General features: G+C 44.8%; 1 protein-coding gene across 1 annotated transcript; it reads right to left on the bottom strand.

Annotated features, from left to right (window-relative positions):
- Positions 1-19,341: 19,341 nt before the first annotated feature.
- On the bottom strand, positions 19,342-95,327 carry ZNF516 (zinc finger protein 516). Its single transcript, XM_008060795.2, has 5 exons — positions 93,470-95,327; positions 39,866-41,290; positions 29,898-30,002; positions 29,020-29,087; positions 19,342-19,626 (listed from the first exon to the last, which is right to left on the bottom strand). Exons 1-5 carry the CDS (start codon positions 95,325-95,327, stop codon positions 19,567-19,569), a joined length of 3,516 nt encoding a protein of 1,171 aa, XP_008058986.1. The 3' UTR covers positions 19,342-19,566.
- Between the last annotated feature and the right edge of the window lie 38,312 nt (positions 95,328-133,639).

The raw sequence follows: 133,639 nt of genomic DNA, 5'->3' as shown, positions 1-133,639 counted from the left end.
CCTCAGCCTCCCAAAGGCGCGGGATTACAAGCTGAGCCACCGAGCCCGGCTACTTTATCTTTTTTTTTTGAGACAAGGATCTCATCTCACTCTGTCACCCAGGCTGGAGTATAGTGGTGTGATCATGGTTTACTGCAACCTCAAACTCTTGGGCTCAAGCAATCCTCCTTCCTCAGTCTCCCAAGTAACTGGGACTACAGGTGCACAACACCATGCCTAGCAACCTTATCTTTATTTTTGTAGAAACTGGGTCTCACTATGTTGCATCTCGAACTCCTGACCTCAAGCAATCCCCCAACCTTGGTCTCCCAAGTGCTGGAAGTATAAACATGAACCACAGCACTTGGCCGAGTTCATTTTTTATATTATAAATTTCTATTGATAGACACATATGAGCTTTCCCCAGAAGCCTTTCCTGTACCCTAAGATTTGCCTACACGTCTCCTCTATTCTCCCAGTGTTCAGTGCACACTTCTATGCATATTATTTGTGGTAGATTGATTGCAAAAATAATCCCAGCCTTCCCATATGCATATTATTTGCAATGTGACTCACAGTCATTCCATTCAAAGGTGGAATCTACTTCCCCACCCTTGGAGTCTGGATTCGCCTTGGGAACTGTGTTGGCCAATAGAATATGCTGGAAGGAACCAGATGCCAGTCTGGGCCTTGCATGTCTCCACTCTTTAACTGCCTTCACCACCAGGGACCAGCCTGGCCTGTTGGGGAATGAGACCCAGAAAACAGCAGTTGTCCCATCTGAGCCCCAGACATGTGAGAGAGCTCAGCCAAGATCAGCAAAATCCCCTCGCAGATCTGCAGCCAACTGCAGATGCATGATTAAGCCCTACGTCCTGCCCAGTATATGCCAGCAGATCCACTCAGCAGACCCTGCCTGCAACGTCCATGGCCATTGCTTTGTGACAATGCCAGATAGATTGTATGGCTATCTGCTTTCTAGGTAGGGGATAAAACTTAGTCACGACAGTCTCTGGCTTTAAGGCATTTATAAGCTGGTGTTGATACAGATTTTCAGGTCAGCTTGGACTTGGAGAGTGTCAGCTCAGTGGGTCGGTCGGTCAAGCCCCAGAAGCGTTGGCTCTAATGAACTGGCAAGCCAAGCCCTGAGAGTGTTGCTGACTCGACCGGCTGGCAAGCCTCGCACACAGAGTGTCTCAGCTTCGGAGTCTTGCCTTCTTCCAGGAGCTCTCCCAGCTGGCAAGCTAGCCTCCAGGGTACGGCTCTTTGGCTCTGAGGATCTTCTGCAGCTCTTCAGGTCAGAGTTCTCGTCTTATGCCCAGGAGGAATAAGGGACACAGACCACCGGAAAGTACAAACGCAGGATTCACGGAAAGGAAGAAAATATCCCACAAAGGAAGTGGACCCAAACAGGTTGCTGATTTGGAGCTGAAACCTGGTACTTATAGAGCCCTACTACTGAGTCGATTGGCTAGCACTAGCTGTGAGCTGATTGGTCGGCACTAGCTGTTCTGATTGGTCAGTACTGAGAACCAATCGGCAGGAGGTAGGGGCCTAACAGTGAGCTGATTTGGTTGTTTTTCTATCCCAGCAGTTAGTACTTAAGCTCTACTTTGAGAGACTTGCAGGGAGCATGTTTACCAACGTGAGTGTATCAGTCTGAGAGGCCTACTAGAAGTTTGCTACATTGTTACCAGTGGACCCGCCCTGTCTGTCTGCCTAGTCTTTTTCTAGCTACCACCTCTCTCAGTGTGAGAGACAAAAAATAATATATAATGTCTATGAATGACATGTACAGTGGTAGTACTATAAAGGAAAACAGTAGATAAGTGAATGGAGAATGATGAGGGAGCTTTCCATCTTAGTCAGGAGAGATCCTCTGAGAAAGGGCGTTTTGAGCTGAGGCCTGGATGAAGCAGGAAACAGACTCAGCAAAGACCCAAGGAAAGCACATTCCAGGAAGCACAAGTGCTTTGTCAAGGTTAATATTTTATTCTCCACATCATGTGACCTACTTCCCAGGACACACATGACATGGGGCATTTGTTTACCAAAAAGTGGAAGAACACAGGGTTTATGTTGGGCTTCTGCAATATTTCCAAATGATGGCCAGAAATACAAGATGTGAGTCTTCCCCCAAACCAGAAATATTTCTAGCCTTAGTTACATGAGTTGAATTTATAGCTGGGCTGTCAAGCTTTCATCTAGGAAAATGCTTAACTTTGAAAATCTGGAAATACTTTATATGTTTAATCCACCTACATTTGACTCATCAAGAGCTGTTTGCCAGAACCTTTCCTTTCATTATTTTAAAAGGTGGTTGGGCACAGTGGCTCATGCCTGTAATCCCAACACTCTAGGAGGCTAAGGCAGGAGGTCACTTCAGATCAGGAGTTCAAAACCAGCCTGAGCAACAAACCGAGACTCTGTTCCTAAAAAGAAAAAAAAAGAAAGAAAGAAAGAAAAGAAAAGAAAAATTAGCCAGGCGTAGTGGCACATGCCTATAATTCAAGCCTTGGGATATTGAGGTGGAAGGATAGCCTGAGCCAAGGAGTTCAAGGCTGCAGTGAGCCTTGATTATGCCACTGCACTCTAGCCTGGGTGATAGTGAGACCCCCGACTCAAAAAATTAATTTCTGTGAAGAAAACCCACAGTCCTGGAGCCATTCATGGGGGGATACATGGGCCTCAAGTCTGCTCAACATACTAGCAGATTCACAGAGGGGCAAAGTCACTACTGTGTCCTGTCTCCCTGTCCCTCCCCTGGGCCTGGGACTGTGGCCAGAAGGTCAGTGTCCTTCCTACCTGGCCATTCCCCAATGCTGGGGGACCTGGGGAATGTACATCCTTGACTCCAGCCTGCACTGCCTGGGAGTCCCGGCTCAGGTGGAGGTGATCAGGGCCAGGGCAGGTGCTGATCTGGTCGCAAGTTGTCAGCCTGGCAAAAAAAAAAAAAAAAAAAATGGTGAGCAGGAACTGCTATGTCCCCTCTCAGGAGCTCAGACCTGGAATAGAGACAAACTTGGCCTGTTGGCTCCAGGCCTCAGGTGAAGGTCCTCAGGTTCTGGTGCTGGTACAGACATGCTGGGCCATATGCAGGCAGGCAGATGGATCCCATCTAGAGAGCAGACGGTGGAACAAACATCTAGAACTGTGGAGACCAGGCTGGGGTGTGGACAGTCAGGACCCTGCCTGGCTCCTAGGCTTGACAGGGAGGGCCCTGCAAGGGTTCCCCACACATCCTCTACTCGAGCCCTCCTTTTAGTCTTGAAATAAAACATCATTTTTATTGAGCCAGGCTGAGGATGTTTTGTTCCTTAAAAAGGAGGCCAATGGCACACAACTCCAGGATCTGAGTGTCAGTGCTACAGTGCTGGATCTGCTCTGCCCAGCCACCAGTTTTACTCTGAACAATCAATTCTTGTCTTCCTGCCTTTAAAACAAGCCATTAACTTGAACATTCTCCATGAAACACTCTCCAGGAGGAGAGACAGCGGATGCAGCCCCAGCCCCCCTCCTCTCTGCCCCTCCAAGTCCCTCTGCAACCAGCTGGTGTGCGGCTCTGTGTCCTTCCTCCCACGGCAGCAGGCCAGGAGCAATCGAGAGCCCGAGGCTCGCACTTGCCTGGCCTGGCATTTGGTAGAGCCGGTCTTCAGAAAGCTGACCCTGGTGGGTCCAGAATGCAGCCTCCCTCACCTTGGTTTCCCCAAATCACTCATGGGCCCATGTCTGTGTGGCTGGCTGTCCTCTTCCCTCTGCCCCTGCCCCTGTGTCTCCTGTACATGCAGGGATGGAGTCCTCCCTTTCCCCCCCAAAACAGAGCTTTTTAGGAGGTCACTAAGACTAGGTGAGAAGCCGGGCTCGGTGGCTCACCTGTAATCCCGCGCCTTTGGGTCGCTGAGGTGAGTGGATTGCCTGAGCCTGCGGGTTCAAGACCCGCCTGGGCAGCGTGACCTCATCTCTACAATAAATCAAAAAAATCAGCCGGGCGTGGTAGCGCATGTCTGTAATTCCGGCTACTTGGAAGGCTGAGGCGGAAGGATCGCCGGAGCCCAGCAGGTCGAGGCTGCGGTGACCGGGAACGGCCACTGCACTCCAGTCTGGGCGACAGAGTGAGACTCCAACTCAAAAAAAAAAAAACAACTAGGTGAGGTCATTTGGGTGGGGACCCGATAAAACATGACTGGTGTCTCTATCAGAAGAGGAGATGAGGACACAGACACAGGTAGAGGGAGGACCACGTGCAGCCCCAGGACCATGAGGAAATGAATGTCTGCGGTAAAGCCTCCGGTCTAGGGTGTCCTCTTGAGGCCCTGACCACACCAGTATACCTGCTATTCTGCTTATGAAGAAGGGAAATGCTGCTCCCTCAAACAAGAAGGTGTATGTCCTCTGTCCGCGCACCTCTACCTCTCTGCCCTGTGAGTGCTTCGGCCACCATCACCATCCCTCCCAAGCTCCCATCAGCCGTCACCCACCTCTGCTCTCTGAACTCAGTTCATTCTTCCCCTGCCCCACACAGTCACAGCTTGGTGGCCTTCTCCCTGTGGTGCCTGTGGTGCCCTACCCTCTCCCCTCACTCTCTGAGCCCAGGACTGTGGAGGCTGCTGGCCCTCCCAAAGCCCCATCACTCACTTCCTTCCCCAGCTCATTCCAGACATCTGCTCCCTCTCCCAGGGTGTCCTGTCTTCCTGCATCATCTCCCTGGGGCATCCTGCCCCCTGCTTCCACTACCTTGGGTGGTCCCATCCCCCTACACCCTCATTCCGGGGTGTCCTGTCCCCCTGCTCCCTCTCTTCAGGGCGTCCCACCCCCTTGCTCCCTCCATCCCCCTGGCTCCCTGGCTCCCTGCTCTCTCTCTCTGGCTGTCCTGTCTTCCTGCTTCCTCTCTCCAGGGCGTTTCATCCCCCTGTTCTCTCTCCCTGGGGTGTCTTGTCCCCTGACCCTCTCTCTGAAGCATCCTGACCCCTCCTCTCCTTGGGGCGTCCTCCTCTCAAGCCAGGCGAGACTGTCCAATTGCTCAGATTTCCCATCTCCAACCCTCCTCCCAATGCAGACCTCTATGTGTAGCTGCCATCAATGGTTGTTCTGTGAAGGTCCAAGAATTCCGGGTCCAACATTCAAACACATTCTCCTCCCATCCTACCCATTTGATAAGGGGCACCATGGCATACACTCTGAGACCCAGGCATCTGAGAGTCCACATTCCAGAGGCCCCAGGCCTAGCCAGCCTGTGTCCCCAGAACCTACTTTTTTCTCGTGAAGCCCACAGCTTCCTGCCTGCCCACTCCACCCACCCCAGAGCCCAAGGACAAGCAAGGCCCTTCAATCCACAACAAACAAACATCCCAGAGGCAGGAGAATCCATTCTGCCAACAGCAAACAGCAAATCTACATTTGTCATTGGCTAACACAAATCAGACGATGTCACCCACTGGGCGACATGCCTTAGAGGGGCTCCTGTTGCCCTGAGAATGAAGCCTACACTGGGGGCTGCCATCTCCCTCCCTGCTCTCTGAGCCTTGGGCCTCCCTTTATGGTGCACACACAGTGGTCAGTCTCCCTCCAGCCCTCTGTCCTAGCCTGGAGTCCTGCTGCTGAGAAGAAACGTGCCTGCCCAGAGGCCCTGCCAGGACCCAAAGTTCCCCTCTTTTTCCAGACTCTTCTCTGCTAGTCACACTTATCTCATTCCCAAGTCCTGTTATGCATTTGTTTATCTGATTGCTGTCTGCATCCCCAGGAGGACGTCAAACCCCTTGAGAGGTGCAGCCTCGACTGTCTGGCCTGCCCCTGTGTCCCCAGTGTCTGGAACCCAGCAAGATGCAGCCAACACTTGGTCAGGATCAGTGGGTGAAGGGATGGATGGGATGCCACTGTCACTGCAGGCTGATGTCAGCCCCTTCCAAGCACCATGTGGCCCCAAGAGCCAATCATGTCACTTTCATTTTGGTAGACCCCTCGGCATTCAGTAGATGCTCAATAGAGGTTTGCTGGGGAAAAAAAAAATAACGAAGTGAATGAATTTGCAATCGGGGTTACTTTATATTCATGTGTGACGTCCATCTACCATCTAGTGGTGGAAAGGGGCAATTTCAGGATAAAGAGCTTTTGAGAAGAAATTAGGGAAGCAGAAAAAAGGGAGAAAGGAACATCAGCGTCGGGGATGGTCCCTTTGACTGTGGGCTTTCCATCACTTCCACCCCTGCTTCTTGTGGAAGTTCTGAGTTTTGCTGCACTGTCAAATCTGGCATGTTCAAGGGAGAGGTAAACATGTGAATAGAAAGGAGAAGAAACCCCAATACAGAATGGGAACCAATGCCTCTGGTGAAGAAACCCCAATGCAGAATGGAACTGACACCTCTGGTGGCCTCACACACACAAGACAGAGCTACGTTACATGGACTCTGCAAGGGGTCAGCTGAGGGTGAATCTGAGACTCAAGGAATGTCATGGCTCATATTTCCTTAGCAAACCTAGAGACAATTTAGAGAAAATTAAAATAGAGAAGAGTGAAAAATGCAAAACTAAGAAAAAGGTGGAGAATGCAATAGAAATAAAAGGATGCATGCCATGTAAAACCAGAAAGACAAATATCTTGATTATAGAGTAATGATGTAAAAATATACACAACTGGAGACAATCAGTATGCACCCGTGAAATGCAGAAGAGAGATAAAAGCCCTCCGGACCTCAGCTCCAAAGTGCTGAACAAAGGATTTTGGACTACATGGGCTCTAAATGGTGGTTCAAACTTCAAGTTTTGTAACTCTGACTTTAAAATAACTTAAGGTAACTCCCTCACAAAAACATAACTGTGTGTTCATAACAAGTTTGTGGCTTGTAGACATGCCCTTGAATAACTCACTTCATGGGGCCTCGTCTCACCCTGAAGGGCACCCCCGCCCTCGCAACAAAGGTTACAGGATTAATTAATACACTCATCTGTACCAAAGGTGTAGAAACCAAGCTGCTGTTTCTAGAAAGATAAGAGCCAAGGGAGTGGCCACTTGAGAGAGGGCCCACCTGACAAGGCGAGTCGGGCCAACCTGACAAGGTGAGTCAGGCCCACAGGTAGCCCCAGAATTGCAAAGCTAGTCCCAGTTTTGTAGACAGGCACTAAACAATGCCCTGGGCACGGTTCCACCAGCCTGTGTGGCTTCACAGATTCCAACGATTCCTTGACTAAAGGCTACAGAGACACGGTGGTGGTCAGGAGCTACCTGCAGTTTTTGGGAAACCAACAGGAAGTGGTGAGATCTTCCCACACTCTTCCCACCCTCACACCCACTCTCCAAAGGCCCCGTGTTGCACTCAGACATGTGTTGTGGTGGGAATTTGTGCTGTGCTTGGATGCTCTCTCCCGGCTCCGGTCCCAACAAGGTGACGCTTGCTCTGGGGTCGAAGAGGGAAGAAGAAAAGCCAGAGCAGTGGATGGAGAGGAATGTATCATTCATATAGATTCGATATAGGTGTAGACACGGACATGGACATAAACATCAACATAGACACAGTAGATAGATATAGATACACTAAGATAGATATAGACATAGACAAGGACGTGTACATCAACATTAACATAAATATTGACATAAACATAGATATAGACATATTAATCACTTGAAGATACCTCTTGGGACACCCCCCCGCCAGCAAATGCACCCAAAAACCATCATTGCCTGTTCCTGCAAAGAGCATCCCATTGAAAACCCCTTCCCTCAATCCTCTCTGGAATTATGCCCAAGTTTCACTGACTCAAATAAAGAGTAAAAGTCTTTTTCTTTTCCTTTAGTTTTTTTTTGGGGGAGGGAGGTTCTACCCCCGTTTCAGAATGGTCAGGGAAAAATTGAATCAGCCTTGCACACTTACAAGCTCAAGAAAGAGTTAGATAACTGGCTAAGCACGGTAGCTCACACCTGTAATTCCAGCACTTTGGGAGGCTGAGGCAGGAGGAACACTTGAGGCCTGGAGTTCAAGACCAGCCTGGAACACTTAGTGATACTCTGTTTCTACAAAAAAATTTAAAAATTAACTGGGCGTGGTGATGCATGCCCGTAGTCCCAGCTACTCAGGAGGCAAAAGGGTTGTTTGACACAGGGGGTTGAGGCTGCAGTGAATTATGATTGCATCACTGCACTTCAGCCTAGGTAACAGAGCAAGTTCCTGTCTCTTAAAAAAAATGGACAGGAAGGAAGGGAGGGAGGGAAAGAAAGAAAGACAAAAGACATAAAGAAAGGAAGTAAGAAAGAAGGTGTTAGATGCACCCACAATGTGCAATGTGAAATGCTTAGAAATTAGCTAACAGTTTTCCTTTAACAGCCCAATAAAGCCAATGATAGACTACATCCTAGCAGGCCTAGAGGACCTAAACTTCAGATCTTAACATCAGGGCTGGCTCACTAATTTTAATTTAGTAATTCTTGTCCTTACAGAGTACAATAGTAGTTTAATAGTATTTAATAGTAGTTAAATAATAATAAAATACAGTTATATTTCACTAAAAGTATGCCTTTTTAGTTGACCTGAAGCCTACACCTTTTAGAATATGAGAAGGAATCCAATTATATTTTGCTGGTCAAAAAAAAAATTATTTGAATGAGGAAAAATGACTTAATTTTTGTGTGTCATATGTAATAGAAATGTACAGATTCATAAATGCAATACTGTTAAAAAATGCTGGTGTTTAGAGACCATGTGATTTAATGACAATTTCATGGGACTTGAAAAAATACTGTAATTCAAGTAAATTTCTTGTAAGTAATTCCAACTTAACATCTATGTATCACATTAAAGTTTACAAAATGTAGCTCATAATATCTCTTGCCACAATAATACCAGGAGGGAGATGAGATTGAGATGATCATGTCCATTGTACAGCAGTGGAAACTGAGACATTCACTGACTGTCAATGTGTCCATTTAAGAAACATACTCTGAGGGCCTGGCTTTAATGAAATGCAGCAGAAATGAAGGCAACATGTCTGCCCTCGAGCTACTCAGAGCCCAGCTTAACAGAAGGAAACAGAGAGAGTTTGATTTTTTTTTTTTTTAGTATCAAATGTTGTGATAAATGCAGTAAAACAGGGAAAACTTGTGTGCTGGGGGACTACAGGAAAGAGGCACGTACCCACAGTTGCATGGGCTAGAAAGAGAGGGCAGGGTCGGCCAAGGCTCCCTGGGGTCTCGACTGGAGTCTGGAAGAAGAAAAGCCAAGGCAGTGACAAGATCAAAGCACCTTTAATAAATGTAAATTACTTGGTATTCACTGTCTGTGAATATAAATGTGGAGGTCAAATCGTGAAATGGTTTGCATGGCACAGAGAGGAATTCAGGGTTTTTCTAAAGGTGGCAGAACATTACCAAAAAATTTCAAAGGAGTGGAATGATCTAGCATGTATTCCAGAAAAAGCCTGTGGTAGCAAGATGGAGTGAGTTGGAGGGTATGCAGTCCCAGGCAGAAAGCCCAGGTGGTCTATGAAGTCCTTCTGGTGTCAATGAAGAGGGAAGAAGGAAGGCCAGAGCAGTGGATGGAGAGGAATGCAACATTCATATAGATGAGATATAGGTATAGACATAAACATAGACATAAACATGGACAGGAACATCAACATACATATAGAAACAGATATATAGATATAGATACAGATATATAGACATAGACATGAACATCAACATTATACAGTATACAGATATAGATACAAATATATAGATAAAAACATAAACATAGACATGGACATGAACATTGGCATTAACATAGATATAGATACAGATATATAAATATAGATGCATACAGATATAGACATAGACATGGTCATAGACAGACATAGATATAGATACATTTACAAATATAAATACAAATTTAGACATAGACATGGTCAACATCGACATAGATAAAGATATATACATAGATATAAATACAGATATATATAGAAGTAGATATAGATATACCAATCACTTGGAGATGCACACTGAACTATTTACAGTTGAGATGTCATGATGCCTGGGAATCACTTTCAGATATTTCAGGCCAAACAATGACCACAATAAAGTAAAGGGAAGAAACAAAACTTAGCAAAACATTTAATTGTTGAAGAAGAATGATGAACACATAGAGATATGTGTATATTAATTTCCCATAGAAATGCCTAGAATAAAAGGAAAAACGACATTGTGCTAACAACTGTGAGGACCTTGACACCCTTGAGGAAAGACATTTCAGTGAAGCGGGTGGTGGTGTCAAAGCTAAAATCAGGAGGGATAAAGTGATCATGGACTATGTTTTAGGGAGAAGGAAAAGAAAGGATGCAATGGGTATAGAGCAATCAGGAAATCAAAGGAAGGTGTTTCCTTTGTGGTGCTTTCTGAGAAAGAGCTGTCTTGAGCATGTCTACCTAAGTAAGGAAAAGAACAGAGAAGGAGATAGAAACTGGAAGAAGGAAATGAATGGATGTGCTTGTTCAGTGTACAGCGCACCTGGAACTCACATCCAGGACTTCAGAAATTCCAGATTTCTTACTCTTGTGTCTGTCAAATCCTAACTTTCACAAGGCCAACCAAGGGAAGCTTTGAACCCTCTAAGGTAGAGCCTCAGAAATCCAAAGTGTCGTACTGATCCAGTGATGGTCCGAGACCATCTTGTGAGCATGCTGATGGCATCCACACCCTTCCTAGCTCACGGGGTCACTGCCATGATCCATGTGATGAAAGATGCCTTGGTAGTTTGAAAAGTGGTAACAAGCACTATTGCTTAGATGTCTGTTCCCTCCAAATATCATGATGAAATGTGATTCCCAATGTTGGAGGTGGGGCTTAACGGAAGGTGTTTGGGTCATGAGGACGGATCTTTCATGAATAGATTAATCCCCTACCAGGGGCAGGGAGAGAGTCCTTGCTCTATTAACTCCCATGAGAGCTGACTATAAAAATAGCCTGGCACCTCTCACCCCCCTTGCTTCCTCTCTCACCATGTGATCTCTGTGCATGCTTGCTCACTCATTCCCTTCTGCCATGAGTGAATGTTTCCTGAAGCCCACACCAGAAGATGATGCTGAAGTCATGCTTCTATACAGCCTGCAGAACCATGAGACAAATCTCTTCTTCGTATAAATTCTCCAGCTTCTGATGGTCCTCTGTAACACACAAATGGCATGTCACGGAGGTCATCATGGTTACTAAGTTCATGCAGCCATCTGGTAGGTACAAAGAGCAAAAGAGTGCTAACACTGGCAAGTTTACAAGCCCAGCAAACCTGGACTCCAGTGGTGTTCCTGCAGGTTTTGTCCCTTTGGGTAAGTTACCCTTCTTTAACCATCAATGTGTTTACCTGCAAAATGGAGTTAACATTGACTACATGGAAGAGTGCTGTAAGATTTGAGATAAAAAAGATGAAAATCTGAGTTCCTGACACACAGAGAGCCCTTTTAAATACTATCTTCTCTCTCTCTCTCTCTCGCTCTCTCTCTCGCTCTCTCAATAATGCTCTATCACCTCCACTAGACTAAGACAGTCACTGTACAAAGCTGTTTGTCTCTGTCTTCACTAAACCATCTAATATTTCTGTGTCTCATGTTCAAGTTCTCCTTAACCACTGTATTGTCCACCTCTGGCTTCTCTCTAGTTCTTTGAATTTCAATAACATACATGTATTAACTCAGAAACAGACACACAGTACCTTTATACACTGGTGAGCTATTTTGTTGATACTATTTTTTTCACCACAGTTATCTTTCTGACTGATAGACATGCTGTTAATCTCATTGCCTGAAGCCTCACTTTGAGTTAATGTCATCAAGGAATATTTGACAATGATCTCAGTCCCTTTTCCCTGTCAGATTTGACAAGTCAAAATATGTTCTAAGTACTGTGGGTTATTTCCAAAACTACAGTTCCTTAGGCTTTTCCTCACTGAAATTCATGTGTCACTTTTCTCTCACATCTTAAGATCTTCTGATAGATTATTCAACTAAGGTTTAGTGTCAGAGGGAACTTTTGCTTTAATTCCATGCAATTATCTGTCATTTTATCAAATCCTTTCAAAATTTTAGATGGGTACCACCTGGACATCTGATTAGACCCTTGACCTCCCTCCCCAAGTGGGCTGCATTTCCCTTCCATCCATATCCTTACAAGCCTGTGTCCCTCAGAATAAGGACCCATCATCTCTAGGTCCATGCTTCTCCTCCACCGTGCGAGCCCCAAATACATTTTCCATTGTTTTCATCTTCCCATGCACCTACTGAACTACTTACCCCATGGCGAGACAATTTGTTACATGAATTCATAATGTCAGAAATTTTTCACACCATTTCTACAATTTTAAAGAAATCTGAAATCATTTGATCAAGTGAGACCTGCGTGTTTATCTGGTTCCAATTTACCTCTCTGAACAAGGGTCTGAATGTTGTATTCCTCAAAAATGGGCATCAAGTTTCTGTTCGCAAGCAGTGTCGGGGAGTTTGACTCTTCAAAGGACCAGTCATCTGTTGCTGCATGACCTGACCCACAGGTAATTCTTTATGTTGGGCCAGCATTGGCCCAGTGTCTTCCATCACATATCCACAGTCCTACAATGTGAAATATCCACGCCAGGCCTCCAGCTGCTTCACAAGTGCCCACCTGAATTGTGTGAAGTCCTTCGTAAATGAAATCCTTTTTGGACTCCAGTGACCCTGTCCTGGGAACATTCCAGGCCATCAGTGCCACTCTTTAAAGGTAATTCCCAGAGCAAAACAGCATGACTTTTAGGAGACTGATGAAGAGAAGTCAAGCAGGAGTGATGTTTCTTATAAGCTGAATACTGTTCCTTCATGGACAAATCTGGGTACAGAAGAAGGTGAGATGGATTTTTCCTTACCCTTTAACACTTGAAACTGTTGGCAACAAAGAATTCACTCTGCTGTTCTACTCTTGGCAGATCAAATTAACTTATTCATGGGTTTGGAATGGGAATCCCCACGCCCTCCTCAGTTGAAAAAAGAAAAAGGGAGAGAGAGAGCATTTTCCATGGTATGGATTTTTGTGCTCCCCCAAATTTGATGTTGAAACCCAATATCCAACATGGTAGTAAGAAGAGGTGAAGTGTTTGGGAGGTGGTTACATAAGGATGGCAGAGCCCTCATAAATGGGATTAGTATGCTTATAAAAGAAGCCTAAAGGAACTTGCTTCTCCCCTTCTACTATGTGAAGACACAAAAAAGGTACCATCTCTAAAAAAGAGAGCCCTCACCCAACACTGAATCTGCAAGCACCTCAGTCTTGGACTTCCCAGTCTCCAGAACCATGAGCAATAAATGGGTTAAGAATCACTCCCTCGAAGGTATTTTGCTATTGCAACCTGGAAAAACTAAGACAGCATTCTCACGTTAATTTTCATTTCACTATTTTTCCCCTCCATAAAGGAAATCAGACAGAAGAGTATGTGACTGTCACATGCTCCCCAGATTCCCAGAATCTGTAAGATTTCCCCTCCCTTGCAGTCATCCTATGTCCTCATGCCTCAGCTGGCAGTGAGAAAATCAGACATCCCAAGAAAGTGCCACACTGGCAAAAATCAGGGCATCTCATGCTTTTTCAGTAATTTTACTAACCTCTTGAGTAACACCTTTTAATAAAGGTAAGATTATGAATAACAGATTTAAAATGCACCACTGTTGTTTTCAAGCAGCATGATAACAAAGGGGAAATAAAGATGCAAATCTTAATAAATGTATTAATTCATGTCAATGTTTCATATGATTGTGTGTGTGTGTACATGATGCTCAGTTTCTGTGCCTAGCATGTTACCAGGCAAATTTCAGATGTGTGACTGGTCAGCTGCGGTCTTCCACCTAACTCCAGGAGCCAAGGAGACTTTCAGAGGAGCCCATGGAAGGACACTATGTCCTCACTACCGGTGATCAGGAGGTGGGTAAACAGAGATGAAGGGCTGCTTTCTTGTGGGCAGGAGCAAGGTTACTTGCAGAAGCCCTTAGGACTAGGGGAAATGTCTGTCTTGGATTTGAACTCAGGAACACGAACAAACCCATGAGTCTCTGGCCCTAGGTGATACCCACAGAGATTTGGGCCAGGAGTTTTGGTTCTGTCAAATCACAAGAGCCAGTAGCTTTCTAGCTAAATACCAGCTGCCTATTAAGGAATTTGGTGCTTCCATTTTTTCCATTTAGGGCCATCAGTTGACCAAGAAGATTCTGAACAAAGGAAGTCACAAACTGCATCTCAGAAGGACGAGGTGTGTATTCAGTCTGCACAACCCAACCACGGCCTTTTGAAAATTCCTTAAAACAGCACGCTACCCGCTAGGGTGCAGATGGGGACAAACCCAGGGCTGGAGGCTGAGTGATGCTTGGTGCTGTTCCCACCTCTACTTGCCATCTGGCACATTTCGAAAGCCACGTTGAAGTACTTACCTAGTCCCTTCTTTTTTCTGTCAATGGAGACACAGTTACACCTTTAACCTTTAAATCACATTTTATCTTTTTTTTAAAAGTTATTGCAGCTGATGGTCCTAAATCCTATTTTTTACTATCTCATCAGAGAACCACGGCAAACCACTGTCACAACCCCACTATCATCCCAAGGTTCTGACACAACTATTTCCTCCAGGTGTGGTGGATCAGAATCCCCTCTGTGCCCACACCTGCGCACACTGTGTGGAAACAGTGCAATTATAGGAACAGTGGGTATATTTGGGGGAAGAAGTGTGCTATGAAGACAACGTGAAAAGCAGTCACCTTCCTTTTTTTTAAGTGTATATGGGCCAAGCATGGTGGCTCACGCCAACAGCCTCAGCACTCTGGAAGGCCAAGTGAGAGGATCGCTTGAGTCCCAGAGTCCAAGACCAACCTGGGCAACACAGCAAGATCTCATCTCTACAAAAAAAAAATTTAAAAATCAGCCAGGTGTGGTGGCACGCTCTTGTAGTCCCAGCTACTCAGGGGGCTGAGGTGGAAGAATCGCCTGAGCCCAGGAGGTCGAGGCTGCAGTGAGCCATGATCGCATATGCCAATGTCCTCCAGTCTGGGTGACAGAGTGAGATGACGCCAACTCATAAAAATTTTTTAAAAGTATATGTATTATTTTCTGGAGTCCACAAAAGAGTCGAAAAAATATTTGGGCCATTTTGGCACCTTTTTAGATGAACTATCTTGTGAGTCACCCTAAAACTCGTACGCTTATATAAATAAAGACCATCAACACTTCAGTTTATGTTCCGCCAATAAAAATAACCACAGATCGAGATGGGCTGTCAAGTGACTTAAGATACCCTCTGAAATAGGGGAAAAATGTCTTACGAATCTCAAGAACTCCAAGATGTTTTTATTGATTTCAAATTCCAATAGAATGAATATGTTTTATCTAAATATTTTTATCACACAACTAAAACATTGAATTACTTTTTCAGAAATAGAGTTAAATACATCAATCTAGTTACAAATTCTAATATAAAGAGTACAAAATATAATGTTATAAATTGTATTTTAAAAAAGGAAATACAAATTCTATGGTCTTTTGCATTTTACTGCCTCAAAGTATCATTAGCAAAGCTGATGAAGAATGAACATTTTCCCTTGGGTGGGTGACCACGGGGTTCGATCCCACAGGCATGCCGCAGGGCTCTGGCATGCACGCAAACCAACCAAAGACGTCCTTGTCACTTCAAGTCCTGGCCTGTGATTTTCTTTTTTCCTCAGTGAACAAAATGTTCTGTAATTAGAACTCACCAAAGATAAAAGCAGTAAAACAACATATGCTACTTGAGACATTTCAAAGTGGAAAAGTAAAGCTATATAAATGTAGTCCTTCCATCCTTCCTTTTTCTACAGCTTCAAAACAGCTCAGACTTTGTTGGGGGAAGCAGGGAGGAGGGTTGGTTCGTCTTGTTACAAGAAAGAATGCTCGGTTGAGTGTCTCCAGCCATGAAAGCCCAGGGGGCGCCGTCTTCCGTGCCCAGCCTAAGAACCACTTTCCATCCCATAACCTACACTCTATCTCGATTGAAAGACAGAAAGCGACCATAGCCACCACCCTGGGGAGGCGCCGGAAAGATGAAACCAACCTTGCTGCACTCAAGGCTGCATCCTAGAGGAGTGTTAAGTTACTAAACCAAGGTGGCCTGTGCCTTTACAGGGGTGCTGAGACTGTGCTCCCAGCCATCAATGCTGCGTGACCATATCAGAAGATGGGTCTCAACATAACGGGCAGTCCTTCATTGGACAGAGTGACAGGATGGAACCCCCTACCTCTATTCCCTGGAGCACCTGATTTTCAGAAAACCCGTGTCAATCTTGGTTTAAAAAATAAATAATATAGAGGGAACCTCTTAAAACGCCTGAAAATTCAATACTTTTCAGAACCTAAAAGGCAAAATTCACTTGGTTTTCAAGTCAAACTTTTTGTGCTGAACAGGGTAAAATCTGTCCATCTAAGATGATAAGAAGACATCCCAGGAGTCAGGCAGAAATGTGGACAGGTATAGTGGACGACCTTCCAGAGAGAACACTCACTTATCTGATTTCTCAGAGCATTTAAATGTTCATTCTTCAAATCAATAAATACACGTGAATAACCTGAAAGGTGCTTAGAAGCTCATTACTTGTGTATTATTTGAATTCAAAAACTAGGAAGAGGTGTGAGCGGGAGGAGGGAGAGGGCAGGGTGACAAGGCAAGCCAGAGGAGAAGCGAGCGGAGAGCAGGGGAGAGACACGGAGAAGCTGCGGTGTAGACAACCAAACCCTTTATTGTCTAAGTTACATTAGACACAACACTGTAAAAATCCTGTTAAGAAACAAGGAAACAGCAGATTTTAGAGGTAGTAGAAAGTCTGTAACAGTCAGAAGGCGACGTACAGAAGTAGATCATGCAGAAATTATCATTCGGAAAAAAAGTGAATCAAACAAATTGGCTAAATAAATAAGAAAACACAAATCATATTAAATACTATGGTCAAACTGACACAGATGAATTAACAAACCAATACAATACTGATGACCAGCGGAAGGGAGGAGCCAGTGTCCAGGCCTGTGCCTGGCCGGTCTTGTGGGTGGGGGGCCTTCTCGGGGGTCCCCCTCCAGTCTGTTTAACTAAGTGAAAACCTTATTTCTGCACTCCACGTGGCCAGCACATCATCATTCAAGCTGACTGTCCTCCACAGCCAGGTCATGCTGCTAGCGGGACCTCAGCGCCAGGCCCCTCTCCCCCTATCAGCCTCTGGAACAGAGACTGGCCCATGAGAGACACTTCAGCTGCACATGCCAACGGCGCTTGTCCATGCCACTTCTGAAACAGTAAAAATATAGACTAGACCTTTGTGTCACTTTGGGTACAGAATTTCTTTTTAATAACTAAAACAGAGAAACAGACAGGACTGAATCACTCGTCCCTGCGCATTCCTAACTGTCACTGGTACTTTCAGCCAAGAAAACAGAAGCCAGAAAATGTAGAAATGATCGCTTTGGGGAAAATTATTGAAATGATTAAACATAAATCAAACAGAAAGGTTATTTTGATTTCTTAGGTGGACAGAGGAATGTGTCTCCGCAACTTTGCTCAAAATAACTTTACAGAACAGTCAATTACAGTCGCATAATAGTATATGCACAGACATTCTTAATTACACCAACACGACAGATCATTCTCATACATATCTGGTGTAAGAATATTAGGAAAAAAATAAAGTAAAAAAATTATATACACACACATATATTTGTGTGTGTTTGTGTGTGTGTATGTGTGTGTGTATATAAGCTAGCCAGTTACATTGCATTTTGCAAGTGTTGCAAAGTAACCTGAACCGTCAAGTAATTTAAATTCAGTAACAAGTAGAATCCAGAACCAAACATTAACTAATAACAATAACAACAACAATAATAATAATAATATAATAATTCAACAAATCATTAGAACAGGAAAACCACACTTAAGGGTGTGTGTGTGTGTGTGTGTGTGTGTGTGTGTGTGTGTGTGTGTTTTAAACAAGTCTTTGTATCAGAAGCCCATTTTCTACAAAAACTGCACTAATCCATTACTGTATTAAGTAAACTGTCGCTCTCACCAGTATTAAAGGTTAGGATAATTTCTGTACATGTAAAATTATTGCTTTGTTTTGAAAAATATATTTAGCATGCTCGTTTTAATCCATTTCCTGCCTTTACAAAATTTCACAATTAAAAAAAAACCTAGTAAAGCTTTTGCAAAAAATTTCACAGAACATTTTCATTCAAGGCAGCAGTAACTTTTGATAATGCATAAAATCATATGTGCAAAAATCTGAAACTCTCAGAAATATTACCATCACACATAGTGTCACGGCAATAGGAAAAGAAAATATTTATATTTGTGGAATACGATTTCAACTGCGTACACTGCATGGTTTAAGATCTTTTGTTCCGGGCCTTAACCCCCACCGCAAAATCTTGCACTTGCATTACTGAGGAAGAGGTATATAAAAGCCGTGCCCCCGCCCACAGGTCTGGTGACCCCCACCCTTGGCGAACAAAGTTACTCGTCCTGTGGAGGTCACCAGGCCCAGGGAGAAAGGGCACCTACTTGCTGGGGTGGTGCCGGGGCTGGATGGGAAAAGGCAGGTAGGCCAGGACGGGGGAAGAAGGCTCTAGAGCATAGCACCCTAGCGATCTAGGGCTCGCACCCGCTCAGGGATTCCTCTGCCATTCCTAAAACAGGTCCGAATCGGGAGGACTCGGTGGCTGAGTGATTTGTTAAGACGTGCAGTCTTCCTTGGTGAGCAAGCAGTTCGCAAATGTAGCCCTGTTACAAAAAGGTCCTGAGAATAAACAAAGAAGCCTGCTCAGCTTAGTGTTCAGCTGGCTCTCCTTTCCAAAGCAGAATCTACCCATGCCCATGGACGTGCTTCCTCTGCTGGGTTCACTCGGTACCTGGGGTGGACAGGACACACCAGCACAAGGGAACGGAAAATGGCTCCCGGGGATGTCCACAGACCCAGCGCATACTTAGGATCTCGTCACCGGCCCCGCCCACCACGCTCCATCTCCACAGCGCTGGAAGGCCACCTCCTCCCTCTCTCTCATTCTCCATTTTCAACACCCTCTGAGACCAGGAGAGGCAATAGTAGTAACACCTTAGCAACCGCAAGTCCACCACGGTCTGTTCTGACATCGTCTCCACAGTCCCTCTGCATGTCGGGAGGCTCCTGTGACAGTGCTCAGCTTCTCCACTCTGTCCAACACACACACGAGTATCTTTTTTTTTCCAGTGTCTCAAACTTGTCTTGAATAAGATAGATGCCTTGTGCCCCTCTACTGTGCCTGCCAGTATCACTGTTTATTATAAGAAAATATGGGACTATGGTCGATGAACACATATATGCATATATAATATCTACACGTAATTCTAGAGTATAGCATCTTCATTTATTCTTAAATGTCTAACACGGAGAGGTGTCTCCCTGCAGGTTCCACTCGGGCACAGCGGCTCCAGGGTGGGAGGCATCCAGTCGGGGGTTCTCCGGCTGTTCTTCCACGGGGCGGCCATGGTCACTGGCGGGAGGCTGCTGGGACATCTGCGAGGGGACTGCTGACGGCCGTGGCGGGGACCGGGGTGCATCACAAACACGCCTTTAGGTTCCCTTTCTGAGAGGCACTGTCTGGGTGGGACCTGTGTTCGAATGCTCTCTCCCCTGGGTGAGAAAAAGGATACAACAGAAAAGTTCATTTCTGCCTTTTGGCTGCTGAGCTCATGTTTCTTATAAATTTTCTCATGAACATCCAAGCACCACAATCACCTTCACAGGGCAAACCAGCCAAGCAGGAAAAGACCTGCCCCGCCCTCCACTTGAGTCATAACTCATCTTATTTGAGCACAAATATTTTAAATCTGCCTCGCTGCCTTACAGAGAGGCAGTTTTAAAAAATCATTTCCATGGGAGGCTGAGGCAGAAGGATCACCTAAGCCCAGGAGATCAAGGTTGTGGCGAGCCATGATCGTACCACTGCACTCCAGCCTGGGTGACAGAGTAGGAACTCCAATTCCAAAAGAAAAAAATTCATTTCCATTGATTCCCAAAGGATCACTAGATGTCTCTGTTTCACTTGTAAGAACAACAAGTGATCATGCCTGGCTCGAAGATAGCGGATTCGGGGAGGATCCCAAGAAGCAAAACTCTATAGTATAAAGCAGATTTGTAAGTGAACGTAGCCCAAAACAAGGCTGACTTTCAGGCCATGCAAACAAAAGAAAAGCATGGCTCTCATGTAGGTTTGTCAGAACTTGAGAACTTTCACCCATTTCCATAAATAACTACCATGTTAGAAAAAGAGAAAGGGCATTCTCTTCTTTTTTCCTTTGACTTGGGCTCTCACTCTGTCATCCAGGCTGGAGTAGAGTGGCACAATCATGGCTCACACCAGGCTTGACCTCCTGGGCTTAGGTAATTCTTCTGCCTCTGCCTTCTGAGTTGCTGGGACTACAGGAGCATGCCACCACACCTGGCTAATTTATTTAGTTATTTTTGGTAGAGATGAGTTCTTGCTATATTGCCCAGGCTGGTCTCAAACTCTTGGCCTCAAGCAATCCTCTGACCTCAGCATTCCAAAGTGCTGGGATTACAGGTGTGAGCCACCATGCCCAGCTGAGAAGAGGTATTCTGAAGTCAAGTGTATTGCAAGGTGAAAACATGAATAAATATGAGCCTACAGCTTTCAGAGAATGATCTCAAATGACATTTGAAGCATCACTGTTTGAACAACAGCGTTTACAATCTAAGGACAAAAACAGCACGGCAAGATTAATCTTACTTAACTGCATTAACCTTCAGCTAAAATCTTGATGAAGTGAAACCGACTGCTTGAAATTAACATGCATATATCAACTAACAGACTCATGTAAAATCCTAACTGGTTTCCAGCTATGCCTATAGGAGCTCTAGGAATAATAGTGGGGGAGGACTGGTTGACACAGTGAATTAAGTGTTTCTCTTTAGTTAATAGTTTCAGAATACTCCTACTTAAGACTGGTTGTGCACTCACAGCATCTAAGAGTCAACATGCAGTGGAAGTCAGAAAGATATTCAACAAAACTTTACGAGGGCTTGGGGTGGGCGCAGTGGTGTAGTCAGCAGTTTATGTGAAATGTAGGAAACAGTAACTGAATGAGAGATGTGATAAAACTTTCTTAAGTAGATGGTGAATTTCCTGCAGTAAACGGAGAATGATGTTTTACATTTTTGAAGTGACATCAGGCCATGGAGAGAGCTCCAAGGTATTCCTCACCAACAGGGCTCACTCAGAACGAGTGCTAAATACACTCAGAAAGGAGAGTGGTGTTGTTTATCTTGAGAAAAACGGGTGTTATTGTTGGCTCTTGAGTGTTTGGCCTTGAATATCTCCATGTAGCAAACAGACATGCCAGGGACCCTATGAAGTAGTCAAAGTGCTACATGTAAACACGGGTGTTGTGTCTAGATTCTGCACAGACTACAACCCCCCCCCCCCCACACACACACACAAACTCACCTGGGTATCTCTTTCCTTTGGATCATAATTCACAGACTTACGTTAGGCAGAGTGACAAGGATGGATGATGTGCATGAATGGACCATTCCAGAGGTGACAGGAATGTGGAGCTCTCTCCATAAGGGCTAAAGCTTTACATTACAGGGCTCAGAGAGTTTTTAAAATATTTATTTCAGAAGCACTGCATAGTCTGGATAGCCCAAACAACTAGAGCATTAAACTGTGTTCAGAAATGCAGATGAACAGCTGCCTATTTTCTTTTCACAATTGAAGGGATGTGTTCCAATACCACGTTTTGTAAGAGTTCTTTTAAATCACTGATTCATCAGGAGCCACCATTTTGCTATTTAATGTAGCAACCCTACAACGTTTTAAAGACATGAGTGACATATGGAAGAAAGGCGCTGCAGATATTTAAATTAAAGGGGGGCACTGCAATATTTTGAGCATATGCAAGTTGTTTTTTCCTCCTACCGAAAAGACTAGTCACAAAATGAGAAGGATGCTTTCAGAAGACTTGGCTCTTCTATTTCACAGCTGTGAATTGTAGGATTTTCAGTAATGCTGATATACTATCCTTCTTGAAGGTATTTCAGGGTTCCATGAATGGATACTGACTTCAGGAACTTTCTGAGGTCTACTTTTTCCCTTTTCTTTATAGGGCAAGGGAATATATATGTAGTGGTGGGTATGGATGTGTGCACACAAAATCCCTGTGTGCCCCAGGACACACAAGGAGCCTCTCAGCCTTCAAAGAGAGGTCAGCTTATGGGACAAGGCTTGCAGCCAGACTCATGGGGCATGAGGCTAAATGTCTAAGGACCAATCACACATGATGCCTTACAGACTAGGATCTCTACCCAACAAGCTGTAAGTAAATATAGCCTTACGTGACTGGTAATTTTGGATAAGTCACTAGCTCTACTCACGACTTTGGGTAGCATACTCTACTTAGAGAAAATGGGCCATGTGTTTTAAGATGCTTGTTTGGCTAAATGAGTACGAAAAGCTTAAACAAATAAGCTGAATTTCAAAATCTGATCTGCAATGCTGAGAATCTGAAAGTGATGCTGAAAATAGTTTACACATATATTCAAATAGAACAACCTACGTGATTTCCCCATCTTTTGCATTATAATATCTATAGCTAAAAACGAGACAAATCAGGTTGTCACTTATTTTTTCATTTCCTGTTATTTTGATTAATGGAATTCTTTCTCCAGCTTAACTATTTTAAAATAACATTTAGAATAATGAGAAATAAACTATTTATCGCAGTCTTTAAATTTGGCAAGAAATACAAACAAATACAAACATTAGATTTCGTGTTTCAGTAGTCAGTGTGGTCTTTTAAATCCTAAAACCAGGAGGCTGGCGGAAATAATTTTCTTAGTTTCAAAAATTATTTAACATCTAAAGTTTACCAACAATAGAAAAAAGTCTCTACAACACTAAGCAAATCTCCTAGTTTTTTCTCAAACATCCACAGAACAATAACACCCATATTTCAGTATATTAATTTCAAAAAGTGTTCTTGCTAATGATGAATATTGATGATTACTAGAAACTAAATAGCCAGTTGTGCTAAAGTGATTTTAAAAATCTTTAAACAACAATATTCTTCTTTTGATTTAGAATTCGATATGGAGTCTCAGCTGTCCTTGAAATCAGAACGGTCTTAATCCAAAACACAGTAAGCACCAACAACAAGTATCTCTGTCCTGCTACCCTAGAATCTCCCGAGCTGCAATGTCCCACTCGCGAGAGTGGTCCTCACGCATTGGGCCTGAACCCTTTTACAATCTCCTAGTCTACATACCATCAATCAACAGAACCGTATGCCTAGAGACTCACACTGTGACCATGCACTCCCTTCTGGAAACTTGCTATTTAAAGCTAGGTCTTTACCCTCTAAGATTTCAGCATCCTTTCCACTCTTACAACACGGTATTCATAAAGGGAGACATTCACAAAGAAAGGAATGGTTTTTGTGACGTTCTCTAGGGTCACCTAAAGTATGTGCCTGTAACATGGAAGATGCTTAAACAGCGCGTATGCTGAAAAAAGATTGCTCCCAACAACACAGCAAAAGGAAACTCCAAATAAATAAAATATTTCTGCCCTAAGTTCTATGTAGATGAGAACCTTTGTTCTGACCTACAATGAATTAAATCAGTTTCAGCAGATTTACCTAAGCCACATGCCTGTTGAATTGTTGAATTGTTTATTTGTTAAAATTTTCCAGTACAGAAAATTCAAATGTTAATATGACAAACGAAGGTCACCTGTTCTAGGGTTGTATGTACAAAACCAACAACATCTGTTCATCAACCAGAGGTCTTCTGAACAAAGTATAGCACACTAGGTAACTGCACCTATATGTTGACAATAAATACCTTAAACTAAATTTTCCTGTATCCTCCCCTGAATGAGTAACTAATAGCAAGTCTCTTAAACAAAAACAACAGAGGTACACTGACAGGATCTGACAAGGCCACACAAGACACTAAGTAAAGAAAAAGAAATCATTAGTTCCACGGCACAATCTACTAACTGGCTTACCAGTGACGGGCATACCCACATAAGCATACATGCATATGTACAAATGTTTACATGTGCAGTCACCCCATAAATACTCTCACTGTGTGTGAGTTTTTTCTGGTTGTTAAGGGCAATTGCTTCTTTCTAGAAAAACTGACAACAGCAGCTAGCTTATTGAGCATATGCCTATGGCAGGCATGGTGCATCTAACTTGATTTTCACAGCATGTGTACAAAATAAGTGCTCCTATGATCATGATTTTATTTTATTTTATTTTATTTTTTTGAGTTGGAGTCTCGCTCTGTCGCCCAGACTGGAGTTCAGTGGCCGCTCCCGGCCACCGCAGCCTCAACCTGCTGGGCTCCGGCGATCCTTCCGCCTCAATCTTCCAAGTAGCTGGAACTACAGGCGCACGCTACCACACCCAGCTAATTTTTTTTTTTTTTTAATTGTAGAGATGAGGTCTCTCCAAGTTGCCCAGGTGGATCTCAAACCTGCGGGCTCAGGCAGTCCACTCACCTCAGCCTCCCAAGGCACGGGATTACAGGCTGAGCCACCGAGCCCAGCAATCATGATTTTATAGATGAGAAAACTTAGGTTAAGTCACATGTCGAAGGTGGAGAATTAAAGTTAGCACCTTCTACTCAATAACACAATATATTAATATTACATTACTCAGGTATCTCAGAGTAGAGCTGGCTGATCTTGAGTGAATTTAAATGTTGATAGCCATTAAGCATATATATTCTCTACCAGAATCTGTCTTCTCCGCTTTAAACCCATCAGTCACCTGCCTCCTGGACATTCCTACTTGGATTTCCAAGAAGCATCTTAAACTTAACTTAAATTCAATTGAAAAAGGTTCTCTCGTGCACCTCTTTCAGGGCTCAGGGGATGGATCCTCCCTGGGGACAGTTGCCTTAAGCCAGGCCTGAGATCAACTCGATTCCTTCCCTTCCTTCACATCCCACACCCAGTCTTGACATTTCGGTCTCTCAAATTCGCATGCTCTTCTCCATCCTGACCCCAGCATAGGCCACCTCGTCTCTACCTGGGATGATGCCAAGGGCCTCCAAAGAGGGGCTCAGCCACCTGGAGCTACCGCAGACCCATTCTCAGTAGAGTTTCAGCCCTGATCGTCTTTCTAAACACACAACGCTCAGGGCTCTGTGTCACCCACAGGAGGAAATTCACATGTCTCTGCAAGGAGACCTGATGCCTGCACATCTCTCCAGACCAAGTCCCATGCCTCTGCACCGCCCTGGCTCTCCCTCCTCTGGCCACACTGACTACTTGGTTCTTCCCAAGGAACACGTCTTTCACCTCCAGGTCTTTCTACGTGTTGAGTTCTCTCTGGGAACATCCATCCGTCTGCCCCCTGCAAGGTCTTCCAAAGGCCTCAAGTCTGGGCTCAAAGGTCCTTACTATCTCATAGAGCTTCCCCGCTCTGCCCTGTTACCTTGTCTAAGTTACTCACGGAACCTTAAGAACCACAGAAGCAGGAAAAACATTCACTTTGTATCCCCAGTATCCCGCACAGGGCCTAGTACACAGTGGATGCTCACTAAATATTATTGAGTGAATAAATGATTACGATAAAACAGAATTTCTAAATACAGGTTTAAGTGGATAATTTAGTATCTATTAATATATATACTATATAATTTAATTGGATAATTTAGCATCTATGTATATATAATAGATGCTAAATATTAATATAGATTAATAGATGCTAAATTACATATAAAGTTTATCAACTTTAAGTGTCACATCAAATAAATTTGACATGAATACACAGTGTTGTATGCTTAAAAAAAAAGTCATGATCCACAGCTTCTAAAGCCCACAGGAAAAGAATTTGATTTAAATATTAATTAATGTCAGCAAAGCACTCTAAACATGAAAAAGAACATGGCTAGTAAGTCTAAGTCACATTCCAAAAACAAATAACTTCAGAAAATGGTTCTATAAATCTATAACGTATCCTAAATTTAACACCACAATTGCGATATTGTAAACAATCAAAACTCCAGGATGAGAAGGAAGAAGGACCCTAAGATTTAAACCTGTGCCTATTACAGATATGCTTTTCAATTATTCCAGCCAATAAATCCCTAAGGAAATTCTTAAAGATACAGTTCTTTTTTTTTTTTTTTTTTTGAGTTGGAGTCTAACTCAGTCGCCCAGACTGGAGTGCAGTGGTCGCTTCTGGCCACCGCAGCCTCGACCTGCTGGGCTCCGGCAATCCTTCTGCCTCAGCCTTCCGAGTAGCCGGAATTACTGGCACGCGTTATCATGCCCGGCTGATTTTTTTTTCTTTATTGTAGAGATGAGGTCTCGCCAAGTTGGCCAGGCGGGTCTCAAAACCGCGGGCCCAGGCATTCCACTCACCTCAGCCTTCCAAGGCGCGGGATTACAGGCTGAGCCACAGAGCCCAGCTAAAGATACAGTTCTTAAGTATGTCAAAGAGCACGGTGTTTCCTTAGAGAACCAGAACCTTCAGTGATAAGTCACCAAAAGCTACTTCAAAATGTAACAAAAGACAAAAGGTGCTATCAGAGGCCATGATCTTGGATGTGGAATTACTCCCATAGGAGAGGGAAACGAATGGATGCTGTAGGCCTGAACCACCGCTGTCATACAAATGAAAGGGAAGTTGGCTGAAAGCTTCACACTAAAAGTAACACGTATGTTAGGTCTGAAATCCACATTACTGCAAACTCAAAACTAAAAGGTTAGCTGGCACCAAGTATAAAATAGCGGCATTTTAGTTTAAAGAGTCAAAGACAGTACAACTATATCTTTTCTCCATCAGAATCAAGAATGAGTGACACTTAGTTATCATAAATTATATTATAAATAATATAAATTATTTTATTAAACAAATAATAAGTAATAGAGAAATCGTTTAAAACACAGTCTAAGTGATTTGCTGTTTGATCTCCTATCTCTCCCTATGACAAAAGCATTTTAAAGAGGTTTAGGGAGAATTAATAGCCAGCAAATCAACTAATGTGAATTCCTGGTGGACCTCACTGGGCTGTTCACAGACTGCCTGGTGCCTTTCCACTCCCAACAAACATTCTTACCAAAAAGCCAGGTCATTGGTGAACTGAACTGGGCGCCTGTGTAAGCAGGAACACTTTGGATTCACTCCAGTTGTAATCTCAATGTGTAACTCTCAATTATGGCATGGCCTTGCTGTTACTACATCCCACAAACACTTTACCGTGACTCTTTTGTGGCATGAGGGTTTTATTTCTGTTAAAAGGACAATGCTGTTTAACTGGAGCTGATGTCACGTGCATTTGGAAATCTTTTAATTCAGTAGTTGGCAAAATGTTATATTTATTTCATTCATTTTCACAGTATCCTGAAACCACAGGTTTTATTTAAAGAAGCGAAAGCCACTTACTAAAGAAACCTGCAATAATTGGTAAGGTATTCTGCCAATGATATATGAAGAAAAGACCTTTAATAACAAACAGACATGCTAACAATTGATAAAAATTGAAATTCTAAAGTTGCAATTTTAAAAATATAAACAAAATCTCTAACAGGCTAATGACAATTCTATAACACAGCTCAATCACTAATGAACAGTAGGCCCTTGGCAAAGCCATTTCATGTCTCTTACCTTCTTCCTCTAGGGAAGGAAATTAGAATGATCTTCAAGTTTCCTCTGAGGTCTCACTAGACCACAGTGATCCTTGAAGATCATAATCACTATCACCCTTCAACCACCACAAACCCCACAGACAATTAGCTCCATTAGGGCAGGGCATACGAGCTTGATTTGACCACCAGACAGGGTGTGGATGTCTACTCTGTGGGAAAGAAATCCTTCATTGGGACAAAGTGGGGAGCTTGCAATTACAGAATCTTCTGAGGCAACTGGTGAGAACACTAGAATATTATGTACAAAGGGGACCCCCCAAAAATTGGAACTATCCTTTGGAGGGCAGCCCCTTGTAGCACAGGCTTCCTGCACTAGGTAAATGTTCTAGGAATCCACAGGCATCAGTGTACCAGCTAGTATTGCTGTGAGAGGTTGCGTCTGGCTTCAGTGAATTTTTTTTTTTTTTTTGGAGATTCTTTCAACACATTTGCTCATTTTATAATGGGTGATTTACAAGCATACCTGTCTATACCACCAAAACACACTATGTGTTCAGCAGTTTTTGACCAAAAACAGCATGACCCCTATGCCCCACCCTCCCTATTCATCTCATCTCGCCATTAAGGGACTTTTTTGTTCCCCCAGATGAAAAAAGTCCTCAAAGGGAAACATTTTGCCCATGTGGAAGAGGTAAAGCAAAAAACGGCATAAGTATTAAAAGGCATCAAAACAGACAAGTTCAAAAACTGTTTTGAGCAATGGAGAAAGCATTTCGATCGATATAATACATCAAAGTGTACTTTGAAGGTGAATGATGTTTAAACATGTAAGAATGAATACATAATTTTTTATAAATAAATTCCATTGGGGGGTTCCCTCCCCTCGTATGTGCACATGTGCACAGTAATATGTATCATATTCACATACACACAGGTGCCTGCATGCGCTCTGGCCATACCAGTCTTGTCTGTAATACAGGGAAACAAAACCCATGATCATGAAACACCACCCTGAACAAGAAATTTTTCTTACAGAGTAAAGAGGAATGTTCTCAAAGAATTTGTTCTCAACTTATATTCAAAAATATCTTGGAAAAAAGCTTGAATTTTGAGTGTTTTCAGTCACCATCAGTCTCTATCGATTTCCTCATCCTCAATACCACCAAGGACAAGCTGTGCTCCCCTAAAGTAGGCGATTTGTGGCTAAGATGGCCTTCTGTGTGCAGGGATCGCCCGCAGTTTGCCCTGAAAGGACGGGTTCTGAATCAAATCAATATAAAATTACTTACACCTAGTAAAAAACAAAAAAAGAAGATTCACGCTTTGGTAACCAGCATCATGGTACAACGTTCCCATCCACCACAGGAAAACACACAGGTCCAATTCATTGTGAGACCTACTTGTTTGGAAGCATCCATGGAGGTGCTGTGAACTTCAGAACCCCGGAGTCCATCCGACTCAAACACCCCTGTGGGAACAAGGGGTTTGTTAACAGATGAGCATGCGGGCTTCACATTAAATGAGTCCATTACAGATTAAGTACTTTCACAAAAAAAGACACCAGAGCCTAGCCTGTGGCCGGAAAATACCAATTTACCGTAACACTTACAGTAAGAGACTGTGATAATGGCCGCCTGGGGCCACTGCCCTTTTTAATTCAGACTTCGCAGCTGAAGAAAGCAATCACTGACAACATTAATTATCGGTGTGTGTGTAGAGGGGCCCTCTTCGTGCATTACTTACCATTTGGCCTGTGTCATTTCTCATCAGGCTTGTTCTGTGGGCATCCCTCACACGCTTGATCAAGAGCCCGGCTACTGTCTCCCTGATGCTCTTGCAGTCCCCAGCACGCAGCCTCCAGTCTGGTGGGGCTCAAGCAAGCCCTCGACAGAGAGGCTGAGGGGCTCCGCGGAACCTCACTGCCCAGCCAAAGCGGGCCCAAGTGTATTCCAGAGTCCAGGCAGTGTCAGTGAGGACACAAAACCGAGCCTCGTGTGATGCTGAAAGGGGGACTCTGATTTCAATTTGTGCTGGTGGCAATCCTGTCCGTTAGCATACTCATTTCTAGGGAATCAGTTACTCTCTAATTAAAATGGAACATTTGCAAATGGGCTTATCTCAAATTAAACCACATGGCCTTATATACCCCCAAACACCCCATTTCAGGTACTGTATGGGGGAGCCTGATGTGCAGTCCCCAAGGTGGACAATCAAGTCACACACAGAAGAAAACTCCTTTTCCCACGCCCCGCCTGGGGACACTGGACAGGGGAGATACCTGAGTGTGCCCGCATGTGGGCCCTGAGGTGGCTGGGCTGGTGGAAGCTCTTCCCACACTCGACGCAGACAAAGTCTCCAGGCCGGGCTTGTGTCCGGAGCGTCCCTGCAGTGGGGTGGCGGTGGTGGTGACAATGGCGTGGTGGTGGCATGGTATGGCCGTGGCAGTGGCAGTGGTATGGTGGCGGCACGATGTGGCCGTGGCGGGATTGGCATGGACAGGAGGAGGTGAAAAAGCAAGGAGGGAGGTGAGAGGAAAACATCATTAGTCTGTCTAACGTGTCATCATGTGAGGTTACCTTCAGGCCCTGGTGACAACTGTCAGCCTTCATCTTGGCTGGGCTGACAGGCCAGGAGCTCTCAGGACTGCGAGGATGCATAAATTACAGCGAATTAAAAACCACTCCCCAGGCCAGGACGGAGGCACCCGCCAGGCTGCACAACAGGGGCATGCAGCTCTGAGCATCTGGATGCTGGGCCAGCTATCACTCGGCTCTGTCAAGCAGCACATCCGGTAAATCAGAGTGACATCAGTGTGACAGAGACGAGGTGCAGGGATAATAGGAAGTGAGAGGGACCAGAGCCCGCCATGCCCTGGGCTGAGATCCTGGGAGACCCTGGCAGAGGAAGCACAGCCATCAGGGCAGCCACCCTGGCCCTCTTACCTGCCTTCCCAGCTGCTCTGACATGTCCAGAACACAGAACAAGGGACAGGGGACATCTGCGAAGGGGCCCTGAAGGCGGCCAGTAAGCAACAGCAGCAGTCCCCCAGATGAGCTTGGCCGCCAGCAATGGTGGAATGTCCCCAAGTCCCACCTTTCCCGAAGATCACACCACAACACTGCACTCAGAGCACCAGGCTTTGTGCTCCCTTCTGGTCCAACAGCTGCCCTTGGCTTTCATTAGAAAAGGGGAGGTGTTTACATATCTGCATACCTTTTCTCTCTGAAGAAAAGAAAAGGCTTATTTTTCATGGGATGGAGCACCAAGAAGTTCCCTGGGTCTGACTGACACTGTGATGCTCAAGAACAACTCAACTCAGTAGGCGGAAGAAAATTAATAATCACCAGAAAAAGTTACACCTCAGCAATAGTTTTTTAAATGCCATTTTAACTATGTATTTGTGTGTCTACAGTCTGACATTTGACTGTCAAAGGCTAGAGAAGAGGACCACAAAAGAGTTACTTAGTCAAGTGAGTAGAAAAGCAAATCTTCAATACTGTTTTTTCTTGCTCTAATTCAGAGTGGCTCAACAAATGAAACTAACATAAAGTCGTTTCGACGTTACAGATCATGTCAGTGAAGATAATAATCAAGTATGAACTGTGAGGCAGATACTGTCAAATTTCTTTTGTGACAGATCATAAAAATAAATCAGAGAAATTCAAGAACTTGCCCACTAACTACTGCTCAATCTCCCATCACCTTATTCAAGAATGCAAAAAGAATAAGAAACAGTTGGGATCTGGCATGGTGGCTAACACCTGTAATCCCAGCACTCTGGGAGGCTGATAAGGGAGGATCACTTGAGGCCAGCAATTCAAGACCAATTGAGCAAAATAGCGACCCCCCATTTCTACAAAAAAATAAAAATTCACTGGGCAAGGTGGCACATGCCTGTCGTCCCCGTTACTCCGGAGGCTGAGACGCAAGGATCACTTGAGTCCAGGAGTTCCAGACTGTAGTGAGCTATGGTCACACCACTGCACCCTAGCCAAACTCCAAAAAAAGAAAGAAACCTTTTAACCAATACTCATCCCACTGTCATAGATGAAAAACCATTGACTCAAGTTAGCTAGGTGCCCATACACTGTAAACCATGAAACAACTCATAGGAGTGACCTCAGGTGTCCTGAAGGACCCATGTCACTACTACCTCGCACATCTGCTTTCTCAGATTTAGTCTGAGCAAGGATTTTTCGGAGAGGACCCCAAAAGTCGTTCTCTTGTATAAATGGAACGTAGGCACCGGTAAGTCATAGAATCACACTTCCAACACCCACTATTTCATGCACACAACAGATGACTTACTGCTCCTTCAGACTCTCCTCCTCTGCATACTTCCATCTCCCCTAACTACAAGATGCTGCTCTACCAGGATATCGAATCAATGATCACATGTAAATAGGGAAGTGGCAATCTTTAGTGTGGAGGAATATGAAGCTCTATTAGGCCTGCATCAACTGGGTAAATTATATTGCAGTAAAAGCTGGTTAGCTAGCTGTAAAACATTTGAAACAAAAAAAGTAGTTAACCCTTCACTGCTAGTTCCAGGTAAACAAAAAGTCGTTAGCTATTGTTAACTATTGCTGGTAATTAACACTATCTTAAAGAGAGGAAACACCACAATAAATCAGCAGCTTCACAAACCTCTGGGAATTTCTTTTCGCAGACCTCCAAAGGCAATTCCCTAAGCCCACACTGTACCTCACACAGTCTTATAAATACTTCTATTTAGCCACTGCCTCTTTGCAGACAGCAGAGAGCAAACTCTCTCTCTCTCTCTGCTGCTCTGGCCGTTGTGCTCTTCGTGACGTATTTTCCCTAATAAATTTACCTTTCTTAATTCATCATTGTCTTAATGAATATTTTCATTAAGTATGTATGACTCTGGCCATACTAAGCCCACCATCACACATGGCATTTATATCTGCAGATGACAGCCAATTAGAGAGCTTCTGCACAGCAAAGGAAGCAACAAAGCAAAGAGACAACCTACAGAGTGGAAGAAAATATTTGGAAAGCACAGATCTGCTCAGGGGCTAGATACCCAAAAAATTCATGGGGAACTGAGGCTTAACCATGCGATGTGGGTGGAAGGAAGAGCCCAGAAAGCATGTCCTGCATGGCCATGGTCAGGGTGCTTTTGATGACACAAATTCGGCATGAGAAAAATTTCTTCCCACTGTCACCTATGGCCAAATAGCTGATGTACTATTGAACCTTTCAGGAATATCTTTCCTTTCTCTTATTCTGGCCTAGGAAAACTTCAACTGAAAAGCTATTTTGTTCCTTATTTATTTGCATCATAAACTCCAGATCAGCTCCTATGAAAATCATCTCCAATAGGGATTTGGTTATCTGGACTGTATTTAAACATAGACTCTAACCACATTTACACATGATACCTACTAATGATGACGCTAGACAGTATCATTTTTGTCTAACATTCACAACATTCAAAAACTAAGTCATTAACATTGTTTTTCTAAGTGATTATTCTAGCTGGCTACTTCCTATTTAAGCTAGCAACAGAAAACCACAGCCCTCCAACGCTCCCACACTTATTTCCTTGAATGAAGTATGCCTCTACAGGTATGCACATGTGTACACAATTTCCCCACACGATTTTACCATATCGCTTTCTCTTTACTTTTTAGAGAGGTACCTTGGCCTTTATGGTCAATGACATTATGCCCATGCTACTCCACAATTCTGAGTTTATCCAAAAGATTACAAACTTCATCTGAATTGAAGATTACCTGGTGAGCAAACAGCTCAAACACTCTGACCTAGAAACTCAAGTTGTATATGGAAAGTGGGCTTAACAAAGAAAAACAAAGGCTGAGGGTCCTCTGAGAGGGACACACAGCACTGTGATGTATCATGTTGTTATACATTAATACGCCATCTTTAAGGGGAAAAAAGAGAATGAAAAGATTCTACAAATAGATAACAACCATTCAAGGAAGCACAACATTTTCATCATTGTCATATTAAGCATCCTTGTTAAAAATGATCTTTTAAAGAATAAGAAATAATGTTTAAAAGCCCAATAAGACCTTAAATACTATTTTATCTAGGATTTTCTAATTCTATTATCTTCAATTTTTTTATTCTGAAATTTATATCGTAATATAGGCTAGCCATAAAGTGTAAAAACACAGATTATTTGTTGTTTTATTACTGCTGGCAGAATAAGCCATTTGTATTCTATTCATGTATGCTGGCCAGGTGTGGTGGCTCATGCCCATAATCCTAGCATTTTGGGAGGCTAAGACGGGTAGATTGCTTGAGCCCTGGAGTTTGAGACCAGCCTGGGTAACATAGCAAAACCTCATCTTTACAAAAAATCAGAACATTAGCCAGGTGTGGTGGCGTGCACCTGTAGTCACAGCTACTTGGAATGCTAAGGTGGATGTATCACTTGAGCCCAGAGGTTTCGGCTTCAGTGAGCTGAGATTATGCCACTACACTCCAGCTTGGGTGACAGAGGGAGATTCCGACTAAAAAAATAAAAATAAATATATGTTTACAGAGTCAGTAGTCACACTGTAGGATAATTACAGAAAATGTCATGGCTTTTATTCTTAAAGGATTAGTCTGTGAGCTCCTAGAGGAGGTAACAAAAGTCCCCTCTTTGGGAAGGGTTTCTAGACTCTTCCTTTCTCCAGAAGCATCATCCAGTCAAACACGCATGGGAAAAAAAGTGTCTGAGAAACATCTCTAAAACTTCTGAATAAAAGCTGTTTTGGAGGCAGCCCCTGAGAGCACAGTTCTCTGTAAAAATGGAACGGGTCAACCAGAAAGTCGAAGAATCACACTTCCAACACCCACAACTATGTCATGCACACAACAGATGATTTACTATTCCTTCAGACCTTTTACCTCTGCATATTTCCATGTCCTCTAACTATAAAATGCTGCCATAACAATAAGTCTAACCCAAGACTGCATAAAGGAAGTCATGGTCTTTAGGTCCACAGGTGTCACCCAAATATGGGACAAACAGCAAATGTATCAGATGAAAGAGCGAAGACTAAAAAGCACTGACACACTCATATAATAAGACAAGGCAAGAAGATCAACTCGACTACGGGATAAGTAAAATGAGATTCTAGACTCAGAACTCAAAAACTAACTATACATGAAGGGGGACCGAAAAAAACCCGGAACTATCTTTTAGAGGGCGGGACCATGGTAGTCCACGCATCCCTCACTACCTAAGTGCTCTAGAAACCCAGTGGCATCCATGTACCAGCTAGTGTTGTTGCAAGAGGATGCATTCGGCTTCAGTGGATTTTGGGGGGGGAGGAAGTTTTTTCAGTGCATATGCCCATTTCATGATGGATGATTTATGAGTGCACCTGCCTGCATTGCACTGAGTGTTCAGTAGTTTTTGACCAAAAACTTTGGGCACAACCCAAGTATCCTACCCTTCTTATTTACCCAATCCCAGCCCAAGTGACTGGTTTTTGTTTAGGAGGATTAAAAAGAGCTCCCAAAGGGAAATGTTTTGCCAACGTGGAAGAGGTGAAACAAAAAACAGCAGAAGCAGCCGGGCTCGGTGGCTCTGCGTGTAATCCCGCGCCTTTGGGAGACTGAAGTGAGTGGAATGCCTGAGCCCGCGGGCTCAAGAACCGCCTGGGCAACTTGGCAAGACCTCATCTCTACAATAAATCAAAAATTAGCCGGGTGTGGTAGCACGCGCCTGTAGTTCCAGCTACCCGGAAGGTTGAGGCAGAAGGATCGCCGGAGCCCCGCAGGTCAAGGCTGCGGTGGCCGGGAGCGGCCGCTGCACTCCAGTCTGGGTGACAGAGTGAGATTCCAACTCAAAAACAAACAAACAAAAAAACAGCAGAAGCACTAAAAGGCATCAAAATTAACAAGTTCAAAAACCCTTTTGAACAGTGGAAAAAGCGTCTCAGTAGGTATATTGTGTCAAATGAAGAGTACTGTAAGAGGACTGAAGTTTAAACATGTAAGAGTAAATATACAATTTTTTATAAATAAATTCTGGGATTTTTTGAGTTCTCCCTTCATATATATACAACAAAGAAGAAATGGCTAAGCAGAAACAAGTAGGGAAAAAAGCCTTAGAGTTGAGTTACTAGTATATTCAGTAACACATCAATAATGTAAATTTCTTGGCTGCACATATTTCCCAAGGTACAATAATAGAAGTAAAGCTTCTGTAACAGGAAACATTCTCATTCTACTACCCCTTAAATAGTCAGACCACGCCACGCCTGCTGGACTTCCTTCCACTTCAACATTAAGAAGGTCATAAACATTCAAATAAGGAAAAAGGCAACCAGAAAGGCTCTGGAGACCAGGCTGAGTGGCGAAGGAAGAGGAATACTGGATCCGCAAAGGCAGGGGGAGCCGTGCCTAAAGGTTTAAGGACCGCCACAGAGAAGAGCCTTGGCATGTGAAGACCAGTGGCCAAGTCAAGTCCACCAAAGCCATAGCCTGGAGGCAAGGAATCATGACCCTTCTGAGGAGTACTGACCAAGGAATCTAAACAAGCTAATCTCAGGTTCTTCTCTAAAGCCAGGAAGTCAGAGTTCTCAAATGCACTTGGTAGCAAAAGTATTTTAAGAACAAAAAGGTTTAAAACAATCCCTTTAAGAAATCCAGTTCAGGCTGGGTGCCATGGCTCATGCCTATAATCACAGCACACTGGGAGGCCAAGGCAAGAGGATCACTTCCTATCAGCAGTTTGAAGTCAGCCTGGGCAACATAATAAGACCTTGTCTCTAAAAAAAAAAATCAGAAAAATGAGCTAAGCGTGGTGGCGCATACCTGCAGTCCCAGTTACTTGGGAAGCTGAGGCAAAGGATCACCTGAGCCCAGGAGGTCAAGACTACAGTGAGACATGATCATGCCACTGCATTCCAGCCTGGGCAGCAGGGTGAGATTCCAACTTAAAAATAAATAAGTAAGCAAATGAATGAATGAACAAACTCAATTCAGAGTGAACTTTAAAACTGTAACTTTGCTGAGTTACAGTATATTTCAATGTGTACATTAGAAGAATAAATAATCATCCAAGAAGAGCACATGTGCTTTGTGGACTAATTAGCATTTTTCACATTCAAATGACAAATATTTAACCTCTCTCTTTTTAAAAAAAAGTCCTTAAAACCATTTATTTTTTAAAAACATTTTAAGAAAAAGAAAAATATCTCAGGCTATTGTGGATTTCAAATTCTGTCACCTGAAATTCTCAAATCCATAAAAACTTACCTCTGCTTTCTTTCTTTTTTTTTTTTTTTGAGTTGGAGTCTCACTCTGTCACCCAGACTGGAGTGCAGTGGTCTCTCCCAGTCACTGCAGCCTCGATCTGCTGAGCTCCAGCGATCCTTCAGCCTCAGCCTTCCAAGTACCCAGAATTACAGGCATGCGCTACCACATCCGGCTGATTTTTTTTTATTTATTGTAGAGATGAGGTCTCGCTGCTCAAGCGGGTCTCGAACCACAACTACATAAGCCCAAGGGCAACACAAAGGGCCTTTGGAAAAGCGGGCATACCACTTTCTAGGTGTAAACTGGCAGGTTTAGAATTGTATAATTGGTGCTGGCCATTAGTGTACAGCTAAATAAATTACAAGTCCGGTGGACTAAGAGTAATTACAACAGTGCAAACGTCCAGCTTACTCCACTGGGAGGGGTGGCACAGGAAGGATGGGACAGGCAAGGCACTGCCAAGGACACCTGGCGTCCACGACTATGCAGCCCTCACCTCTCACCTGGTGTCTCACCTCCCCTGCTGTAGGCTCTGGGAAAGTACACATCTCCAGAACCAAGGCTGACACCACAGACAAGGCAACCAACCCACCCGTGTTCCACAAACAGCAAATAGTCCTTGTAACTGAGAAAGACTGCCAAGATGGGTAGGACCCAGTTGATCTAACTAAATTTGGAAAAAGTGCTTCTCTTCCTACTGATGAGAGTCTCCTCGGATGATGCTGCCAACCCAGAACACGCTCCACAGAGGAGAAGGGATGTGAATCCTACATGGGGCCACCAGGGACCACCACTCCTTGGTGACACCTTGGCACAATGCATCTCACAGACCCTCAGGCATCTGGGCCTCAGCCTCATCCTAGAGAAGTCCACAAGGGATAGTGTGCTCCTCAAAACAGGCGCGTAAAGCAGGCAGCTTGTGCAAGGCCTTGACTGACAAAAGTTGGGAAAAGTTAGTACACCTGCAATTTCTGCTGCTGGAAAAACACCCTGAGGACAAGCACCCCATGGGCAAGCATAAAACACAGGCACCAATTTCCTCGAGGATGGCCCCAGTGTGCCTGCAGGTCTAGGCAGCCTCCAAAGTCCCAGCATGACTCAGCACTCAGCATGGGCTCCTGTGCCCAGCAGGACATCATTGTGTGGTGGATTTGAGGGCCTCTCTGGACACCACCTCCGACAGACTGAACCACGCCCCCTGGCACTGCGGCCACTGCCCAGGGTTTAGGCATTGGCTCTCAAAGGCCATCTCCAATGGGAACTGCTTTAAGAAACTGTAGAGTTACGAAGCACATTCTGTTCAAAGAAGGCCATCTAGGTGATGACCTGAGACAGCTTTGTCCACTTTGTTTTGTTTTGTTTTTAACAACCTAGATTTCTCAGTGTTCTGGATGTTAAATGAGGGTGGCCCAATGGGAAAAGGCATAAAAACTCTACCGTCCCAAAATAGCCCTCTCTGGCCAAACACCAGAAATGGGGCTGACTAACAAGATGAAACTTTGAGATAATAACCACCATAAAAAACTCTGAGGCAGGACATGTGGGGTGCCTAACCTTCTCCCTTCCCAGGTTGCATAGAGACACACTAATTTTCCTGCCAGGATGGCTTCAAAGAAGACTGGATAGGGAGCAACAGAGATGGAACAATTTTATGACCAGGTGAGATCTGACATATTTACTATGTTGCGTTTTCCAACCCATGAGTATGACACCTCTACACCTCTCTTTACGTATTTAGATCTTCTCTGATTTTTCCTTTGTGTTTTGTGTGTCTGTGTGTGTGTGTGTGTACACACACTTGAGGTTGGAGTCTCACTCTGTTGCCCAGGTTAAAGTGCAGTGGCACGCTCACAGCCACCCCAGCATCAAACTACTGAGCTCAGGCGATCCTTCCACCTCAGTTTTCCAAGTAGATGGAAATAAAGGCACATGCTACCACGCCTGGTTAATTTTCCAATTTATTGTAAAGATGAGGTCTCGCCAAATTGCCCAGGCTGTTCTCAAACCCATGGGCTCAGAAAATCCTCTCACCTCGGCCTCCCAAAGGGTTGGGATTACATACAGGCTTGAGCCACCACACCCGTCCATGTTTTATAATTTTTATCACACAAATCCCATAGCTTTATTAGATTTGCCACCAAGTATTCCATTTATTAAAGCTATTGCAAATCAAATGGTATTTGTAATACCATTTTTTTAAAAATAAGCAAAGAAAACCTTCCATTTATATTCAAGAACGGAGCAACATACCCAGTAGAGCATGTGGGAGACCACCCAAAAAACCTCATCATTATTACCTCAAGGTATTTTAGCACAAGCCAATTCTAGCCTTCATATAGTACACTTACCCTCTGCAAGGCTTTGTTTACCAACAGTGGAGCACCAATTAATTGGATATTTTTTTAAAATCATATAGGTATAAAAGTACAATTTAAAATAATCACATCAAATAGACACTCTTGTCTGTGGAGAGACAAGGACAAAGAACACCTACTGATTCTTTGCTTAAAATGACAAGAAAAAAAGTGAAGTGAACATCAAGTTTGTCCACTCCTGTCAAGGGTCAGCGTGGAAGGGGTATACCGGGTTTCCAAATGAACACCAGAGAGAAGGAAGCCCTACTGCCAAGCTGAGTACCCCCTAGGGCCTCCACCAACCCCAGTAGGATCCCCACAGGGCAGAATTTGGGACCTGGGAGAGCCGCTCACACCCACTGTGCCCCCAGGCAAGGGTAAGGGAAACAGTGGCTTTGCAGTCAGATGGCCATGCCTTGCTCTCAGGGGCACTGGCAGGCAGATGGCTTTGTGGTGGGATGGGGCCGGTCGTGACATGCCTTCAGAGGCTCTGGGCAGGTAGGTGGCTTTGCAATGGGATGGGGCTGGCCATGCCCTGCTCTCAGGGCCCCCGGGCAGGCGGCACCATTACGTTCCAGAGGAGACCTTCCCAAGGAGTCCCCATGTGGAGGCACAGCCTGGGGAGAAGGGAGCCCACACATCTTACCTCTGTGCTCTAGCCCGGGGCCGCTGACACCCCAGCCCTGGTAGAGAGTGGCGAAGTCCTTTGGAATGTACGTCTTGAAGATGTTGAGGATGTCCAGGCGCTTCTCGGGACCCTCGGCCGCCGGCTCCTGTTTGATGGAGTGCAGGACAGGGGGCGCCCCGGCCACAGGTGGTGGGGCCTGCAAGGTGGCGTCCCCTCTGGGCCCCGCGGTGCAGGTGGCTGGTGTCCTCATCTCCTGGGCTGCCTTGGAGGGGGGCTCACGGGGAGGTAGAGGAGGAGCACCCCCGTCACCTTTCACGGGAGGCTGACCCTGAGGCTGGGGGCTGAATTTGGCTTTCAGGGAGTCCGGGGCACTGTGCTTATTTGGGGGGGGACCATACTTCTCTACCGGCTTGCTGTTGGCCGAGGGCTGGGTGCCAGCCCGGGTGATGACGGTGGGTGTGGGGGTAGTGCTCCTGCTGAAGGCCCCACCCCCTGGGGTAGGCGCCGGTTTGGAGCTGGCCTCCTGTTTGGGCTTCAGAGGGGGCCCCTGTGTGGCGGCGCCATGCTGCTCCTGGCTGTGGCCAGGTTTGGTCTGTCGATACCCATCGGGGCTGGGCACCCACAGCGCACAGGGGCCCCCAGAATGGCTCTCCTTGTCCTTGGGCATGCTAGAGGCTTTCACGGCCACCCCCAGGGCAGAGGAGCTGCTCTTGGGCCCAGGCGCGCCACCCGGAACCTGTGTGCGGGTAAACCGAGCGAGAAGCAGAGGCTGGCACTCCTTGCCCCCCAGGGCAGGCGGGGGCCCTGTGCGTCCACTTCGGGAGAGGAAAACCAAGTTGTTTCTTATGCTTTTGTAACCATTGGGCTGGATCCACGGGGGTGCCACCGAGTTGCAGCTGACCCTGTGCCAGATGCGCTTGTGCATCCATAGGACCTCGGGGTAGTAGGTCTTGTGGTTGCAGTAAGGACACGGGTGAACGACCAGAGCCGCCTGCAGGGAGGAGGCCATCTCCTTATTGCCGGGGCCATCCCGCGTAGACCTCGTGCTCAAGTCCAGTGGGATGAGGTCTGGGCCCAGCACCCGCTTCCCTCCCCCAAGATGCTCCATGCTGTGCAAATCAGGTGGCTTCTCTCTAGGGTGGCTCGCCTGGCTGTCCCCTTCTGCGCCTGAAGGGACGTCCGTGCCATCCCCAGAGCCAGGCGCCTCCTGCTTGGGGTGAAATGCTGGCATCTTTAGGTCCACAGAAAACCGGCGCTGCTCATGTCTTATGGATGCCTCTCTGCTGCTGTTTTCAAGTATGGACACGGAAGCTGCGATGCCCGTGGCAGACTCGCTGGTGTCTTTCTCCGGAGCACTGGTTCCAAGTTTGTGACTCTGGTCTCCATTGGAGAGCGCGGCCGATGCCACCTCTTCGGAAAAACAGCAGCGGCGTGGCCGTCCCCCTGGAGGAGGCAAAATGGGAAACAGGTCATTACCATCTCTCGTCAAAACAGGGCAAGAGACAGAAGAGCAACCAGCTACCCAGGTGCACATCCAAAAGGCACCATAGAGACAAGGAGAACAAGGTACTCTCGAGTTCAGTTTGCTTGCAACCAATCTGTCAGGAGCTACCCAGACCAGAGCAAGAGGGGGGTATGCTGGGTGGGCTTCATTTTTCAAGTGATGGAGATGGCTCAAAAGATTATAGGGAAAACAAATACACTAGCAGCCTATCTAGTTACATGTCTTCGCTGTTCCCAGTTAACGCAGGGTGGCTAGTTATATTAAAAATCAGAAAAAGAATATCATTGTGCATAACAGTAAAAGGTTTACATGACTTTCAAACACCGTATCTTGGGCTCCGATGAAACCTTTATGATCACCCCGATCATTCTAGGGTAAGAGAAACAGATGCAACCCATGGTCACACAGACGTGGGGTTAGAAAGTGGCTGACTCTGTTGGAAGGATCCAAGCATCTGCCTCAGAAACCGCCGGGCTACCAAGCAACTCCGCCTCATCCAGTGGGGCTCCTTGTGAATCTCTCCCGTGAGAGTCAGTTCCCAAAGGTAAAACGACACCGCCAAGGATTCCCTTTCCTTCCGAGGCCCGAGAGTGAAGGGGCAGTTAAGCTGGTCACCTCGACGAGGAGGGATCTAAAAAAATGGAATTATTTTTTGGAGGGCGGGCCCCTTGTAGTACAGGCTTCCTCTCCCATGAGGCAAGTGTTCTAGGAACCCATCGGCATTGGTGTACCAGCTAGCATTGTTGTGAGAGGCTGCATTCGGCTTCAGTGAATTATTATTATTATTATTTTGGAGATTCTTTCAACATGTTTGTACCTTCCTACACCGTGCTGAATGTTCAGCAGTTTTCGACCAAAAATTGCATGACCCCCAAACCATCTACCCCATTCACCTTATCTCAATCCGAGTGATTGTTTTTGTTTCCTCACTTGAAAAAAGTCCTCAAAGGGAAATGTTTTGCCATTGTGGAAGAGGTGAAAGCAAAAAAACACAGAAGCACCAAAGGGCAACAAAATGGAAAACGTCAAAAACTGTTCTGAACAGTGGAGGAAGCATCTCGATGGGAGTGCTGCATCAAACAGAGAGTACTTTGAATGTGACTGAAGTTTAAGCATATAAGAATAAATACACAATTTTTTCTAAATAAATTCTGGGTTTTGGGGGTCCTCCTTTGTATGCCAGCACCTATGGGCAGACCAGGAGAAACCAAGCCCAGCCTGGGTGCAGCTCAATCTCCAAGCACCTGCAGGGAATGTCTGTGTCTGAGACACGAGCTGGGTTGAATCCTCTGCCACGGGGGGGGGGACTGGCGGGTCCCAAATTCTCCCACCTTCCCTAGGGAATGCCACGTGATGGTGTGGGCTGGGTGCTGAGACTTTAAGCCTTCTCCAAAGTCAGAGGAGTCTACGTCACCAGTGGACACACACGATTAAACAAAAACTCTGTTAAATTTGTATTTATGATCTTGGCGTTATTTACATCTAAAAATTAAAATTTGAAAGTGTGTAAATGTTTCTGAATATCTTCTATAGAATGTAGAATTCTTTACCATCCACCAGCCATCGGGGGTTTCTCATCTCACTGCCATGTCTCGTGGACCATCCACTTATAAAAAGATCCCCCGTTCATGGTTTGTTTTTTGTTTGTTTTGAGACAGGGTCTTGTTCTGTCACCCAGGATGGAGTGCCGTGGCGTGATCACGGCCCACCACAGTTCGACCCCCTGGGCTCAGGCGATCCTTCCACCCAGCCTCCCAAGCAGCTAGGACCACAGGTGTGTACCACCACATCTGGCTAATTTTTTTAATTTTTGAAGCGATGAGGTCTCACTATGTTGCCCAGACTGGTTTCAAACTCCTGTGCTCAAGCAATCCTCCTGCCTTGTCTTCCAAAGTGCTGGGATTACAGATGTGAGCCACCACACCTGGTGGCTTTTAAATAAGATTGTTAGAGATTTTAACATGCAGGGGAATGGAGAGATGTGCTTAGTCAGAATGTTCTTTTTAAATGTTTTAGGTATATTTTTGGAGGTACCACTTAGGAAACCCATCATACTGGTACAAAATCTATCCCTAAAGGCTCTTCATCAGGGGAAAGTGACTGTCACGGAAGGCACTTGCCCAAGATCTGAGGAACAGAATACCAAATGCTGGTTTCCAGTTAGTAGCTAGGGAAGGAGCTACACTTAGTAATTTAAAAAAATCATATAAAAAACCATATCCACGTAAAAAATGTCACCAAGATGGGGGAATGAGCAGAACAGGTAAGAAGGTGAGACAAAGGAAGGATAAACAGACTCCTGTCAGCTCTAAAAAGTCAACTGAGAAATCAAGTCAGGAGTACTGCCTGCCAAATGCGGACACTGGTCCTGGTAGCTCTAGAAAGCACCACTGACAAAACTGCATATTAAGTACAGGAAAAAGGAAGTGTTAGCCTTTGTTTAATTCTGGCTGAGGCCCGTATGGTAAGTTCATTTTTAAATACTCAAAGGGAGTAACAGCTGGGGGGTGGGGACAGCCAGTTTTTCCTGTATTCAAAGAAAAAGGATTTATGAACACACATCAAGACCATTAGTTGAATTCACAAGTTGAAACACAGCACAACTATCTGTGAGGCTTTCAAAGAATGACTGTCAAAACCCCAAAACATTATGCTCCCAGAAAGCATCATAAAGCATCACCATAGAACTTCCAGTACCTCTGACCAAGACACTAAGAAACTAAAAGCAAATGACACAACCCTGAGTTATCAAAGCAGTCAGTGGGGAGTTAACTGATAAACTGCCTCAAAGGAATATTCAGACTCGTCCTTCCAAGGAGGGTAGAGAGAGATGGGTGATCAAGTGGTCTGGGGAAGGAGGGTGGAGGACTAAAAGCACAGGAAGCTGTGCTCCAAGGACCTACTAACTGGCAAGACAAGGAGGAAGACCAGGGATCGCATGAGAGTTGTGAGTCAACCTCAGGGTTGAACCGTCCTCGCAAACTAGGAACCAAGGGGTTCCTCGACCAGGGAGCCAGGGTTACCCTCCCTCAGAACCCTTGTCTAGCTTGGTGTTCTCCAGTTGCAGGATCTGATGCCCCCCGGACATCAAAAGCCATGGTGCACAGAGGGGTGCCCACCAGGCCAGGCACTTCCAACCACAAGTATAAACTACCGCTAAGTCAAGCATGCCCCGTAAGTGCAAGCATTATCACTGAACACCATCAAGGTGTGATTACAACAGGTCAAAGCAAAACCAAGATGAGATGCCTCCCAGGTGGCCCCAAGGGGACCATGGCTCCCTTCTCTGTCCCCCGGTTCATGACTGCCTTTTAATTTTAATGTGTTCTTCATCTACATTCCTCATTCTTGTCCAGCTGATGACATCCCATCTACTGAGCACATGAAGTGGACTTCCCAAAGAAGTAAGTTCCACCACCAAACAACAGGCTTTGGTTTCTGCACCCTCCTGCAGATGGTAGCAAGCGTGGAAGGTACTCACTCCCTTCCCTGAGGTTCCACGGCTGCTACACAAGGCAAAGTCTGCAGGAAGGTGTGAGAGAGTGTGGATGCTCTTCAGTACCAAGTCTGACAAGCTCAACAAACACACAACGCCTTCAGCAGCAATACTTACACAACACTTTATTAGGACTAAACAAAGGAGAAGCCAGGCGCAGTGGCTCATGCCTGTAAGCTCAAAATTTAGGAGGCTAAGGCGGGAGGACTGCTTGAGCCCAGGAGTTCAAGACCTGCCTGGGCAACACAGTGAGACCTTGTCTCTGCAATAAAAGTAAAATTAGCCAAGCATGGTGACCCATGACTGCGGTCCTAGCTACTTGGGAAGCTGAGGCAGAAGAATCGCTTAAGCCTGGGAATTGGAGGTTGCAGTGAGCTATGATCGTGCCACTGCACTCCAGTCTGGGTGACAGAACAAGACACTGTCTCTAAAAACAAAAACAAAGAAAAGAGAACTCAAGAGTGTTGACCATGATGCAGCTTTATATATCGGCCACAACGCCAAGGACATGCATCCAGAGAGGAGGTTGGTTCAGCAAAGAGTCGCTTTGCACAGAGGAAGTCATGCTTTGAAAGCACACCCTGTCTCCACACACATGGAAACACACTCCCCACCAGGAGCAAGCCCGGAGCAGAGCGACCCTGGAGATCCTGACCCCACGTGTGCACCCACACACATGGGATGGGGCCAGCACCGGCCCTGCCAGCTCTCTCCTTGGCTAAACACACCTCCATTCCTGGTTCCTCTCTAAACAGAACCTTCCTAGATAAGGGAGGGCCTCCCTAGATGAGGAAGAACCTTCCCGGATGAGGTCTGGAAGTACAAACACAGGTCTTAAGCGAGTGATCACATCCCATGCTGGCCCTGCCCTGGCTTCTTCTACACACATGTGAGGACACACACATTTCACATGCAGACCCACACATTTCACAGGTGAGCACATGCACACATGGACACACGCACTTCACACACAGATGCATTTTACGCCCAGACAAGCACATGCCACATGGACATACACATTCCACACAGGGCTCCCATGGGCCCCAGTTCAGCAAGTTGTGGTCATTCACTGTTCACAGTACCCGAGACAACACCTTAGATACACACACAACCATCCTCAAAAACAGAGATGCCATGAGTGCACTTTATATAAAACATTACACCCCTTTTACTTTTTGGAGTTTTTATGAGGGTAAAATACACATAAGAATGGCCATTAATAGCCGGGCTTGGTGGTTCAGCCTATAATCCCGCGCCTTTGGGAGGCTGAGGTGAGTGGATTGCCTGAGCCCGCGGGTTCGAGACCCACCTGGGCAGGCGAGACCTCATCTTTACAATAAAATCAAAAAATTAGCCGGGTGTGGTAGCACGTGCCTGTAATTCTGGCTACTTGGAAGGCTGAAGCGGAAGGATCGCCGGAGTCCAGCAGGTTGAGGCTGCGGTGGCCGGGAGCGGCTACTACACTCCAGTCTGGGTGACAGAGTGAGACTCCAACTCAAAAAAAAAAAAAAAGAATGGCAATCATTAATACAACAAACAATAACAGATGCTGGCAAGGATTTGGAGAAAAAGAAACACTTCTATACTGCTGGTGGGAATGCAAACTAGTGCAACCTCTTTGGAAAACAGTGTGGCAATTTCTCAAAGAACTAGAAATTGACCTTTCATATGACCCAGCAATCCCCCTATTGGGGATATACCCAGAGGAACTCAAATCATTCTATATAAAAGATGCCTGCACACGTATGTTTATTGCAGCACTATTCACAACAGCAAAAACATGGAGCCAGCCATGCTGCCCATCAAAACTAGACTGGCTAAAAAAATGTGGTACATATACACACTGGAATATTATGCAGCCATAAAGAAGGACAGACCTATGAACTTTGTAGCAACTTGGAGGGATTTAGAGTCTATGATACTCAGTGACTATCACAAAAACAAAGAACAGAGTACCATATGTTCTCACTCATAAGCGGACCTTGAACAATTATCATAATACTATAAGGGACTGGCAGTAGTGGGAAACTGCCAGGGGAGGGGGTGGGATTGGCAGTTGAGGGAAACTGCTGGGGGGTGGGGAGCACACCTCATCAACAAGGGTATCTGCACAATGAATCTTTGTATACCTAACTATGAATCGTACCTCATATCTTTAAAATAAAAAAGTTTTTTTAGACTTATTAAAATCCCCCCTCAAAAAAAAAAATACACATAACAAACCTCCTGCCTGAGCCAGGCAGACACGCTCCCGACCTTCCACACTGGCCGCTGCCTGAGCTACACCATTCACTCTAGTTTGGGGTTTTCTATCCATTTTTAAAGCATGTCCCTCTTAGTGCACTTTGGCACCTCTTTTCTCTTCCTCTCTCAATTGGAAAACATATCAACTGTAAAAGCACACCTGTTCCTTGTCACTCCTTTGAGTCTCCAGGGCTGGGCCTGCCCCAACTCTAGCGATGCTATGGAAGGAATAGGTGTGGCCACGGGAACGTGTCCCTTCACACCGCCCTCCAGACCCTTAGCCACAGGAAGCACCGCTGGCGGTGGCGCTGGGACCCCCAGCTGGCCTGCCACACTGACCATGGCCTCCTGCCTCTGCCTCCTGACCTTCCGTTCCTACAAAGTGGCCCCAAGGATCAAATCCCTCCTGAAAAGAGAAATTCCCTTCCCCACGCTCTCTCTGCAAGACGCTCTTCTTGCCTGACTTCTCTCCCTAAGTACTTAAACTAAGGATTTCTCCCTTTTCGGTCTCTCTATGTTTTGTTTCCTAAAGGTCATTCCTTATTTCTGTAAATAATAAATGTAATTCATTTAATTCCATGAACATCCAGGGTTTTCTGACCAATGAGCCTCTCTGGGCTTCTAACAGAAAGTTAGACAGTCTCACTTGGGGCCTGGTGTCTACACGCTTTGCCGGGCTTTGTTGGACACGCAAGCCCGCTGCAAGCACACAGGCAGGGTACTAACTCTGCACAACTGCTGAAGTTGTGGGCCCATCTGCAGTCAAGGTGGTGTTATCACACTCTGAGCTCTTGAAAATAGGGGCCTCCTCTCCATATTACCTGGGAGTGGGAAGAAAATGAAAGAACAGGTAATTGCAAACATCACATCTATCAATGACATCTCTGGTTAAACTTCAGGCTGACAGGGAAGAGGGAAAGGGAGGCAAGGGAAAGAGGGAAGGAGATGGCACTTTTTTTTAAAGGTTAAGGAAAGGTAAAAGTTCCACACTATTAAAATTATATAGGAGAGAAAACTTGAGATTCATCATTCAGATTAAAAATTTTTAAAAAGATGATGTCCATGAAACTACCCTCATTCTAAGCAGTCTTAGGAATACAGCATATCTCCTCCCAATCCCCAAAATGGCACCACCAGGATCACCATTTAGAGACATTTTAATGAACAACTGTCTACACAGTATTGTGTAAGGACTTTTATTTTTCAACTCTTTACCAAGATTATTTTCTTTCTAATGGATACATTAAGAGAGCTTATGAGAGTTCAACCAGGGAAGGTGGTTCACACCTATAATCCCAGCACTTTGGGAGGCCAAGGCAGGACAAGTGCTTGAACCCAGAAGTTTGAGACCAGCCTGGGCAACATAGCGAGTCTCTACAAAAAAATCAAAACATGAGCCAGGCATGGTGGCACACACCTGTAATCTCAGCTACCTGGGAGCCTGAGGCAGAAGGATTTCCTGAGCCTAGGAGGTCAGGGCTGCTTGAGCCATGATTGTGCCATTGCACTCCAGCCTGGGTGACAGTGTGGTTCTGGGTCAAACAAAAAAAGAGAGAGAGAGTTCAACTTCTGAAGATTCTCCAGTTTTGGTCCCTAAATTGTGGCCATATCTCAGCTGCACATACTTCCCATGATGTTACTGCATCCTTCTCTTCACTGGAAAATCCCTGCCAAGGGCATTTGGAACCTGTAACACTCACGTTCTCACCTGGACAGCTCTCCCGGCACTGTCTGCTCACACCACCACCCTGTGACTAGGACCGGTCCCCGGTCCTGAGCAGGACCCATGCTCAGTCCCTCCAGAGGTGCCCTCGTGGGTTCCACTCCAGGGACTCAGGCTGTGCCAGGAGAGAAAGGTAGAAACTCAAAAGCACCAGAGCAAGCCCAACCCATAACTCTCTCATCTTAGTGTCACAAGCCCAGGTCAGTGCGGGTGGACACGTGGGCGCGCCTCACAATTGCAGATGTCAGAAGGATCTCTGGAGTGACGCAGCACATCCATGGTCACACATGGGCTAGTCCAGTCACCTGGGTTATGATGACTAGAGGTCTCACGCACGCTTCACTCCTCAAATATCATCTATACCCGTAAGACTAGTGAAGGAAGCAGGCTGTAGAGACGTCCACACAGGCCAAAGTATGCACTGAAACTGATCTACTGGAAAGACAGATTATATAAACTCTGTGTCTTGGTATTCTGTTTTATAAAACTTAAAGTGTTTCAAAGTATGTTATCTCAGGTTTGGCAAAACAGAACAAAGGCAAGCAAGAAAGAAAAACATCCAGTTGGGTAAAAGCCTATCAGCTATATATCACTGCTTCCTTTTTTCAGGGGATTATGAAGCTGGTAACATAGGGAATGAGAGGACGCATGGACCTGTCTCTCTCGATAGTCCTGGGGACAAGAAGGAGAACTGGCTGGATTTGACACACTGTCAGCTGGGAGCTGACCTGACATGCCTGCCCAGGAGCGGTGACTCCTGGGTCCGTAAGGAGGAAGGTCTCAGAAGCTGCTTTAGTGTCTGTTCTCCCGTGACCCCCAATTATCAATATCAGCAACCTACATGGGGTGATGGGACTAGACAAGCTTGTCAGACCAGGGCTGGCGCTCAGCCAGGAGGAAGAGCCAAAACCTTCCCCAACAGGACAGAGATTGAAAAGTTTTCGACAAGATGAAACAAAGACTCAAAACGAACAAGATGAAATCCCAGAAGGAAAATCAAAGTGCAAGAACAGAAAGGGCAGGCTTTAGAGCTGAGTCATGAAAAAAGACCCCAGGCTCCTAGGGGACCACAAGTTCAGCCTGAGTCGCACAGATCAAATGAAAGCATCTTCCACCGCAGCCGGGAAAGTGAGGGGAAAGCTGGGGCTGGGTGAGGGTCCTCTCTTGTCCACACAGCAGGCCCATAACCCCAGTGGCGGGGGCAAACCCCATCCTGGCTCCGAATCACATGCGAAGGAACAACAAACGCCTGCGAGCGTGACGAGGCCAGGCCTAGGGAGTGAGGTTTCTGGAAACCAGGTAGTATGAGAATCTGGACTGTGGGAATCTGAACTGTCCCACCTAAAGCAGAGGGGCTGGCGGGCTGAACCACCATACATCCCAACCTATACTCGGTGTGTCCTAAACAAATGAACGAAAGTCAGTTCATTCAGGTAGCCCTGCCGGCTGTATGTGAGAAAGGCCGGTCATGAAGAGGGGCCCTCCCTGGTAGGAATGGCCAAGGCCAGCGCCTAGACTAAGTTCCAGCCTTTTGGGGGAGTGGTTGGCACATTTGTTGAAGGGGAAGGGAGGGGAAGTAGAGGAAGGAAGAAAAAAGGAGAGAGGAAGGGAGGGAGGGAACAAACAAAAGAGAGAGAGAGAGAGAAAACTCTCTGGGAGAGTCTACTTGCCACCAGGATTGAGGAGGACTGGGTCAAGATGAGGAGGAGGAGGAGAAGCAGGAGTCCACGATACCTGGATTCCAGGGGAGGACAAAAAAAGAAACGCTCAGCAGAGAAACCCCAGCCTTAAGCAGAGTAAGCCCCCTGGATGGAGGGGTGTGGGCAGAGGCAGGACGGCACCTCCCAGGAGTTCCCTGGGGACAGACCTTCTGCATGTTCACGAGGTCGGCTGGGTCTGCCTCTGACTCTAAGGTTCCAGGTATCCTGTGAAGTAATAACAACCGTGACCAGAAACGAGTAGCGTGCATCATACACGCTCTTCTATATCGCTAATTTTTTTTTTTGTTCAATTCATTGTGACTCAGTTGGTTTTTCACAAGTAGGTTTATGCGATACGACGTGGAAACACACTTCCTTTTTTTAAAAAAAATGGCTTTGTCCTTTCTTGATTTACACCTTTAAAAACAGCAAGCAATTATTTCACTCTGAAGACCATTTATGCAGCGATGGCTCCGTGTAACCCTGGGGTTGGAGCGGGGGATGTTTCAAGTTTGGAGAAAGGGTGTTTTTAATAGGAAGAATGTCATTTATCATCCTCCCAGGTCACAGGGCCTCCCTTAGAACTGGGCAACCACAGGCAGTGTGTGTGTGGCACAGCCACACGTGTTTGCCTCTCTTTTCACGCTTTTCATAATTTCCTAACTTCCCATTCTTTTGGCTAAAACAGAAAACAAAACAAAACAGAAACGCCTTGACCACACGATGCCAAGCACAAAACAACGAACATCTCTGTGTAACGGTGAGTCTCTCTCCTCCTCCTACACACACATCAGAGCCCTTCCCATGAGGCCCCCGGTCACGGCCTACCACTGCCCACCGTCTCTGCGTGGTGAGTGCACGGGCAGGTTTTTAACAGACTGACTTCTTTCTGTCACCAACACATCCTTTGGTCTCACCAGCTTCTCACCCCAGCTAGCTGGATTGTGAACACCAACTGGGAATTGTGATGTGAGAATAAACAAGTCTAAAAGGAGATTATGAGCCAGGAACATCTGTGGTGACATCCAAGTGGCACTGTGAGCACGGTTTCCCCAACCCTACCACACTCCTAGGTCGTGATTTTACATCACTGACATTAACAGCAGAGCCTCACGCGTGCGGGAATGATCAGGTCACCCAGGGGGACCAGTCCCATGCCAAGGAGGGGTGGTGATGTACAAACAGCATGGCACCCACCTCAGGCAGCATCCCAGCTCGCCAGAGACCACCTGTGAAATTCCAGGAGCGCCAGCCTTGTCGGGAGATGGGAGACAAGCAGACTCACTGTCCGTGTGACCCTGTGGCCACCAAGGTGATAAGGGACATGGCAACACTGGGCCGCTGCACAGAGAAGGTGGGAGACAAGCACTGGGCCCTGCACAAACCAGTAGTTACCCTTAGGAGTGGCTGGGTTTGCAAACACCGCCTGCACACAACATTCCCTAACCAGAGAGACACCCACTAGGAACTGTAGTAAACACGTGCCACTTCCTGGATCCACAGGGTGGCAGGAACACCCACACACTGCGCATTCCTGACCTACCATTCCCAGCATGTCTGGGCCAGTGGTGCTGTGTGGGGTTTTCGGTCTCTGTATTGACTGGCTTACCGTTTTGAGAATCGAGACACAATACCAAGACTGCAGGCGTCGCTGAGGCCAGGACTGAAAACCTTCTGGGTGCATTTTACTAAGTGAAACTTGTTCTATTTTTTGTAACCTAATTTTTTTTTCCTTAGAACAAAGACTTCTGGCTACTCGGAAGGCTGAGGCAGAAGGATCGCTGAAGCCCAGCAGGTAGAGGCTGCGGTGGCCAGGAGCGGCCACCGCACTCCAGTCTGGGCGACCGAGTGAGACTCCAACTCAAAACAAACAAACAAACAAACAAACAAACAAAGACTTCTCCACAATGGGAAAAAAAAAAAAAATCTAAGAACTGAAGGTCACTGTCCCATTTTGTAGATGAGAAAATGGAGGCAAAAAAGCTTATCAAAGGCTGGCAGGTGGTGATGAATTCAAATGTGTCTGTCTTAGCCCACACCCCATGCCATATACATGGTGCAGAAGGCCCGAGACCCCAGGATGCGAGCCCAGGAGGATGGAAGGAAGGAGACCACCCAGTAGGTGGAGAAGATGGGAAGAGACATCACTTGGTGGGCAAGGATGACACAAGGGAACCTCTGGGGAGGGCTGCAAGGCTTTGAAGGAAAAACCGGAGACCACGTGGGATCATGTCTATAATCCCAGGACGTTGGGGGACGGAGGCAGGAGGACCATCTGAGCCCAGGAGTTCAAGACCAGCCTAGGCAACACAGCAAGAATGTTTCTACAAAAAAAAAAAAAAAAAAATCAGCCAGACATGGTTGCAAGTACCTCTTAGTCCCAGCTACTCAGGAGACTGAGGGAAGAGGATCACATATGCACAGAAGTTGGAGGCTGCAGGGACCTATGATTGTGCCACTGCATTCCCTCAAATGGTAGATGGAGCTCAGGTTGACAGACTGGATGTTCAAAGGGGCTGAGTCCCCCCCATTTCAACTGCTATTATTACGAGAGAGTCACATCCCTCCTTCTCTTCCTTCTTTCCAGATGTCCCCCTTTATTGAAAGAGAAAAAATCCACAAAACTAACTCCACAGGAGTGGATGAGGGGGGTGGCGAAAAAACAGACAACTAAGATGTAAATGAAAACTGCTTATACCCAAGCCACACTAGTGATCTGAGCCCTACAGGGTGCACACTCATAACCCCCCTCCCATGGTAAACTTCCAAAGTACTTCAAGCCTGAAGAACTCTCCCAATTAAGAGTCACTATATTAAAAAAAAAATTTTTTTAAAGATTTCAGCAGTTAGTTTTAACTTTCATGCATTTCTAGTAACTTTTATAACAAAGATGACTAGGTACCCACAAAACTGTACTTGACGCCAAGATCGCCACAGTTTTAGACAGAAGATTCTTCCACGATCATTTTTCACCCATCTTGAAAGAAGAAAACTGATTGCCAAAAAGACACAGGGAAGAACAAAGGTGATGTGTCTGAGACAAGTAAGAGAAATTAGTCATCAAGATTTCATCAAAACTTGGGAGTCACTAAGACAACTGAAATGCACGAAATTAAGAAACAGAAAACTACAGAGGTGTCTGGGGAAAAAAACAGTCCCTGGAAAGATATTTGAGTGAAGAGACTCTTAGTAACATACAAACAGTGACTGCTGATGACATGGGTGAAGAGGCATCAGTCAGCTTAAAACGAGGTGCAGGGGCTTTGTTCTCCTAAGAAGTGCTGGGATACCAGGGGGAAAGCACTTGAGAAGCGTTCTAGCTATAATGTGCATGGGCTTCTCCCTTGAAAAACAAGGTACCGGGTTTTCTTGGCAAGGGGGCAGAGAAACACTGAAATACGCTGCCATGGCTGGCCTGGCCGGGAAGTTCTCCTGCTGGAAAAACAAAAAGGTAACCAAGAGCCAAAGACAAGCCTAGGACCTCAGAGGGACACAAGGGACACAGAAAAGCCTGTGGACACTTGACTTCTGGCTGCTGGCAGGAGGTGTTTTATGGAATCAGGACATCACGAGCCCTTGCAAAAGTATGTAGAGTGAGGAGAACGAGCTCCCCAAGCACCCCGCACACCAGGACCACAGGCCGTGACAGTGATACCTTCTGAAAGGAGCAGCCCTTGTTTTTTTGTAGAATAGTAAGACACTATTTCTAATAGTCCAATTTAGTCTGATGGCCAGAAAAGAAATGATTTAAAGCTGTCTCTATCATGCAATCTAAAGTATTTTTTAAAATCACATCTGAATGATAAGAAAATGCCGCAACTAGAGTAATGTAGAACTGAATGATGATATTAGACATTTTTAAATAAACAAACATATGCTTTATACCCCAGGATGCTTGTCCTACTTTTTCTGTATGATTGAGTGCACAAGTTCTCATTTTAAATGATAATTAATCTATTAACATAAACAACTTGCAAAACTGTGACTTATTTGCGTTAATAGAAAATTATGTAACTACCTTAGCACTCTGGAAGCCATCTTTTGATGTCAGAAGAAAAACAACAGTCATAAAGAAGAACAAAATCAGGGTCTTGACAGCAACTTGGATGCAGCTGAAGCCCACCATCCTAAGTGAACTATCACAGAAACAAAGAACGTCATGAATACTGCATGTTCTCACTCCTACATGGGCTCTGGTCACTAGTCACATTAGCACAAGGATGGGACTGGCAGTCGCTGGGCACTGCTAGGGGAGGGAAGGAGAGAAGCAGGAGGGTGGGGGGCACGTGACAATACAAAGGGTACCTGGTCCACTACCAGGGGGAGAGAGGGTCACCCAGAAGCCCAAACTTCACCTGCACGCAGCCTACTTATGCAGTAAATCCTCACCTGTATCCCACAACTCTATAACAAATAAACAAAACAAAGTTCGAAATTAAATACAGAATTTGGGGCTAGACAAATTATCCATGCTACTTTTTTTAGTCGGTGAGTAAAAAGTCAACATTTTAAAGGTTAATCAAGTACATCTAGCTTCCATGACAGCTTTCAATGAAATAGTAGTTTATCCCACCACACGACAAAACCACATTCTAGAAATCTAGAATTAACTAGCTGCTTCTTTGTTGACTCAGCCATAAAGAAGTGTCACTCAGGTTTGTTTAGTTCTTTTTTCTTCCATCAAATCCATGCTAATGTGAACAAAATTCCAGTCTATGTTCATGGCTACTATACATCTTATTCAGCCTCCTCCACGCCCAAATCCTAGGGCCAAACTGAAATGCATCTATTTAAGAACAAGTAAACAAATTCAGAAAATGTAACAATTGTTTTTTAAAAACCTTTTATAAGCCATACCGATTAAATAGTAATGAACACTTCCATTTATAAATTCATGCCAAACTAGTAAAAAAAAAAAAAAAGAGAAAGAAAAAGAAAAATACCAACACATATCTTTCCTTGGATGACCCAACCACTGATCCAGATGCAACCAGCATGAAGAAAGTCAATGGGATCTTAAGAACACAAGTTGAGGTAGGTGCCAGAAGGAGGGTCCTCACAGCACTCTTGGGGTTCAGAATGTCAATACAGAAGTACGGAGTAAGGAACAGAGCAGGATGGCTTAGCATAGAATACTAGTTTTGCATTAGCTCTCTGCAGGGATGGAAGCCTAGAATCTCCCATCAGGCATTGCAAAGAATGCACTTAAATCACCTGTGTTTCCTCTCCCTCCTAGTGTTTTAAGAGGTAGAGAGGGGAGGAGTCAGCCTGGGAAAGACAAGGAACACTGAACGCTTTCTCCAACATAGAAATGATTAATATACACAGAAACTAGCACTTCATATGGTTTAAGAGTTTTTCTGTTACAATGCACAGTTATCTAAAACCACAAATTCCATACATTTTACACAAAGAGGTTGGAATGACCCTTTTATTTTAAAAAGTCAGGATCACTTATTAGTAGAGTCTTCGGATTTAAAGTCTGGCACATGTTTGACCTGTTGAACAAAGGCCATTTCATAACACAAGCGGTCTGTGTTCTCTGTAACAGAGGAAGACAGTGGCTTTCCCCAGAGCAGCGGCCTCAGGCGCCCTGGCGGCTCCTGCAATGTACACAAGCCACCACTAGATGGCACCTGCACTCAACTTATAATCCTCCCCGGCGCCCTGGCACTTCGTGTGTGGTCCCTGAGTTTTAGGACCAGGATGGGAGAGTCATCTGCTTTTGACCAACAGGTATTTATTGACAAAAGACGTACACCAACAACTCGCTTTACAAGGTTCTCAATACATCAATACAGATGTGCATATTTCTTTTGAAACACAGCTGGGTCCATATAGCAATGTATCCTTTTCATGAAAACATTTCAAAGGTCTTAGGGTATCTTGCATTTCAGTTTGCATATTCACTAATATTTGCAGAGGCTAGAAATGCAGAGGGCTTTAAATTAATCATATACTTGTATTTGAGGCAAAAATTGGTTTAATCAAAATAGGTATCTACATGCACCGGATTTGGGATGTTATTCAGCCACCATGTCCAACTTCAAAAATGTCCATCTTTTCAGAATTGTGTTCGACTTAAAGAGTTAGCAATTGACTTAAAATATTTTAGTGATTAAGTAATTGGTTTGAAAATGGTTTCCAGTAGGTAAACGCTGGCTTCAAAGTAGTTCCTCTCACAGTTAAAGCACGGGTATGCACTAACGGCTGAAGGAACATTCAGGAAAAAGCATCTCATCTCTCAGACGGTCCATCAACGTTCTGCCGCCTCTAGATTCAAGGTCTGGAAGTTTGAGTTTCAGGCTCAGGGCCGACCTGACACTATGTGATGGGAAATCCACTCGCCCAGTTAACCCAGCTCTGGGTCCACTCATTCAACACTGGTCCTTTGTGGACACCACCTGCATGAGGAGACCCGTCACTCGCCCTGCCAGGGCGGCAAGTTGGAAAACCAACAATAATCACTTAAGAGTGTGGGTAAGAAAGGCATAAACTGGAAACCATTAAGACAGCTGGTTCAGAGTTTGGTCTCCCCTCGGGGCCACTCCAAGGGTAGGAAGTGCTTCTCCCACCAACAGACACATCCCCTGGGGCAATCAGCACCATGAGGGTGACACTCTCCTGAAACTAGCTCTTTTTTTCCACACACCCACCTTAGCAAACCAAGGCAGGAGGACCAAGTTAGAAGGGCCTAGAGCAGCCAGGGAACTCAGGACTCAGGGTGAGCAACTGAGATGGGAGAGGGAGACACACAGAAGGATGGACAGAGGGACAGACAGACTACTTCCCAAGAGACTGACTTAGAGGAGGGGAGAAGGGAGAACTCGACAAGGTCCAAGTCTGAGCCCCTGCTGGGTTAAAGCCTAAAAAAGAAAAAGGTTGACTGTATTCCAAGTTCTTCTACAAACAGAACTTAAAAAGTTATCGTCACTCTTTGGGCATTATCATGTGTGTCTTCTGGTAACCTGGATGGAAGGGTTCTGGGAACGGCTGTTTCCAAGTACTTGCTGTATAGAATGTGCCCCCTAGAGGTCCACACAGCTATAACTTCACTGTCTCAGGAGGCTAAATAAAGAAGGCAAACACCCCATCCTGCCCCAAACCATCTTCAGGTCCTGAAGAGTTCGGAGCCCGTAATTAGCTAAGCGTGAATTTCAAGGCCATGAGCGGAGCCCTAAGCCAACAGCACACCCTCCTCACATGCTTCCAACATCTTCTGAACATGTGGCGGGCTCTGAAGAGACAGCCAGAGAACCAGCATTTCTGAGCACTTGCTTCATGGAGGCAATTTCTAGACAACGACAATTGCACATGCATGGGGGTGGCGGGGAGGTCTTCCTCATTCCTGCAGGTGGGATGGCTTCTTTGAAGGTAAACTGTATGTGCACAGGCCTCATCCGTCATCTTGATCAATACCTGTTAATCTGTTCACACTGCATGGCTATGAGTCCTCCCGAACTCATGCTGTGAATAAGATACACCCGGGCTGTCCCTGCAGCATTGACTTGTGGAGGGGACACAAGGGCAAACCTGCCAAGAAGGCACCGCTGGGCTGAGGTGCACTGTGACCTCCTGACCAGGAGGTGTCCAGGGTGGGGCCCTCCCCTTCACCCTCCTGTAAAGTCAAGGTCCAAGGATACTTCCTTGTCATCCAAGCTGTCCTGCAGCAGAGGACCCAGAATGTGTCACCATGTCCCCTCTGTTATCCTTATAAGAGGCTGAACCATGGGCCAGGTGGCCCAGCAGAGACCCCGGCTAGCCAAGGCCCCTGGAGGGAGAGAGGCAGCCCCTCCCCCTACAGAAACACTGCAGATTACTTACAGGCGATCATGGCCCAAAATTGGGACATGAGCCTGAGAGGCCATAGCAGGCCTGCATGTCCACGCTCTTGTTACCGAAACAAGCCTCTCATGATCCGCGATGGTTGAGGTCTGACATCATATGTGGCTTCTTCCTTCTGACCTAAGGAGTGCCTGTATCAGGCCACCGGGTCTCTGTTGCCCTGAAGTTCCACTCTCTACTTCTCTCAAATGCCCAAATGCCAGCGGCTCACAGCCTGTACCTTCTGGGGCCAAACACAGTCAACCATGGCGGTGCAGAGCTGAAGCCATGGGGCTGAGAGCGCAGTAACCTGAACAGAAGGACCCACTCCTGTGCACAACATCCTGCCTGCTGGGCCAAGTCACCTGGTGGTTACCAGACTGAAAATTGCCAGATGCGTCAGGGTTGCAGCTCTCCTGGGCTCCTTTTCTGTGCTGTGTGCCCCAAGTGCCTCCTTACACATGTGCAGTCACACATGTGCAGCCACACACACTGCCATGCGCACATGCTGCCACACGATATACAAGTATATGCCACCACACATGTGCAGACACCACCATGCACATGCCATACACACTCACATACCACTACACACATGCACCCACGGCCACATGCATGCACATGCTCTCACACACAGGAACATATACATACAGCACAGGTGTGCAGACACATATGCTCAGGCACATGTGCAGTGCACACACGCAGCCACACACAAGCACATGTCACCGCATGCATGAACAAAGGCAAACATACAACACAGGCGTGTGCTCATGAATGACACAAAGGACCGAGTTCTGAGAGCCTCACACACGACCTTCCAGCCAGTCTAGAATGTAAATCGATGAGCCCTCACTTCTTTAAAGGGAGAAAACAGCGTGTGTTTCGAGGCTACTTTTAAAGCCAAAAAGCACCGAATGAGCGTCCCTACCGCACACGCACCCAGGTAGGTGAGTCGCAGGGTCCCTTGTTGTTTCTGTGAACAGTGTGTACGGCCAGGCATGGGAACTGGAAGATAGGCTGCAGGTGACGAGACACTTCTGTTTTTAACATCTGGGAAGGTGGCACCAGCCTTGCAATCATCACAAGTGTGTGAGTGTGCGTGTGGGCGTGAGATGCACATGTGTGAGCTATGTGAGCTCTGACCACAAGTGTGCCATGGCCCATGAACAAGTGTGCAGAGACTCATGGAGACACTGACCTCCCAGTGGTCACCATGGCATGCCAGGGAGATGTGACCAGCTGGCAGGCATGGGCCCCTCTGCAAGGCAGGCTGGGCGGGACTCCTCTCCCCTCCACCGCGAACACCAGCTGGGCACTTAGTGGTCCCTGAACGAACGGCCAGAAAGGAGCCAACCCTGTGGCCTGAGCAGAGCACCCGGTCAAACAGGTGGCTCCATGCCACCATTGCATGACTCCGTGACCACAGGGGGCCCGCAGAATACCCAGGACTTCACGTGAGACCCCACACCTGCCAACATAAGCCTCGAGGTGACACGGCAACCCCTCATTCCACCCAGCACCTCGTGCACTCAGATCAGCTATGAGTGTATGTGTGCGTGAGTGTGTGCTGTGTGAGAATATGAGCGTGGAGTATGTAAGTGGGTGTGTGAGTGTGAGTATGCAGGGGTGTGAATATGAAGATGTGAATATGTGAATGTATGTGGGACCGGGAGGGTACACAGCACAAATATGAGTTGTGTACCCAAGTTTGTGCATGTCTGTGTGTCCGTGAGTGGGTATATGTGTGTGAGTGTGCTGTGAGTTTGAGTATGTGAGTATATGGGGGGTGTGAGTGGGCTGAGTGTGTGCGCCATGTATGTGCATATGGAGTGTGTAAGTGGGTGTGAATATGTGAGTGTGTGTGTGTGTGTGTGTGTGTGTGAGCATGGCTGTGAGTATGAGAGGGGAGGCGTGGTGATGAGAATGTGAGTGGGGGGTGTGAGAGTGCATGTGAGTTACATATGTGCCCAAGTTTGTGCACGTGTGCGTGTGTGTGAGCATGGGGTGTGTGTTCACATATCTACATGTGTGAGTGGGAGAGGGGCCCGTCCCCAGCAGACAGGGGAGCTTGAGGCCGTGGGAGACCCCACCACTGTAGCAGGCGGCTGGGTCTGGGCAGCCCTGCCTTCACTCCTTGCAGGGCATCAGGCAGGCACAGGACAGGCAGATGTGCACTGCCCTCAAACACACCTGATCAACTGGCTTCCCCAGAACAAGGCAGTGACACAGCCAGAGGTACAGCTTCCAGGGACTAGGGCCTGCCAAAGCATTGGCCACAGGGCACACGAGGTGGCACAGCCGAGGCATGAAGAGCAGGTGTCACAGGCCTGTTTCTCACCCAGGAGTGGGCACGACACCTCACCTACATCAAAAGTTATGGGTTGGGCAGAAATTTCAGTATGCACATAAAAGACTGCAAAATGGCCTACAGTCTACACTGCAAGCAAACAGAAACCAGCTCAACATCTGAATTAAAATGATGCAGTAGAAATCTGCTGGTCTGCACCTGAAAGCTGCTGCCAGGTGAACCGGGGTGTGGGGTCTGCCTGCATGGGGGCAGCCCTCTGTGCTCCCTGGGACCATCATGCAGCCCTGGGACTTCCTCCCCAGTCTGCCCTCCTGAGCTGGACAGAAGAGCCTGCAGAGACAGGACAGGGCAAGGGCCCGGGATCACCCCTGTGTCTCGGCCCATGGGACTGCAGCAGGGCCTGCCTCTCTGAACACCATTTATTGCACAAGTAGAGGGGAACTGATATGATTCAGTGTTAGGCTATTGCAAGGGTCAAAGGGGTTGACACGTGTGGTCAGGACATGGCCTGTCCCAGGCACTTGGACACGTGTGGTCAGGACATGGCCTGTCCCAGGCACTTGGTGCCATCCAAGTGCCTGGGATAGGCCATGTCCTAACCAGGAAGAACTCCAGAGCTGGGACCTGGCACCAACCTGGTGCTGGAAACGCAAGCCTGGTGCACACGGAGTGCCTCACCTGCCACTCCATCCTGAGCTGCTGTGGCTTTTCATGGCGATTCTGTATCCACCCACCCCCCACTCCTCCCCATCCCCCGTCCCAGGGGACAGCTGGCAAGACGGTTTTGGCTGTCACAACTGGAGCTGAGTGCTGAAGGCAACAGGAGAGTGGAGACCAGAGATGCTGTGAATGTCCAGCACCACCGGAGAGTGAACAGGACACCCCTCCACAGCATGCTCCAGGCCAGCATCAGAAGAGCCATGTCGAGCCCTGGGTGAGAGCATGGTGTCATTCGAATCCGCCTGGGATAATTCAGGTGGACCTGCACAGACCAGGATGCTCAGAAAAAGCCTGGACAGGCACAGGTGGGGTTCAGGCTCTGAAAAAGGACACCGAGGACCCCACGAGCATGAAGCACACCTGGGCACAGCTAGCAGGAGCAGCAGGATACCAGCACGGAGAAGGAAATGTGTGTGGAGCCTTCTGGAACATCCGTCACGCATGTGTATGTTGATGCCGAAGCCTTTTCACTTTCTAGACGCTGGGTTCTGTTGTGTCCTGACAGTGGTGTCTAGCTCATCTGGGTATCACAGTGAAGCATTCATCATTACAGAGACTCCCACAGTCATAATCCCTCAGCATTCTTACAGAAGGTCCCAATGTTAGTCTGTGACTCAATTAAAACCTGCACGATGAATGCACATGTTGTCTCAAAGGTGGAGCCATCGCCACATCCAGCCTGCACAGCAGCGTGTCCTTCCCCATTTGTCTATCGGGGTCAAGGACGCTTCTGCATCACCCGAAGTCCCACCTGAGCATCCATGGTTCTGTGGCCAACTCCACAGCTCAGGGATCGGTCTAGAAGGGGCAGCTTCCACTCCCACTGACCAGTGCCACGCTCTGACATCCATCCCTGGCACCAAGTATCTGCCAAGAGGTGTGCTGAAGTCTCGGCAGGCCTCAGATGGATGGCCTTCTTCAGGGTAGCTCTGATGGCACAGGACAGTCCTCTGTGGCCTCCGATCTGACCTCTCCTTCAGAGGACTTCACCAGCCTGCAAAAGCCTATGCCTTCCAGACCACACGGTACCCAATTCCATGATTTCCTTACCACCATGGAGCACCCACCTGGCTTTGTACTCTGAAGCCTTATAATTCTTCGATTTACCTAATTTTTCTTCTTTTTTTTTAGACTGGAAAATATAGTTTATTTAGAAAGCAAATTAGAGAGAGAGTGAGTGGGTGAGGAGATTTACCTCCCCAAGGTAGAGGAGGGGGCCAAAGCTAGGAAACATGGCAGCCATAGCTCAAAGAGCCAAGTGGACATACCAGAGTTTAACAAAGCAGTGGCTAATTCTTCTTCTTAAAAACACCACCACAAAGTCTGTGACAACAGCTTTCACATCCCACCCACTTCTTCCCTCCCTGAGCTTGGCCTTCGTGGTTCTGCTGTCCTGTCTCTGTGTCATCGAGGGTTCTAGGGTGTCACTTTTTTGTAGACTTGAGAGCTGTAAAATTCCCAGTAGTCAATAGAATGATCCTGTTTGTCACGATCACAGCAGGGACTCCCCATGGATACCCCGGGTGGTCCAGGAGTGCAGCCTCATACCTCTCAGAGGCAGTGACAGGAGCAGCCCCTCTTGCATAACGTGAGGGGACAGTCGTGTGGCCGTACCCGGCAACATGTCCCCCACCAAGCGAAAAGGGATTTGGAGCCTTAGAGGGATAACACTGGTGGAAGAACACACACTTTATATTAACATCTTTAATCATGCCTAACAATGACCTTCCTACTGTTACTGGAATGCTGAGTTAGTAACAACAGAATTATTGCTTCTTCAGGTGAACGAAAGGATCCCTCACCAAAAAGCCACTACAGGCTGGGGTACATGCAAGCCCAGGACAGTGGCTGCCAGCTCAGGCCTGTTCTGACACTAACACACTAGAGGCCCACCAGGAGTTCCAGTCAGGGTGAGACCAGCCACAGGGAAAACCAAAAATCAAGAAGAACTGTACGGCTCTGGTATAACTCATAAGGTGATGACTTGGAAGAGCTCAGGAGGCAAAATCACCTGAAGATGGAAGGTGTAGACACTTGCTATCCCAGTCAGGATACCGACTACACACGGCTCCCCAGGAAGTGTCAGATGCTGCCACCATGAAACCAGAGGAGAAGGTGTAAGGAGAGGCCTCTCAGAATCTGACTAGTGTGAATGCTTTCGTGCCAATACTTTTCTGTTAACCCATTAATTCACATAAAACAACTTCTACAAAGCTGTCCTTGGACTTCCAGTAAAGTACCACCACAGTGGACAAATTTTTTCATATAAAAGTTTTTTTTGTTTTTTGGGTTTTTTTTTTTGAGTCAAGGTCTCACTCCGTTGCCCAGGTTGGAGTACAGTGGCACAATCAAGGCTCACCACAGCCTCCACTTCCTGGGTGCAGGTGATCCTTCTGCCTCAGCCTCCTGAGTAGCTAAGACTACAGGTGTACCACCACACCCAGCTAATTTAGATAGATAGATACATACATACATACATACATACATACATAGAGATGAGGCCTTACTATATTGCCCAGGTTGGTCTCAAGCTCCTGGCCTCAAGTGATCCTCCCACCTCAGCCTCCCAAGTGCTACGATTACAGGTGTGAGCCACTGTACCCAGCTCTATGAAATAATTCATGTCAACTGTTAGCCCTCTATCTCCTGAACCCTTTGAACGACAGTCACCACAAAAGTTGGGACTCAACAAACTGTTAAAAGCACTGCTAAATTGAGACTCAAACTGACATCCTATTATCCCTTCATAAGCAAGTCAAAGATACATAAATTATAAGTTATACTTTCAGAGAAATATACAATAAATAACTTGATACAATCTGTATCTCTAAGACAAGCAAATACACAGCCAGAGTGGACGAACACCAAGAAAAAAGGTGAAACTTTTCTACACGTCTTTGTTCCTTACACGTCCTCTGCATAGGTGTGTTCTGTTAATTTATAAAAACTCTTTCTTTAGAGACCAGGAATACTAGTGTAGAGCTCTGATTGGCAAATTTTCATTCTCAAGTATAGTGACAAAAATTTCATGGTCAGAAATAATTAAAATATATTATCAAAATTAATAAGATTCTATTTCTTCACCCCACCTTCAAAAAGACTCCAGGAAATGCTACCCACTGTCACAGCTAATTTGCCAACCAAAATTAAAAAGGAAAAATTCTAAAAAGTCCAATGTTGAAGTTAACATAAAGTTAATTTTGCAAAAAAAAGAAAGAAAGAAAACAAGCACTTAAATTTCACCTAACTAAAGCACAATAAGGTGGGTGGACCAGACTACATCAAATATTACACCAAACATACACACCGTGGTCAGTCTCAAAGACAACTCATAGCATCGGTGCTGGGCTTTCTGAACCTGCTCCTTCAGCCTTCAGCTTAACCCTCCTTGTAGGTGGAATGGTCGGAAAACTGAGAAGGGGTATTTCCCAGAGGGTCTCACTATTTGGGCACCAGGTGAGATACAGAGAGGGAAGGCTCTGGGCTATGCCGCTGGCAGGTACGAAGAGGGAAGCAGAAGGGGCTCCACAGCTGGGTGCCTTCTCCAGGTCCCTGGTTGTCACCAAATAACAGCAACACTGAGAGTTTCCTGACTGGGCTTCTTGATTCTTGGGTCGCAGCTGCAGGTATTCCTTTGCCTGCTTGCTAGGGTCCATGGAGCAGTTCTGGCCAACAGTGGCTTCTTCCTTTAGGCACAAAGATAACAGCTCCCCAAGCTGGGCTGACTGTGTAATGTTCTGGAAGCCACTGGAGGAGGCCCCGCCCAAGACAGGCTGCCAAGCCCACCCAACAGTTTCACAACATCCTATATCCCCTGCCTTCCTGCTGAAGTACCCAGAGCGGTTTCTACTCCAGCACCAAACCCTAACAGTTTGTAAAACTGACTTGCAAGGGAGGATGGCGGGAAGGACCGTGACTTTTAAAAACTCTGACTTATTTTGAGAGGATGGAAATCTTTCCCTTGCAAATTTATTTTTTGAATCAAAGAAAAGAAACCATTCCCTTGTAGGTGACTTGCAAGTCAGACAAAGTGGAAGACACATTTTCAACACAAGCTTCAGGATTCTTCCTCGCCTGCCAATGTTTCTCATGTATTAAAAATATATTGTGCAAAACACATTCAATCAGCAAAAATCTCCCAGGAGAGTTTTTTAAGATTTCAGGGTATAGCCAAATAAACACATCAAAGGGCAAACACCCACACATTCAACTTTTCAACTAAATACACAGAGGTATCATTTTTTTTCTTCCAGCGTATCAGTGAGAAGAACTTGTGGGTCCTCAAAGGATACAAAACTTTCAGATATCAAAAAAAGAGAAAAGAACAGCTAGAATTCTAATGCAGCCTTGCCACTATGAATCACTTCGTTTTTAGAAGCTGCTTTCTTGTTTGTTTGTTTTTTTTCTTTGAGTTGGAGTCTCACTCTGTCGCCCAGACTGGAGTGCAGTGGCTGCTCCCGGCCACCACAGCCTCAACCTGCTGGGCCCCGGCGATCCTTCCGCCTCAGCCTTCCGAGTAGCCAGAATTACAGGCATGCACTACCACGCCCGGCTGATTTTTTGATTTATTGTAGAGATGAGGTCTCGCTGCCCAGGCGGGTCTCGAACCCGCGGGCTCAGGCAATCTGCTCACCTCAGCCTCCCAAAGGCGCGGGATTACAGGCTGAGCCACCAAGCCCGGCTAGAAGCTGCTTTCTGAAAAGCAACTCAAATCCCTCAGGCCAGCATTGTCCCACACAATGTCCTCCAGCAATGGAAACATTCTATAAATCTGCCCTGAGCCACACACAGCCTCTTGTGGTATGGGCTTCTCCACAGAACAGGGCAACTTGGATATGACATTGGCCATTATGGATAAAAACACACGTTCTGCCACCTTCCTGACACACCTGGGACAGTGTCTGATGGCACGTCAGTCCGCTCCATTCTGATTCTAGATGAATCTTCTCCAAAATACAAATATTAACAGGGTTCCACACAACACCACACATCCAAGACAAGAAAACTTCCAAAGAGTTAAGCAGGCTAGGCACTGCTTCATCCAAAATTTTCTTTTTTTTTTTCAAGGCTGAGTCTTACTCTGTTGCCCAGGCTAGAGTGCAGTGGCACCATCATGGCTCACTGCAGCCTTGACCTCCTGGGTTCAGGTGATCCTTCTACCTCAGCCTCTCAAGTACCCATACATGACTAATTTTTTTTTTTTTAAATCTGTAGAGGCAAGGTCTTGTTATGTTGCCCAGGCTGGTCTCAAACTCCTGGCCTCAAGCAATTCTCCTACCTTGGCCTCCCAAAGTGCTGGGATTTCAGGCATGAGCCACCATACCCAGCCTCAACCAAACATTTCTTAACCAACAGTAATTCTAAACTTGAATTCTTTTTTTTTTTTTTGAGTTAGAGTCTCACTCTGTCACTCAGACTGGAGTGCAGTGACACACTCCCGGCCACCGCAGCCTTGACCTGCTGGGCTCCGGTGACCCTTCCACCTCAGCTTTCCAAGTAGCTGAAACTACAGGCGCGCGCTACCATGCCCGGCTAGTTTTTGATTTATTGTAGAGACGAGGTCTCACCAAGTTGCCCAGGTGGGTCTCGAACCCACAGGCTCAGGCAATCCAATCACCTCGGCCTCCCAAAGTGCTGGGATTACAGGCTGAGCCATCGAGCCTGGCCTTGAATTCTTAATGTACAATTACTGATATCAGAGTTAACACACACAAGACACCATTCCACAACACTCATAAAACTACAACAAAGGTCCTAAGAGAGAGTAAAATTACAACTATTAAACACTAACACTGACTTAATATACTGAAAGGATGGAAAATTAGAAGTGTTGACAATACTAAAAATAAATTTATGAAATACAAAACACAAAGTACCAAACTCAACAAGTTCTAAAATTACATCCTGGCTATGGAAAAGACCCAGAAGACCCAAAACCTAGCCTTGACTTTAGGCAGTAAGGAGATAGCATCTGAAAGCCTATTCCATCTCTCCTGCATAAAACAGTTTTTTAAAAAATATAAATTTAATATATCACTTTTTATTATCAAATACTTCGATAAGAAAACTAGCTAAGCACATAGGTCATCTTAACCTTAAAATAATCTTAAAACAAACATGTCTGGACCTCTAAAGGAGCCAAGCCCAAGATTATCCCAGATAGCAAAGTATGTTGTCTCCAAGCCTGCGTGGCATGCTCCAGATTTTTTAATTACCTCAGCAAAATGCAAGAGCAGCCTTGACACCACCATGTCGAGTGGGAAACAGCAGCATGGTTGCAGCCAAATGTCAGCAATTATTTTTGGAAGAAGCAACACGAATGATTCACTGTTCCCTGATGGGGGTGCATTCCTGAGTCTGGGACCAAGACCAGCCAAAGTCACCATACTCATCACTGCCTGCACTTTCCAGGGGGATACTCCAGAGGAAGGATGCCCTTATTCCTCACTGGGATGGCAGCAACGGAGTGCCCAAAGGGATGTCCCGGAGATACTCCAGAGGAAGGATGCCCTCGTTCCTCACAGAGGATGCAGGGGATGAAATGCCCAAAGGGACGTTCAGAGAGACACTCCAGAGGAAAGATGTACTCAGTTCTCACTGGGGATGGAAGGGATGGAGTGCCCAAAGAGACATTCCTGGAGAGGAAGGACTGAAAACAGCCTGACCCTGAGTAGACCACTCCGGCCCAAGGCCTATGTCCCCATCCTGGGAGGGCCATTCCTGCTCTTGGAGTCAGTCCTACCGGACAGAGGCAACCCTGCACACAGCTTCCACTCACTAGAGACCAGACAGGAGTCTCACACTCACAAGCCCACATGGCGATCTGTAGGTTCAGTCTTGGAAAAGAGTGACCACAGAGTGTCAAGTGGTCTCCTCCTGACACCAATAATTGCTGAATTAACGGGGAAGAGACACAAGGGTTGGGGGACAAAGACAGGGCCACTGGTTTGGAGAAGCAGAAGTCGAGTCTGTTGTAAAGATGTAGGCCCACATGAGAAAGGTGACATACGGCCCCTGGGAGAGCTTTGTCCCTCCAGCCTCAAGGTTGTCAAAACACAATTTTAGGCTAGGGTCGCATTTAAGTAACTCATATCCCTAAGAGCTGTGGGTTTCCTGTCCAGTCTTTTTTCTCCCAATGTCCTGGGAGACCACACTGAGTGAGGTGTCCTCCCTCTCCACCTCGCGGTTCCTGAGACCTGTCATAACTTTCCACGCTGCCATTGTTAGGCGAGAGGCCGGCACACCACTGTAGCCCTCCATGAGCACTGCTCTGAGAGTCTCTGTGCTTCTTAGATACAAAATACCATGTTTTTCTTACATGAAGAACTGGAAAGCCTATTCAAGGGCAAAAACAAAGTGCTACTATTTACAAATTTGATGTGCTTTTTAAAATATCATACGACATATTCAGATCAAAGGAAAATGTTTTCTGTGCTGTGTCTTTAAAGTTGACCAAACTCTCCCCCAGCCTCTGTTACTAACCCAATCCCAACCCTGCCAAAAACAATAAAAAAGATCAAGTACTCGAAGTAGAATTGAGTAGCTAAATCTTACTACTACAGGACTTTATCATTATCTAGACATTACACATATCTAATATTCATATACACACAGTGTATTTATGTCAGTGTGTATGTTAAGTTTAAATTCTGGATAAATAATGGCCAGCATGATGGCTCGTGCCTGTTATCCTAACACCTTGGGAAGTCAAGGAAGGAGGATTGCTTGAGTCCAGGAGTATGAGACTGACCAGCCTGGGCAGCATAGCAAGACCTTATCTTTATAAAAAATAAAATACTGACAGGTCCCTAAGTTCTAGACATTTTGACTAGAAATACAGTCAGTCTCCTTCCCTGGTGGATGATAAGCTCTCTTGCTGTAAGAAGAAAATATTATTCATCTTTAATGCCTGGTAGCACCATGGCCAATAACGTTTTTGTCAGATCAATTAATCAAGCCATCAAAAGAAAGACATGATGACTAAGGAAATGAAAAGATCCAAGTATCCTAGGCAATCATGTTATGAAAGTCAACTAAACTCACTTTGTGCTACTGCATTAATAAGATAAAGTAACATGTTTCTAAAAAGTTATGACTTGTGTCATAACTGATCCAACTTTATCCTCTCAATACTTCAGCTCACCTTCACTCTCACTCCTGAGCTCTCTGGTCCCCCATGACTTCATCCCATAGAAACTGATTTTTTTGCTAAGATAGAAAATGTCTTCTGGCTGGGCATGGTGGCTCATGCCTTAACCCTAGCACTTTGGGAGTCTGAGGAGGGAGGATTACTTGAGCCCAGGAGCTTAAGGCCAGCCTGGGCTACACAGCGAGACCTCGTCTCTTACAGAATTCAAAAAACTAGCTGAATGTGGTAGTGTATGCCTTTAGTCCCAGCTACTAGGGAAGCTGAGGTAGGAGGATTGCCTGAACCCAGGAGGTCGAAGCTATAGTGAGCCATGACACAGTGAGAACACTGACTCAAAAAAAGAAAAAGAAAAAATGCTTTCTTAATCTAACCCACTTGGGGTTAAGTGAGACTGTATAAAACCAAAATTGAAACAGGTCTTTAAAGAATGATGTAAGTATTGTTAATGAACAAGAAAATATCTTCATAAAATCTTATAAGAAAAATGTCCCAGCACAATTTTTATGACTAATAAACATTTGCCTATTGAAAAGGTTTTGTTAAATATTTTATAATTGATACAATACTAAAGCAGTTTACATAATTACTGAATAGCTCAAGGGATTTTTATGCAACTTTTTAAAATTAAACATTACAAAGATTTTTCTTGGGAAACTCTAATGCCATCAATACAACATATTTTACCCTTACTTTGAAAAATTTCACTTTAAAATTGTATTTTCTAACAGAATTTTAAGAATTTACATGTATGCATGTTTTCCCAAGTATTTACATTAAGTAAGCTAAATCATTCATGATTATTTGGATTTCAGCATTACCAGTCATTTAGCCTGAAACAAGTTATTTTTCTATTTCTTGAACAGCATGCTAGCATGTACTTAAGATTTCACTGAAAAACAATCTTGTTTAAATCTGGTATACCAACTCCAAATGTGATTGCCTTCATCTGAGTTTCTGGGGTTTTTTTTTTTAAGGCTGCAGCCCTGCGATTTAATATAATTCAGCTGATTCACAGGATAAATATTCTCAGTTATTCTGTACACCCCATGACAATAAAGGCAGTGGTAGATATACACAGCTATCATGTATATGGACATACATATGTTGAGTTTTTAAAGACAAATATTTGAGTCACAACCTACTATTCAAATCTATACACTACTGTCAATGGAAGTTTTCTTTTTAGGGTTTCTTAGACTTTCTTCAACCCCAAAAAAGTTACCTACCTCATTAGCACTGAAGCTGTTTAAAGGTCTTTCCTTCTCTCCAAATTAGTTTACTTAAGAATGATTACATGAGAAATAAAATAAGCCAGTAAATTCTAAATTTTGATCTTAAATTTCTTAAAGTGACACAATTCATGAGAAAAATGATATCAAAATGCATCTGCCATTCATGCTCCCACTAAATATTTAATACTAAACACACAGTGACTCCAGCCTTTATTTTTCAAAACAAGTGATATGTGCCTGTATTTGTGTGTGCGCACACCACACACTTTTAAATAAAATGCCTCACCACAGTGGACCAACTATGTGATCTACTACAGCTAGTTGAGTGGAACGCTTACAGGACAAATCTGATGAGAATATCTAAGGCATGATATAAGAACTGCAATTATTCTCCAGCCAGCTCATGTGTGTGACGATGGCCTAACACTGGTGACAGCCCCAGCAAACCTGGTTTTGGCTTGGACACCCAACTAATTTCACTGGATGTCAATTTTCCAACTGCTAAGGAAACCTTTCTGAACCCCCACCTTATAGTATAAGCAAGTATATGAATATTTCACCATGGTTGGACTACCAAGCAAGAACAGCCTACTTGTAGTGGCAGCAGTGCAGAATCTCTTCATCTTGGTTCTGCTGAGGTGGGAGTCACAGGAAAACAGCTTTGGTGGAGGTGTCAGGGGTCTCAGTTACATCATCATGGAAAAGGAAGACCCTGTTTCAGCCTTTGAGTCAACCTACCTCCTGCCCAGAGAAGAATGCTTCTGCAGAAGCTTACTGCAAATTATATTTCTCTCATTTAGACTGCATAGAAAAACTGCCTGAAACAGTTCCAGAAACTTGAGCTCAGAGTTTCTGATTCGGCTCAGAATCTCCACACACTCAGCTTCGAGTGCGTGGATCTCTTAACAAGGCTCTTCCCAAAAGTTTGTCTCTCTCTCTTACTGCAAAAGATACGGTTGTAAATAGCTGCTTCAGTTCTAACTACCAATTAGCTCAGTTTAAAAATAAGTCAGTAGAGCCGGGCTCGGTGGCTCAACCTGTAATCCTGCACCTTTGGGGGGCTGAGGTGAGTGGATTGCCTGAGCCCGCGGGTTTGAGACCCGCCTGGGCAGCGAGACCTCATCTCTACAATAAATCAAAAAATCAGCCGGGCATGGTAGCGCACACCTGTAATTCCGGTTACTCGAAGGCTGAGGCGGAAGGATCACCGGAGCCCAGCAGGTAGAGGCTGCGGTGGCCGGGAGTGGCCACTGCACTCCAGTCTGGGCAACAGAGTAAGACTCCAACTCAAAAAAATAAAAAATAAAAATAATAAGTCAATATACTGCTAGCAACTGTTTTCAATAAGTGGATATTAAGTTCATTAATTTATGCTAACAGACTAAGTTGTTTCTAACAATATATCCGTCTATGCTAAGTGTACAATTGTTTTGAATAAAAGGTCAACTTTTAGCACAGCATACGGAATCACTAAATCTTACTGAAAGGGAAGGAAAGACTCAGAAAAGACAAATGTTAACTTTAGTAATGAAAACCACTGTATAGTAAGACACTTTAAGAAAATAAAGCTTCATGGTTGGAAACCACACTTCAGTCCTGCTTGGAAGAGACAGGCTCCCAGTTAAAACCGCCTCTTTCTGTTACATACTAGATAAGAACTGCCGTGGCCTTTACTGCATTCAGGCAAAGCTGTGAAGCTCCCCACATCTGTTAAAATGTTGTGACATGTTTTTAGCCAGAGCCACATACTTTGGATAACGTCAAAAGTCATGAGATTTTTTTTCCATTAATGACCAAAGAGGTGCAAGTTATCCAAACTAACTTACTGTTTGGGGGCTTGGGGGATTTAAGTCAAACATTTAATCCTGTTTCAAATCATAAAGCTGAATCCAAGGCCAAATATTAGGTCAGAAAACTGTGATCTTAATTCTCCATAGGTGTCAAGAAACAGAAACCAATAGATGACAGAACACTTACCACATAGACTTCATCTAAACATCTCTGAACCATAAACCTAAGGGCCAACCTGAACTCTTATGGTAGTTGAGACTAAGGCTTAACATTTAACATGAAGCAAAATTTTGGGAGGCTTCACAGTTGGGAAAAAAAAACCTGAAAATATAAATTAGTATACATTATCCTTCTTAACCACTGACCCTTCCTCAATGGACTCTAGATTTAAAACATATCTCTTCCCTTCATTTGTCCCTCCTCCAAATTAAAGAGGGTTGGGGGGAACTTTAATCTCAAATTACAGCTGTGGTTAATAAGCAAACAAAGAAGAGGGGAAAAAAAAAAAAAGAATGCAGAAATACTTCGCTGTTCCCATGCTTGGCAAACATACCCCAAAAGACCTCCATAAATAACTTGGAGAATACAGGGTCAGGACGGTCTGGGATATTGAGAAATAAACAGATTTTCACAATGCTTCTCAGCTTGCAACCATTTGATGGTTGCTGTAAAGTTCTGAAATGAAACTTGGCAAATGGTCTCCGTGAGATGCCTTTGAACTCTGAATGCCTCGACGCTGCAGCAGCCACTGAATGGCCCAACTGGTCCCTGATTTTCAACTTCAAAGAACTGGCTCTCCCTGTCCCAGGCGAGGGCAGAGAGTTGGGAGCACAATTTTAGCCTTAAATGTTTTTACTCTACACTCCTCTAGGCTCTTTCAACATTTTATTAACTCATGAAAATGAGGAGACCAAAGCCCTATGAATGACGCCAGAAACCTTGAGAAACTTTTAAAATCCAAAAAGTCTTCTGCCTTCGTCCAACTGGAAAACCTCAATGACTTTTTGTCTTTACCAAAGATACTTGCAAGAAATGCATCCATTTTCTAACACGTGCTTTGTAAAATACTTATATAGGTACACATCCAAGCAATTTTTTTTTTTTACTTTAACATCTCACATTAAGTAATCCCTCCTAAAAGTCTACTTCAGAATTTACATCTGATATTTGTTACTGAAAGCCAAAAAGAATAAAACTTGAAAGGAATTTTTCTCCCTTTTTGATGTGATTATATTAATCTGGAAGCTTTCAATTAGCTTTCAATATCGCCTTGAAGATTTTCTTACTATTCCTAGAAAAATATATACATATATAGCTCCCTTTATTGAATCATTGCTGTCATTAAGTTTCTGTATAAAAGCTTCAGAAAGCACTAAATTAGCAAATATTTACATCATCTCAATCTCTAATGAGAATTATATTTAGATAATCAAAAGGTAAAAGAGGGGTCTCACCTATTAAATATGAAATTCCAGTTTCACTGGTTATCAAGGTGCAAAGGTTTCTCAGCCTATAAGGTCAAATACAGCTGTGAACTGTTTTTTGTTTTGTTTCGTTTTTTGAGTCAGGAGTCTCTGTTAGGAGTCTCCTGTTTTTGAGTCAGGAGACACTGTGCAGTGGCACAATCATGGCTCATCAAGGACTGCACCTCCTCACCTCAAAAATTCTCCCACCTCAACCTCCCAAATTGCTGGGACTACAGGCACACACCACCATGCCCAGCTACTTTGTTTTCATTTTTTACAGAGATGAGGTTTCCCTATGTTGCCCAGGCTAGTCTTAAACTCCTGAGCTCAAGCAATCCTCTCACCTTAGCTTCCCAAAGTGCTGAGAATAAAGACGAGAGCCACCGCACTCGGCCTGAATTTTTAAAATTAAATTATAAGCAGTTATTTGGCAAAATAAGTGTCAGCAAAATATAATATTTTTACATTTCTCTTTTCCACTGCTCTTGGAGTACTTATCAATACACCATTTCACTGCAACATTCATTCACTAACATAACATACTGTATCCTCACTCACCCTGTCACTGATGCAAGTTGGCGTAAGATATGGAAAAAAAAATGATAAGAAAAAGAAGACTGTGTTTCTTGGATTGACTCTAAATGTGAAGGAAAAAAAAGATGAAAACAAAAATCCTTTAGCAATAACTTTTTATAATTATATCTCTATTTTCTTTTTGGAAAATTATAATATGGGCTAAGTTGAATGGAAAATGAACAAGAGCTTCAAAATACATAATGAATTTAATTTTGAAGACAAAATTGAACAAATAATGTTAAAGCCTGTTTGCTAGAAAGTGAAGATGAAAATCTGGGATAACCAAGGCAACCAAGCACCACCACAAGTGCCAATTCTCCAATCCTGGGTCGCTAGGTGACCATCTGAATTCCTCGAGTCCACCTCACCTTTCGGCCCCATCCCCACTTCCTGCCCCCATCCCATCTCTGTCTCCATTTTTGGCCTATTTCCATAAAGGTCATCTGACTGCATCCCTGACTTCCAGAAAGGTGATTCGTCATACTGCTAAAATCAGTAAATACTAGACACGAAAGAGAAAACTCACCCAGTGGAGTACATCATCATAAACATTTCTCATTTTAAGCATACATACACTATTTTGAGAACTAACTGTATGTGGAAAGGTAGGGAGGGAAATACACTATTTTATATAAAACAGCAGACACTTAAGAAAAATTCTAAATAGTAGAAACGATCCAAAGAACTCGGGCACAAAACTGATTCCAGTTGCCATAAAGGTTTACACTTCACGTACCTAGATTCCATGTTGACATGCTGGGATGTATATAAGACTATAACCTCCTGATGATGTTATATTATTTAAAAATGCATTTAACAAACTGGCTGTTCAAAAGCAAAAATACATTTTCATCAGAAAATTTTACACCTAGTAGAGAAATTCTCAGGTTACTCCACAAATGGATACGTGACCCACAATACCAATAAATGTAACTGAATTTCCATAGACCATGACATCTTTTGAAAATACTAATAGCAGACAAAAAAATTAATTTGTTTTAGAAATCATGAATTTTGGTAATTCCCAAAGGGAAATAAATGGAAGAGAACAAGCAGGCAAGAGATGCTCTGTGAAGATTCTGATGCTGATTCAGGCATCTGGACATGGACAATTTCTAATAGTTCTCTGCCTTAGAAAGCAGTATGAGCGAGCTTCTGGCTGATCCAATTATACCAGAGACATATTCTTTTTTTTTTTTTTTGAGTTGGAATCTCACTCTGTCGCCCAGACTGGAGTGCAGTGGCCGCTCCCGGCCACCGCAGCCACGACCTGCTGGGCTCCGGCGATCCTTCCGCCTCAGCCTTCCGAGTAGCTGGAATTACAGGCATGCGCTACCACGCCCGGCTGACTTTTTATTTTTATTTACTGTAGAGATGAGGTCTCGCTGCCCAGGCGGGTCTCGAACCCGCAGGCTCAGGCAATCCACTCACCTCAGCCTCCCAAAGTGCTGGGATTACAGGCTGAGCCACCGAGCCCAGCTCAGAGACATATTCTTATGCGTAGTGCTCACGTTTAGGGTCATCAACGGGCTCCCAAATGTTTAAAACCAAAGATGAATTAAGAGGCAGGGTGGGGCTTACTGGAAAGGGATGGTTTGAAATCAAGCTCGGAGGATCATAAACTTCAAGAGACAGAGGAAAGGGAACCCCAAATGCATGACCAATGCTGCCCTGGCCCCCGGGGAACACCACCTGGCCCAGCCCCTCGCTGGGCAGGAGCAGAGGCAGAGAGGCCTTAGGTGAAGAAGACAAGACACAATGGCAGTTCCTGCAGGGGCTTCCGGTTAAGGATGAGTCCTGTTCCTGGGTGGAATCCTGGTGTGTCGGGCCAGACCTTGTCTCAGGGCCAGACAGCAGTCTGAGCCCTGGAGAGTTCTGTATTTGCGAAGCTCTCGATGGGTCCCTCAGTCACTCAGGAGAATCTGCTGGAAGGCTCAAGGGTTGGTTTGAAGGGAAACGGGACAAAAGAATTCCACACTCTCCAAGTTGCTGGAGTCTTTCAAACCACCCACGGCCACAGAGAGCAATACTCATGGGTGAAAAATGTCCTAGAAGGAAACTAATATCGTTTTCCCAGCAAACTTACCACGATGACACAAGATACGCAAGGCACTACCTATGTGTTGGCAACACTTCCTGTCTCTTTAGGGTACAAAGTGCCACAGGGTTTGTGTTTGCAAAGAAAAGAAAGATTCTGAAAAAGTCTCCCCAGCTCTAAATCACACACAGTGGGTCTGGTCTGGTGCTCAAGTAAGTCACCGTGGAATTTTTTGCCTCTCGTGAGGATCAAATTATATGACTTTGGCTATTTTAAGTCACGGGCTTTTAATCTTAGAAATTAAATAATGCACTAAAGTATCTACGGTCATGACTTCTATTTTAAATAACTCCATGGCGAATTGAGCAAGTTCAGGTAAATTCTAGCGAAATTCAGCTAAGTTACCCATGCTAATAGTGGCCTGCTGGTATGTGGCAGGGTTGTTAGAATTCAGGAAGACACTACTGGCCGCTTGGAGTACAGAACACATACCAGAGGAGACAGGCAAACAGCTGTTCCTGGACAGAGCCCTGACCTGGGAAACCAGGAGACTGCCTCTGTCCCAGCCATGCTGAGTTGTCTGTCATGAGCGGGGTTAAACCACACCATCTCCAGGGACCTGCTCGGCCCTAACGGGCTATGAATGCCACTTCAAGCAACCAAGTTATAGGGGAACCAACCAAGCAATTACCTAAGTAACTGTGAGCTAACTTTCTGGAAGCTAAATAGAGAAATATAGTCAATCAACAGTTAAAACAACACTCACAGTCTCAAGACTAAATTAACAAATGATGAGGCAGTCCTGAGGTTCTAAGAGAAATGGGGCTCCATATGGATGGAGAGGTAGAGACCCAGAGTTAGCCAGAAGACACCAATTAAACAGAGAGGAACTGTGAGGCAGGTACACCATGGCACAGACCAAATAAACGAAAGGCACCAGGCCAGGGCGACCTGAGGAGGAGAGGGGGGTTTGAGAGGAGACAGGTTCCAGCTCTGTAGAGGAAAGGACAAGCAAAAACATGGTGGACAGAGCAGGTTAGAAATAAATCTCAGGGCTGGATCTGATGGCTCATGCCTGAAATCCCAGTACTCTGGGAGATTGAGGCGGGAGGATCGCTTGAAGCCAGGAGTTAGAGACCAGGGTAGGCAACATAGTAAGACCTTGTCTCTACAAAAAAATAAATAAAATCAAAAAGTACCTAGGCATGATGGTGCATGCCTGTAGTCCCAGTTCCCTGGGATGCTGAGGAGGAAGGACCGCATGAGCCCAGGAGATTGAGGCCATGGTGAGTTGTAATCATACCATTGCACTCACGACAACCTGGATGACAGAGTGAGACCCCAATCCAAGGAAGGGAGGGAGGAAGAAAAGAAAGAAGGAAGGAATCTCAGGTCATAAATTATAATGAGCTGGAGTGAGTAAGAAAAACTGTCTAAATTACTCTCCACACAAATCCTTAAGAAAAGCAAAGATCATTCATTTTTGTCACTGCTTTGTGGTGTTGATCTGACGAAAGACAAGATGTGCTCTCAAAATCATATGAATATATGTGCATTCCCAGAAGGAAAACCACAAGCTTTTCTACCCAGAGGGAAGGAAAAGTCCCATGGATCAAATGCCAGGGTTCGTGAAGAGAAACAGCACCAAGCCCCTCTCGTGTGCTCTCGTTAATACCCATTTAATTTAAACTGACGGTACCTTGCCTCAAACGTTATAAGCAACAAGACAGGACAAGACATATGCTTGCAGGAGATAAGGCTCACCTCTGAAACACATCCAGGTGGAAGTCAGCGACTCCAGCTCACACAGGAAGGCTTTATCTCTCAAAGTAACACCAGCTTCCAGAAACTTCTACATCAATTCCAAACCAACCTTTCAAAATAAATTTGAGACCTCTCTGCATATTCCATTGGGTTGGAGGGATGGAAGGAACCCACTGTTTCTGTGACTTTTCCATTTTCCCGTGGAATTTGCAGCTATTATATAATTCTTCCACAGTTCAAACACAAGACAAAGGATTCTCAAGAGCATGGTGATTGGCCACAGACTTTTTTTTTACACATTTTAACTTAGTTATTTTGAGCTGGAGTCTCTCTGTCACCCAGGCTGGAGTGCTATGGCAGGCACACTCACAGCCACCCCAGCCTCAACCTGCTGGGCTCTGGCGAAACTTCCTCCTCAGCCTTCCAAGTAGCCGGAACTGCAGGCACGTGCTACCATACCTGGCTAATTTTTCTTTTTAAGTTATTGTAGAGACGAGGTCTCACCAAGTTGCCTGGGCTGGTCTTAAACCTGCGGGCTCAGGCAATCCACTGGCCTCGGCCTCCCAAAGTGCTGGGATTTACAGGTTGAGCCACTGAGTCCAGCCTAATTTTTTTTTTTAACCAAAACTAAGAAGAGTTCGTACACACACAAGATCAATTAAGAACTAGAAGAAACATGTACATTAGATGAACCACATCACAGGACTCACGTACTCACACTGCTTTGGGGGAGAGGGGTGTGCAATCTTGGTCCATCTATTTACTGTTACTTGCAAAAATCACAGGCTACAGATCATGTACCCCTGAGATCGCTAAACATTCCTCTATGCCTGGGTAGCCCATGTCTCCAATGATCTAAAGCAGCCATGTCCAACCTGTGGCCCATGGGCCCCATGCAGACCAGGACAGCTAGGAATGCAGCCACACAAAATCTTTTTAACATCGTGCATTTTTTAATGTTTATTTTCTTCATGACTCCATACATAGTTTCATTTTGAAGTTCACAATCATGCCTTATTCACGATATCACTTTCTGGCAGCACATACATTTGTGAGCAGTTTTCAATTATGAAGTACACAAAGAGCAAAATTCAAACAGACATTTCTGATGAGCACCTTGAGAACTAAGAACTGTGACCACTTCCATCAAATTGAACATTGATAGGTTAGTTTTACAAAAACAAGATCAAATTCCTCAGTTTTATATTATTCTCATTTTTCTAAACTTTATTATAAAAATATTAAAATAAAAGAAGTCTTATTATGTATATACATGAACTGTATTATATAATTTATGTGTGGCCCAAGATAATTCCTCTTTATGCGATATGGTCCAGGGAAGCCAAAAGGTTAGACACCCCTGATCTAAAAGATTATCAGGTCTCCTTTGACTTTTAATTCAGGAGTTATATACAGACTAGATGGTCTAATGTTCAGTGGTCAGAGCAGATGCCTTTTATCAACAGGTAGACTCTTACCAGATCTTGGCCAGCATTTACCAGAGTCCCACAAAGTGAATGAAACACCACAGTCCGACACTACACCAAAGAACACCGACACCCCACAAAGAAACGACGTCTAAGAAAGAGACACCAACAGAGCCTCAACACACAAATTCACCCACACAAAATCCACCCAAACCTCCTGCCCAGTCTGTTAGCATCTCCTCCAGAGAGGTTAAATCTGAGGCATCGTTCTTAAGGGCTCCTTTCAGATACTTACTGGAAATTTCAGACACTGAGTTAACAAAAAGATTCCTTTGTGTTATAAAGGGAACTCAAGTCTATCAGATCATCTGAATTTAAGCAACGTTAGGGAGCTACGTTAGAGAGCTACGTTAGAAAACACATGCAGTCACTTTTTCACTCAAGCAAACCAGACTGAAGGTGATTTGTGTTTTCTCTTGAATCTCTTTTCCACAAGCACCATTCTGACCCTCAACAGAGCTAAAACATGTATTCAAGGTATTAACAAATGTAAACTTGAAGAGAGAAAGCAAACTCCGCCAGAACCTTCTCCCCTCATCTCCCTCAGCTAACTATTCTAACATGTCTGCTGAGGTAGCCAACATCTCCTGTCTAATGGTAAACAAAAGGCGTTAAGCTAAACATGCTCAAATCAGTCAATAAGACCAAACATTTCTCACCAGCAACATTCGCCCAAAAGAGACATCCACCAGACCTTAGACAGGACATCCAGCTATCTGAAATACAGAATTCCAGACAGACCACAAATAATTTTTTAGTGTAAGTATGTCCCAAATATCTCATGGGACACATTTAAACTTTTCTCAAAAAAAAAAAATGTATTTACTGTTTATCTTAAATCCAAATTTAGCCAAACGTACTGTATTTTTATTTACTAAATTTGGCATCCCTAACTTCTAAAACAAACACATTATTTGAATGAATTACTTCAAACAAAGCAGTGTGAGTCCAAAGAAATGTGTAAATGCTAATGTAAACACATAAACATTATGTATAAAGAGGAAAAATATTTTTCCTCTCTGTGCAGCATCATTCATTGACTGAGAAAAGTAGAAAATGCTCCTGGGAAATGGAGATAGGCTGGGGGAGGGGCCAGCATCACCTTCCACAAACTTAATCCATGAGGGTCCTCAGTGACCCATCCATAATGGGCTGAGCCCTCTGGGGTGCACAACTGTGACCCCTGGGGGTTCCTTCTAGGCAAACAAGGATCCTGCAACCTGAGCCACTGAACTTCTGTGGTTCTTTGGACAGGTTGTGGAGCTGCCCTGCTGTGAGCCCCAGTTTGTGGATCTTGCTGTCTGAGACGGGCTTCCCAGAAGCATAGCGTCATTCCTGCCCTCAGTTCCCCTAGCCTCCTGCCCACTCTCATGGTGTAAGAGAGTAAGACTGACATGTCAACACTTACTACTGGTGCGATCTTGCGATCTTCCATCCGTATTTTGAGATGAATAATATCTATACCTCATTAGGCTATGCTGGAGGTTTACATGGAATACGTATAAGTTAAGCATCTAGCACATGGAAATTTAGTACATGATAATGTTAATATTTCAAGTCAGTGGAGAAAAGACTGATTGTTGAAGAAATTAGGTTGGAAAAGTTGTTTATTGATATGGAAAAAGTTAAAAGCATCTCACAGGACACATGCAAGGTATCAAAAGGATTCACAACCTAATTCAAAGGGATTAATGCTATGTGGAATAAAGCAAAGGTAAACTAGATGTATTCAATGAGAATGTTTTCACAGTAGGATAGAGAATGCCTAAGTTGTACGTAAGATCCCAAAACCATAAAGTAAAAAATAAACAATTCTGACTTTTTAGAACTTTTACAGTAAAAGACTTCATAAAGTGAAAAGGTAAATGAGAAACAAGAAGAAAGTATTTAAAACATACATGATGAAAGATTCAAATTCACAGTCTATAAAGAGTTCCTATAAATTAATAAGAAAAGGACAGACAATACATTAGAAAACGGGCAAAGTGCATGAAGAGGTAAATCATGCTAGAAATCGAAAAGTCTGTTAAACATGAAAATATGCTTGCTCTCACAAAAAAATCAGAAAAATGGAAGCTAACTCAATAAAAATATACCATTTTTCTTCTTTCAGATAGGCAACTTTAGTCATTCTATAACCTCAGAATTATCGAGGATTTGGGAAAACAAACGCACACAACATCTGCTGGTGGACATGATGGCAGCATCTGTGGAATCATAAAATGTGTAAACCTCTGAAACTACCAATTTCAGTTAAAGAAATTGATCATGAAATATCCTAAGTATCATCAATGATCTATATGCTACCAGCATGTTTGAAACAATACTGTAATTAAATTTGGACACAACTTGAACAGCATCAATTAACAAATAAATTATGATCATGTGACACCGTTAAAAGTTCAAGAGTGAGGCAGAGACACCCCACGCACGTGGGAAGATTCCCAAGACCTACTGACACATGGGAAGGCAGGTTGAGGAACAAGACAGACAGATTATCTTATTAAATATTAAAGCAAGAAATATCTATATACACACATATACTCACACAAGTAAATACATTTGAAAGACTTGGGAAGGTCTAAAATAAACTCTCCTGAAGAGGGGAACCTGGTAAGGAAAGTCAACAGAGGCAAATGACTTCTCATCTGTGTACTTCCATGTAATCTGAATTGCCTGGAATTAGCAGGTGTTCATGGAAGACATATGGATTTTCTAAAATATAAACAGGTTGGGCGTGGTGGCTCACACCAGTAATCCCAGCACTTTGGGAGTCCACAGGGGATGGACTGCTTGAGCCCAGGAGTCTGAGACCAGCCTGGACATAACAAGACCTCGTCCCTACAAAAAATTGTTTTTAAAAAATTGCCAGGTGTGGGGGCGCACACCTGTAGTCCCAGCTACTTGGGAGACTGAGGTGGAAGGACCACCTGAGCCCAGGAGGTTGGGAATGCAGTGAGCTGTGATTTGCACTCCAGTCTGGGTGACAGACTGAGACCTCAACTCAGAAAATAATAATAGAAATAAAAGATAAACAGAACTCTAAAATCAGGAGCCCGTGCCTAGCATGGTTCCAGCCCAGGAAATGTCAGTCAGGTCAGCTCAAGGCACAGGGGCGACTCCTAGAAAGTGAGCAGGGTCTAGACCAGGCAGCCTCATCTCCTCCCCTCCCTTCTCCTCCCCTTCTGGGGCAGGGGCAGTGACAGGAGCGCCTGGTGGAAGATGAGGAGTCCACAGGCAAGAAAACTGGGCGTGGGGTCCTAAGTCTTGTCACGGAAGACCCTAGCCCACCACAGAGCATCAGAAAGAGCAAAGAAATGACAAATTAAGGCCACAACCAAGGGTAAGGACCTGAGACCCAGGAAGCACATGTATGAGAAACACAATGGCCATGGCAGGTGACTCTTTTCTGGCCCACAGATGGCCAATGACCATAGTCTAGGTGTCTGTCCCTAACCTTGGGACAGAAAAAGATAACACATTCTGGTATCCTCTGAGATGGGGCCCAGGGCCACAATCTCAAGATCAATCGATCTCAACATCTATTGTTCCCCAACACCAGGGTTGACCATGGTGAGTGACTGGTGTTATGACACCCAAGGGTCCCTACTCTTCCCACCCTGATAGGAAGAGGAGAGAGGGAGGGGAGGAAAGAAGTAGAAACAATTCAGAGATGAGGACCACCCAGGGCTAGCCAAGTGCTGAGGGGGTGTGGCTGCAGGTGACCCTGGACATCCTGATGAAACAGAAAGGTCAGTGTCTTGTCCAGATGCACCCTACTGGGCTCACAAGCGCACACAGCCCAGGAAACTTCCACAGACACCAGCAGCTGCATCCCCCAAGCCACTAGGCCTCTAAATCCCAAGAAAAAAGATCTTCAACTCAAGAAAAAAAACACCAAGAAAGTCTGACCCCCAAATGGAACATAAGGGTGCAAAAGGGTGGATATTTAAAAGGCATCAAGGAGTCTGACATCTGTGGGCCCTGCCCAGCCATCAGAAACCATTCTCTTGACTCCTAACCCTCAAAGGCGGTGCCCTTTTGTTACTGCGGTTGCAAAACAACATCAAGAATTTGTTTCTAAGTGGAGTGTAGGCTATCGCCATAGAAACCAGAAACTCCTTCTTGATGGTGTGACGCACAACCTGTCCAGAACCTTCTGTTCAGAGTTTCTGAAAATTCCCAAGCCGGCACCTTAGGATTGCCATCTTAACACCTGAACTTCAGAACCTCCCGAGTCACCTTCAGGTGGCATGTTTAACATCACCTCAAGATTCTTGCTGACACTTCCCTGCCTGTCCACAAGGCTTCAAGGATTTGCGCCTTGATTTCAGCCCCATAGCCCTGGCCACACCATCCTCCGCCACTTTTGAAAAAGCAGGACCCAGCAATATTTGTTAAAAATGAAAAATTTCAACCCACTCTACTCCTACCCTCTTCTAGTCTAATACAAAAATCATCTGTTTAAATCATGTTCCCATGAGTCATGTAGTAACCAATTTTTTAAAAGCCAATCATATTACAGGTTAGTTTTAAATCAAAGAAAACATGATAACTTGCCAGACTAGATACCTGACCATCATTTCAATATCAAAAATGCTCCCCCATTTTCCAGCTGAATGAACAAGCCATCCAAATAACGTTTATATTGGAATCAATCGCTGGATTATCTTATGCACAAACAACCTGATTTTATGATTTTGAAGGCAGTCGCCATTCTCCATCAGGTTTCAGAAACCAGGCTCAGGCACATCCATAAAATGTTCTATAGAATGGCCAACTCGTCAGATGGTACCACGGAGTTAGCATCTCAAATGACATATGTCAATAACCAACTAGCTTATTACATGAAAACAATCATCATATTAAATTTGGAATACCGTTTATTCATAGTGCTGAAAGTAATTATTCTAGAGTTAAAAGAAAGAACATGAGTAACACTCAGATTTGGCACATCTTCACGGGAACATATTTGGCAGCTAACAATTCACCCAAATGTCTTACTAATCTGTGAAAATACTTCTTTCAAATCAATGGCTTCCTTTGTAAATAAAGCAGGAGAGCCGGGCTCGGTGGCTCAGCCTATATACCGCGCCTTTGGGAGGCTGAGGTGAGTGGATTGCCTGAGCCCACGGGTTCGAGACCCACCTGGGCAGGCGAGACCTCATCTCTACAATAAAATCAAAAAATTAGCCGGGCGTGGTAGCACACGCCTATAATTCTGGCTACTCGGAAGGCTGAGGCGGAAGGATCGCTGGAGCCCAGCAGGTCGAGGCTGCGGTGGCCGGGAGCGGCCACTGCACTCCAGTCTGGGCGACAGAGTGAGACTCCAACTCAAAAATAAATAAATAAATAGAGCAGGAGAAGAAGCCTCCTTTAAATGGATACCACATTAACCGTGCACACAGAATCAGGTAAAATTTCAGTAATGAAAGTGTTACTTTCTAACGTTTAATTCAGAGATGAATATCCCTAGCTTTAAAAAAATTCGAATAAAATAAAGATCTAAAACCGCAATCCATTTTAATAAGCAAAGACTTATGCAAACTGAGTATGTAAATACTGGATCCTATCAATAGCCTACAAATCCTTCATGAAAAGCTAGCCTCAGATGAGGTCCAGCACACAGAAAATCACCTAAGAAATACAAAAAAAAAAAAAAAGGAAGAACTTATAAATGAAAATTAAAAACTTTTGCCAGAGACAAGGACACAACAAAAACTCTTATCAAATAAAAACTAAAGGCTTCAAGCATTTAAAAGAACTTCAAAACTTACTAAATAATTCAGTGTGCCCACTTGCAAATACAGATCAAGAATGATGCAAATCAACTAGAAAGCCATGGATCCCTGTCTCTACAAAAAAATTTTTAAAAATTTGCCAGGCATCACAACACAGGTCTGTGATCCCAGCTACTTAAGATGCTGAGATGGGAAGATCCCTTGAGCCCAGGAGGCCAAGGCTGCAGTGAGCTATGATCGCACTTCCAGTCTGGGTGGCAGAAGGAGATCTTGTCTCCAAAAAAAAAAAAAAAAGAAGAAGAAAGAAGAAAGAAAGGAAAATCCTAAAAGAAGAAGGAGGGGGACTATTCTGGGAGGTTCTGCTCTTAGCACATCACAGTGCCCTGTGTACTTCCACCTGTTCTGGTGCCACCTCCCACCACGGTCCTGGAGGGACCAGGAGAGGACCTGCTGTTCCAAGCGGTCTCTGACCCCAGGGCCAGAGGCAAAGTTCCCGTGGAATGAAAATTGAATCCAGCGTCACTCATCCTACAAACTGGGAAGTACTAAATCCAGCAGGGCAAGAAGAACCCAAGCAAGATGAAGATATAAAGCAAAGACAGAAACAGTTAAAAAAACATTCCATCCAGTAAGAAATCTGTAAACACATCTGCTGTCACTAGAGTCCAAGAATATCATGCATTTCGCCTTCAGTGAACACCCACTGGTAACCCCAAGTGACTTCCTGAGTGGCAGGAAGGTAAACCAGCACATCCCACTGGACGTCTGCACAGTGTAGACAGCTAGAGCAGTGGGCATCCCATCCTACCTATGACGTGGCACAAGTGCAGACTCTCTACCTGAGTCACCCTGAGACCCAGCACGGATAGCAGACTCAGGCGGAAGGACCACAGACCCACCAGGACAGGAACCCTGCCCAGGCTTGGAACTAGGCATCATGGACTAATGCTGGGGCTAACTCAGCACCAACAGGAAGTGTATGCTTCTAGGATACCCACACTGTACTGGACATACAAGGAAATGTGGCGAGGACAACTCCTGCAGCAGGAATCTCAGCCCCACACTGCATGGGGGGACCTGGAGACTCACAGGGCCAAAGAATTATGCTGCAAGGAGAATTAAAATCCAGGTGTCTGGATTTTAATACAGGTGTCAAGGGCATGGTGGCTCACATCTGTAATCCCAGCACTTTGGGAGTAGAGACAAGAGGATCGCTTGAGCCCAGGAGTTCAAGACCAGCTTGGACAACACAGCAAGACCTCGTCTCTACAAAAAATTTAAAAATTAGCCGGGTATGGTGGCACACACCTGTAGTCCCAGTTACTAAGGACGCTGCATTGGAAGGATCACCTGAGAACAGGGTCAAGGCTGCAGTGAACCATGACTGTGCCACTGCATTCCAGCCTGGGCAACAAAGTGAGTCCCAACTCAAAAATCATCATCATCACTGGGCTAATGCCAACACTTCCTGTGCCTCAGTTTCCTCACTGATAAAATGGGAGAGTAGAATGGTAATTTCTTAGTTCTCTCTCACCTCTAAAATTCTATAATTGTATCTGAGTCAAAAGAGAGAAAGAAACTAAATCAAGTATTTGAAGTTTCCTAGCAAACCCAAATGGTCTGTATGACGTCTGTTTTACAATACTGAATACATATATCCCATGTGTATTTCTCTGGGACAGGAATAAAATCCCAGAGAAGTCATATAATAAATTCATTCTGGAAGGTCAGGAAACGTGACAATGTGTTCACACAAATATCGGCATGCATGCCGTGCACAGATTATCAACGTGAAGGAATCACAATACAATACAATGTACTCACAAGACACTGTTCCCACCATAATACTATCTTCCTCTGATAACTTGGAAAGCACAGAGGACAACTGCCACCATATCTATGTGTGCAGGAGTGCTGATTAAGAGTGGGTTTGGGTTGCTAAGATGCTGACTAAACCACGGGGCATTTTGCATGTGACTGTTAACTGCATCTGGGTTTTTCCTAAAGAATGCTACTGCATTTTTACACTAAACAAAAATGTAATACCAGGGTTTTCCAACCCTTGCTTTTTTCCCAACTACGTAAATTCCTCAGTACTCCATACAGGGTTAAAACCATAAGGAGTGTCTTCACAATGCACATTTTGTTCAGCACACATCAGTGCGCCACTCTAGCAGGCACAGGACACCCACTCTCCCAGAAGCTGTGATCTGTCTGCTCTTTCTTGATTTCTGTCTCCATTGCCCAGGTTTCTGTCTCACCAGATCCCATTCTGGTTTCGTTCTCTGGTTCATTTTGAGTTAGAAAAAACACCCCAAAGAGCCACGTGGGGCCCCAGAGCAGAGAGCAGCTCTCACTCTACAGGGGCACCTAACTTCACCTAACATCACCACAGCTCATCTTAAGTGGCAGGTCAATGTGTCTGTAGACATTTATTAGATGTCACCTGAAATGAACCTCAGGAACCATGCAGAGCCCAACTGAGTGAATCTGTCAGACACTAAAGTGAGCTGGCCTTTCAGCTTTTACTTATAGTCATTCTGTGAGCTCCTATTTAATAAAGCACCCTAATACCAGAGAGACACCCTCAGATTCCCTGCTCGACCCATGGAGGGGGAGCTGCTCCCATGGGATTTTTCCCAGCTATGTCCACCTTCCTTCACCTACATGTAACTGCCCCATTGTTATGCCCTGTCTACATTTTGAGCTTCTCTTGGATGGATCATTTGGCTCATTCTCTCTCCTCTTTAGTCCATAACCCCTTTCTCTGAATCACTTTTAGCCTCTTTGCAGGACCCATGATAAAGGACGGTGTTAGGACAAAAGTTCCTCCCACCTGACTCTGCCTGCTGCAGAAAGAGCCTTGCCTGCAGCATGTCTGAGCAGGGACAGGGCTCTGTCCTCAAGAGACCCAGCACGGCAAGCAGACTCAGCCAGGACCACAGAGCATGCGCTCCAGTGGTGCTGCTTCTGCTCTACTTGAAGAAAACTCTAAGTAGTAATGTGTAAGAGCTTCTCTTACAGCAGGTTCTCCCTGCCCACCCCATTTCTACTTGTGTTGGCCAGACTCACCCCCAGCCCTGTTCCAATGGGTGAACATGCAAAAACACATTCTCTCTGAGCTGCTCTAACCGCTGCCTAGGCTCTATCAGAAAGGCAGAAGGATGGCTGCTTAACCCTTGTCTACACCTGCATGCCCACATCCAGGCCTCAAGGGTTCCAGGGCCCCCTCTCCCCCAGATACCAAAATCCCAGGATGCTCAAGTCAAGGGGTTCAGGACTTCCCACAAATACCAAAATCCCAGATGCTCAAGTCAAGGATTCCAGGACCCCCACAGGTACCAAAGTCTCAGGATGCTCAATTCAAGGGTTCCAGAACCCACATGGGTACCAAAATCCCAGTATGCTTAAGTCAAGGGTTCCAAGACCCCCACAGATGTCAAAGTTCAAGGATGCTAAAATCAAGGGTTCCAGAATCCCCACAAATACCAAAATTCCAGAATGCTCAAGTCAAGGGTTCCAGGACTGCCCAGAAATACCAAAATCCTAGGATGCTCAAGTCAAGGGTTCCAGGACCCCCACAGATATTAAAGTCCCAAATATTTACATCAAGGGTTCTATGACTTCTTGCAGATAGCAAAATCCCAGATGCTCAAGTCAAGGGTTCCAGGACCCCCACAGATACCAAAGTATAAGTGTGCTAAAGTCAAGGGTTCCAGAATCTCCACAAATACCAAAACCCAGAATGCTCAAGTCAAGGGTTCCAGGACCTCCCAGAGTCCAAAAATACCAGATGCTCAAGTCTCTGACATAAAATGGTAGGATATTTATTTGCATGTACCTAATGCACACCGTCCTGTGTAATTTAAATCATCTATAGTAGTAATACCTACTATAGTGTAAATGCTCTATAAATAGTGTTACACTGCATTTTTAGGGCACAGTAACATGGAAAAGTCTTTACATGTTCAGTACAGATGCAATGCTCTTGGTTTTTTCTTAATCTTTTCAACTGTGGTTGATTGAATCTGTGAATACAGAAGTCGCGGATACCAGAAACCGCAGATACCAGAAATCGTGGATACAGAGGGCAGCCTGTACTTGCAATTTTATATAACTTCTAAAATGTGGTGGTTTCCTGTCTGTTGAGTCACAGAGAGTATTCAAAGATAAATAGAGAAGGTGGGCTTCACAGGATAGGGAATGGATTTGATGTCACAGATATAAGCCTAATAAGAAATGGTCACAAACTGGGGCGGTCTAAGTTAGTAAGTTACACCATACACAGATAAACAGCAGGACTGGGCTCCCTGCTGTCTGTGCACGAAAGTTACGTGTGAGTCTCTTGTGTGAACTCCAGCACTAGGTATCCCATCGGGGTGCCTCTCACAATGGCATCAACACTGGAAAACAGAGTAACCCACAAGAAGCAAGTTGTTCAAAGACACACGGACTCTCTGTGTGCTTCTATTATTCTCAAGTCACCTAAATGCTTTCGGATAAGAATTCTATTTTGGCCTGTATAACCTGAGGTTTATATGTTTCCTTGTAAAGTAATATTTCGTTTTCCTTAATGATGGCTTCTAAGCTCCCTGAGTTTGGAAATATTGATTTTTATAAACTCCAATTATGTGCCCTTTTGCCTCTCCTCTTCCCTGAGTAAAAATATGAATTCTTTGTCAAGTCCAAGGGTGTTCGTTTCTATTCATACACATCACTTTTTCAATGAAGAACTTAAATCTAGCTCAATAGCACACTTAATTACTGACTTTTTATTCCCCCTCACAATTTAGTGCTTCTATTTTAAGTCCATAACAAGGGCTGTAGGGTCACGTTTTATGTGGAGATAAAAGTAACATGACTATCAGAACTTTCCAGAGGGATAAATGGCAATGTTCAGCCCATGAAAAACATTTCATGAAAAAAGAAAGCTTATTTCGCTTAACCTAACATTGCAAGTTATTTCTAGATACAGAAACAGCATTCAAATCAATTACTGGATGTCAAAAAAATTATTTTTCAGGTGAAGTTACAGCACAACTGGTATTTACTAAAATGGGCACGTGGATCTGAATTCTAATTCCAACTCCTCTGCCCAGCAGCCTGGCTGATTCCTATCAGAACTTTTGTTATTTTTTTGCTCCCCAATTTCTACATATTTACTTTAACATTTTTAACCAGTCAATCCATCAAAAGTTCTGTGAGTATTTAAAATAGCTTAAATATTCAAAGATCTAAGTCATCTTTTTAATAACAGAATTGGTGAGCATCTTCCATTTTTTTAGGAAAAGGTATACTGCAAGTCAAAACACAAGATTTCAAATACCCAATTTCTCTTAACTAGCTGGACCAAACCCTACAAAGCAGTGTTTTGAGAGCAGTTGAACTGATATAACATGGTCTCTCTCCTTAAGGAACATCATGAGTCAGTAATTTAATGCTATACTATACCATTAAAGATGCCTGATACTGTTATGATTGAAAAGTTTGTATTTTTAGATGGAAAATACAGACCGTGACCTCCGTAGACCTACAAGGATCTTCCCCATTTTATGTCTCTGTCACACCATAAATTTATCTCTTCTCTCAATAAGCTAAAATATATAATTCATTCTATTACCAACTTTTTGTTAAATTCAACCATGATATATATCTCGTTATAGAATCTTCTGAAGTATATATTAAATTTCTCAAAAAGTTGCATATAAAGAAAAAATATACACTCTCTTTAAGAAGTAAATAGTAGTCTCTAAAATTTAAAGACTCTGAAAAGAAAGAAAAAAGTTTATATCACAATTTATAAAGAAAATAATTTGTTCTTCCAGCTCCTTGACTCTGAAAGCACCACTGGATTAGCTTCCTGTGAATCATGTGACCACCACCATAATAAAAGGGGTAGGTCCAAGAACTTCACCAAACATTAAAAATATTCCTCTAAAAAAGTTTTTTTTTAAAAAAGGACAGTGCTTGCCTAATATTTATCCTATGTGTGCTCCAAAATGTAGTCACAGTATTATTGAAACACAACCAGCAAAATCTATATTTGTAAAAAAATTTTTTTTAAAACCAAGAATTAAACTTAAAAGAAGCCAAGCAGGGGTCACAATTGCATCAACCAGTTTTTTCATGACAAACTATTAGAAGAATCAAAAAATGCTCATGGAATGAGGGTTGCATTTTCTGAAATTACCATATTGTTCTGCTCCTCCCATGGAGATCAATGACTAAGAAATGAGATCTAAAAAGATGCATAACGTGGTATGATTCATTTACCCATGTACACAAATATACCACGAATAGACTCAGCCTAGGTTTCTCTTTAGGATTAAAGAAAATACTTGTTTTCTAAATTTTTGTTGACTCAATATGCATTTGAGTGTAACAAACCCTCATGTAACACACTGTAAAAACCTGTAATAATTAAACTCTGTGCAGAAGATTGAGTTAATGTCTAATAAAAATGATATCGACTCGCTGTTCTGTTTTGAAGAAATTTACAGCAGCTGTCTCCCTCACTAAAGAATACAAACAGTCCTGCCCAAGGGCGGTGATTTTTAACATTCTTGAAAGTTCAGGTAAAAGCATCACTCACTAACCAGTTTGTAGAGAGAAAAGAAAAACACTCCTGGCCTTGTGGGGAGTTACAAGATCGGTAACAGAAACATCACATTCCACTTAAAACAATTACCCAAAGAAAAAATAATGAGCAAAATATCTAAAATGTATAGAAAGTAGGAGAATTGTGAAAACCAAGTTGGCCAAGCATCTTTAAATATTTACATGTCTGCTATTTGGAAAGCAATCTGTTCCAATTAACTGTTGCTAAGCCCAAAGGGTTACTTGAATCCAAGGAGATTAATTATAATCTTTGAAGATACTCTTCTACCCAGCAGTTTGGCATAGGAAAGAGGAAAGTGGAGGAAAGTGTGTGTGTGTGTGTGTGTGTGTGTGTGAGAGAGAGAGAGAGAGAGAGAGAGAGAGAGTCTGCAGTGTGTATGCAGGTACGCGTGTGTACATGCACGTATGCATACATACATGTGTTATATGGTGAGAACCAGGTCCGGGGCAAAAAAGGAAGACAGGGGCACATCTCAGAGGGGGACTGTGACTATGTTCTCTGCTCAGAAATTACTGATGCCCAGGAGAAACCATCAACTCCAGAGGCCAAAAGTTTATATAAACACATATGGATAATTAGCCAAAAGGAGCAGCAAGTAGAGCTGACAGGTGCCTGTGCCCCACCCACCAGCACAAGTTCGAGGTCTACACTGGATGCAGGAACTTGGATGTGGGACACCTAGGTATAGGGACCCCAGGCAAGGGGCTACCTGGGCATGGGATACTTGGGTACAAGGTTACAGGGGCACAGGGCCACCTGGGCATGGAGTCCTCAGATGTAGGATCACCTGAGCATAGGGCTACCTGGGAGCAGGGCCACCTGGGTAAGGGGCTACCAGACCCCAGCTGCTTGGAGACAGACAGCTGGGAGCAGGGCATCCTGGGTTAAGAGGTTACCCGACCCCGGCTACTTGGGGACAGGTTGACCTGGAAGCACGGTCTCCTGGGTAAAGAGCTACTCGACTCCCAGCAATGTGGGGATTGATTAACCTGGGAACAGAACTACCTAGGTCAGGGGCTACCACACTCGAGTTACTTGGAGACAGGTTGACCTGGGAACAGGGTCCCTTGGATAAAGGGCTACCCAACCCCGGGCTACTTGGGGACAGGTTGATCTGGGAACAAAGTCTCTTGGGTAAGGGGCTACCAGACCCCGAGCTACTTGGGGACAGATTGACCTGGGAGCAGGACCTACTGAGCCTGGGCCACAGGAAAGAGGCCACTCAGGTGTGCTTCCTCACCTGGTGCAGGTTCGGGTGCGCCCTCCTCGCCACTGTCTTCCGCAGCCTCGTCGGCCAGGCCGGAGCCCGGGGAGTCAGCGGCAGCGCAGGCCGAGCCGGGGCTGCTGGGCTGGGAGGCCGAGTCGCCCTCACTGAGCGAGCCACAGCGCGCGCGCACAGCGCGGTCGGCCTCGCTGTCCCGATCCCGGCGCGCGCGGCGGTGCACGCGCGAGTGCAGCACCATCTGGTGGTAGGTGCGGAAGATCTTGCCGCACTCGAAGCACTCGGAGGACTTGCCCTGGCCAGTGGCAGCCGCACTCCTGCGGCTGGGGCGTGCAGCTGGCCGAGGATCGAGATGGCCAGGCGGCGCGGGGTCCCCGGGCCCGCTCGCCCTCTTGCGCGGGGGTCCCTGCGCGGCCGGCACGTCCTGCTCGCGCTTCCGCTTCTCCTGGCTCACGAGAATGTACTCCCGCCTGTCCTTGTCAAAGGCCACGTCCCCGGCCACAGCATCGTCCCAGGTCCCGTACTTGAGGTACTCGGCTGGCTCCGCCACTTTGCCCCGGGTGGCCAGCTGCCAGGCCTGGTAGCTGTTGACCGGGTCCAGCTCGGGCACCCGCCGTCCGGCCTGCCCGCCAGGGGACGTGTCGTCGCCGCCGGCCCCCGACGGCCTCAGGTTCAGGCACTGAAGGAAGAACTGCTTGGTGTCCGGGGGCCCCTCTGCCACCCCTTCCTCGGCCGGGGCCCGCGTCCGGCTGGCCTCGACCCTGCGATGGATGGCGTTATGGGCGTTCAAGCTGTCCAGGTTTGTAAACAGGTTCCCGCACTTGGTGCACACCTCGTAGAGGGACAGGCCGGCCACGATCACCTCCTCCTGGACCACGTTGTTGATGGTGGCGATGGGGTCCAGCTCGCTCCTGGGCCTGTTCTTGCTGCCTGTCTTGGGGCCGTGCGCCTTCATGTGGTTCTTGAGGAACCACGGCTCTTTGAACCTGCGGCCACAGATGTGGCAGCCATGGTCGAAGGAGCCCCTGTGCTTCTTCATGTGGGCCTTCAGAAACCAGGTCTGGCTGAAGGCCTGGCCACACACCTCGCAGGGGAACTCTCCGGGGCTCAGCTCGGGCTTGCCGTTCTCCACGCAGGCCTCGCCGCCATTGGGCACCTGCGCAGTGATGTGGTCCCTCTCGATGTGGCTCAGCAGCGACTCCTCCCGCAGGGTCACGTAGCTGCACAGCCGGCACTTGAACGGCTTGTGCGCCTGGTGCACGTGCAGCTCCAGGTCCTTCTTGAACTCAAACTGGCTCTTGCAGAAGGAGCACTGTGCCGCGGCCACCTTGGCCTCCCCAGGGGCGCACGCAGCCACTTCCGTGCCCTTCCTACTGCTCCTCAGCAGGACCCGGCTGCTGTCAGCCTGCGTGGCCCCGTTCAGGACCCTGGTGCCATCTGCCTGTGCGGCCCCATTCAGGACCCTGGTGCCGTCCGGCTGCGCAGCCCCATTCAGCAGCCGATTGCAGGCTGACGTGCTCTTGGTGGGGCTGGCGCAGGCATCCAGGCCTTCGGACACGCGCATCTCACCCGGCTGCCCCTCGCCCGCCTCTGGTTCGTGGCCCTGGATCAGAGTCCCCGTGCGGTGGCTCCGGATGTGGATCTTCAGGTTGCCTTTCTGGGAAGCCCTGTGGTCGCAGTAGGGACACTTGTAGGGCTTCTCGCCTGTGTGCTTGCGCATGTGCTGCGACAGTGAGCTCTGGAATGGGAAGCTCTTGCCGCAGATGCAGCAAGTGTGGCAGGTGGCCTTGTCCCCATCCGCCTCGTGGGCCCTGACAGCCCTGGTGGGGCTTGGGCCCCTCCTCAGCGCCATGTCGGCTTCTCTGTTGCGATCCATCCACAGCCCAGGGCACAGCCGGGATGGCGGCTCAGCTCTCTGTCTGCAGGCAAGCAGGGATGGTGTCCTATCTCTCCATGTTCAGAAGAGCGAGGAGAAGCGGCCAGGAGGAGGAGGTGTACCTTCTAAGAGAGCAGCATGGTGGCTGGCAGTGAGCACCTGGAACAGAGATTGAGACCTCGTAAGCAAAGGTCCTGTGTGAATGAGAGCGCAGACACCAGTGAAAATGTCAACCCAATCCCAACTAAAGAAAAGGACACCACCAGGCACAGTAGCTCACGCCTGTAATCACAGCACTTTGGGAGGCCAAGGCAGGAGGATCACTTGAGGCCAAGAGTCCGAAATCAGCCTGGGCAATATAGCAAGACTCTGTCTCCACAACAATCAAAAAGTTAGGTGGACATGGTGGCCACATCTGTAGTACCAGCTACTCAGGAGGCTGAGATGGGAGGCTGAGGTGGAAAGATCACCTAAGCCCAGGAAGTCAAGGCTGCAGTGAGTCATGATCTTGTCACTGCACTCCAGCCTGAGCAACAGAGACGACCCCTACTCAAAAAAAGGAAGGAAGAAAAAGTACATCAAAAATTTGCATACATGAATACCTAGCTGTTTGCCTTTAAAAATTTTTGTAACAATTATCGATAATGAATTGTGTGTTAAATGATCAATGTTAGTCATCGCCAATGATTGTATACTTTTCTTTTTCCAACAAGACATCAAATTTTTAAGACTACAGTACCAGGGTCAGCCGGAGCGTGAGGAACACAGGCCACTAGGCAAGAGACTACGTGGGAATAAGGGACAGAGGAAATCAATCTCCAAAGGTAGGTGGGATGGAGCGTGGCTGTGCTCCCGGACCCGTGGAAAGCGACCAGGCTCCTAGGCCACCTGCACAAGTGGGTGACAATTGCTGGTGACACTTCACAAACCGTGTCACTTAACCATGGGGGCATGTTCTGAGAAATGTTCCGCCCCCCCCCCACCCCACCCCCAGCGATTTTGTCACTGTGAATATCACAGAGTGCACTTACACAACCTAGGTAGCATAGCCTGCTACACACCTGGACTACCTGGTGTGGCCTGTGGCTCCTGGGCTACAAACCTACACAGCACAGGACTGCACTGAATGCTGTGGACAACTGTAACACCAGGGTATGTGTGTATCTAAGCATATCTAAATAGAAAAGGTACACTAAAAACACTGTATATGTGGTTCACCTTTGACCAAAATGCCATTATGTGACATGTGACTGCGATTGTGTTTAGATATTAAAGAAATGGGTCTTCATTAAGAATGTAGCTGATAGCCGGGCTCGGTGGCTCAGCCTGTAATCCCGCGCCTTGGAAGGCTGAGGTGAGTGAATTGCCTGAGCCCGTGGGCTCGAGACCTGCCTGGGCAACTTGGTGAGACCTCATCTCTACAATAAAATCAAAAAAAAAAAATTAGCCGGGCATGGTAGCGCATGCCTGTAGTTCCAGCTACTTGGAAGGCTGAGGCGGAAGGATCGCCGGAGCCCAGCAGGTTGAGGCTGTGGTGGCCAGGAACCGGCCACTGCACTCTAGTCTGGGCAACAGAGTGAGACTCTAACTCAAAAAAAAAAAAGAATGTAGCTGATAGGTCGCTGCTGGAGTGGCTGTGAGTGTGCCACTGCACTCCACACTGGGCAACAGAGACTACAACTCAAAAAAAAAAAAGAGAGAGAGAGAGAGAATGCAGCTGATTTTAATAAAAGAGAGACTGCATGGTATAGGAAAGGCACCCTGAGTCCCTGAACTGCTCCAGGACCCTGAGGCAGAAGTGGTCCTGCCTGACACCACATCTACGTATGCCTGACCTTGAGATCAGTTACAGATCAACCCCTAGCTGAATTTGGGTCTCCACCACTCTTAGACAAAGCCCACTCTTTGGCCTGGCTTACGTCCCCATTCCATGCCAGCCCTGTGTGCTTTTTTTCCTAGACCCCCTACCTGCTCTCCCCCAAAGGGACTCCAGGCTCTGGCCACAGGACTGAGTCCTAATCCAAATACAGAATCCCGACCCCAGCCCTATGAGGCCATGCACCTCTCACTCCTGCCTCACCACTTCCCCGTGGGTAGCATTCCCCTAGTGCCCTCGTAGTGGGAAGGCACAGACGTTCTTGTAACAGGTCTCAGAGGTGGTACCTGAGCCAGCGTCTATCATACCACACAGTGACTGTCAAGTGTACATTCATCCCATCAACTAGAGAATAAGGGGGCAGGTCCCAGCCTGAGCACCTCCCTACCAGCACGAGGCAAAGGGCAGCCCAACAGATTGTCTGTGTGCCTGTATCCAGCACAGAGCTAGCCACTACAGAGGCTAGAGGACGCGCAAGTCAAAGTGACTGTCACTAGGCAAAGGGACCAAAATGGTGCACACAGAAAAATCAACTCTGCAGTAAAAACAGGAATTCTACCTGACTCTAGATAAGGTGAAGAGACAATACAATGGGCCAATTAGAAAGGATGTGAGAGACCAGGTATCTCTCAGGTCACCACTGGGATGGACTAGAGGGGGTGGAAGCCATACAGACAGGCCCCTGGGGCTGGACTCTGCTCACCCTCCTCCCCACTACACAAAACAATCAGGTCCATGCTGTCAAGGACTCAGGAAGAGTCTCCCTTCTGGGGCACACTCCAGACTTACACAGACATACCTAGCTGGGCAGATTTTTTTTTTTTTTTGGCAAAAAACAAGCTATAACATGTAGAAAGGAAGCACGTTTTATAAACCTACAACCTCATACACACTAAGAACTCCTACTTAAAAGAAGTTATATGTTTCCGATTGTGAGTCAGACAATATATGAACACCTATCCTTCCTTCAAAAGATGAAAGGGTGTCCTCCTAAAGAACCTTGCATAGTGACTATTTGCTCCAAGTATTCCAACCTGCAGCATTTTCACAGAAGTAGTCGTGATACACTAAAGAATACTAATGAGCCGGGCTCGGTGGCTCAGCCTGTAATCCCACGCCTTTGGGAAGCTGAGGTGAGTGGATTGCCTGAGCCCGTGGGTTCGAGACCCGCCTGGGCAGCGAGACCTCATCTCTACAATAAATCAAAAAATCAGCCGGGCGTGGTAGCACATGCCTGTAATTCCGGCTACTCAGAAGGCTGAGGTGGAAGGATCTCCGGAGCCTAGCAGGCTAGGCTGCGGTGGCCGGGAGCAGCCACTGCACTCCAGTCTGGGTGACAGAGTGAGACTCCAACCCAAAAAAAAAAAAAAAAGAATACTAATGATAGACTGGAGAGGGTCAGGGATGCATGTGCTAAAAATCAATAGCTGATTGTCAGGGGTATCCCCAAACCTTCCCCAAGGGCGTCAGGGACTCTGAGCATTTTACATTTTGAAACCTAAGGGCCCAGAGACCACCAAGACAGGAGTCTTCGGAAAAGACAGCCCCAGAAAAGACAGCCCTAGAATAGAAACACAGCATGGGGTCGAAATCTTATCAAGAATTGCAGACTTTAAAATACCTTTGGAGAAGGTCCTCTGCTAAGAAGCTTCCAAGGTCCCTAAGGAAACACCACAGTCTGAGCAGCGAACCAAGAGAGGCAGTTACAGGGATCCCACTCCTCACCCCATGGCCGCGCCTAGCAGCCCTGACTGTCAACATGGGCCCAAGAAGCCAGAAGCAAGCCAGAAATCACTGACTCCAGTAAAAAAAATAAAATAAAAATTTCCCTTCAAATCAGATACATAAATGATGTTACCAAATACATTTCTTAATGACCACTTATTCTAAGCAAATTTAAATGACCATCAAACTTTTGGGGTCTGGGCACAAGTTTTGGATGACCGTATAATTAATTTATGAAAATTTCACAAGACAGATGATTTGTATGAAGCCCCTTCTTTCTCCAGGCCTCATTTCACTTCCCCAAAAAGTGTGTGAATTTGCTATCTGGTATAAAAATCTCACAAGTACAAAAACGTATACAAAAATAAGTTTACAGGGAAAAAACAAGAACCCTGGAAATTAGTGGCTCTGAAATAATTTGACTGCATCCACTGCACTGCTAACATTTTTCCACAAAGGATGCTAAACGTCAAGACAGTTCCCCATTCAAGAGAATGAAACAGCCAGAACCCAGCTGTTCTGGAAGACTGGGCCAAGAGGAGGAGCCTGTGGGCCACTGAGGCCACAGGAGGCAGCCACAAGGGCACCTGGAGACAAGGGTGAGTTTGCCCAATGCAAAGACTCACAGAACTATCACATAACTGGGCACACTGTGTATCAGTTCCCACCTTCTTTCAGAGTGACAGTGCCCAGGGTCTGCGCCCAGAGATGCAATGTGGCCTCCGTGCCAGCCAGCGTGTGCCAGCATGCAGGTCTTGGGTGGTGGTCAGCATGGGATGGTGTCAGTGCAAAGTGCACACGTGGAGCCCTGGTCCCAGTCCTTGTGCTCTGGGTCACGCACCCTGTGGCTTTCTGGGAGTGTCCTCTAAGCCCTCCGCTTGTCCCCTCTATCAGGCACAGAGAAAGGACAAGAGTGTGTCACCTAAACCCCTTGCAAGTACCTCTTATAAAATCCACGTTTCCCCTGCTCAGAGTGCCCAATATCCAGACCATAGCAAAAAGGGAACAACCACAGCAGACACCTGTCCCCCACAGGCCCCTTCTCTCCTCCTAGGCAGCTTCCTGCCCTGCAGGCCCTCGAGCCCAGGAGTGCTGGGAAAACACAGACGCTCTTATAACAGGTGTCACCCATACCCCAGAATGCAGGCTCACCCAGCCCACCTCAGCAGCACAGGCCCGACATCCTGGCCACGTCCATAGCCAAGCAGAGAGATGCACAGGCTGACACGGAGCCTGGCCCCTGCTCATCTAATAGGGTCCTGTGCTGCCACTCACCCATCCCATCCTCTGGCAGCCTCAGTTTCCCAACATCACCCCCAGCCAGAGCCTGGACACACGACCTCAGACAGCCTGGAGACCAGAGAACAGTGTCCATCTCCCCAAAACCCTCCCTCAAAATGAGCTGAAGTTTCTCCCCCCAGGCTTGCCGTGCCTATATGCATAAGCAGTGCCCAGATGGGGCGCTAACCTTGCCCCATGATCAAAAAAACAAGTTCTTCTTTCTCTCCAGCTCCCTACTGACTCCTCTGCCTAGCCCCTTCTTTCAAAAATAAGCCCAGCTGCAATCCCTGTGAGAACTGTCCAGGATGTGTTTTTAAAGGACTTAAAAACATTCTGAAGAGAAAGATACATACATGTAGAAATGGAAAAATTGCTATTAACAGTCACTAACAAGTTAAGCTCAAACACTATTATTTTAAGGGAATCATAACGTGAGTAAGGCTGCCTCTGCTCAGGGGTCCCTCAAGTGGTCCCTCCTGAGGCCCACAGCTGACTACCAAAGTTTCCCACAAACTTGAAACAGTCAAAAATTAATTCCAGGCAACTGACTCTGCTCGAGGGTTAAACAGTGGCCAAATCAACAGATCTTTGTCATCATTCTCTCTAGCTGCAGGCAAAAACTGCTATTTAAGACAAGGGCATCACTTCCAAAAAAGAACAAGAACGCTGTCCTCAGAACTCCAACTTCAAAACCGCCATGGGCGGCCGCCCCAATTAGAAGGATTATCAGGATGTCCGTGGTCCTCCTGGCACAACAGCTGTCCTTTAAAAACTTCCAGCCTCCATCAACCAGGAGGGTCCCCAATGGCTTCTCCACTTTTATTCTGATTCCTGGTAGGGCGTGGCTCACATATGAGCATTGTGTTGTGATACCCCACTCACTTCTAACCCAAGATACCACCATCCCTTGAGCCTCCCTGCCACTTTCTCATATGCACACCAAGTGGGTCTGTGTTCCAAATTATTCTCCTTGAAACACACAGGCCAGAGGCAGTCAGCCTGAGACAACTTGTAAATGTGAGCCTGTGGCCAAGTCAGAGTAAACACACAGAAATCCTGCAGTAACAGACATTAGGAAGCAGTGCGCAAGGGCACGCGCAGCAAGTGTTTCCGCAGAGGTGACCACATGTCAGCGGCGTCCACATGGACAGCAGGACCAATCTGAAGACACGGCTTGCTGTGATGAATCACAGTCTTGTTGTCATGGTAAGATGTATGACAAACTTTTTCTGAGATTGAGAACTTGCCAGGCAAAACTGTAATTTAATTGTTTAGGCATAAATATGACTTGCTGATTAAGGTTTTAAAACAGATTTCCAATGGATTTCTCTCTCTTTCTGCTTCTGTGTGTGTATGTGTGTGTTTCTCTAGAGATGTAATGAACAATTTGAAGCAACTTTTCAAATGACTTACATAATTTTTAAATATATTTACATTTATAAATATGTTCTGCTTTAAAGAAATCAGGTAATTTAATCACACTCATGAAAAATAGAGAAAAGTAAAATGTTTATGAAAGAAAGTTTATGTATTTGAAACATGCATTATAATGGAAAAGGGAAGGGGTTGAAGAGAGAACAAAATATAAAAGAGGAAAACAGACTATGTATTTAAAAAATCATGTAAATATATAAATAAATAAAGTTCTAGATCTAAATATACATACATAAAGCTTCTGCCATAACTTAGGGAGACTCATTCTTTCTTCTCATTTTCTTTTCTTTTTTTACTTATATAATACAATTGAAATTAAATTACTGCCCCTAGATTACTTACGTTTACTAAATTTGGAATAAATTTAATCTGTGGGCAAATATTCCAGCTTAAAAAAAAACCCTTCTGTAAGTAAGGACCTGCACATTGTGTTTTTGACTAAAAACATTGCAGAAAATTCACTTCCTGACCCACTCCCTGGTGATCTGCTAAAAACAGTTCCCTGTGTAGAGAAACAGGTATCCAGGGTTAACCCCAATGACATGACAGAAATTTCTTTAGAAACAAGCACCACAAAGCCTTGATCTAACACATATGACTGGAAAACAAAAAACCTTCTAATATATCCAAGGAAGTGGATTACAGAATCTCAGTCAACATCCCAAAGAACCTCACATGACAGCATGCTCCTTAGAGGTATTCCAATGCCATCCAGGGTAGTGTGATCAGGTTTCAGCAGGGCTGTGCTTCTTCACAGGGGCTAAAGAATCAAAAATAACTCAGAAACAGTGCTCAGCTTCAAGAAACTCAACGTCAGACAGTGAAACAAACATGTAAACATGCCACGATCAAACGATGAACTGGCAGTGCAACAGTGAGACAAGCAGAATTTTCCAGAAGGCCAGGGAAGCAAGCGATCAACTATATCTGCAAGAATTGGTTAGATCATCCCAGGGAACTTGAGGTTCACCCGGGAACCAAGTTGGTGTGGGTTAAATTCTAAGCATTAGAACAAACTCTACATTCCTGGGGACCCAGCAGGAAACACCGGGTCCTCCCTGGCTCTTCCCTCTCTCCAGCACCCCAAGTCCTGCTGGCTGTACCTCCCAATCTCTCTTGAATCCATGCACCCACCGTAAGCCACAGTGCAGGTGGGTTGGTCTCCTGAGACTTCCAGCCCTTCTCAAGTTATTCCCACCTGTAAGATGAAGCCCAAACTCCTTAGCTCATCTTCTAAGGTTCTCAACACCTGCCACTGTTCCGGACCCCAGTCTACAGCCGTTTCCTGCTCCATGACCTGTCACCTCCCAGTGCCCATGCCCACTCACCCCTCTGGCCATCAGCCACCAGTCATAAGTCTGAGTCCACCCACCTTCTCAGATATGGCCTTCCTGACCCCCTTTAGTCATTGGATAGAATCAGGTACCCCAATGCATCATGAGGGGTAGTCCCACTTCCTGGAATCAAAACTCAGTTCTGCCACTAATCCAGATCAGTTGTGTCACCCTGAGTACATATCTTGGTCTCTCTGTTCCTCAGTTCATTTCTGCATCATTAAAATGTAAATAGAGTAATGATACCTATAATACTTTAGTGAGGTTTAAATTAATGCATACAAGCCACAATACTTAGCACACAAAAGTTTTCCATACATCCTACATATTATCAATAAGGAATTGTTCAAGAAGTGAATTAAATGTCAGTGCAGTATCCAAAGATACCTGGTCCCTAGCTGTGAAAATATTTGGCTTAATAAATCCAAAATGTCAAAACAGCAGCTTAGAAATGGCCAAATAGTAACACCTATATATTTACTGGGCCCTTATAAGTTATACTACAACAGTTTATTTAATACAATTAGAGATTCTCTCACCGACAGCTATAATCATCTACAACAGACACATTCAAACACATTTTAGCTCCACAACTCCTTATAAAAATTAAAACTTTCATATAGACTGGATATGAGAAGTTCTTAGGTGATATTTCAGAATTTCTATTACTTTTTTCCTGTTGGTAATCCAGCAGAATGTTCTTATTTTTTGGAAATGTGTGATACATTTAGGGTCATTTACAAAAGGAGGGGGGAGCCAAGGTACCCAAACGCTAACAACTACGGGATCTCAATAGTGGGTGCATGGATGTTTATTTGTTCTTCCTTCGGTTTTTATGAATTTGGGAAATTCTTCACAAAAGAAGTTTTAAAAAAATCCCACTTGCCACTCTAGTTACACAGTTGAAAGCACAGCAGCTCTGGGGGAGCCTAGCAGCCCCTCCCCCACTGGCCTCTTCCCCCACCCCACCCTCCACCCTCCCCAGGCCCCAAGGAAGCTGGTGCACTCTAAGGAATGCTGTTTGGGAAATTACCTTTAGTTCGTTCTAGTTTTTGAAAGCAAGACCAAGAAAGAGAAAAAAAATCATCAGAACAATATGAATTTGTTCAAATTAAAAGCAGTATTTTTTATTTTAAAAAGCTACCCAGAGACACTGAAGAAATCTACCCAAGGCTCGGGTTGCAAAGCCTTCTTGTAGACAATATAAACTCTCACGATCACCGGCCAAAATTGGGGAACCTGAGTTTATTCTGGCATTTGCAGCTATCCATTCCATCACTTCACGAGGTTAAAAAAGAAAAAGAAAAAAGAAAGAAAAGCCATGCTGTTGAGGTTTTCCTTCCATATTAGCAACAATAATTTTTCTGATGAGATAAATATGGTGTCAGGGGAAAAAAGCAAAATATCCTATATTTTTAAATAATAACTATGTCTCTGGATCGATGGGAAATCTTGCTACTTTCTGCTGCATGAATTAAACCAGTACAGAACAAAAGCTGAACGGTTTTGTACTGATTGCCCAAAAACTATCCAAGTTGACTCCCTCTATCAAAGTCTCATCCTGAAAAAGGCATCAGAAGGCCAATTTTCAACTGTGCTCCAATATTTAGAGTAATTTCCAAAACGTCACAACTTTAAAGTTTGTTTAAACCAAGCCAAGCCAGCCTGGAGACACCAAGGCGGAACAAAGGGGCGGCTGAAAAACTGAAAGTACCATTTCCTGCGCGAAGTCCCTCCGACCAGCATTTGTCACATTAAGGGAAGCAAAGCCTCCAGTCTCTGCTGTTCTGCAAGTAACTCTCGAGTTTGGTATTTTTCTGCAGTTCTGGTTCATTAATTAACCATATTACAGGCACTAAAGCCCAGTTCTGGCTTCCTCGATGCCATGTGGCTTTATTTATCCCTGCCTGCTTCCTCTCTGATCACCTTTGGGGGGGGGCACCAATGTCAGCCCAGGCTGGGGCTGGATGCAGGAGCCAGTCCGTTCACTCCAGAGGTCTGGCAGGGGGGCTGCACATACCTTTAAGCGAGGGGGGTGGTTATTCTTAGGATGAGCCAGAGTGAAAGGTGAGGTAGAGAAAAAACGCAAGGAAGGCCAATAAGCTCAAAGCAGACAGAATGCTTGAGGTATTTATGGGGTTGTGCAAAATATCATTATGGCTCCAAAAGGCAAATAATAAAAATTAAAAAAGCAACTCCCTCTCGGGGCAGCTCCAAAGGGCAATTCTTGGAAACCGATTCTCCTGGCCAAGGCTCCGGGTCTGCCCAGAAACCTGCGCGTGTGCTGAGTGGGTGCGAGACCCGGTTGTGTTGTAGTATACTGTGTGTGTTTGTTCTATGGGAGACAATGAAACGGGCTTCACTAGTTACACTGTAGTATTATGAGCCATGAATTAAAATACATCATTAACATCCTGGACAAGCTTATCTTACCACGGAGACAAAAAGCCTATTCTCTGAACAAATGGGGGAAAATTCCATAACAACAATGAAGAGTTCCTCTCCCTACAAGCCATTCTGTACAAGATTAACAATTACAGGCTTATAGTCCCCAGACTGGGGTCCCGAAGAGCTGCATGAAGTGACGCATTCACTATTGGGAGGGTAAGTACGGCTGATGACAGGCCTCCAGGCTGCTCCTGTTCTCAGACCAATCAATAATCCATTATGAACAAGCTACATTTCCACTCTAATAAGGAGAAATGAATAAAGGCGCCCAGAATCGGCAGCATTCACAAGAAACTCCACCCACCTCCCCCACCAGGGGAACAACGAGGACACAAAACCCCACTATCCTGGGTGCAGAGAGAACGCTGCCCACTGCCCAGGGCAGACCTGACTCCCAGGGCAGCCGGGAACAATGTGCTCAGATATTTCTGCTAGAAACACTCTTTTTAAAGGTAAGTCTGCAATGTGCTTTGTTCGGTGTGAAGGAGGATGACAAAACTCCATTTCCTTAAACAAAGGTTTCTTTTATGTTACTCAGCAAACTCCCCCCACCCCACCCCCAAGTAAATCAATGCTAGTGCCAACAAGTTAGGTTAGTCCCCAAATGTGAGGAGGTGTCCACAATCAGGCTTTATTATACAAACTCTGGGATCACTTCAGCAAGGCCTGAAGACCAGGCTCTGGAGTCATGGCGCTATTTATAGCAAAAATGCATATATGACCTAAATGCTATCCTTCCTCAAGTAGGTTACCTTTTATGAAGTTGTTTACCACACAAGCTGTCAAAAAACCCAACTCAATTTCTGGTTCGGGAGAAAAGAGAGAACTCAATCTTCCAGATAAGTTCAAATAGAAGAATACTTGCTAACATTAAAGATAACACAGCAATATATTTTCCAAATATATAAACCAGCACTGACACGCAAGACACCCATCTGGCCTTTTATGAAAACATGAAGATCGGTAGTCAGATATGACCTTAGGGGGCAGGGGGTGGGGGGAGCAGCTGAATATACAATATAAGTATTGATTACATTCAGAAAAGTCCAAGAATAAATGAGGAAGGATGTGGGAATTTTCTTTCCCTTGTCATTAGTAACATATCCTGGGAAGTTCAAAGTTGTTATGGAGACTTGAATAAAGCAGTGACCATGTGAAAATGAAGAGAAGGGGGTGGACATATTCGCATCCAGGAAAGAAGCCTCTTGGTGGCTTATATTTCTTTTGCTCTCCAAAACAAATGCATCACCATTACCTGCTATACACGATCTCCCAAGTCTTCTCTTAAGTAGCTGCTTTGCCGATCTGGTTGTCACTAAAAAGTAAACTTCACAAAACTACAAAAATAAAAGAAAACAGGAGCCGGGGCTTGCTTCCTAATTCTCTGCAGATAAATGTGCTGAGTGCCCCCTCATCCGCCACAAAGAGCTGGCGGTAGGGACTTGGAGGTAAATCCAGCCTCGCTGGAGCAGCCAGTACTGCCAGTGTAGTTAATGATCTTGTCAACATTTCCATTAAGAGACCCATTTCCAGAAGCTGAGAATTGCATCTCCCCCAAACTGGCGGCTCAGATGAAGTTCTGTGGTCACGGAGGGGCTGCTCTGCTTTCCAGAGACACAGAACAAACCGCTGGCTATTCATGACACCAGCCACGAAGGCACTAGGATCCCACTTGGACTGTGCACATCCCGCACCACGAGGGCTACAACCAAAAGTTGGAAATAATTCATAGATACTGAAAATTTGGGGAACACCAGAGAAGATGAAAACTCGTAAATTGCTATTTTTAAAATGACTATGGAAAATCAGAAGGCCTTAGATAAACTGCAGTGAAAATCCCATTTAAAAGTGGCTTCGAGGTTTTGACTGAGTCGAAATTCTAAAGTATAAAAAGTGTTACTCATTCCATGTCTAATATAAACATTTTTAAATTTTTTTAGAAATTATCAGCAGGAAAACAAAACTCATATTTTCTTACCATGCTAACACTTACTAGTGTGGACTAGACACACTTTTTAAAAAATGTCTGTTAGCGTATTGCAAAATTTATTGTAACTGAAATTTATTTCCACAAATAAGCAGTGTATATAATCCAAGAGCAAAAGACAATATTTGTCCCCCACAAATACACTGCCCTGTTTTTCAGTCTCTTGAATCTAATCAACATTTCTCTCCCAGTGTAAGGAGACATATTGCTACTAAGAGCTATCTAACATTGTCTTTCCTCTGTGCTTTTTGTGAAAGATCCCAGAGCTCTCCACTATCAAACGAAAGAAAGAACTGTGCCCAAGAATACAAAGAGAGATAATTATGCACAGTAAGCCATAGAACATTCTGTTAAACATTACCTTCCAAGGTAGTACTGTTGAGCAAAAAAGTTGACCCCCCACAAAAAAAAAATCCCTCCATTAAGAACTCACAGAGGAAAAAGAAACACTCTAATAATCATTTGACAAAATCCTTAAGCAACTGCTTACACATTTGCTGTGAAAAAAAAAAATCTGAAAATTAGGTATATTTTGCTAGGATAGCTGAAAGGCATATCATGCAAGAAATTATTTAAGATTTTATTTGCCATTCCACAAACAGAAATTACTACTTTAAGAATATAAAAATCACAAAAAGGACAACTCTTCCCAAAACGCTCACCTCCATACGACACACACACTGTAACCGGTTTAAATTTTCCACATCCGTCACTGCCGATAACTACCGTAACATGACCTAGTTTATCACTAATATACACAGCACCTTTAAAAGCAGTTGGATCCTTCAGCTGCTTAAAAGAGTGATCTATCAGAGAATGTTTACAAGAGCAGCTCCTGACAAAAACATGATGTCACATCGCCATAGGATTTACCCTGCACTACCTGTCTGGAAATATTTTTACAAGTACACTTAATGACACATCGCTGTGAGTTGTAAGTTTTGAAGATAAAAGACTATCTATACTTTCCTCGCATGGAACAAAATAGGATAAACAAGCGAAATTCCCCCATTGTGACTCCCTGTAATAATGTTATTCTATTATTCAGCTCCAAAAGTGAAGAAAATTTTTGTGTCTGAAGTGGTCATAAATGACCCTGCAGAAATAAAGATGGGACAACTTTTTTGAGCCAAAGCATCTTACTCAGCAACAGTTTTTGCTAAAAGTAAATACAAGACATAACAATGCTTTTTTTTTTTTTTTTCCATTCTGAAATGCCTGTCCCCCACACCCACCTCAGTCCTGGAACAGAGCACTGCCCACCCCTTCACCCGGTCTGGATTATTTGGGAATAAAGTGTTACGCTTTAATGGGGACAACATTCCTGTATCAGACAGAGAGACAAATAGCGATCACACCAGTTGCTTGCACACATTTTCCAAGAACCCAGAGACCATGACACTAATTGTGTGACTACATCTGGACTGCCCGTCTGGCCACAGAAGGTCCATGTTTAAAATTGAGGTCAGAACAGTCGTGGATCTATGCAATTGAATAATGTATTCATTCCATGGCCAGTGTCACTTTCCTCTCCCTCTTTCCAGCCAGCATCCCTCCCACCCTGACCTGGAAGCACACAGCAACACACACAACTCTAGACTCCTTTTCTCTTATTCGTCCAGTGCAAATGCTGTGAACAGGGAGGTATGATGCACCGCTAGGAGACAGATGAACATTTGAAAGGACCACCTTCAGCACAGGTGGGGGACCTTGGGGACTTGGGCCCATCCGGGGCTCTGCTCATGTTCCACATGGTCCAGGCACAGGAGCGAGCAGAGCAGGAAGCCCCAAGGAGCCCACAGAGGCCTGCCTATGCTTGAGTTTCCAGATACTATTGCATCTGGTCCAGGAAAACTATGAGTTAGCATTTACGAAAACAAATCGTAGAAATGACCGTGTGGTGAAAAAAAGGCTGCTCACAAACTTGCTGCTCCACATGCAGCAACGCAAGCCTGTCCCACCAAGACCCACAAAGATTCGACATTTGCACACATGCGACGTGCCACGTGGACCTTTCCATGAGCAGCTGGGAGGGTGCCCGCACAGAAAACCACAGCGTGTGTGCGGCTCACCTGCTGAACCAACAAGGAACAGAAAACTTAAAGTAAAACAGCTCCAAAGTGTGTTTCCAACTTGATTATCTGAATGAGCTGCTATGACAAGATGCTTTCATAAACAATACTGACAACAAGTTGCCACCTACCTCCCCAGGCTCCCGCCCAAGAGTGAATGAGTGAGTGTAGGGTCTGCCTACAGTCAGGTTTTGTCTCTGCCTCAGGTAGGGTGGTGGGGCCCATCGATAATGAGATGCCACCAAACTCCCTCACTCCTTAAAGGCGGTGTTTAGTCACTCCAGATATAGACAAAACGACTCCCACCCCTCTCCAGGGAGCCCTGCCTTAAAGAAACAATAGCTGCTCACTTTAGCTTCTGGCCTGATTTCTTTGGCAGCTTAAACTGCTCAAGCAGAACCTTCTCCTGCCAGCTCGCCGAGGGTCACAGGTAGTGTTGCCTGTTTGCAGACCTGTGGCACAACAAAACCTGCATTATTAGAACCTGTAAGTAAAAGAACCAAGCACCCTGGAGACCTTGCTCAACTAAAGGGCCCAAAATCTCACCTCTTTTTATACACCAATAACAGAGAAGGAGCCAGTCACCCATTAGCCAGGTGCTGCATCATTGCAAGGGGGGACCCCATTAAAAAAACAGGAATCTATTGATATATAATCGTGTGTTTATTCTTACATGTTTAAACTTCAGTCACCTTCAAAGTACTCTCCATCTGATGCAATACACCTATTGAGACACTTTTTCCACTGCTCAAAACAGTTTTTGAACTCGTCCATTTTGATGCCTTTTAGTGCTTCTGTCATTTTTTGTTTCACCCCTTCCACATCGGCAAAATGTTTCCCCTGTTTGAGGACTTTTTTCATTGGAGGAAACAAAAAAAGTCACTCGAGGTGAGACTGGGTAATTAGGGAGGGTGGGGCACAGAGGTCATGCCATTTTTGGTCAAACACTGCTGAACACTCAGTGCAGTGTGGGCAAACGGGTTCATAAATCACCCATCATGAAATGGGTAAACAAGTTGAAAGAATCTCCAAAAAAAATTCACCGAAGCTGAACACAGCTTCTCACAACACTAGGTGATACACTGATGCCGAAGGGTTCCCAGATCACTATCCTAATGGGGGAGCCTGTACTACAAGGGGCCCGCCCTCCAAAAGATAATTCAAGGAGTTTTAGAGTTCCCCCTCATAAACCCATGTGTTAAAGTTGCTCGGGGATTAGCCCCCATCCCAGGCAACCTTCTGCCTCCCCACCTCAAGTTGACTGTTCTGAAAGCATCCAGCTATCAGCACAGTCATAACTTTAGGCTGCTGTACACATTCTAGGCTTCCTCCTGGGCATGTGTGTGCAGACTGGGATACATAGTCCAACCCTGGCCGGCAGAGCTGAGGATCGGGGTGGAACTTTATACCTTTCATGTAACTCAAAAGGCATGATTCACTGATTGACTACTTTTCATGTAACTCAGAAGGCATAAGTCACTGATTTACTATGAGGGCTTCTGGCTCCAATCCTAAGTACCATACTGTGGATTTCTCAGCTCTATACCTAAAATCCTATTCCCAAACTATGCATACAAACATATAATCCTACTTTCAATTCTTGTTTTACACTTACTCTTGAGTTTTGTTCTGCTTTCCAAAACCACTTTGCTGTACCACCTCCAGTGCAGGGCGTGGTGGGGCCTGCCATATCACACACAAGATAAGCCTGTTTTACCTGCAATATTGGACACACCACAGAAAGGGAAGACCACGGGTCTCCAATTTGCTATCAGGATAAACTCAGCTGGCAGGAGCATGAGAAGGGTTAAGCGCCCGCCAGAAAGAGAACACACAGCAAACAAAACAAAAAAAATTTATTTAAAAAAAGAGAATGGTTTTTTAAAACGCACTTATCTATAAGCACTTGTAGGTAAGCGTATATCACATCACAAGTACACAGCAGAGAAAAAAGACGTTCCTTGCAAGAACCTCTTTTCTGGAAAGTTCTCAACAAGGAGTGTCAGAATTCGTAAGCAATCTTAAGCTTCCTCTCCTTAAACTGAACCTGTCTCCATTTTATATCAGCAGGCCCACATTTGCTTTCTCAGATAGAGGCAGGTTTTTCAAGCTGGTTCTTAAATCTCTTAGGAGAAACTATGCTAAGTAAATGAAAGAAAACCTTTCAAAGGAAGAATAAAGAGCAAAACCAAGCTTTAAAGAGTGATGTGGTAGCCAGGTGCAGAAGCTTATGCTTGTCATCCCAGCACTCTTGGCCAAGGTGGGAGGATCTCTTGAGCCCAGGAAATCTAGTCAGCTCCAGAACCCCTGGGGTCATGACAGCCCCAATCCCTCCCCACAGGTCACTCAACATCATGGTGCTCTTCCTTGAGCAGCTAGGCTTCCTAAGGGCAGTCATCCCTCCTTCCTTCCTTCCAGCAGGCAACATGTGCCCTCCAGGTCAAAGAGGGTCTGCACGCCAAGCTGGCCACTGAACGTGGCCCAAAACAAGGGTCCCTTGGGACATGGCAGCCCATATGCACCACCACATCATAGGCAGAACCATCCTTCCATCCTCCCTCTAAATGTGTTCCAGCACTATCTGAAATTAAGCCATTCACAAGGCTTCAACAACAAACCTTTAAACTCCCAGCAGCTCTGTTGGCCCGAAGTAGGGTGGGCCACTCTCCCTGGACTTGATGCTAGGTTTCATGAGGTGGTAAAACACAAAACAGAACTGGAAACCTGCACACCACATAGGGTGGACTCTTGGAACACAGTGATTCTCCCATCACAACACGGGGTGACTCAAAGGCCACCTGCAGTCCTGGGAGGCCTAGGGAGGCCCAGGAAGGCTGAGATTAGGAGGCCAGCAGACCGCCCACAAAATGTGCTAACAACAGACAGACGTAACAAAATCCCAGTGACAAGGAAACAGGAAATGGGGGGTGGACCTCTTATGTGTACAACCTCCTTGGGTGGGACTGTCCTGCAAGTCCAAATATGTAATCACGGCTACACCCCTGGGACATCGTCTTTGTACTGTTGTCAACATAAGCCAAGGAATGAGTTTACCCACAAACAGGAAAATGCACAGAAAACCCCACTTTGCACTCCTCCCAGGATCACGCCAGCAGCTACCGTGTCCGCCAAATGCAGCAAGTGGCGAAACTCACCCGCTGATGAGAGAGGCTGAATTCTGATGGCCCCCACCGTCATAAACAGTCAGGCCTACACACACTAGCTAGCATGGTCCTCACATCTGAGGGTCCAGATGAGGACACCAGGGTCAAGGTCTGCACCATGGCCCTCCCCAAGGCTGCATACCCATTCCCTTCCACCCTACCTACCCCATCACTATCTTCCAAGTTCCAAGTTCCAACACCTGGAGCGAGTCCTTTCAGGTGTTATCAGAATGTGCCTGACAGTCCCTGACCTCCTAATAAAAGGAATGCAATCTAAATAAAAGACAGCATGAAGGGTCACAATGTGGCTGGACACTGGCCATCAATGAAACATGCTGGGAACATGAACTTACTTCTAAGACCCTAAATCGACACAATTGAAGGGAGAGACAATGGTTTACTAGTGGCCATCAACCAGTAACAAACACTGGGGGACAGAAAGGAGGATCGGATTGACTCTGTCTTTCTCCCTTTCACGATAGCCCAGATGCTCATGAAAAGCAGACAGCTTTACACTGTTCATATTTGAAGCTAGAGTCTCTGAGTTAGTATAACCAGTCCCTACTGCATCAGAGCATACCCAAGAGAAACCACTAAAAACAGCTACGGTAAGATAAGGGTTCAGCTTCCCATATGGAGAATCCATGCTACATTACTGTTATTCATGCATGTTACATGTGTTCATGTTACATGTATCTCATTCATGACAAATAATGACATACTCCTTTGTTTATCCAGAAGTAATAGTAACTTCCCATACTGGAGAATCCATGTTACATTACTGTTGTTCATGTGTGTTACATGTGTTTGTGTGTCACATGTATGTTGTTCATGACAGATAATTACATACTCCTTTGTTTCTCCAAAATAGTAACTTCCCATGTTGGACAATCCATGTTATATTACTGTTGTTCATATGTATTACACATGTGTTATTATGTTATAGATATGTTGTGCATGACAGATAATTACTTATTCATTTGTTTCACCAAAAGTAATAGAGGGTTTTGGGTTGTGGTTTTTTTGGGTTTTTTTTTAACAACGTACTGAGCAGGGCTTTTCTGCCTGAGTCTCAGTTTCTCCTGGACATACTCAAGCATCATTCCATTGTGTCCATGTCACTGCGTGGCTGGCTCCTTGCCTAACAGAACATGCATCACCATTAACAACCGGCATCGTCTTTTATGCAAACAGAAAACCCTGTTGGCTTTCTCCAAATCCTGAATCTACAACCCCACCTTTCCCACCATCTGCAAACCCCAAATGGAGCCACCAGCCACCTCCTCAACCAAGAGGGCCCCAGAACTAGCATCTCCATGTGCCTGGGACCCACCTGGGAACCAAATTCCAATCTAGGACCCAAATTCCAATCAAACCATTTCATGACTGTAGTCAAATATGTGCTCACTGCTTGAGGAGCCTTGGGTCAACCCTATAGAATGTGGCCTTTAAAGAAAATTTGGGAGCAGGGGAGTTATTTGACACCTACGATTTTAGCAGTTATCAGAAATTCATTTATAGGACACAAATGTTTTTGCAAACTTGCCAACCAGATGTATAATAAAGGCTTGGCATGGTGGCTCATGGCCATAATCCAAATACTTTAGGAGGCTGAGGTAGGAGGATCATGTAAGCCCAGGATTGGAGACAAGCCTGAGCAAGACAAAGAGACCCCATCTCTACAAAAAGATTTAAAAATTAGCCAGGTACAGTGGTGGGCTCCTGTGGTTCCAGCTACTTGGAAGACTCAGGTGGGAAGATTACCTGAGCCCTGAAGGTCAAGACTGCAGTGAGCTGAGATTGTGTCACTGCCTGGGAGATAGAGATCCTGTGGCAAAACAAATAAATAAAATAAAAAACACACATCAAGTGCTTCGATGGGCGCTTGGCACACAGTGGGCACTAGGCACAATCACAGTCCTTTCCTCAGGCCTCCATCTGAGATTCAGCAATAGTGTGAACACAGTCAGATTGCAAGGGACCCACACCAACACATATCACCGATAGGTAGGGAGCCCAGGTCCAATCGCTTAGAAGGCCAACAGGGGTTTCCCAAGAGCCCACCACAGCCCAGGCCACCTCCCAGGCTTGAAACCCTGACAATGTGGGAGCCCACACCTGGGCAGTGGCCTTTCTCTGCATACTTACCTGGATGGGGAGGCAGGCATCTGGCCCCGCAGGTGTGAGATGCTGAAGGCAGCCTCTCTGCCCCTACTCCTCTGATTCCAGTCACAGTATTTTATTTTATTTTTTTTATTTTTTTTGAGTTGGAGTCTCCCTCTGTCACCCAGACTGGAGTGCAGTGGCCGCTCCCGGCCACTGCAGCGGCCGCTCCCGGCCACTGCAGCCTCGACCTGCTGGGCTCCGGCGATCCTTCTGCCTCAGCCTTCCAAGTAGCTGGAACTACAGCCGTGCGCTACCACGCCCGGCTAATTTTTTTTGATTTATTGTAGAGATGAGGTCTCACCACGTTGCCCAGGCGGGTCTCGAACCCACAGGCTCAGGCAATCCACTCACCTCAGCCTCCCAAAGCACGGGATTACAGGCTGAGCCACCGAGCCTGGCTATCCAGTCACATTATTTTCCCCTAGTCCAGAGATAAAACATATGGGCTCTCATTTCTACACTTTTTGCCTCAAATTATCTTTCAGTTTAATATCATATATGCTATTTTCCTTCCAGTGCCTATCTTTATTTTCAAAGTGTCTGTGCCACAGAAGTATCTTTCCAGCCTTCACTGATGAGTCCAGGGTGACCTCACCTATATGACATGGTGCCACACGCCCTCTACTCGGTTGTGCCACAGAGGCCACCCCAGTGCCACAGAAGCATGCCAGCAAGATCTGCACCCACTTTGCGAGTGATGCTCTCATACAAATTCCACCCAAACCATTTCGTGACTGTAGTAGTCAAATATGACCCACAGTTACTGGGGAACAATGGAAGAAAGTGTGTACCACCTTCTGTTTCCCTATAAGGACCAGCAAACCCAACACACAAGCTGCTACAAAGTCCCTTTAAGTAGAAACATAAAGGCATGTCTTGATATACACATGCAAAGACATTACGGGCCATCCCATTAAAGACCCAGCAGATAAAAACCAAAACCAGTCCCTCTGCAGACACAGGTGTAGCCTCCTCGTACGACAGAAAAAAGGGAAGAACCTCTCTATGATTAGAACTAACTGATTCACAGTCAGGAGAGAAGATGCTGCTTGTCTGCCCAAAAACATCACCCAAACAGTAACAAGCTGTGCAAAGCTGGGCCAAAAAAAAAAAAAGTCTGGCTCATAGGCAAACTAACATCCCACGAGCAATACTTTCCCAGATAATAAAAAGAAATGTGCTCCCATCCCAGAAGCACCGAGGCCTACAGAGCTACTTCCGCTCTTACAGCGGAAACCCTAACTCATTCAAGGATCCTGATGTCCTACAGAAAGGAGTAGTGGGGATGACCACACAGCTCTGTGTTCTTGTTTAGTCAATTTTCTTCACTTTACCCTTATTCAACATTTTTCCAGCTATGCTAAGAAAAGTTATCCTCCAGTAAGGTCAAAGTCAAAACTGTCGTTTTAAGTTTGATCACAATTCCAGGTGTGTGAAACAGAAGTTCAAGCGATTAAACAGGAAGGTGCTCCGATGGAACCTACTGGACTTTCCTGTGAGTCTGTAAATGGATTAGCAACACGCTTCAAATGTGCCTGGTTGGATGTGGTTACTCTCAGAAGCAGTTAAAGCTGTTCAAAGAAGGACAGGACTCCACTCGGCCTTCCTGAGATTCTGAAATGATCACAAGGCCAGCAACGAAGTAATTACATTTTTAAGAAATGTGTGTCACTGCTTTTCTTTAAGAAAAAATAAAATGACCAAATGCACAGGACTTTCTGGGGCTAGAGTAGATGTTTCTGGAATAAATTTAAGCACCCCAAGTGTGGCTGCTAGGAAAACCTACACAGTTAGGCTTCTGCAGAACTTCCCACATCTATGAGGGGCGGCCTACAGTGACAGAAGCACTCAACATTTATGGAAGAAACTCGGCAGCACAGATAACCAAGAGGATGTCTAATTGCATCAGCCTGACATTCTGGATTTAGTTGTCAATCTGAAACAAATTATTTTAGTACAAGCTAACCATAGATAAATTTTCTGTAGGTAGTTTTACAACAGGGTAAGTCTTCAGGCATTTTTCCTTATCTGCACATCAGATCTGACTAGCCTGGGATGTAGACTCACAAGTGCAGCCCCATCCTTCCAGTTTATAGTTAACATAATAATCACTGTAAAAGTCTATCAAGTTCAAAGGCAAATACTCATTCAGGAGAAGCCCACCCCTTAGCTCCTCAAAAATGAAGAGATGGCGATAGAAACTCAGATCAGATACCTGTAGCCAACCTTTAGCATAATAATCACTCAACAGGTATATCATGCTTTTTGTCAAGAGCAAAGGCACAGTCTTTCTCTAAAGACACCCATGCCTGTTGGACATGCCTCCTTCTCTCTTTCTGTAATAAATTCTATCTTAAAACTATACCAGATCTGCTCTCAACTTCTTCTGTGGCAGGTCAAAGAACTCACAGAGCATCACACCACACCTCACCTGGCAACAAATCCAGGCTGTCAAAATTATCACCAGGAAAGACACACCCAGCATGTACTAGCTCCAGGCGTGGGCTGTATTTGGTGTATACACATCACAGTATAGACCACAGAAGTGTTATGTCCCTGGTGGTCCTTTTTCTTCACAGGGGTAAATCTGTGGGGTGGCACCTTCTTACTTCCCCATGCAGCAAGTGAATTAACAAAACAAGCCGTCACATAGGGGAATCAGGCTACCACCAGGATATTAACCTGCACGTTGAAATAAGTGGTCCTCTTAAATCTGGGCTCACCCAAGATTGGCAGGGTGTGACATGGCTCTCCCAGACTTTAAGGTCATTCCAAAGAGCATAGTGAGTTTTTTAAATGACACTTGCAAAATATCCTCTGAGGCAGATGATAAAATATTTCCGCTGCACGAGCAATGAGCCGTGTGTGAAAGTCTGTCTTCTCATTCCTAAATCACATGTACTTTTTTGAGAAGAACAAAGACAGGTAGGGAATTCACCAAAATAAGATCTCATTGTAATTTCCCTTTCTTGATGTGATCACATGCAGTTGCTCTGTCTGCAGTGTCAGGAGTAGAGGCTCACACCAGCATCAAGTGCTAGCTCTGCCATTTGGGGGAGCCCTTGCTGTCTTACGCTGGCACCTGGAGATCTCAGAAGCACTGCAAGGAAATCCCAAGAGTCATGGAGACCGGGGTGCAAAGCCCCAAAAGTTACATGAGGAGGCAGGTGATGTGCAGAAATGGAGATACTGGCCTCCTGGGTTGGCAAGGCCTCTAGAGAACCCCAAGCCTGGCCAATTTACATGCAAGGGGTTAAAATGTTTTCCTTTGAACTTTTTTTATTCCGTTTGAAAAAAAATATTTAGTCAATTTTTAAGATAGATCTTGCTCTGTCACCTGGCTGGAGTGCAGTGGTGTGATCATAGCTCACCGAAGCCTCGAACGCCTGGGCTCGTGATCCTCCTGCCTCGGTCTCCCAAGTAACTAGGACTACACACATTCATTATCACATCTGACTAATTTTATTTTTTGCAGAGACTGGGGGGAAGGGGGCCTTGCTCTATTGCTCAGGCTGGTCTTGAACTTCTGGTCTCAAGCAATCCTTCCGCCTCAGCCTCCCAAGTGCTGCAATTACCAGTGTGATCCACCGTGCCAGACCAGGGGATGTATCACGAGACGTTTAAGAGGTTGGGGAGGCCAGGTGAGATCACCTTCAGGCCACCTCAAGGGTCATCAACATCCCAGGCAAGACTTGATTTGGCCCTGCCTGAGTCCAGGGCTCTCTGCATCATGGGAGGCTAGCTGACATCATGCACTGAAAAAGCGATGTGATCCGCATTATCTATAGAACATCATGTCTTCTATGTCTGTTTGTACTTTAAACTAAACACAAACTTATTTTCTGGCTTGGTTTTCCCTCATCAACAGGTCACAGGGATTTAAACCAATGTTTCAGAGTTACACGCATCCAGAGACAGTTTCCTGCCCTGGGACATGGGGCTTCAGATTTGGTAGTGACAGGTAGAATAGGGAAGAAGAAACATAAAAGATTTTATTCTTTGTCAGCAAGGGAGGAAAGATTCTTTAGTCAAGGAAACTCAAAGGAGAAGGAAGACTTTTTAAAAATCTACTTGTCATTTCCCTGGGGCCAAGGAAACCAATCCAAATCTGAGAAAGGCTGATTCTGTGACTTCTCGGATGGCATGAGGGAGAAAGTTCCAGATAAGATGAAGACAAGCAGCACGAGGGAATGGAAGATGCCCACAGGGACACACACCCTCCAGTAGAGGCTGGAGAAGGGGCCGTGGTCGCTTGGGGACAGGGCCATCCTGGCCATGATAACTGCACACCTGATGCAAAAGGAAACAGCCACGGGAGTCACTCAACCAGCAGAAACCAGGAACTGGAGTTTGAGAGCGATCGGCAAGCTGTGAGCAGCGAACATGAGGAGGGAGGCACCCTGGTTAGGACCCAAATTCTTCAGCCTTCCTGAAGGAGAAGCCACCATCAGAGGTTCGCACAAGGAGCTGGGAGAGGCAGGTGGAAGGAAAACCCAGAAGACAGTGGCCTTTGGGAAGCCAACCAGGGCAGAGGCAACTTGGGTCTCATGGAACACTCATCTCCTAGAACTCTGAGCAGCAGGAACTCATAAGATGGTGATTGCCGTGTCTCTCATCCTAGAGACCAATGATCTGGGCACACAGCCAGGCGACCTAGCAAATGCTTCAGCCACTCTCTTGCCCTAACTAGATGTTGAGCACCCCGCAGGCAGAAACAGTATCACAACTTTCCAGAGACACTGGGCTTTCCCAAGGCTATAAGCAGGTGGCTCAGCAAGGAGGGAACCACAGGCCTAGGAGAAAGAGCTGGCCAGAGTGTCCAAAAACAAGGCAGCGTCTGGTTCTGCTCCTTCCTCACTGGCATCTTGAGAAAGACAACAGGCCAAACCAAGGCTGAGTCCACGCCTCAAACACATGTTGCAATCTACATGGGCCGCTCGTTTTCTAAGCACAAGTTAAGCAACTTCCTGCATTTGCAGGCACACTCAAACTGTAAGTCCACCCAATTCCTGAATTTTCTTTTACCAAATAAATTCATTTCCACGTATAAAATAACTACATGCAACCCATCCCTGTCAAGGCAGCAACACAGAAAGGATTAAGTGATACATGATGGACAGAAATCAGCGATCTGACTACAATCTACTGATTCTAACTCCTGCTGTCATGCTGGGCAGCCTCTCTAACAAGAGCAGCTGCAGTGCATTCCAGCTTTCTTCCTGGAGAGCAAGTGACCACCTCAAGGGTCCTCAATAGTAACTGCACAGCCAGTCCACACCTATCTGCAAATGGACCATCTCATGCTTGTCCAAGCGCCCAGAGATTTTCAGGCTCTGACGGATTAGAAAAGTTGAGAAATAGGGAACTTTTGCTTCCTATGTACACAGAAATGTGTTTCTTTTCTTTATCTGAATTTAGAGATAACAAAATCAAGATTGGCAATGTCTGGCCAGGTACACTGGTTCATACCTATAATCCCAGCACTGTGGGAGGCCAAGACGGGAGAACCACTTGAGCCCAGGAGTTCAAGACTAGCCTGGGCAATATAGTAAGACCTTGTTGCCACAAAAAATAAAAATAAAAAAATTAGCCAGCGTGGAGGTACACGCCTGTAGTCCCAGCTACTTGGGGAGGCTGATGAAGCGGGAGGACCACCTGAACCCAGGAGGTCAAGGCTGTGGTGAGCCATGATCGTGCCACTGCACTCCAGTCTGGGCAACAAAGTGAGACCCCGAACTAAAAAAAAAAAGATTGCCAATATACTACAATATTTGTGATTTGAGGCAGGCCCAGTCTCACTTAATAAGAAAAACAATCACACTAGTTGTTTGTACATTATAAACTCTCAATTAAAAGGAATAAATTAAAAAGTTGGAGTCCAGCTCGGTGGCTCAGCTTGTAATCCCGCGCCTTTGGGAGGCTGAGGTGAGTGGACTGCCTGAGCCCGCGGGTTCGAGACCCGCTGGGCAGCGAGACCTCATCTCTACAATAAATCAAAAATTAGCTTGGTGTGGTAGTGCATGCCTGTAATTCCAGCTACTTGGAAGGCTGAGGCGGAAGGATCGCTGGAGCCCAGCAGGCGAGGCTGCGGTGGCTGGGAGCGGCCACTGCACTCCAGTCCGGGCAACAGAGTGAGATTCCAACTCAAAAAAAAAAAAAAGTTGGGACATCTTCCCCATTAAATCCTTGGTTTAGTCTTCAAAGAAGAGTCTCTGTTACAAGAACTTTATCATTTCTGCACACACGTACGTGTCCCTCCAACAACAAAAGGCCCTGAATCACTAAACTATCCTACTGACTAAAAGAAGTCCTGAAAGAGCTTCCAGATCTGAAGACTTCTAAATTCTCCAATTTCCCACACCAGTTTTAAAGTCATTTAAAGTTCATTCCTGAGTTGTTTTTTTTAAATAAAGTCACAATGTTTCTACACGTTTAGCACCATTGCCTGAAAATAAATAACTTATGCAGTCAAATCAGGGTGTGCGGACGTTCCCTTTACTGGAAGAAAGTTTTTGCCTTCTCCCAGCAAAACACAAAATTAGTAAACTGTGCATCGTGGTGAAGTTACCAGTCCAAAATTATACCCCAAACATATTATTATTAAGGATTTGCTGTCCTATTTTTTATTTTACTAAAAAAACCACACTCATTATATCTTTATATTTAGAGGGCTTTTTTAAAATAAGTTTTAGTAAATGTGTCTAAATGTATGTACTGCACAAAATGGATAGTTAAAAGAAGGCACTCCTGATTTTAGATTACATATTTTCCCTTCAACATTAAAATAACCAAAACCCTAGTAATAGTTTCCATCACCACACTTAGGATAAAAGTGCTTTCTTTCAATTCAAGAAGAAATTAAAATCACTGGGTTAGGGCAAAGGAGGAGATCCACTTTTTAGATAAAAAAAATTATGGTAACTTTAGTATTCTGACAAAAAACTTTAATATTTTTAGAATTTAACATTGGGATTAAACAGAAACATCATTTTCTATTTTTATCCTCTTCCGTTAGAAAGCCCTGGAATCCAAAAGGTTAAACCACTGTATTCAAAAAATCAGACAGTCGACTTCTGTCTCCTTCAACTAATATTAATTATAAAAGCCAATATAGGCACTGCATTGTACACTTAAAAGTGGTTAAAATGGCAAATTGTATGTTACATATATTACCACAATTTTAAAAATACAAAACAGAAATGTAGGTTTTAAATGTTCAAAACCATTTAAGATGCTTTAATATTGTACTCCCTTAAGAAATCATAACACAAAACATAAATGAAGTAACATTTATAAGAATCATTAAGTTTAAAAAAAACCTATTAAAACTGCATGAAATATGTTCATCTCAAAACAGTATCATCCCAAATAAGGATATCAGAATCATCACTAGAAACCAAGAATTGTTTTAAAAAAACGATACACATTTTTCTAGGCGAGAGGGCCAATCTTCCTGTTCTTGGATTTAGTACAGCCCATTTGTGGGCAACCTTGCGAACTTCATGTTCAGTGCCATGAGGCCTCCGAACCAGTAAATGTGAAGTTTCCCTTTGTTTGGTCCCCCCACCCCCAACTTTTAACTCGTTCTAGAACAAATCGAAAGTTGTAAAGATACAATTCTAATTTGTATATATACAGAAGAATTCCATAAAGGGAATGCTTCTATCTAACACAGATATGCTGTAACAGAGTTATTCTTTTTGCACTAACTGCTTGAGGAATTCCAAGCTCAAGTTATTTTAGATGCAGCATTTAACTGACACTGTTGTGTTTTGATCCAAGGAGCCCTTATATAAATCAGCTTTGGAATGTTCCACTTCTTCCTGACTGGAAATTCCACACGAACCCTATTCTGTGCTCTCTGGTTTATTCTGAGAATTTTAATCCATTTGATTTTTGTTACAAACATTTTACAACCACCCTCAGCCAAAAGCACTAATGTTATGTCTTTATTCACGTTAAGAACTTCTTATCTATGATTTTCTATAAATCCCTACATACTGCAAGGCTAACCCTGCACTTGAAAATGATTCCATAAAGTTAAATAAGCCTGATTTTTAAAATATCTTTTATATTCCTTTTTCCTTCCTAAGCAGTTTTTCCCCCTTAGATATTTCTGTAAGCTGATTAATTTTTTAAAAACACCTTTCAGATGCTTTATTCTATTCACATCAAAAATATGATTTGCAGTATTCCTCACCAATGTGTTGGCTAGAAGAAATAAGAGACACAGATAAACACGTTTATGAAATACATTTAAGGAATAATTCTAGAAGTATGCATGGTATCTAGCATTAGCTCAGGTCGATTCTTATATTCAGCAAACCCTCCACATCCTCAATCCAGAAGAAAAGACATATTCTTTAAGAGAGTCCTTCACCATGACTCTCTTCCTGAAAAAGGGAAATAAAGATTTTGTTGTTGTTGTTGTTTTGGTTTTGTTAGTTTGGGTTTTTGTTTTTTGTTTTTTTTTTGGAGTTGAAGTCTCACTCTGTCCCTCAGGCTGGAGTGCAGTGGTGCAATTACAGCTCACTACAGCCTCGACCTCCTGGGCTCAGGCAAACCTCCTGCCTCAGCCTCCAAGGTAGCTGGCACTATAGGCATGTGCCATCATGCCTGGTTCTTTTTTTTTTTTTTTTTTTGTAGAGGCAAGGTCTTGCTACGTTGCCAAGGCTGGTCTCGAACTCCTGGACTCAAGCAATCCTCCCATCTTGGCCTCTATGCCTGGACTGCTGTGACTCTTAAATCACCTTTAACATTTGGTAAGAGAGAGAGCAAACCCAGACAGGGTTCTCCCCGGGCCTGTTCTTGTTTCTTTAACTAGATGCGTGGCCTTAGCTTGTTCATTAACTCCTCTGACCTTGCTTTTCCTATCTGAAAAATGAGTGATCTGTCATGGACAGATTGTGAGGGCTTTCCAGTTCAGAAGTTCTCCCAACCTGTGGCGGGTCCATGCCAACAGTGTTTCTGAAATACCACACAGGGGCGGCTAGGCCTTGGCCAGGCACCGTCAGGGCCTCACTAGATCCTGTCACCTAATTTGGCAGCAGGTCCCAGAAGTGTCTCAGAGTTCCTCCATGAACCTGGTCTGGCACATAATCATGCTGCCAGTCCTTGGAGGCTGGATGCCAAATCCCTGTCTTAGTGCTCCCCCAAGACCAGACCAAGACACCCGCGGTCTCTAGAAGCTGACCCGGGCCTCCATCCCCACCCGACGTGTCTACCCTGGACATCTTGTCCTGTGGCCTCATCCCCTCCAGGACTGTATCGCTGCAGACCCCTACCCAGGAATATAATCGCTGTCGTGACCCACCCTCCCTCCCTCTCAAGGCATCCGACGTATGACCAAGTCACGCAGACTCTACCTTCTAGCATGAACCAAGGCAAAAAAACCAGGGTGCAGTGCTCTCGCTTCTCGGCCACACATCAAACCCAGAGAGCCCCACCCTCTTCTCTGCACTTCCTGGTCATCTTCCCTAGGGACACCTACTGTCCACTTCATCAGTGTCCCCAGCCTGTGGTGCCTCCCTCCTGCTGCAGACTGGCAGAGGGACCCCCTATACGCACCATTTCCCCCTGCCCTTGGGACTGAGTCCAAATTCCTCAAGATGATCCCATCATGAATATGTGGTCCCTACTTGTCCCTCAAACAGTAGCTCTTGGGTGCCCCGCCACATCCCACCACCCTGGCAGGCACATATACACACTTGCACATTTTGTGTGCATTTGCACATGTGTGCCTATACACAGACACACAGACATGGGTGCACTCGTGCATGTGTGAGCACACCTGCAGGCTTACTCTTGCATGCAGCTGCACATGTGTAGGTGCACTTACATGTACACTCATGGGCCCTTGTACATGAACATGTGTATACTCACATATGCAGGAGCATGCCTGCATACTTACTTATGCATGAGCCTGCAGTCTGTGGGTGCGCTTACACACGTGCACGCTCATGCACATTTGCACACACGTGCACATAACACACGTGTGTGCACATATAAATCCAGTAGGCAAGGAGATAAATATAAACAGAATTAAGTACACATGACTGCGATCTGCACAAAATAAACATGTAACTATTACATTTCTTGAAATAAGAGCTTTATCATGTAAAAACAATAAATTAACAATAGTCGACTATTGCATGTGTAGCTGTGCCTGCATTTACTCACGCATGCACTTGCATGTGTGTAGGTGCAGTTGCACACATGTACACTCATGTATGCTTGCACACATGTGCATCTTCACACGAATACACACATGTGTGTACTTACACATGTGGGAGCATGCTCACACACTCATGCACACACTTGTACATGTGTTGGTACACCTATATGTGTGTACACAAATGTGCACTTACACACATGCACTTGCACACATGTGCTAATGCACAAACACACACCTCCAGGCTTCAGTAGTATCAAATTTATTTTGCTCTCTCAGGCTCTGACCCATTTTTCTGCTGCTTAGCTTCTCACTTGCCACCCTTCCCAACTCAGGCTAACTCCTCCACAGGGACCAGGGTCCTCACCAGGGCCCTAACCAGGGCATCCTTTAACATCTACTCAGAAAGACAATTCAGTCAAACAAAAGATGAATCCAATGAAAGAACTCACAAGCAGAAAAAAAATAAAAATAAAATCTGGCAGTGACCAATAAATCCAGTAGGCTAAGGAGATAAATATAAACAGAATTAGGTACACATGACTGCGATCTGCACAAAATAAACATGTAACTATTACATTTCTTGAAATAAGAGCTTTATCATGTAAAAACAATAAATTAACAATAGTCGACTAAATCAGCAGCCAAAAAAGGAATTACAATAGCAAAGCAGGGAGGGGGAAGAGACAAGGAAAAAGAGAAAGACCACAGAGGTGCTCCAACTTTTCTGTCTTCCCACAGAGGATGTTATTCTATTGTTACTGAAGTTCATACATTGAGAAACACAGGTTTGAGAAATGGTTACCAATACAGCCAATAGTGTAACTAACAACACTATACTTTCCATGTGCCTTCTGACTTCAAGAATTAAAGACCAGGAAATGTAATTCATATACCAATAAATGGAAAATAAGAAAAAAAACAAGGAAGCAGAAAACCAAAGTGTTGCTTGGTTTTTTTTTTAATTAGGAAAGAAGACCAAATTAGTCTGTTTCAGAAATAAATATAAGTGAAATAAACTCACTTATTAAAAAGACTCCATGATAGGGTTAAGGACTGAATCCAGCTATTCACTCTCTACAAAAAGACACATCTATAACTAAGGAACTCAGAAAAGTTGGACACGTAGATTTAAATATTAAGGAAAATGTAAACAAAAGCAACATTGAAAATAAAAATGCCATTTAAAGTTTAATTCATGGTTTTGGAAAAGAAAATCACTCAAAGGTCATCTTACAATTACAAAAAGTAAAAAGAAATGGCAAAGAAGACATAATTGTTCTAAACCTTTTTCTTTTTTCTTTTTTTCTTGTTCCTTTTTCTTTCTTTTTTTTTTTTTTTTGAGAGAGCATCTCACTGTGTTGCCCAGGCTGGTCTCAAAGGCTCAAGTGATCCTCTCTACTCAGTCTCCCAAGAAGCAGGGACTAGGCACACATGTGCCCCTAGACCGGCTGTTAGTGTGCTAACCTTTTAAGTCAATTAACACAGAATAACACAAATAACACAGAATAAAATGCATAAAGCAAAACCTACAGTGAATAAATGGAAAGACAAACAGAGAAAAATGATCTGGGAGAATGGCAAATCTCTTTTAAACCTGGTAGGTTAAGTAAGCAAAAAATAATAAAAAATAGAGGACTTGAAAAATAAAGTGAGGCTTATCTAATAGATAAATATTAAACTTCATACTTTGCCATTTTCCTAAATTGGCAATAAAACATAAAACCACAAGGCAGGCCTCTAAAAGTTCCATAAATTAGAAATAGTACTGGTCTCATGGGCTCCATAAGACAGTACTATGACACTAAAAATTAACAACAAGCAAAAACAAAAACAACACTAACAAAAGCTCAGCCATTTGGAAAATTCTAAACTCTCTGTAACAACTCCTGAAAAAAAAGAAAATTAAAGTGAAACTGCGAACTCTCTTGAAAGAAACATGTGCCAAAATTTATGGGACAGGAAGAAAGCTAAAAGTGTAACTTGCTATAGTAATTAAAAAGAATAAATGAAATATTCAATTCAAAAAGTAACAAAAAAGATTAAAAGGCTTTAAATTTGAATTGTAAAGAGTAACAACAACTCAGGGGAAAAAAAAGTAAAACTGGTAGATAAAAATCAATAACTGGCTCAATAATAGCCTCAGTGAATGAGATAAATAACTAGCTGGCCTAATCAAGAAAAAAAAAATTAGAGGTGGAAAAATTAGGTCTCACAATCACAGACAGGACAAAAATTAAAAGAATAATAAATAATGTTTTTCAAAAATCTACATAGATAAATATGCTAATATGGATGAAAGAAATAATTGATGTTCCAGTAAAATATAAATGGAAAGATATAACTGATTTTCCATTAAAATATAAATGTCCAAAATTTACTCAGGAAAAGACAGAAAAAGTAAATAAATCATGCAAGAAATCAAGAGCTCTCTCCTTTACCCACCAAAATGCAAAAAGATTAGTCAAGTCCACACCAGAGATCTCTCACACCTTTTTAGAAACAATTCATATACAGGCTATCTGAATGCTTCTAGAGTAAAAATATATGATGAAAAATTTAAAAAAGATATTTGTAACACATAAGCAGAAGACTATTATCCCAATCAACAAAATATTCTTACAAATCACACATAACTTGGTAGAAAAACTGACAAATTAACAGGTGATTCACAAGAGAAATAAAATGATTCATAAACATTAAAAAACAGACATAACACTCATAATTTTTTTTAACGCAATGGTATTTTCCCCTACCGGGTTGGACAAGACTCCAAAGACTGATAAGATCAAGCAGTTGACAATCAGCAACAACTATCACTCCCACTGACCTTTGCTGGGAGTGCCAAATGGGACCTCGGTATCTTTGTTGGTAAAGTTGTCAATATTTATCCATTAAAATGCCCCCTTCATTCCAAAAATTCTACCTCAGGGCACTTATTCTAAAGAAATATTCCCACAAGTGTACACAGTAGCATTTCAGAAAAGTCCCCCTGAACACTAGAAGAGCATGATTGGTAGTGACCCAAATGTCCACCAACAGGAGACAGAACAGCTACAGGGCAGTTCCTCTGTGCCACAGCCAGGTGATGGACACAGGCACCTCCTACTGGCTCTCACAGCCAAAATTCATTCTGATGGGTCTGTTCTCCAGCCATACTGGGTACTGGGCATTTGAAAACTGAGGGTATGTGCACACAACTACACCCTACACATGGCTTTAAAAAAAAATAAGTTTTGCCATTACATTAAAAAAATAGTTGCAGAGAAACTTCTAGGGTGTAATTTTACTTTTTTAAATTAACGTATATAAATTAAAAATCTTAATACATTCACCAGACCAATGTATTTAAACGTCTAATATGTGTCCAGCACATACAAGGCACTCAGTAAGCAGTAGCTTGCATAAAATAAAATGACATCCATGTTGTGAAATGTCTAACACATTCTTTTTCCTCAAAATGCAATTTCCCCTTTTGACTGTAAATATCTTGATGGCAAAAATGATGAAGTTTTTGTAGTATGTGAACTATGCGTTTTGTACAATTATCTGAAAAGAAATAGTTTAAATTGAGCAAGGAGAATGCTGCCCTAAGTATTTGGCTATAACTAATTTACCATAATAAATTGTGGCTGAAAAATCAAGGCATGAGTTATCTGCAGTGAATTCCACAACCACCACTCCCTTTTGCAGTATGAAGGAGTCTGAAGTGCTGCATCTTCATATCATTTGGGGAATTTCTATATACCTTATTTTTGAAAATATCTGGATATAAAACTTTCCTAAGAGCATAGTACCTCTATCTTTATCCCCTTATACAAGAGAAAACAAACAACCCCATTATAAAATGGGCAAAAGATATGAACAGACACTTCACAAAAGAAGACATTCGAGAAGCCAACAAACACATGAAGAAAGGCTCAACCTCACTAATCATCAGGGAGATGCAAATCAAAACCACACTGAGATACCACCTAACTCCAGTCAGAATGGCAATTATCAACAACTCAAAAAATAACAGCTGCTGGAGAGGGTGTGGTGAAAAGGGAACACTTCTACACTGTTGGTGGGAGTGTAAACTAGTGCAATCTCTGTGGAAAGCAGTGTGGCGATTCCTAAAAGCTCTAAAAATTGACCTTCCATATGACCCCGCAATCCCCCTACTGGGACTATACCCTGAAGAACACAAATCACTCTATAAAAAAGATACCTGCACACGTATGTTTATCGCAGCGTTGTTCACAATAGCAAGAACCTGGAAACAACCATGCTGCCCATCAAAAGAGGACTGGATTAAGAAAATGTGGCACATATACACAATGGAATGCTACGCAGCCATAAAAAAGAACAAAATCATTAATTTCGCAGTAACCTGGATGGAACTAGAGTCTATAATACTGAGTGACCTCTCACAGAAACAAAGATCCGAGTATCACATGTTCTCACTCATATAATGGACCTTGAACATCCAATGTAATACTATAAGAAAATGACTGACGGTACTGGGAAACTATGGGGGGGGGGATGGGATTAACAGTAGCAAATATCTGTCTGGGGCTGGGAAAACACCTCTTATCAACAGGGTGCCTGAATGAAATGTAATTGTACACCTAACCCTTAACTGTACCCCACAAAACCATAATAAAAAATACTGATTAATTATTAAAAAAAAAAAGAAATTAGACAGTAAGACACTGAGTATTTCTTGCCAATGCATTATTCTGGTTCAATAATTAAAATGGGTAACTTCATATTAATTCCCTGAATAATGACATTCAGATCAACTCACTTGCAACAAAGTGAATTCTGGAGACGTAACAACAAAGTCCACATCAAGGGATTGCGGGATATGTGTGTTCTCAGCTATTGTAACTCCTCTCGCTTAAAAATAGGACATCGTCTATATTCTCAGCTCCAATTTCAAACATCTTAAAGTGTACTCAACAAAGTGACTTTCAAATGAGTGTGAAAGAAATTCTGCCACGTGATTAAATGTATGCCCATGATTCTGGGTCTGCTTTCTACTAACCTCCAAAACCAGTCATAGTTTGTCCAAGAAAGGAATGTTTTAATCAGAACACTTTAACTTATTGTGATACTTAAGTCCCATCTGACCAGCAGATTCCCAAGGCAATTGAATGACTATACATTTCACATGACAGGACAGAAGCAGCCTAAGTTCTTCAGTCTCAGCCCTTCAGATGTATTAGGGAGGGCGGTGACTTGTTACAAATGCATAAATCATTGTCAAGAGAAGACCCCACAGGTGAGGTCTAACTCATAGGGATTTGCAAAACTCTCAACAAGAACAACAAAATGTTTGGGTGCATCCACTAACAAACAGTGATTCTAAGAGTAAAGATCCACATTTTTCCTCTGAGCAGAAATATTCCGCTGCCTAAATTGCATATGTCCAAAGCACTGTTTTGCTGAACCACTGAAACAGAAAAAGATACATAACACTTTCTATTCTAGCTGAACAATATAGATTTAGACTTTGTTATTCCACCTGAATGCTATTCCACCCAAATGCTAGTCGATCTTATGTTAAAAAGTCAGGTAAGTTTTCTCAACACTGATACTGCAATTGTACAAGTAACATAAAAAACAGAATTCTAGTCTGTTTCAGTATCATCTTACCTATCAAATAAAGGCATTTCAGGGACTACTACAGCAAGACATGGGACATGACCCTCAGTCTAAATAATAAACTTGCTGATCTGAAAGTCTGGATTTATGAGCAGGAGTCATGAGGAACCCAAAGTGTCACCTCCAAGAATAGGAACAGCCCAAGAACAAGAAAGCAAGTTTGCCTTGAAAATGTGGCCAACTGAATCCACCAAATTGAACAGCAGTCTTGAGATACATGGGGACAAAGCTTAGATTAGTTCCATCTCCTGAAAACAGGGGCAGGTTTTTGTGCTCACCTTGCAGCACTTTTAAATATACCAACAAAATGGAATTCCCTTGCCATTGTATTCTCTAAGCCCCCTTTCCCTCTTCCCTTCCATCTGGCTTCCCGGCCACTCCCTACCCCACTCTCTCCAAAACTTACAAAACGGCCCATCATGAAGGGTTCCTCTCTGTATTTCACTAGACCTCCTAGTAGCACCCAAATAACATGCAAATACAAAAAACACTGCTGAAACGAAGGAATGAAAATTCATTACACTGCATTTAGCTCTTACTCTCCTTAAGAGAATCATCTTCTTAAAGGGGTTTTGTTTGCTTTTAGTTACTATATTCTTCCTTCTGAGAAACAACTTTTTTGAACTAGTATGGTTACGCATTTTTAAATTATTATTACATATAAATGACCTACTTAGCAAGGACTGATGAAATACTTTGTCCAGGTCCACGCCAAAGAGAAGGAACAAAAGGAGTTTTTTCAGAATGGATCTCCTAAGTGAAGGCTGAGGTGAGTGGATTGCCTGAGCCCATGGGTTCGAGACCCGCCTGGGCAGCAAGACCTCATCTCTACAATAAATCAAAAAATCAGCCAGGCGTGGTAGCGCATGCCTGTAATTCAGGCTACTTGGAAGGCTGAGGCGGAAGGATCGCCGGAGCCCAGTAGGTCGAGGCTGCGGTGGCCGAGAGTGGCCACTGCACTCCAGTCTGGGCGACAGAGTAAGACTCCAACTCAAAAAAAAAAAAAAAGAAAAGAAAAGGTCCAGGCTTGAGCATTTTCATAAATGTTAATACAGAGCTCAAACTGTACTGACAACTGTATTTCTAATCGCCAGGACCTGGGAAGGCCAATGAACGACAAATTCATTCATGAAGGATGGGGGGAGGAGAAATATGTAAAACCATAATCTCAATAAAATACTGTTTTTCAACAAGAACAGCATTTTGTTCATATGAAACTACTACAATGGTTTACAAAATAATATATGAACTCTGTCTGGGGTTTTCATTCCCAAGGCAGGCTCAAGTACAAGAAAAGTTAAGTTTCTATATTTTGTAAATTTGCTTATATTGTGAGGCTAACAAAACTAAAATATAGCAAATTATAAAAAAATGTTTAAGGCTTAATATACAATAGCAGGACATCTTACCTAATTAAATTAGATCACAATTATCATCTTATTTCTAAAATAAATTAAAAATTGTAATAAACAAGCCAGGCTCTGTGGCTCAGCCTGTAATCCTACGCCTTTGGGAGGCTGAGGTGAGTGGATTGCCTGAGCCCGCGGGTTCGAGACCCACCCGGGCAACTTAGCGAGACCTCATCTCTACAATAAATCAAAAATTAGCCGGGTGTGGTAGTGCGCGCCTGTAGTTCCAGCTACTTGGAAGGCTGAGGCAGAAGGATTGCTGGAGCCCAGCAAGTAGAGGTTGCGGTGGCCGCTCTCGGCCACCGCACTCTGGTGTGGGTAATAGAGTGGGACTCCAACTCAAAAAAAAAATTGTAATAAACAAATACCTTCTATACTTTCTATTCTGGATATAAAATTGTCATTAGATGACAGTAGGAAATACATAAACATTCATGATCCAAAGCTTTCCAAAAGCAGAAAAACTTTTAACTAGCAAAGCAGCAGAAAAATGAATGCGTTGCTTCATGTTGAAAAATCATCGTCAGGATGGCTGGGTCTATCAACCAAGTACCTGGAGGATAATGTTAAGAGTCATATGACTTCAGGATGTTTGAAGGATGGGGGCTTGACTCAGGACCCACGAGGCAGGTGAAATGGTCAACAGAAGTCCCAGCACAGAGCCAGTGTCCACTTGGGACCACAGGCCTCATGCTCTCAGGAACGACAAAGACTGCTCAGAAAGAGGACAAGCTCAAGCCAGTGTGACTTTCCTTCTGTTTCCTGAAACTCTCCAAGTAAGCTAGCCTACATCGAAAGTCTGTCTGCTTTGTGACCCATTCATTGCACAGAGTTCCTGCTCCTCATCACACAAAGATGGTACCTACATGTGGGCCCCTCCTGGCCCCCAGAGTAGGCAGCTTCTTGGACTATTTCACAGATGGTCTGAGGGGCACACAGGGGCTCATACCTGGCCAGCAGTCACACCTCTATTACAGCTGGCTCAAAACTCCAGCAGTATCCCACCATACTACGATTCCTTCCTGCAGGCTCATAATGACAGAATTGAGAAGTCTGAGTTCTTAGATGCTGTCCTGGAGGCAGAGGCTGGGTACAGGGAATACACAAAATGGTGAGACAGATATGTCTGATCTTCATTCCATGAGCATGCAAGTGGGAAAGACCAAGGGACTCTCCTCATCGTGCCTGGGACCCTAGTACCATCACCACTCTGGCTCTTGGGACAGACCCCAAGGTTACTAAAAAAGAACCTAGGTTGGGCATGATGGCCTATGCCTGTAATCCCAGCACTTGGGAGGCCAAGGCAGGAGGTTTGCTTGAGGCCAAGAGTGCAAGGCCAGCGTGGGCAACATAGCAAGACCTCCTCTCTACAAAAAAATTAAGAAAAGGTAGCCAGGCATGGTGGCTGTACCTGTAGTCCCAGCTACTCAGGGGCTGAGGCGGAAGGATCTCCTGAGCCCAGGAGGTCAAGGGTGCAGTGAGCAATGATTGTCAGATTCCAACTCAAAAAAAAAAAAGAACAACCCTTTCCCTTAAACTGCTAGGATATGTCTGAGATATTTTAAAGTAATCTTTAGTGTGTTTGATAACAAAAAA

The sequence above is a fragment of the Carlito syrichta genome, unplaced genomic scaffold, assembly GCF_000164805.1.
Source record: "Carlito syrichta isolate Samal-C Ts95f unplaced genomic scaffold, Tarsius_syrichta-2.0.1 Scaffold304739, whole genome shotgun sequence".
In the NCBI taxonomy this organism is placed as follows: domain Eukaryota; kingdom Metazoa; phylum Chordata; class Mammalia; order Primates; family Tarsiidae; genus Carlito; species Carlito syrichta.
This window is presented reverse-complemented; position numbering and strand designations above follow the sequence as displayed.

Excerpts from the sequence above, each read along its gene's own strand:
- ZNF516 (XM_008060795.2), bottom strand. The coding sequence starts at position 95,327 with ATGGATCGCAACAGAGAAGCCGACATGGCGCTGAGGAGGGGCCCAAGC. Across the intron at positions 41,291-93,469 it reads CGCACCCGAACCTGCACCAG|GGGGACGGCCACGCCGCTGC; the intron begins GTGAGGAAGCAC and ends TGCCTCCTCCAG. Across the intron at positions 19,627-29,019 it reads CCATGGATGCTTCCAAACAA|GGGAGAGAGCATTCGAACAC; the intron begins GTAGGTCTCACA and ends TTTCTCACCCAG.